Source organism: Triticum aestivum, chromosome 2B, assembly GCF_018294505.1.
Source record: "Triticum aestivum cultivar Chinese Spring chromosome 2B, IWGSC CS RefSeq v2.1, whole genome shotgun sequence".
In the NCBI taxonomy this organism is placed as follows: Eukaryota; Viridiplantae; Streptophyta; class Magnoliopsida; order Poales; family Poaceae; genus Triticum; species Triticum aestivum.
The window spans coordinates 411,693,569-411,837,747 of NC_057798.1; the positions used below are offsets into that span (position 1 = coordinate 411,693,569).

General features: G+C 43.9%; 3 protein-coding genes and 1 long non-coding RNA gene across 10 annotated transcripts; all 4 read right to left on the bottom strand.

The window, feature by feature from the left end:
- Positions 1-23,877: 23,877 nt before the first annotated feature.
- On the bottom strand, positions 23,878-26,525 carry LOC123045203 (uncharacterized). 3 transcript variants are annotated; one of them, XR_006421126.1, is made up of 5 exons: positions 26,314-26,525; positions 25,406-25,477; positions 25,138-25,285; positions 24,732-24,751; positions 23,878-24,160 (listed from the first exon to the last, which is right to left on the bottom strand). It is a non-coding gene; the product is annotated as an uncharacterized lncRNA (long non-coding RNA). The 3 variants fall into 3 exon arrangements; XR_006421125.1 differs by lacking the exon at positions 23,878-24,160 and having other exon boundaries at positions 24,190-24,751; positions 26,314-26,521; XR_006421127.1 differs by lacking the exons at positions 23,878-24,160; positions 26,314-26,525 and adding an exon at positions 25,612-26,302 and having other exon boundaries at positions 24,190-24,751.
- Positions 26,526-26,550: 25 nt separating this feature from the next.
- On the bottom strand, positions 26,551-28,868 carry LOC123039240 (vegetative cell wall protein gp1). The gene is made up of 2 exons (XM_044462487.1): positions 28,119-28,868; positions 26,551-27,256 (listed from the first exon to the last, which is right to left on the bottom strand). The coding sequence occupies exons 1-2, from the start codon at positions 28,866-28,868 to the stop codon at positions 27,230-27,232; spliced, it is 777 nt and encodes a 258-aa protein (XP_044318422.1). The 3' UTR covers positions 26,551-27,229.
- A 49,658-nt stretch (positions 28,869-78,526) lies between these two features.
- Positions 78,527-91,941, bottom strand: LOC123045204 (UDP-N-acetylglucosamine transferase subunit ALG13 homolog). Of its 2 annotated transcripts, none has more exons than XM_044468165.1 (4): positions 91,696-91,941; positions 85,537-85,720; positions 79,728-79,824; positions 78,527-78,987 (listed from the first exon to the last, which is right to left on the bottom strand). In XM_044468165.1, the coding sequence occupies exons 2-4, from the start codon at positions 85,699-85,701 to the stop codon at positions 78,734-78,736; spliced, it is 516 nt and encodes a 171-aa protein (XP_044324100.1). In that variant the 5' UTR covers positions 85,702-85,720; positions 91,696-91,941; the 3' UTR covers positions 78,527-78,733. The 2 variants fall into 2 exon arrangements, with proteins under 2 accessions (XP_044324100.1, XP_044324099.1); XM_044468164.1 differs by lacking the exon at positions 91,696-91,941 and adding an exon at positions 87,616-87,647.
- Positions 91,942-93,189: 1,248 nt separating this feature from the next.
- LOC123045205 (phototropin-2) lies at positions 93,190-112,374 on the bottom strand. Of its 4 annotated transcripts, none has more exons than XR_006421129.1 (25): positions 112,069-112,374; positions 109,620-110,156; positions 109,349-109,531; positions 109,175-109,266; positions 108,826-109,075; positions 108,531-108,741; positions 108,377-108,447; positions 102,579-102,685; positions 102,387-102,436; positions 102,166-102,270; positions 101,669-101,728; positions 101,182-101,271; positions 100,192-100,268; positions 99,806-99,890; positions 99,628-99,708; positions 99,340-99,443; positions 97,766-97,815; positions 97,479-97,585; positions 96,430-96,552; positions 95,452-95,503; positions 94,462-94,574; positions 94,067-94,207; positions 93,870-93,979; positions 93,612-93,764; positions 93,190-93,502 (listed from the first exon to the last, which is right to left on the bottom strand). XR_006421129.1 is itself a non-coding variant. In XM_044468166.1 (24 exons), the coding sequence occupies exons 2-23, from the start codon at positions 110,057-110,059 to the stop codon at positions 93,887-93,889; spliced, it is 2,685 nt and encodes an 894-aa protein (XP_044324101.1). In that variant the 5' UTR covers positions 110,060-110,156; positions 112,069-112,374; the 3' UTR covers positions 93,190-93,502; positions 93,870-93,886. The 4 variants fall into 4 exon arrangements, 2 of the variants coding, with proteins under 2 accessions (XP_044324101.1, XP_044324102.1); XR_006421128.1 differs by having other exon boundaries at positions 93,612-93,779; XM_044468166.1 differs by lacking the exon at positions 93,612-93,764.
- Between the last annotated feature and the right edge of the window lie 31,805 nt (positions 112,375-144,179).

A 144,179-nucleotide genomic window follows, 5' to 3' on the forward strand; every position in this document is an offset into this window, starting at 1 on the left:
TCTGCTTGTTTCTTCTTTTAGAATGTTGACAAAATATTTGGGAAGAGTACCTTATTAAGCAATGGTAAAGGAAGTAATGCAGATAAGGTTCAGGATAGTGAGACATCCTTGTTGGTCTCTGAAAGCACAAGTGCTCCCTGGGTGATTTTGGTAATTAATGTCAACATATCTCTTGTTGGACTAATACTTTTACCTAGTATGTTTCAGATAAGTTCAACAATGGAGTGGCATGGACTAGAGGAAGTGGAACCCCTTCAAGTTGCTAAGGACAAAGGATTGGCTCAAGCTCAAAGCACAAGACTCTACATTTTACTTTTAGTGATCCAAGATCACATTGAGTCCATAGGAAAGCCAATACTATTAAGATGGGATGAGGTGTTGCTTAATGGCTTGCTTGCTCAAAGTGCTTAGTGATATGCTCCAAAACCCTCAACCACTTTCTCACATCCACATATGTCCCAAACCAAAAGTCAAACTCGGCCCTACCGAATCTTTCCATCCGGCGCCACCGAGTTGTGTTGACATAGCCACTGCCACAAACCCTAGTCTTTTCGGTCTAACCGATAGGGATCTCGGTCTCACCGAGATGAGATTGTAATCTCTTTGTGTATGTCCATTACCAAAATCGGTCTCACCGAGTTTGTGGAATCGGTCCTACCGAGATTACAATGCAAACTCTCTGTTCCTCTTCGTAACATTTCGGTCTAACCGAGATGAGCGAATAGGTCCAACCGAATTTTCCTGACCAACCCTCTGTGTGTCCATTACCAAAATCGGTCTCACCGAGTTTGTGTAATCGGTCTCACCGAGATTACGCTATGCCCTAACCCTAACCATATCGGTCCCATCGAGTTGACATGTCGGTCCCACAAAAAATCCTAATGGTCACATTATTTCCTAAATCGGTCCGACCGAGTTTCACGATTCGGTCCCATTGTCGGTGTCCAAACCGGCGGATCTCGGGTAGGGGGTCCCGAACTGTGCGTCTAAGGCTAATGGTAACAGGAGGCGGGGGACACAATGTTTACCCAGGTTTGGGCCCTCTCGATGGAGGTAATACCCTACTTCCTACTTGATTGATCTTGATGATATGGGTATTACAAGAGTTGATCTACCACAAGATCGTAGAGGCTAAACCCTAGAAGCTAGCCTATGATTATGATTGTTGTTGTCCTACGGACTAAACCCTCCGGTTTATATAGACACCAGAGGGGGCTAGGGTTACACAGAGTCGGTTACAGAGAAGGAGATCTACATATCTGGATTGCCAAGCTTGCCTTCCACGCAAAGGAGAGTCCCACCCGGACACGGGACGAAGTCTTCAATCTTGTACCTTCATACTCCAACAGTCCAGCCAAAGTATATAGTATGGCTGTCCGAGGACCCCCTAATCCAGGACTCCCTCAGTAGCCCCTGAACCAAGCTTCAATGACAATGAGTCCGGCGCGCGGATTGTCTTCGGCATTGCAAGGCGGGTTCTTCTCCAAAAATCCCTGAGTACCTGTTGTAACAAGCAGTGTCCGGCTTCCCATTAATGTTGCACTCCTCGGCTTATGTGCCTTAATAATGGCAGTCTCCACGTGTTGAGCGAATGCGAGAAGTTGAGGCATTTTTACATTTGCAACCCTGACCATGTAAGTAAATCTTCTATTTAAAGAGACGGGGATCCTCAGATCCAAATCACACCATATTTCCCCAGCGAGTATCCATCAGAGCGCGCTCGAAAAAAGCCATTCCATCATAGCCGGCCACCGTAGCTCCTCCTCTCGCTCCCGTAGCACTAAGCCAGGTGATTGGGAGAAGTGTTCTGTCCCCCATAGCCGATTGGTAGAGTTGCAGACCCAGGGGTTTCTCCCGCCTGCACATATGGTCCCCGTCCGAGCCGGACTAGCCACTTATAATGGCGGGGAGCAAGCGGGGAGTTTTCCCAACCCATCCAGGGGGGCGGGTATGCCTTGTCCCTTTCTTGCTGAGGGGACTCGGATTTCCAATCCATCCATTCCTCCGCGGGCTCCTAGAGTTCTATGGCCTCCAGCTGCGTAACTTCACTCCTGCCTCCATACTACACATCGCAGGTTATGTCGCCTTCTGCGAGCTATTTCTAGGCTGCAAAGCTCATTTCGAGCTATGGAAGAGGCTATTCTGCCTCGTCCCCCGCACTCAGGAGGGGTCAATATATCAAGTGGGTGGAGCCGAAATATGGCATATCGCCAGGACCGGATACCTGTCACGTACTCCGAAGAAGACATCCGAAGACTGGCCTTCGGAGTGGTTTTATATAGAGGACGTCCCCCTTCCAGACCCTATTCGGATGGGTCTTCCTGAGTTTGCCAATGCCCCATTGAAGAAATGCCACAGTTGGCGCCCCCGGTGCCCCCAGGAGGAAGATAACAGAGAGGTCCTTTACCTGATGGGAAGGATAAAAACGCTGGCCAAATCAGGACTGACAATAATCAAGGTTATGTCAATATGTATAATGCGGGGGGTGCAGCCACTTCAGTATCGGAGGAAACCCATGTGGCACTTCAATGGGGAAGACGATGCCACCCACTGCAGTCGTAAAGGTCCAGACTCCGCCACCGCTCTGGTGAAAATACTGTCCGATTTGTACAAAGGAGAAGAAGAGGAGTTCATCTGTAATAAGCCACGGGATGGATTCTCCATGTACAACCCCCCAAGCTGGGTGAGCTCCTATCCTTTACTCCAGTCATTCCCGCACTCTTCATCATAAATATTTACCTTGCTAATTCATAGCAGGAACTGCGAAAAGCTGTGAGGGAGGTCCACAGCCTGTCTCCACAGCCCGAGGACCCCGACCGGGCACTCGACCCCGGACTTGAAGAAGATCCGGACGTATTTGTGGAGCTCGTCGACAGGACGTTCTATCAGCTAATCTGTGATGGTGCCTTGGTGGCCATCATAGCCAATTACCCTGGCCTACTCCCTGCATCGCATGTAAGTAAAATCGGAGTCCCAACTTCCGAGAAGGATCCCTTCTTTGCACCTTACCCACCGCACACATATTGCGTCTTACAGGGAAGGCCATCAGCGCGCCGTGCCGAACCCGCGGTGACTCGTCAACAAGGGGCACCGAAGCCGGGTAGGCTCAAAAGGAAGGCGGTCAGGACTGAGACGCCGTTGCAGAGGTATGGTTAAAAACTTGCTCCGTGATTATCGTCTTTAAAATATAATAATGTCTGTAGTTCCTGGCAGAAAGAACGCTCGTCGGACTGTGTTCGGAGAGCCTGCCGGCCACGCCTCCACCAGCCGGACTCCAGAGCCGGACTTAGGGGCAGAGGCTAACGCGGGGAAAACGCCAGATGGTCATCCTACAGATGATGCGGATAGACCATCTGCTACGAATTCCTAAGTGGAGAGCGCCATGAATCACAAGCGTCACCGGGCCGTACTCTGTGACCCTAATTTCTCCGAAGAGGCGTTCAACGCCTTCAACTCAGGAGATGCATACATCCGAGCTGCTCAAGATGGTCTTGCCAGGGCCACGGACCAATATGCAAAGGATATATGGGTAAGAGAATCTGATAATTATGTATATCAGTAGCCCCTGAGACTTGAAACAGTTGGCACAACTGATTTAAGGATCATTGTATGCATAGGTTCTGAAGGAGAAGAATACCCAATTGTCTAAAGAGCTGGAGGAGTGCAAAGCCCAGCTACGGGCCGCAGTTGCCGGAATGGAGGAGTCCAAGAAGGCCTCATATGGTAATACTTGTCTTGATCGAAAAGAGTGTAATGACATGTACCAGTTAGTATTCGGCATGCATGCAAATCTAACAATAGAATCTGCAGACAATCCCAGAGGTAATCCGGAGATCATACTGGGGGATGAGCAACATGCTCAAGAACAGCTAGAGGCTGGCGAGCGCGTGCTTACATGGGTTATCTGAGAGAAAAATGACCTCCAGGACGCCAAAACCCAGTTGGATGTTGAACTAAAAGATGTTCGGGCCCAACTTGCTGACTCCGTAAAGGAGAATAAGAGGCTTCGATGCGACATTTTTAGTAAGTGCTCGAACGAACCTTTATACAGTTCGGTGAATAAACAGGCTAATAGAGTTATGTTTGTAGGTATGCTGATAGGTCGCCTCGAAGAGGAGATGCCCGGATCTGCAGGTGATCTTTTGCAAGAGCTCTCCCAACTGCACGAACAAGTTTGGCAGGTGATGCAGGGTATTGCCCAGGCCTTGTGGCCATCCGCCTCCCTTCCAGGAGGCATGGGGGAGCTTGTAGAAATTCTCAAGGGAGCGCGGCGGCGCTTCCAATTATGGAAGATATCGGCCTGTCGACAAGGTGCAAGGGAAGCCTGGTCCATGGTGAAGACGCGATACACCAAGGCTGACCGGAACCACATGGCCGAGGTTGGGCCTATAGGGTCAGATGGGAAAGAGATCCCTATTAGTATGGTATATGACCAGGTAGCATTAGCCACAAAGTATTCCCAACAGGATTGTAGGCTAGACAGCCTGATGGAAGGTATAGAAGAAGAATTTAGTCAGTCCAAGTGATTGTGTACTTCAAATGACATATTTTGTCCCTAGTCGGGTTGTAAATCATTTGTCATGGCGGACCTTTTCGCTTCAACCTCTGGACCCAACAGTCCAGAGTGTATCCGAATACCTGCTCAGTTATTGTAAAAACCGGGGTACGTGTGGAAACCAGGCATAGGGGTCATAAGTGCTTGAACAGACAAGTACCCAACTAGCTATGTTATATTACATGGATAGTAAGAAACATCTTCTAGGGAGAATAGTTCCGTTAAGGGTTCCTTTCCCTAGGCACGCATGCATTAATGTGCATGTCCGAACTGCGAAAAGAGATGCAGGATATAAACATCTGGGGGCATATGTTGTAATAGGTAAAAAACATCTTTTGTTCACCGGTCGAATATTCCCTTAAGAGCGCTAGCTTTCGGTTTCACCCAGTCTGAGGTACACATCCGGCTGACCCGGCAGTAACAATCGCAGAGGTGCTCCCCTTATGCCCTAGCCGAACTAACGGGAACGTAGGGCATAAACACAAGAGCCAGGCAACCCAGCTTAGCCAAAATTTAAGTCATATCGATGCATATAATGGCGAAAAAAGGTACATATGGAAAAGTGACGCATATGTGGTGGGCATAAAGTCCAGAAGATAATTATATTAAGCTTCTGCATAAGAAGCCCCCCAGTATATTGAGCGCGCATAGCGTGGCAGGAGTGTGTGGTCGAAGCACACTTGAGGCTTTTAAGGCTATAAAAAGAAAGAAAAAGAGAGAAAGAGGATATAACTTAAAAAAAGGCGGAGGTAAGGAGACGAACACAGAGTTCGGCACTAGGCGTAGAATCTTCGGAGTCTGGCCATGTTCCATGGGTTCGGCTCGAGTCGATTATTTGATGCATCACGCAGACGGTACGCTCCTCAAGTGAGAACTTTATCAATGATGAAGGGACCCTCCCACTTGGGCTTGAGCTTGTCCTTTTTCTTCTCCGGTAGGTGTAGAACGAGTTCGCCAACGTTATAAGTTTTGGCCGTGCTACGTCTAGAGCTAGCGTTGGTTTTCCCCGAAGAGGAGAGGGTGATGCAGTAAGTGTAGCGTAAGTATTTCCCTCAGTTTTGAGAACCAAGGTATCAATCCAGTAGGAGGCTCCTCAAAAGTCCCATGCACCTACACAAACATACTGAGAACTCGCAACCAACACAATAAAGGGGTTGGCAATCCCTTCACGGCCACTTGCGAAAGTGAGATCTAATAAAGATAGTATGATAAGATAAATATATTTTTGGTATTTTATAATATAGATGCAAAAATTAAAGATGCAAATAAAAGTAGATTGAAAACAAATATGATAAGAGATAGACCCGGGGGCCATAGGTTTCACTAGAGACTTCTCTCAAGATAGCATAAGTATTACGGTTGGTGAACAAATTACTGTCGAGCAATTGATAGAAAAGCGCATAGTTATGAGATTATCTAGGCATGATCATGTATATAGGCATCACGTCCATAACAAGTAGACCAACTCCTGCCTGCATCTACTAATATTACTCCACACATCGACCGACTCCTGCCTGCATCTAGAGTATTAAGTTCACAAAGAACAGAGTAATGCATTAAGCAAGATGACATGATGTAGAGGGATCAACTCATGCAATATGATATAAACCCCATCTTGTTATCCTCGATGGCAACAATACAATACGTGTCTTGCAACCCTTTCTGTCACTGGGTAAGAACACCGCAAGATTGAACCCAAAGCTAAGCACTTCTCCCATGGCAAGAAAGATCAATCTAGTAGGCCAAACCAGACCGATAAATGGAAGAGACTTGCAAAGATAACTCAATCATACATGAAAGAATTCAGAGAAGATTCAAATATTATTCATAGATAAACTTGATCATAAACCCACAATTCATCGGATCTCGACAAACACATCGTAAAAAGAGATTACATCGAATAGATCTCCACAAGAGAGGGGGAGAACATTCTATTGAGATCCAAAAAGAAAGAAGAAGCCATCTAGCTAATAACTATGGACCCGTAGGTCTGTGGTAAACTACTCACAACTCATCGGAGGGGCAAGGATGTTCATGTAGAAGCCCTCCATGGTCAATTCCCCCTCCGGCAGAGTGCCGGCGAAGGCTCCAAGATGGGATCTCGCGGATACTGAAGGTTACGGCGGTGGAAATTGTGTTTCGTGGTGCTCTTGGATGTTTTCGGCGTACGTAGGTATATATAGGAGGAAGAAGTACGTCGGTGGCCGCCCGAGGGGCCCACGAGACAAGGGGCGCCCTACAGGGGGGCACGGCCCCCTATCTCGTGGGGTCCTCGGGAGCTTCTTGACTTGCACTCCAAGCCCTCTGGATCATGTTCATTCCAAAAATCACGCTCCCGAAGGTTTCATTCCGTTTGGACTCCGTTTGATATTCCTTTTCTTCGAAATACTGAAATAGGCAAAAAAACAACAATATGGGCTGGGCCTCCGGTTAGTAGGTTAGTCCCAAAAATGATATAAATGTGTAAAATAAAGCCCATAAACATCCAAAAGGGGTAATATAATAGCATGGAACAATCAAAAATTATAGATACGTTGGAGATGTATCAGGCCCGTACTTCTCTGCTTTGATACCTTCGAGCCTGCTGCTGATAGAATGCGGAACAGGCCTTTGCGACGTCACGCTCCTCCTCCAGGGCATCTAAACTGTCCTGCTGATCCAGCTCGGCTTCTCTCTCTTTGTACATGCGCACTCGAGGTGAGTCATGAATGATATCGCAGGGTAGCACCGCCTCTACGCCGTACACCATAAAAATGGTGTGTATCTGGTGGTGCGATTTGGCGTGGTCCGCAGCCCCCACAGTACAAAGTCGAGCTCCTCGACCCAGTGCGTATCTGATTCCTTCAAGGATCGCACTAGTCTGGGTTTGATGCCGCTCATTATAAGACCATTTGCTCATTTAACTTGATCGTCTGTTTGGGGATGATAGACGGAGGCATAATCGAGCTTAATGCCCATGTTGCCGCACCAAGTTTTCACCTCATCGGCTGTGAAGTTGGAGCCGTTATCAGTGATGATGATGTGGGAGACACCGTAACGGTGTACGACCCCGGATATGAAGTCTATCACTGGTCTGAATTCGGTCGTTTTAACTGGTTTGCCTCTATCCATTAGGTGAATTTATCTACCATGAACAACAAGTATTTTTTCTTATGGCTTCCGCCTTTAAGGGGTCCAACCATATCGAGCCCCCAGATCGCAAAGGTCCAAGTTATGGGGATTGTTTGGAGAGCGGTAGGTGGCATATGGCTTTGATTTGCAAAAAGCTGGCAACTAGCGCAATGTTGGACGAGGTCCTGTGCATCTGCTCGGGCTGTTGGCCAGTAGAAACCTGTACGGAAGGCCTTGCTTACAAGGGCCTGAGCTACGGCGTGGTGGCCACCGAGTCCAGCATGAATTTTGGCCAGTGGCCGTTGTCCTTCCTCTTCGGAGATGCACCTTTGGAGCACTCCGGTCGTGCTTTTCTTATAAAGCTCTCCCTCGTGAACCTTGTAGGCTTTAGAGCACCGCACAATGCAATGCGCCTCATTTTGGTCCTCAGGGAGCTCTTGCCTATTTAGATAGGCTAAGAAGGGTTTTGTCCACGGGGCTATGACATCCATAATCACGTGGGCCGAGGGTGTTATTTCGGTGGAGGAGCCTCCGATTACGTCAGATTGTTTGGGATCTGGGGTTGTGTTTGGATCCAGACTGGTATTGCCGGTTTCCCCTTCCCACACCACGGATGGCTTGAACAGCCTTTCCAAGAAGATATTAGGTGGGACGGGTCGCGCTTAGCACTAGTGCGGGCGAGGATATCCGCCGCTTGATTGTTCTCCCGGACCACATGGTGGAATTCGAGCCCCTCGAACCGAGCTGACATTTTGAGGACGGCATTACGGTAAGCCGCCATTTTTGGGTCCTTGGCGTCAAAGTCTCCATTTACTTGAGATATTGTGATGTTCGAATCCCCACGCACTTCCAGGCATTGAATGCCCATGGAGACTGCCATCCGAAGACCATGCAACAGAGCCTCATATTCGGCTGCATTGCTGGAGTCTATGTATAATATTTGAAGTACGTACTGGACTGTATCTCTAGTGGGGGATGTTAGGACAACGCTTGCCCCCAGACCAGCCAGCATCTTAGAGCCGTCAAAGTGCATGATCCAATTGGAGTACGCGTTGTACTCTTTAGGGAGTTCGGCTTTTGTCCATTCAGTGACGAAGTCGGCCAATACTTGCGACTTAATGGCTCGTCGTGGTTTGTATATTATGTCAAACGGGAGGAGCTCGATAGCCCATTTAGCAATCCGGCCCGTGGCATCGCGGTTATTTATTATATCGTTGAGTGGTACTTCAGAGGCCACCGTGATTGAACACTCTTGAAAGTAGTATCGTAGTTTCCGGGATGCCATGAAGACCGCGTATGCTATCTTTTGATAATGTGGGTACCGTGACTTGCATGGAGTGAGGACAGTGGATACGTAGTATACCGGCTTTTGAAGCGGGAACTTATGTCCGCCGTCTCTCGCTCGACGACGAGCACTGCGCTTACAACCTGGTGTGTTGCAACTATATATAACAGCATGGGTTCGCCGATATTTGGTGCGGCCAGGATTGGGTTGCTGGCTAAGAGGGCCTTTATTTCTTCCAATCCGGCCATGGCCACATCCGTCCACTCGAAGTGTTCGGTGCGTCGAAGAAGGTGATAAAGAGGTAGTGCCTTTTCTCCCAATCGGGAGATAAAGCGGCTTAGGGCAGCCACGCATCCAGTTAACTTCTGGATTTGCTTGAGGTCTGTTGGGGTAGCCAACTGCGATAGAGCTTGGATTTTAGCTGGATTTGCTTCAATTTCTCTAATGGAAATGATGAAGCCCAGCAGCTTTCCGGTAGGCACGCCGAAAACGCATTTTTCCGGATTGAGCTTCATGTCATATGTTTGGAGATTGTCGAACGTAAGCCTCAAGTCGTCTATTAAAGACTTGACGTGTCTGGTTTTGATGACCACGTCGTCTACGTATGCCTCCACTGTTTTGCCGATTTGTTTTTCCAGGCATGTCTGAATCATGCGTTGATAGGTCGCACCGACATTTTTGAGCCCGAAAGGCATGGTGTTAAAACAGAATGGGCCGTACGGTGTGATGAATGCCGTTGTGGCTTGATCGGACTCTGCCATCTTGATTTGATGGTATCCAGAGTATGCGTCGAGGAAGCACAATGAGTTGTATCCTGCGGTGGCGTCGACGATTTGATCAATGCGGGGGAGGGGGAAGGGATCATTGGGGCAAGCCTTATTGAGGTCCTTGAAATCGACACATAGGCGCCAGGGTTTGTCCTTCTTTGGCACCATCACCAGGTTTGCTAGCCAGTCCGGATGTTTTATTTCTGTAATGAATCCGGTCTCGAGTAACTTAGCTAGCTCTTCTCCCATGGCTTGTCGCTTAGGTTCTGAAAAGCGCCGAAGAGTCTGCTTGACCGGCTTGTATCCCTTCAGTATGTTTAGGCTATGTTCGGCCAGCCTGCGTGGGATACCTGGCATGTCTGAAGGATGCCAGGCAAAGATATCCCAATTCTCACGCAAGAACTCTCGCAGTGCGGTGTCTATTGTGGGGTTTAGCTCTGCCCCGATGGATGCTGTTTTTGTAGGGTCCATTGGGTGGACCTAGAATTTGACTATTTCGTCCGCTGGTTTGAAAGAGGTGGACTTGGGTCGTTTGTCGAGTATCACGTCGTCCCTGTCCACTATTGAGCGCAGCGCAGTTAGTTCTTCGGCTGCGAGGGCTTAGGATAATGCCTCAAGGGCCAGTGCGGCGGTTTTATTTTCGGCGTGGAGTGCTACGTCCTGATCACTAGCTAGAGTGATGATTCCGTTGGGCCCGGGGATCTTGAGCTTCATGTACCCATAATGGGGTATAGCTTGGAAGCTCGTGAATGCATCCCACCCTAAAAGAGTGTGGTATCCGCTACTAAACGGGGCCACTTGGAATGTGATTTCTTCGGGCCTATAATTCTTCGGCGTGACGAATACCACATCTAGTGTGATTTTCCCCGCACATCGTGCCTCCCGACTAGGGATGATTCCTCTGAAGTTCATGCTGCTTTGCTCGATGCGGCTCTTGTCTATTTCCATTTTGTTAAGAGTTTCCTCGTAGATGGGGTTTAATCCGCTGCCACCGTCCATGAGCACTTTAGTAAGCCGGAAGCCGTCCACAATTGGATAAGGACCAAAGCGTCTAGTGCTCGGACTGTTCGGAATTGTGGTTTGTCACTGGCATTAAAGGTTATGGCCGTGTCGTTCCATGGATTTATTGTTGTAACGTGGCAGACTTCGGCGAGGCTGCGGAGTGCTCGCTTGCGCCTGTTATTTGAGGCGAAAGTCTCGAAGACTGTCAATACTATATTGTTATTTTCGACAGGATGATGCTCTGCGGTGTTGTTGATGAGGAGATCCTCGCCGCTCTTGGCCACTTGCCGGAGTATCCAACATGCTCTAAGGTTGTGTGTTGGTATGGTATCCAGTGTACTGTGAATTTTGCATGGCCTATTGAGCCATCCCTCCAATATGGTTCCACGCCCTATAGTGGCCTTAGGTTTCTTTGCAATTGGATTAGGTGACTTGTGAGAGTGCACCCTTTTAGTTCGGACGAGGGGTTTAGTAAGAGCCAAAGGATCCCAGAATTTTGTTTGGGTTTTCCAGGTGCTTTCCATCGCATAGTACTTCTGTACTATGGCCGCCAAGTCGGCGAAGTGTGCTATGTCACGGTGACTTATAGCATTGAGGATTCCCCTGTCCGTGCAATTTTTGCGAAAGAATGAAATTGCGTCTTCCTCGCGACAGTCCTTGACCTTTCTCATTACAAGGAGGAATCTGGCCCAGAAGTGATGTACTGTCTCTTGGGGCTCTTGTCTAATGTGGGAAAGATCACTTGTATCTGAGTGGGTGGGTAGATTGAAGTCCAAACCCTGACCCGATCTGAGATCCAGGGGCAGAGGAGCTTCCGAGCTTGGCAGTTTGGGCTACAAGATGTTGCCCAATTTTTCTGGCCCGCTGTCCGATCCTAGGTTCGGAGCTTGGGCCATGTCCTCCCGTAGACGGGATCCGGCTCGGAGAGCTCGGGAATCCGGACATAGTTCGTCCTCAAAATAGAGGAAGAATCGCTGCATTGCTCCTCCACCACCGCTATCTGATGGGTGACCGGCGGAGAGTTAATCTCCCTTTGGTCGGGTTTAAGCCCGATTTGATCATAGTCCGTAGCGACTCCCAGGGCGGCGATGCAATCCAAGAGCTTGTTCAGTGAGGAGAGCTCCATTGGATCCATCTGCTCAGTGAATTCCGAGCCGACGTGGAGACTATTCTTGATGACATGAGAAATCATCGTCGGTGCGGCGGCCGAACGGGCGGTCATGACAAAGATTGTGGAGTTGAACCAAGGAGTTTGTAAGGGCAAGGAGATCGCCTGCTTCATGAAGATCTACCCTAGTGAGGCAAGTCCTTCGTGGGCGACGGCCATGGTGGGATAGACAAGGTTGCTTCTTCGTGGACCCTTCGTGGGTGGAGCCCTCCGTGGACTCGCGCAACCGTTACCCTTCATGGGTTGAAGTCTCCATCAACGTGGATGTATGATAGCACCACCTATCGGAACCACGGCTCAAAAATCTCCGTGTCTCCAAATTGCATTTGCACACTCCAATCCCACCCCTTTACATTCTTGAAATTTGCATGCTTTACTTTCCACTGCTCATATACTCTTTGCATGCTCGCTTGATATGTATTGTGAATGTTAAACTTGTGCCAAAACTCCACTTCAGCTTAAAGAATTTAAAAACTGCAACTTTTCTTGCTTAGAGTCTATTCACCCCCCTCTAGACACCTCTTCTCGATCCTTTCAATTGGTATCAGAGCTCTGGTCTCCATTGCTTTGGTTTAAACACCATTGGAGGAATATGGATGAGTCTACTTTGGTGAGTCTTAGACATAGAGTGCCTATACTAGATGGAGAATACCTTCATGAGTGGAAAAATGAGATGCTTGTGATTTTCAATGAATATCATTTGAACAAGTACATTACTAGCCCTTGTGCACCTCATATTGATCCTATGCATCCTACCCTTGATGAGTCAATTGACATGATTCACAATCTTAGAACTATTGATCTTATCACTGGAGGTTTGCCTAGAAACTTGATAGCTTGCTTGCCTACTCTTACGTGTGCCTACACCATATGGAAATTTCTTGAGGAACGTTTTCCAAATCATTCCTTGAAAAATCTAGATGAAATTCTCCATAAGTCTATTGCCTTGAGTAAGATGAATTCCAATGATCCTAAGTTTGGTGATTATCTATTTAAGCTTACAAATCTTATGCGTGCCAAAGGAGATGTTGGAATTATTAGTGATATTATTTCCGAAGCTATTAAAATTCATAAAGAAGATCATTGTCAAACTCATTCTAACGAATCACCCTCTCTAGGAATTGATCCATCACATGAAGATGTTGAACATGGATACTATGCTGAGTATGATGATAGTGACTTTGATCTTGATGATGCAATGAGACACTTTGGTCTTATGGCAAATCTTCGAGGATACATGGCAGGAGGAAAGGAATGGGTTCTTGATAGTGGATGTACCGATCACATGAACGGAGATAAAGATATGTTTCGTGAGCTTGCTGAAAACAACGGCCCTTGAAAGTATGTCACTTTTGGTGATAACTCAAAGGGTAAGGTGGTTATCCTCGGTAAGGTGGCCATCTCACATGATAGCTCCATACAAAATGTCATGCTTGTTAAATCTCTTGGATACAATTTACTTTCAGTATCTAGACTTGCTGATTTTGGTTTCAATGTCCTATTTACTGAAGTAGATTGCCAAGTGTTTCGAAGAGACAATCATAAAATGGTCTTTATCGGTATACGTAGAGGTGATCTTTACATTGTTGATTTCACAAAAAAGGCCCAACCTAGAACTTACTTAATTGCTAAATCCTCTAAAGGTTGGTTGTGGCATAGACGATTAGGTCATGTTGGCATGCGAAACCTTGACAAGCTTATTAAAGGAAATCATATCCTTGGCGTTAACAATGTCATATTTGATAAGGATAGACTTTGCAGCGCTTGTCAAGCAGGTAAACAGGTTGGAGGAAGGCATCTTGTGAAGAACATCATGACCACAAGGAGGCCACTCGAGCTACTTCACATGGATCTTTTCGGTCCCAACGCTTACAAAAGTCTCGGTGGAAATTCTTTTGGTCTAGTTATAGTTGATGATTTTTCAAGATTTATGTGGGTGTTCTTTCTCGATGATAAATGACAGGTCCAAAAGATCTTCAAAAACTTTGCTAGAAAGGCCCAAAATCAATTTGAAGTGAAGATCAAGAACGTTCGCAGCGACAACGGAACAGAGTTCAAGAACGCAAATGTGGACACCTTTCTTGACGAAGAAGGGATTTCACATGAGTTCTTGGCTACGTACACATCTCAACAAAATGGAGTTGTTGAGAGGAAGAACCAAACACTCATCGAAATGGCGAGAACGATGCTTGATGAGTACAAGACGCCAAAGCACTTTTGGGCGGAAGCGGTTGAGACAGCTTGTCATGCAACAAATCACTTGTATCTTCACAAGCTACTCGGCAAGACGGCATACGAGCTACTCATCGGTAACAAACGCCAAGTTGGATACTTTTGAGTATTCGGCTCAAAGTGCTACATTCTTGATAAGCATCGTCGTTCTAAATTTGCTCCAAAGTCTCATCAAGGTTTCCTACTTGGTTATGGCTCAAACTCTCACACTTACCGTGTCTACAATAATTTCACTGAAAGGTTGAAGAGACGGTAGATGTGAAGTTTGATGAATCTAGCGGCTTGCAAGTAGAGCAATTGCCAATTGATGTAGGAGATAAAGACCCTTCGGAAGCAATCCAACACTTGTCTATTGGCAAGATTCGTCCAACGGAGGTGAAGGAGAGTACCTCGCCCGTCCAAGTGGAAGCTTCTAACTCACGACAAGGTGAGCCAAGAGTTGATACGGAAGCACCACGAGTGGGACACACCAAGATGAAGAAAACGAGGAAGTACACCAAGATGAACGTGAACAACCTCCTTTTCCACCATGACAAGAGAACGACAACGTCAACAATGAAGAAGGCCAAGAAGAAGAACAAGATGAAGACGATGTTCCACCAAGATCCAAGCAAAAGCTCTCACGAGTTCGAGCAAGAGTTGCCAAAGACCATCCCATCGAGCAAATCTACAATGATATCCAAACCGGGAGAATCACTCGCTCTAAAACTTGTTTAGCTAACTTTTGTGAACATTATTCTTCCATTACTAGCATTGAACCTATGAAGGTTGAAAAAGCTTTGGAAGATCCAGATTGGATAAACGCCATGCACGAAGAACTACACAACTTTGAGAGAAACCAAGTGTGGACGTTGGTCGAGAAGCCCGACAACAACCACAACATCATCGGTACCAAATGGGTGTTTCGCAACAAGCAAGATGAAGATGGGCAAGTAGTTCGCAACAAAGCACGTCTCGTCGCCCAAGGCTACACTCAAGTCGAAGGTATGGACTATGGTGAGACATATGCCCCTGTTGCTAGACTTGAGTCCATTCGCATCTTACTTGCCTATGATAATCACCATGATATCACCTTGTACCAAATGGACATTAAAAGTGCTTTTCTAAATGGTGAAATAGAGGAGGAAGTTTATGTTAAGCAACCTCCCGGCTTTGTCAATCCTGAGAAACCTAATAATGTTTACAAACTTCACAAAGCTCTTTATGGTCTTAAACAAGCTCCTAGAGCATGGTATAAATGCTTGACCAAGTTCCTTATTGAAAAAGGCTATGAAATTGGAAAAAATGATTCTACTCTTTTTACTAAAAGGGTTAATGGAGAACTATTTGTGTGCCAAATCTATGTTGATGATATTATATTCGGTTCAACTAACCCTCACTTTAATGAAAAGTTTGGAAAGCTAATGTCGGAGAAGTTGAGATGTGAATGATGAGAGAGCTCAAATTCTTTCTTGGTTTGCAAATCAAGCAAACTAAGGAAGGTACCTTTGTCTCTCAAAAGAAGTACACCAAGGACTTATTCAAGAAGTTCAATATGCAAGAATGCAAAGGTATGACTACACCCATGCCTACTAGTGGACATCTTGATTTGACCAAAGATGGTGAACCGGTTGATCAAAAAGTTTACCGCTCCATGATTGGTTCATTGTTATATCTATGTGCTTCGCGTCCCGATATTATGCTAAGTGTGTGCATGTGTGCACGATATCAAGCCGCCCCTAAAGAATGTCATCTTAAGGCTGTGAAAAGGATAGTGAGATACTTAATCCACACACCAAATTTTGGCATTTGGTATCCAAACAGGGCCTCTTTCAATCTTGTTGGCTACTCCGACTCGGACTATGCCGGTGACAAGGTTGATAGAAAGTCCACTTTGGGTACTTGTCAATTTCTTGGTAGATCTCTTGTGTCTTGGTCCTCCAAGAAACAAAACTCGGTATCCTTATCCACCATCGAAGCGGAATACATTGCCGCTGGTTCACGTTGTGCTCAATTACTTTGGATGACCCAAACTCTTAAAGATTATGGGATATATGTGAAACATGTTCCATTGCTTTGTGACAATGAAAGTGCTATGATTGCTCACAATCCCGTGCAACACTATTGAACTAAGCATATTGAAGTTCGTCATCATTTCATTCGAGATCACGTTGCCAAAGGGGACATTAATCTTAAGCATGTTCGTACCGACAAGCAATTGACGGATATATCCACTAAACCACTTGATGAGAAAGTGTTTTGCAGGTTAAGAGGTGAATTGAACATCATTGATGCTTCAAACTTGGAGTAGGAACTCCATTTTGGATACATGCAATACATGAGCTTATGACTAATCCTTGATATTTCTCTTATGAAGACAATCTTATGTCTTGGATATATTTGCACCTTGCATGTTATCTAACCCTTGTAGGAACTTGGATGAATCTAAAACTATGAGATTGCAACTCACTCGCATCTTGAGCAATCTCTACATCACCAAGTCCCTACACAATGGTGGTTGAAGACAAGGAAGCACGAAACCTTTCAACATATCCTTTGACAATTTTTTTGAGCTCCATGACTGTCATTTTGGATACACAAGTGCTCTTCCTTGCAAAAACTAACCCATGTAGATAGATGAACTCAAATTCCAAGTGGTGCTCCCAACTCTTGATGAGCTACATCAACCTTGAGCAACCCACATAAGTTCAACTACATGATCACGATCAACACCACCACCCAAGGTATGTTATTCCATCTTAGAGAAGCTTTACTCCAAGTCATGAGTCAAAGCAACTCGACAAGATGTGAATACATCAAGATGCTTAAACAAAAATGGTAACCCCATTTTGAGCTTAAACGATGAGTATGACCTATGATCAAGTGTCCTCACTTGACTCCTAAGTCAATATACTCTAACATAGGTGACTTTGTCGCTGACCAATTCTAGATGAATTTCTCTTGTGTTCTTTTCTGTGCTCTTGCATTTGTCTCATGCATATTTGTTTCCCCCTTCAAAAAAACTTCATCTAGATTTATTTTCTTTTATTTCTGTTCTGCATTCCCCGCATCCAATTCATTGCAAATATTTCAGTTAATTCCTTGCAAATCCTTGTGAGATCTTACTTGTCTAGTGAGCTGAGGCGACAAGTGTTTTCTCTGCAATGAACTCTTCATCGGTCTGTTTCCTTCGGTGCAACCGAAGCACACAACTCGGTGCCACCGATTTCACTGCAGGAAAGATAGCTTGCCACTTGTTCCTGCTTTCTTTTTGATCCAGGTCCACTCAATGATTCTTGTCCTCTACCAGCATCACATTTGGCTTGCTGCTCTGTTCTATGACTCAAGGACCAAACCCACTTGTGACAAAAATCCAGAAGAACCCTTCTTGGAAATTGATGTCAAAGGGGGAGAGAGAGATCACATCAAAGCTTAATCATTTCTATAGGGGGAGAGAATACTCAGAGAGAGAGAGACCCCTGATGCTTGGTGTTCAAGAGGAGGGAAGTCACATGTCTTTAAGAGGAGAAAGACATGTTCATAGTTGATTGTTTGCATTAGCTTTGTTTCTTTTCTTTGCTCTAATTTTCTGTTCCCTATCTTCTCCCAATATCCCATGCTAGATTCAGGGGGAGCAAGATATCTAAGGGAAGGAAATCCTTGAATTCATTGCACATCTTTACCTTGGGGACATGTCTATATCCAATGGAGTACTCAGTACTCACTCTATACATGTCATCCCAGTCTTGGTACTTTTGTGGTTTCTTATGTTTGCTCTAGCTAGTAAGTGTATCTGTGTTATCTAACCCTGTTTACGCAGGTTCATTCCTTCCTAAGCCAACTCAAGACCACAAGGTAAGTATATGCATCATAGTCATGTATATGAGGATTTCTTGCTGATGTACATATTGTTTGCAAGAAGGACTCATGAGCATGAAGGTACATTTCCTATATACACACCATTCGCTCGGATGCATATAGCCAAGATACATGTAACACATTGCCTACTCTGTCATGCTTATGCATTCACACACTCCTATATTCCATATTTACATGATTGCGTACATGTAGGGGGAGCCTATGCATGTTACATGTCTTTCCAAAGCTTTACTTGTTTTTATCTATACCCTTATCTGAAGCTTTGATGTATGTTGTCATCAATTACCAAAAAGGGGGAGACTGAAAGCACAAGTGCTCCCTGGGTGATTTTGGTAATTAATGTCAATGTATCTCTTGTTGGACTAATACTTTTACCTAGTATGTTTTAGATAAGTTCAACAATGGAGTGGCATGTACTAGAGGAAGTGGAACCCCTTCAAGTTGCTAAGGACAAAGGATTGGCTCAAGCTCAAAGCACAAGACTCTACATTTTACTTTTAGTGATCCAAGATCACATTGAGTCCATAGGAAAGCCAATACTATTAGGAGGGGATGAGGTGTTGCTTAATGGCTTGCTTGCTCAAAGTGCTTAGTGATATGCTCCAAAACCCTCAACCACTTTCTCACATCCACATATGTCCCAAACCAAAAGTCAAACTCGGCCGTACCGAATCTTTCCATCCGGCGCCACCGAGTTCTGTTGACATAGCCACTGCCACAAACCCTAGTCTTTTTGGTCTAACCAATAGGGATCTCGGTCTCACCGAGATGGGATTGTAATCTCTCTGTGTATATCCATTACCAAAAATCGGTCTCACCGAGTTTGTGGAATTGGTCCTACCGAGATTACAATGCAAACTCTATGTTCCTCTTCGTAACATTTCGGTCTAACCGAGATGAGCGAATCGGTCCAAGCAAGTTTGCCCGACCAACCCTCTGTGTGTCCATTACCAAAATCGGTCTCACCGAGTTTCTGTAATCGGTCTCACCGAGATTACGTTATGCCCTAACCCTAACCATATCGGTCCCATCGAGTTGACATGTCGATCCCACCGAAAATCCTAACGGTCACATTATTTCCTAAATCGGTCCGACCGAGTTTCACGATTCGGTCCCACCGAGTTTGGTAAGTTGTGTCTAACGGTTAGATTTTGTGTGGAGGCTATATATACCCCTCCAGCCACTCGTCATTCTTGGAGAGAGCCATCAGAACGTGCCTACACTTCCAGCATTCATTTTCTAATAGAGAACCACCTACTCATGTGTTGAGACCAAGATATTTCATTCCTACCACATAAATCTTGATCTCTAGCCTTCCCCAAGTTGCTTTCCACCCAAATCTTCTTTCCACCAAATCCAAATCCTGTGAGAGAGAGTTGAGTGTTGGGGAGACTATCATTTGAAGCACAAGAGCAAGGAGTTCATCATCAACACACCATTTGTTACTTCTTGGAGAGTGGTGTCTCCTAGATTGGCTAGGTGTCACTTGGGAGCCTCCGTCAAGATTGTGGAGTTGAACCAAGGAGTTTGTAAGGGCAAGGAGATCGCCTGCTTCATGAAGATCTACCCTAGTGAGGCAAGTCCTTCGTGGGCGACGGCCATGGTGGGATAGACAAGGTTGCTTCTTCGTGGACCCTTCGTGGGTGGAGCCCTCCGTGGACTCACGCAACCGTAACCCTTCGTGGGTTGAAGTCTCCATCAATGTGGATGTATGATAGCACCACCTATCGGAACCACGGCTCAAAAATCTCCGTGTCTCCAAATTGAGTTTGCACACTCCAATCCCATCCCTTTACATTCTTAAAATTTGCATGCTTTACTTTCCGATGCTCATATACTCTTTGCATGCTCGCTTGATAAGTATTGTGAATGTTAAACTTATGCCAAAACTCCACTTCAACTTAAAGAATTTAAAAATTGTAACTTTTCTTGCTTAGAGTCTATTCACCCCCCTCTAGACACCTCTTCTCGGTCCTTTCAGTCTCCAACAAAGCTGATAAAACAGCTAAGGAAAACTATTTTGAAGACAGTGAGACAACCCCAAAGTCCTGTCTTGATGTAGTGTTCGAGTTACTGGCCACTAGCGCTAGCACAAGCTCCTCGAACTCACTGTCTAAATCAGTTTAATTTCTTGAGTCTCAACTACAAGCTGAAAGACATCGATCAGTTGTGCTGCGACAAGAAGCCGAACAACTGCAGAAGTCCCTGGAGAATTCAGATGCATACTTTCTGGTGCAACAACAAGCATTGGAGGATTTAGCGCCAAACAGGAGAAAGCTAATAAGCTTGCTAAGATTATTGCCAGCATGGTGGATACCCAGGATAACGTTTCTTGAGCTCTTGTGAAGTTGTTTCAGTTATGGTCTTGTTTTGTTGCCGCATTTATTTACACTGGTGGCCAATTTAGACGGCCAGTGTATGTAATATGCTGCTTTGTTCCCTATATTTGCACTCGTGGAGAACTTTGATGCCCAGTGGATGTAATAACTGTAATAGCCGTAATAACCTAGCATTAGTTGCTTGCTTATTTATTTCCTTATTGTCTTGTTTAGTTGTTTGCTTGTAGTCACTGCAGTTCTTTTTCCGCGTTTTTCTAGTGGCCACAATAACCAAATTTTTTTAAAACTAGGCCACAATAACCATGGGAAACATACGGACCATTGTAACCATGGTCCTGCTACCTACTGTAGTGACCATGGGCCTACTACGGGCTGAAGGATCCATGGGCCTTCTACGGGCCGTAGAATCAATGGGCCTTCTATGGGCCACAGAGTCAATGGGCCTTCTACGGGCCGTATAATCGATTGGCAAAACTGGGTCGTACTATTTGTGGACCAATAACGGTCTGCAATATGGGCCGTAAACGGGCTACAATGGGAATCATCTGTTTACGGGCCGACAGAAATGGGCTGTTAAGAGGCCGATATGTTTAACGGGCTTCATTCTATCGACAGGCATAACGGGTCGTTAATGGTCCGCATTTGATGACGGTATGAAAACAACCCAACGGATTAACGGGCCACAAACGGGACGATTGTAGCCACGGTCTGAATTCGGCCCACAAACGATCAGGCCAACAACGGACTGTAAGTATTTGAATGTTGAAAATGAGCCCAAGAATAAATGGGCCCTTAGAAGGCCCAAAGTTTACACGAGCTAGAAACGGCCCGGTGGAATAATGGGTCGTTAATGGGTATAAAGCGATATACTGTTCATTATGGGTCAGTTTCACCACGGGCGTTAATGGGTCCAGGTTACAAAGGGCCTCATATGGATCGAGAGACGTCATGGACCATACATGGGATGGAAGTTACAATGGGATGGAATCATATTGGACAGCCCAGATGGCGCTACTGGGCCTAATACAGATAGTCCATAACGGGCCGTGAGTTAGCAGGCTGTAAATGGGCTATTTGCGAACGAGCCGTTAACAGGTTTTCTGTGAGCTGGTCCGCTACCTTTTGACCATGTCAAACGGGCTGGCCTTTTCACCTGAATGGGACACTGTCGGCCGTGCCACGTGTTGACGTATCATAGGCGCCTCCCGTCCAATGAGTGGATGACATCTGTCCCAACGCTGAGCCAACACGTGGTCCATCTGGCCATTGAGAATTTTACACGTGGAAAATCCCCATTGGTCCGGGCTGTTAAATGGTTATCGGATCCAAATCGGAACCCGATAGCTTAATGACGACCCGTTATGGTGGATGCCACGTGTCGGTTACCCTTGACGCAAGCACTTGTATGACGCACCATTATCGTCATGGAAGTGGACACTTCCGTGATGATAATTTTGGTATTGTCATGGAACACTTCTATGACAACACAGGTATGACTATCTTGATTCTGTCATAAAATCATCATGGATGTACATGCATGACAGAAAACATGACGAACTGTGACAAACATGTATCATCACGAAAGTGTTTTTTTGTAGTGTTACTAGATGATGGGTTCACTACTACAGGTTGGTCCAAACACGACAGTCCAATCAGAGACCCTTCGATGAGACTATGTGTGATGCATTAATCACAAACGGTTATGTAATAAAACCGTCAAAAAGATATAAAACATTTGCGCTGGCGGAGACATCAAACACGATTCATATTAGAGTTGTGTGTGTTGCAAGGCATACGGTTAATCCAGCAAAACTGTTTGCGATGAGGCAGAACAACAGAAACGGGCAACCAGATGAGGGTGTGTGCGATATACGGCATACAATACACTAGGATGAACTGTGTGTGATTAGGCAACACAATAGAAATGGTCAGCGAGATCAAGGTGTGTGGGATGGAGGGCATATAGTTCACTCGGATGAACTGTTTGCGATCAGCCAAGACAACAGAAATAGTTCAACTGAACAAGATGTGTGTGATACGCGACAAACAGTTCCGTAATCAGAAATGTGTGCGAAGACCAATAATAACACAGACGATTGCTGCTAATAAGCCATGTGATTTGCTCTGTCTACAGAAGAATAATATATATATATATATACACACACACACACACACATCTAGGCTATTCTGTTACACGCAACAGAATATTATTCTGTTACCCTACTCGAATTGACGGTTTCAGTCGGTTGAACTGATGTTTTCGAAGCGGTTGAACTGATGCTTTCAGTTATGTTTAACAGACCGCCTTTTTTAGTTCAAAATTTTTTGCAATTTTTTTGTCGGAACGGGGCGTGTAATATATCGTTGGAAAGCTCTTGACAACCATATTTCAAGTATATTGAACGTTTTTGCAAAATCATTACGGTTTAAGAGCAGTTTTGAAAAACCCATTTTTTTCAAAACCGAAAATGTGAATCGTATTTTGGACTCAGTTTTTAAACGGTTTGTCGGAATTAAGCAAACAAGATAGCGTTGGAAAGCTGGTGAAAATCCGCATCTTTCATATATCTAATGTTTTTTTTCTAATTCTATATGATTTAAAAGTAATTTAAAAAACGGTGAAATTCTGGACGAAACGTATTTTCGTGATTTTTTACAAACGGTTTGTCGGATTGACGCAAATGATAAGGCGTTGGAAAGCTATGAAAAATGCGCAACTTTTTCGTATTAAAATGTTTTTCTAATTTCTTATGATTTAAAACGAATTCGAATATGGTCAAATTTGATTTCAAACGTGTTTTTTTAAGTTTGTCAAAATGAGACAAATAATATACGGTTGGAAAGATATCGAAAATATGGAACTTAGACATGTTGAACGTTTTGTCAAATCCCAACCATTAAAGAGTAATTTGGATTAAGGTGAGAGCCATCATGCTATTTTTCCGTCAGAAAAAACAAAGTACTCGTACTGATATATTTATGTGTTTGTACTGAGGTATTTTTCACAGTAGTTTTGAATGGTTCCAAAAAGGAGTACTAGAACGGATGTCTATATGATTTTGTACTGAGCGTGTTTCCACATACTAGACTTTACTCTGTATTTTTTTTAAATGTTTTCAATACGGCAAGATAGATCTTGTTGTTTTCCCGTCTGAAAAACAAAGTACTCGTCCTGATATATGTGTGTGCTTGTACTGATTTATTTTTCAGAGAGTAATTTTGAATGGTTCCAAAAAATGAGTACTTGAACTGATATCCGTATTAATTTTAAATGGTTCCAAAAAAAGAGTACTTGAACTGATGTCCGTATGCACTTGTACTAAGCGTGTTTTTCATAAAATCAACTTACTCTGTTTTGTCAGTATGATTTTCCTCACAAATTTCCAAGGCTTTACATTATCATCATCCTTGAACTGGCATGGTTTATAACGTTGTGCTGATTGATATTTTTTCAAAAAGAAAATGTTTTGTGTTTTTTTAACTCAATATTTTTTTGTATGATGTTCTGGACTTCTCTCATTGTACGACTTGAACTTTTTACCATTTGAATTTTCATGAGGTTTCTTTTTGTTTGAGCTTTTTTACCAAACTTATATACATCATGTTGAACTTACAACCTTTTAAATTGTGAACTTGTTGTGTTTTCACAATGCCAAAGCTAGCAAATAGTAGGAGATTCACCCAACAAAGGGGCTAATTACATAGAGCAGCTGCAGTAATACAATGGTAAGTGGTTACCAACACACATACACATGAACTGATAACAAGGTAATGTACAAGTTCATGTACAGTAACACTACAAGTTCACAAAGAAACCGGAAATATCCTCACATATTAGTTTTCCTGTAAACAAAAAAAAACCATTAGACATATGGTAAAATAGTAAATTTAAATTGTACTGAAGGCACACAATAAAGAATAGTCATCCTGTACATCTTGGCGTAATCAAATAGAATGCAGAGTTTCCCAAACGAACTTCCACATGTTTTTGTGAATTGAACCTTATACATTTTTTACATAGAGTAAACTGCAGTAGCATTTTTTGTGCGGATGCAATCTGCTATAGAGAGAAATGGCAACCAAAATTACTGTCACTGCAATCTTCTTTTTATCCACACATTTTTTTCCTAGCAAAACTTTTATGGTGATGTTAGGAGAAGCGGCAAGGAACAAGAGAACTGATGGGCGACCAGGAGGAGGCATGCTTGGAGCGTAGGGTGTTACTGATACACTCGGCATGAGGGAATTTCCCACTTGCGCAAGATCAAACTGCATCAGTTCGTGATGCAAAGGCCGACTGCCTGGCTTATCGGCGTGGTACTGACCCTAAATTTAGGGCTCCTAGAAGCAGCAACACATGCATAGTGGGTAAACAGAACATGCAAAATAGCAAGCAATCAGGCAAGCTCCGCACCTTCCCCGATCTGGAAAATCCTGAAAATAACCAAAATGGCCAAAGCTCAGAAGCATTTTACTTCACTGAAATCTTAACACTTGATGAGCTAAAGATAAAAAAACTACCGATTATTACAATATCAACGGAAGTTCTCTGTTAGAGACTAAAAGAGATAGACCAAAAGAATTTTAGATCATAATAGAGATGCATCTACTGGGTTTTTTTGTAGGGTGGACTTATGTTCCTTTCTACGTAGTACTGAACTATTTGAAAGTTTGAAATCTAAACTTTTGTTCGTAAGTACCAATACTACATAACACATAAATCCAAGTTTCTGCACTTTTTTTTCTATAACGACTATAATCATTTCTGTACCCCTGCCAATGATATTTTTGAACTTCAAATATAAATAAAGAACACATACTATAATTTAGATTGTCAGTCCACATAGGGGTCTTCTTCGGGGGTGATCCTGGTTGCCGAAACAGCAGCAACAACCATGGAGGGCTTAGACTGGACTAGGCCGTACTGCAGCAGCGCCAGCTCCACGAAAAAAAGACCGAGCTCTCCATCTAGACAAATACATCCAAGAGAAGACGAGATAAACATCGGCACATAGACTCACTGCTTTGGCAAAATGGCAAATACGTACTACATCTGCAGAATTTGTAAAAATCTGGTGTTCCTTTTACCTCCTTGTCGCTCTTCTTATCTTAGGAGGACACGGCCTTGGCAAATCCAATGATGTGTTATAAACTCCGAATCTGTATAGAGGACAGGATGGGTCTCATGCTACTTAGAAAATCTATGAAAAACTGGCAACAGGACCAGCCTCAACATTTTCCACTTGTAAGATAAACATAAAATAGAAGTACTAGCACTGAACTAGCAGGATTACCTAAAACATAGTATTTCCAGTCTGAGCAGAAGCATCTATGAAACCAGATTGCATGTCTAACCACAAACCAAGACTAACATGTACTGTTTGCTTAGTCTGGGATGGACTGTCAGAATTTACAAAGCCACTTAATTACCTTGAGTGCACACATGATTTTTGGGGATTTCCTCAAGATTATGCACAATAAAGCATACAGACTGAAAAGAACAGACAAGATGAACTTAAACCAAAATAAATGGCCTCCGGGTTCCCCACATAACAACTAAAACTTCAGTACAACTACACATTTTATTGCTGCATTACTACTTAAACAAGGTAAATCAATAAAAAAATTGAACCAACAAACTTCTACTTAATATCATTTGTGCATGTTCATGGCGGCAGTGTGCAACTGTCAAGCACGTAGCTCATGTGTGGGATGCAAATGCCCTTAGTGGTGGATGCAAATGCTCGTGTGCTGGATGCAAGTTCCCCATATATATGTCCCTGTATGAACTTACAGATTTCCATTTCTTTCTTTACATATAAAAAACTCAGTGATTTTTTGTAGAATAAACACCTACTATTTTTACCAATTGAACTATTAAAGCATTGAAAAGTGAACTTTTATTGAGTTGTTTTACATAGCTAACAGTGGACAAAGATAAAAATTATGAGTTCCCTTAAACATAACCAAAACAAGCATTTTAATTGGTTATGTACCTCCACTCAAAGAGAGCTTGGACTTGCTACTATTCTTTCTCTACTATGGATGTGTGAACCTTCCAAAATTAAATCCAAAAATGATGTGTACACACACTGTTTCCTGTGTACCGAACGACCATATAAAATATAAACCAGTATGTTTATCAGTGCATTTGTATCACAAAGAAATCGAAGCAGCAGTAAACATGAGCAACGGACAGTGAGAGAGAACTCGTGTGGGAGAAGAGTGCATGCCTTGCATCACCGAGCAAAAGGACCTTCGCGGAGGAAAGTTGAAGCCGACATCCATGGACTGTTGCTCGCGACAAACTCGGCCATCCTAATGCCATGGGGTTGGACTGAGGACGACACACATACGATCTTGACGATGGAGGAGACCGTGGGGTGACGGCCCATGTCGTGCCACCATTTCTTCATCGGCGGTGCTGGTCAACTGGAAGGACGCGGCGGCCGCACGCTGGATGGTTGTAGCAGCGAGAGTGTGCTGGATGGTTGAGGCGGAGGCCCGGCTGGATGGAGGCGGCAGTGGCAGCACGCTGGGTAAGGGGATCCATGACCTCGACGTCGCGGTGCGGGGATCCGTGGACAGAGCGGCGGTGGGGCTGCGACGGCAGGGGCCACGGCCGCGCATGAGGTAAGGGGCACCAGCGATGATGGCGTAACCGGATTTGGATTTGGTTTACATTTTTTTTTGCCACTCACCTCGCTGCTCCCTCCCCCTGCCTAAACAGAAACAGAATGAGTCTGAACTTTGAACTTCTCTAGAACAAAAACCAAAGGAGCCTGGACTGAAGTATTAAACCAAAGAGCAAAACCATAAGTGTGAACTAGTCTGGAGTTTGAACTTATCTTGAGCCTTTTGCTGAACGAACGAGATGAGATGATCTAGCAGCAAAACTAGACTCTCCCTGACTTAATGGAGTGTGAACTTTGAAATTCTCTGCAACCAAAGTTGAAGAAGTCTTAACTGACCAAATAAAGCAAAGGAGCAAAACTCCTATATTACAGACTGGATACCAGTGTAGATAAATGGTTAAAAGAAACAAGTGTGGGGTTTCTTTTCCTGAACGTATCAGCATTTTTTTTGACAACCAAGATGTGGCCCAAGAATTGTGCACCTTCAGTCTCATTCAGAGTCACTGCCACAATTAATCTACATCTCTTCACCATGGGCACGTGCAAGGAAGCACTCAGCAATTTGTAGCAAGCTTTTTACTACCACACAAACAAAAACTCCTAGCTCGCTAAGACGCACTGTGCAGAACGGAGGGATTCTCCATTTTCTCCCTTGTTTGGATAATTAAGGAACATTAGATTTGTATGACTGTGTGCAGCAAGTTAAACTCCATTACCTAGCGCAATACTTTGTGTGACGTAGGGTTGTACGAACACACTTAGCATCAGGGAATTTCCAACTTGTGCAAGATCAAACTGCATCCGTTCTCAGCAGTAAGTTTTGAAAATTTCCCAAAACGAAAACGACAATGAACGGACACCAGCAGCAACCTCTACTAGACAAGATGAACTTTGCTTTTTTCATCCAATGAACTGAAAGGCGCTGCAATTTTTCTAAACTTCCTTGATATGAACATGTAGCCATACGCAAGTCTCGTTGTAGGAGAAAAGCCGGAGCGGCGCTGTAATGAACTGATATCTCCATAATAGAATAATTGCACAAACAGACCAAAGAATGCATGAGATGCCCGTGGAGCTTGGGATCAACAGTGGAATTCTCAAAAACAAAATCGGCAATCAACAACAGCTGTAATCTATAGACAAGATGAACTTTACTTTTTTCATACCACGAACTGCAGGGCGCTGCAATTTCTGAACTTGCTTGACCTGGGGCAGATGGTCGTGCGGGAGGAAGGGAGAGTCGCCGCCGGTTGCAGGAGAGCTGGCCACGGCGGTGCAATGTGGCACAATCGCCGGTGTTGAGGAGATGGGACGACGTAGTGCAGGGGTCGGTGGTGCTGGGGCTGGGAGCGCCTAGTTGGGGTCGCCGGGGTTAGGTGGAGATGGGGTCCGGGCACCGTGGCTGCGGGCGCCGCAGGGACGTGGCGGCCGGATCTAGCCGTTGGCCGGAGCGCGGGGAGGCAGCCGGCGGCGGGGCAAGAAGCTGGGGCGCGGGGAGGCGGCCGGCGGCGGGGCAAGAAGCCGGGGCACGGGGAGGCGGCCGGCGGCGGGGCAAGAAGTCGGGGCGCGGGAAGGCGGCCGGCAGCGAGGCAAGAAGCCGGGGCGCGGGAAGGTGGCCAGCGGCGAGGGAAGAAACCGGGGCGCCGGGAGGTGGCCGGTGGCGAAGGAAGAAGCCGGGCGCGGGAAGGTGGGCGGCGGCGAGGGAAGAAGCCGGGGCGCCGGGAGGTGGCTGGCGGCGAGGGAAGAAGCCGGGGCGCCGGAAGGTGGCCGGCGACGGGGCAGCGGCTGGAAGAAACTAGGTCGAGGGGATCGGTTCGCAGGATCGCGTCTCTGGCCGGAGGGTAACAGAATAATATTCTGTTAATGGTATAAAATAGTCCAGCCCTATATATATCTAGCCATCTACTTCTAGTCATCTCAATAAACAATTGCATGCATTTTAAACTAGGAAAAACGATCTTCTAGTCATCTACTTCTTGTGACGCTCCCACCACTGCTCTGTGGCTCGATCCCTCGTCTGGGCAGGACGAAGACACTTCCTCATGTCAATGATCCGCATGTACATCTCATATCTTGCGTATGTGTCCTCTGTCGTGTACTTGGCATGTTCTTCATCCAGTCTCTGATGCCAGGCATTGTGCCAGTCGTTCCTATCCTTCTTGATCTCATCCTTCATCTTCATGTAGTACGGGTCGATGATGGCCGAGGCGAGGTCAACCAGGGAGTTCTGATTGTTGTCCTCGTTGCCCCAGACCTTGTAGTGGTCACGGATGTTGACAAGATTCTAGTAGGTCAAGCCCGAAACCTTGAGCTCTTTTAGATCGTTGGTGGTGTCCACTATAGTGAAACTGTCATTGGGGTTGTTGATAAACCTGAAGAAACGCTCGCAAGGCCTTGTGGCCAGGTGGTAGTGGTAGATGAGGAAGTCATGTCACACGCACAACTGGGCAACGACAACCTTATGATCATGCTCGGCACGACCAGTGGTGAACTCGAAGTCGAAGCCGACCACTTGGTACTTGTCCTCAGCATGCAACTGCTCCATAGTTTGGATGGAGCTCTCCACCGAGACCGGCTCGTTTGTGTACACCACCGAGAGGTTCTTCCCCCTCACGTGGGTGTCCACTACATGATGTGTGGTGAACTACCCCCTATTGTTGTCATCGGCCGTTGGGAGCGCCATTGGAGCCACGGGGAGCGACACTGGAACCGCTGGATATCCACTCTATATGTGTCGTCATGGGCGTGCTTATTGTGTCATGTGGGGTGAGAGATGAAGGTAAATGGCTGCAGGAATAAATGGGGCCGGGCGGCCTGGATACTCAGCATGTCCACATGGCAGTTTTTGCAGCGGGTAACTGCATCGTGGCACCGCGCCCGGTGCAACTGCATGCTCATGCATAATGGCAGCATGAACGTACGTGATCGTGCGCCGGTCCCAAACACTAGCAGCGTGCGTGAAGGGACGAGGGCAGAGTGCCCGGAGGGACGCGAGAGCAGAGCGCGCGTGGTGGGACATGAGCAGAGTGCGCCACGATGAAAGCACAAGTGCTCCCTAGGTGGTTTTGGTAATTAATGTCAACATATCTCTTGTTGGACTAACACTTTTATCTAGTATATTTCACACAAGTTCAACAATGAAGTGGCATGGACTAAAGGATGTGGAACTCCTTCAAGATGCTAAGGACAAGGGATTGGCTAAAAGCTTCAAGCTCAAGACTCTTCATTTTATATTTCAGTGATTCAAGATCACATTGAGTCTATAGGAAAAGCCAATACTATCAAGGAGGGATGAGGTGTTGCTTAACGAGCCTCTTGCTTCATGTGCTTAGTGATATGCTCCAAAACCCTCAACTATTTTCTCACATCCACATATGACCTAAACCTAAAGCCCAAATCGGTCACACTGATTCTTTCTATCCGGCGCCACCGAGTTCAGATGTCATAGCCACTGCCACAAACCCTAGGCAAATCGGTCTCACTGATAGGGATCTCGGTCTCACCGAGATGGGATTGTAATCTCTCTGTGTATGTCCATTATCAAAACCGGTCTTACCGAGGTTGAGCAATCGGTCCTACCGAGATTACAATGCAAACTCTCTGGTTAACTTATTACCAAAATCGGTCTCACCGAGTTTGAGTAATCGGTCCCACCGAGTTTGCCTGACCAACTCTTTGGTTAGCTAATTACCAAAATCGGTCCCACCGAGTTTGTGTAATCGGTCTCACCGAGATTACGTTATGCCCTAACCCTAACCATATCGGTCCTACCGAGTTGCATTTCGGTCCCACCAAAAATCCTAATGGTCACTAGGTTTACTAAATCGGTCTGACCGAGTTTGTTGATTCGGTCCCACCGAGATTGGTAAATTGTGTGTAACGGTTAGATTTTGTGTGGAGGCTATATATACCCCTCCACCTCCTCTTCATTCGTGGAGAGAGCCATCAGAACAAACCTACACTTCCAACTTACCAGTTCTGAGAGAGAACTACCTACTCATGTGTTGAGGCCAAGATATTCCATTCCTACCATATGAATCTTGATCTCTAGCCTTCCCCAAGTTGCTTTCCACTCAAACCTTCTTTCCACCAGATCCAAATCATATGAGAGAGAGTTGAGTGTTGGGGAGACTATCATTTGAAGCACAAGAGCAAGGAGTTCATCATCAACGCACCATTTGTTACTTCTTGGAGAGTGGTGTCTCCTAGATTGGCTAGGTGTCACTTGGGAGCCTCCGACAAAGATTGTGGAGTTGAACCAAGGAGTTTGTAAGGGCAAGGAGATCGCCTACTTTGTGAAGATCTACCGCTAGTGAGGCAAGTCCTTCGTGGGCGACGGCCATGGTGGGATAGACAAGGTTGCTTCTTCGTGGACCCTTCTTGGGTGGAGCCCTCCGTGGACTCGCGCAACCGTTACCCTTCGTGGGTTGAAGTCTCCATCAACGTGGATGTACGATAGCACCACCTATCGGAACCACGCCAAAAACATCCGTGTCTCCAACTGCGTTTGAATCCTCCAAAACCCTTCCCTTTACATTCTTGCAAGTTGCATGCTTTATTTTCCGCTGCTCATATACTCTTTGCATGCTTGCTTGCTATGTGTTGTGAATGTTAAACTTGTGCCTAAACTCCACTTAAACTTAAATTTGCTAAAAACTGCAACTTTGGTACTTAGTGTCTAATCACCCCCCCTCTAGACACCTCTTCTCAAGGTCCTACAAGTGGTATCAGAGCATTGGTCTCCATTGCTTTGGTTTAATCACCATTGAAGGAAGATGGATGAGTCTACTTTGGGGAGTCTTAGACATAGAGTGCCTATACTTGATGGAGAGTATTTTCATGAGTGGAAAAATGAGATGCTTGTAATTTTCAATCAATATCATTTGAACAAGTACATTGCTAGTCCTTGTGCACCTTGTGTTAATCCTATGCATCCTACTCTTGATGAGTCTATTGACATGATTAGGAATGTTAGAACTGTTAATCTTATCATTAGAGGCTTGCCTAGAAACTCGATTATAAAACTGCCTACTCTTGAGTGTGCCTACACTATATGGAAATTTTTTGAGGAACGATTTCCTGATTATTCTTTGAAAAATCTAGATGAAATTCTTCATAAGTCTATTGCCTTGACTAAGATGAATTCCAATAATTATGTTTGGTGATCGTCTATTTGAACTTACAAATCTTATGCGTGCCAAAGGAAATGTTGGAATTATTAGCGATATTATTTCCGAAGCCACTAGAATTCATAAGCAAGATTATTGTCAAACTCATACTAATGAATCACTCTCACTAGGAATTGATCCACCACATGACGATGTTGAACATGGATACTATGATGAGGATGATGATGATGACTTTGATCTTGATGATGCAATGAGACATTTTGGTCTTATGGCAAACCTTCAGGGATATATGGCAGGAGGAAAGGAATGGGTCCTTGACAGTGGATGTACCGATCACATGACCGGAGATAAAGACATGTTTCGTGAGCTTGCTGAAAATGATAGTCCTCGAAAGTATGTCACTTTCGGTGACAACTCAAAGGGTAAGGTGGTTGGCCTCGGTAAGGTGGCCATATCACATGACAGCTCCATTCAGAATGTTATGCTCGTTGAATCTCTTGGCTACAACTTACTTTCAGTATCTAGACTTGTTGATTTCGGTTTCAATGTCCTATTTACTGAAGTAGATTGCCAAGTGTTTCGTCGAGACAATCATAAAATGGTCTTTACCGGCATACGTAGAGGTGATCTATACATTGTTGATTTCACTAAAAAGGCTCAACCTAACACTTGCTTCATTGCTAAATCCTCAAAAGGGTGGTTATGGCATAGACGACTAGGTCACGTTGGCATGAGAAATCTTGACAAGCTTATAAAAGGGAATCATATCCTTAGTGTTAACGATGTCATATTTGATAAGGATAGACTTTGCAGTGCTTGTCAAGCAGGTAAACAGGTTGGAGGAAGGCATCTCGTGAAGAACATCATGACCACAAGGAGGCCACTTGAGCTACTTCACATGGATCTTTTTGGTCCCAACTCTTACAAGAGTCTCGGTGGAAATTCTTTTGGTCTAGTTATAGTTGATGATTTTTCAAGATTTACGTGGGTGTTCTTTCTCGATGATAAATCGCAGGTCCAAAAGATCTTCAAAAACTTCGCTAGGAAGGCCCAAAATCAGTTTGAAGTGAAGATCAAGAAGGTTCGCAGCGACAACGGAACGGAGTTCAAGAACGCAAATGTGGACACCTTTCTTGATGAAGAAGGGATTTCACATGAGTTCTCGGCTACGTACACACCTCAACAAAATGGAGTTGTTGAGAGGAAGAATCGGACGCTCATCGAAATGGCAAGAATGATGCTTGATGAGTACAAGACGCCGAAGCACTTTTGGGCAGAAGCGGTTGAGACAGCTTGTCATGCAACAAATCGCTTGTATCTTCACAAGCTACTCGGCAAGACGGCATACGAGCTCCTCACTGGCAACAAACCCCAAGCTGGATACTTTCGAGTATTCGGCTCAAAGTGCTACATTCTTGATAAGCATCATCGTTCTAAATTTGCTTCTAAGTCTCATGAAGGTTTCCTACTAGGTTATGGATCAAACTCTCACACATACCATGTCTACAACAATTTCACCCGAAAGGTTGAAGAGACGGTAGATGTGAAGTTTGATGAATCTAACGGCTCGCAAGTAGAGCAATTGCCAATTGATGTAGGAGACAAAGATCCCTCAGAAGCAATCCAAGACTTGTCTATTGGCAAGGTTCGTCCAACGGAGGTGAAGGAGAGCACCTCCTCCGTCCAAGTGGAAGCTTCTACTTCACGACAAGGTAAACCAAGAGTTGATACGGAAGCATCCACAAGTGGGACACACCAAGATTAAGAAAACGAGGAAGTGCATCAAGAACGTCAACAACCTCCTTCTCCACCACGACAAGAGAACGACAACGCCAACAATGAAGAAGATCAAGAAGAAGAAGAAGAAGAAGAAGATGATGAAGAAAATGTTCAACCAAGACCCAAGCAAAAGCTTTCACGAGTTCGAGCAAGAATTGCTAAAGACCATCCCGTCGAGCAAATCTACAATGATATTCAAACCGGGAGAATCACTCGCTCTAAAACTCGTTTAGCTAACTTTTGTGAAAACTATTATTTCATCTCTAGCATTGAACCTATGAAGGTCGAAGAAGCATTGGAAGATCCGGATTGGATAAATGCTATGCATGAAGAGCTACACAACTTTGAGAGAAACCAAGTTTGGACATTGGTTGAGAAGCCCGACAACAACCACAACATCATCGGTACCAAATGGGTGTTTCACAACAAGCAAGATGAAGATGGACAAGTAGTTCGCAACAAAGCACGTCTCGTCGCCCAAGGCTACACACAAGTCGAAGGTATGGACTATGGTGAGACTTATGCTCCCGTTGCTAGACTTGAGTCTATTCACATCTTACTTGCCTATGCTAATCACCATGATATCACATTGTACCAAATGGACATTAAAAGTGCTTTTCTAAATGGTGAAATAGAGGAGGAAGTTTATGTTAAACAACCTCCCGGCTTTGTCAATCCTAAGAAACCCAATCATGTCTATAAACTACGCAAAGCTCTTTATGGTCTTAAACAAGCTCCTAGAGCTTGGTACAAATGCTTAACGAAGTTTCTTCTTGGAAAGGGATTTGAAATTGGGAAAATTGATTTTACTCTTTTTGACTAAAAGGGTTAATGGAGAATTATTTGTATGCCAAATTTATGTTGATGATATCATATTTGGATCAACTAACCCTCTTTTTAGTGAAAAGTTTGGAAAGCTAATGTCGGAGAAGTTTGAGATGTCAATGATGAGTGAACTCAAATTCTTTCTTGGGTTGCAAATCAAGCAAACTAAGGAAGGTACTTTTGTCTCTCAAACAAAGTACACTAAGGACTTATTCAAGAAGTTCAATATGCAAGAATGCAAAGGTATGTCTACACCCATGCCTACTAGTGGACATCTTGATTTGACCAAAGATGGTGAACCGGTTGATCAAAAGGTCTATTGCTCTATTATTGGTTCATTGTTATACCTATGTGATTCACGTCCCGATATTATGCTAAGTGTGTGCATGTGTGCAAGATATCAAGCTGCTCCTAAAGAATGTCATCTTAAGGCTGTGAAAAGGATAGCGTGATACTTAATACATACACCAAATTTTGGCATTTGGTATCCTAAGAGGGCCTCTTTCGATCTTGCTGGCTACTCTGACTCAGACTATGCCGGAGACAAGGTTGATAGAAAGTCCACTTCAGGTACTTGTCAATTTCTTGGTAGATCTCTTGTGTCTTGGTCCTCCAAGAAACAAAACTCGGTATCCTTATCTACCGCCGAAGCGGAGTACATTGCTGCTGGATCATGTTGTGCTCAATTACTTTGGATGACCCAAACTCTTAAAGATTGTGGGATATATGTGAAACATGTTCCATTGCTTTGTGACAATGAAAGTGCTATCAAAATTGGACATAATCCTGTGCAACATTCTCAAACTAAGCATATTGAAGTTCGTCATCATTTCATTCGAGATCATGTTGCTAAGGGTGACATTGATCTTAAGCATGTTCGCACCGAAAAGCAATTAGCGGATATATTCACTAAACCTCTTGATGAGAAAGTGTTTTGGAGGTTGAGAGGAGAATTGAACATCATTGATGCTTCAAACTTGGAGTAGAAACTCCATTGGATACATGAAAGACACGAGCTTATGACTAATCCTTGATATTTCTCTTATGATGAAAATCTTATGTCTTGGATATATTTGCATCTTGCATGTTATCTAACCCATGTAGGTACTTGGTTGAATCAAATTCCATGAGATTGTAACCTACTCACATCTTGAGCAACCTCTACATCACCAAGTCTCTATACAAAGGTGGTTGAAGACAAGGAAGCACGAAACCATTCAAACATATCCTTTGACAAATTCTATATTGAGATTCATGATTGTCATTTTTGGATACACAAGTGCTCTTCCTTTCAAGAACTAACCCATGTAGGGATGGACTCAAATTCCAAGTGGTGCTCCCAACTCTTGATGAGCTACATCAACCTTGAGCAACCCACATAAGTTCAACTACATGATCAACACCACCAACCAAGGTATGTTATTCCATCTTAGAGAAGCTTTACTCGGAGACATGAGCTAAAGCAACTCGACAAGATGTGAATACATCAAGATGCTTGAACGAAAAATGGTAACCCCATTTTGAGCTTAAACGATGAGTATGACCTATGATCAAGTGATCTCACTTGACTCCTACGTCAATATACTCTAACATAGGTGACTTTGTCGCCGACCATCTCTAGATGAAGTTCTCTTGTGTTTGTCTCTGTGTTTTTGCATTTGTTTCATGCATATTTGTTTCCCCTTTCAAAAAAACTTCATCTAGATTTCTTTCTTTTCTTTTTTGTTTGCTCTGCATTTTATGCATCCAATTCATTGCATATCATTTAGTTAATTCCTTGCAAATCTTTGTGAGATCCTATTAGTCTAGTGAGCTGAGGTGACAAGTGTTTTCACTGCGATGACCTTGGTTCCACCGATTAGTTATTTTAGGTCCAACCGAATTCTTTCGGTACAACCGAAGCATACAACTCGGAGCCACCGATTTCACCACAGGAAAAATAGTTTGCCACTTATTATGTGTTTCGTCTGTCCCAGCTCCACTCAATGAATCTTGTCTTCTACAAGCATCACATTTTTATAAATGCTTTGTGATGTGACTCAAGGATCAAACCCATTCACGACAAATTCCAGAAGCCCTTCTTGGAAATTGATGTCAAAGGGGGAGAGAGAGATCACATCAAAGCTTATCATTTAGAGAGAGATCACATCAGAGAATATCACTTCCACAGGGGGAGAGAGAGATCTCCAGGGGGAGAAAATACTCAAGTAGAAAGTATTTCTCAAGGATCCCAGATGCTTGGTGTTCAAGAGGAGAGATACCACATGTCTTATTGAGGGGAAAGACATGTTCATATGTGCTTACTTGCATTAGTTTGCACTAGCTCTGTTCATTCATATCTTTCAGCTCTGATTTTCTGTTCCCTATCTTCTCTCAGTATCCCATGCTAGATTCAGGGGGAGCAAGACTTCTAAGGGAAAGAAATCATTTAAATTCATTGCATATCTTTACTCTTGGGGACATGTCTAATCCAATGTGGTACTTAGTACTCACTCTCTACATGTCATCCCAGTCTTGGTATTCTTGTGGTTTGTTCTGTTTGTCCTGGTTAGTGGATGTACCTGTGTTATCTAACCTTGTTTGTGCAAGTTCATTCCATCCTAAGCCAACTCAAGACTACAAGGTAAGTATATGCATCATAATCATGTGTATGAGGAATTCTTGCTGATGTACATACTGTTTGCAAGAAGGACTCATGAGCATTAAGGTATTTTCTTTAATATTCTTTGCTCTGATGCATATGGCCAAGATACATGTAACACATTGCTTACACTTCCATGGTTATGCTCTCACATGCTTCTATATTCTATATTTCACATGATTGCATACATGTAGGGGGAGCCTATGCTTGTTACATGTCTTTCCAAAGCTTTACTTGCTATTGATTATATCCTTATCTAAAGCTTTGATGTATGTTGTCATCAATTACCAAAAAGGGGGAGATTGAAAGCACAAGTGCTCCCTAGGTGGTTTTGGTAATTAATGTCAACATATCTCTTGTTGGACTAACACTTTTATCTAGTATATTTCAGACAAGTTCAACAATGAAGTGGCATGGACTAAAGGATGTGGAACTCCTTCAAGATGCTAAGGACAAGGGATTGGCTAAAAGCTTCAAGCTCAAGACTCTTCATTTTATATTTCAGTGATCCAAGATCACATTGAGTCTATAGGAAAAGCCAATACTATCAAGGAGGGATGAGGTGTTGCTTAACGAGCCTCTTGCTTCATGTGCTTAGTGATATGCTCCAAAACCCTCAACTACTTTCTCACATCCACATATGACCTAAACCTAAAGCCCAAATCGTTCACACTGATTCTTTCTATACGGCGCCACCGAGTTCATATGTCATAGCCACTGCCACAAACCCTAGGCAAATCGGTCTCACCGATGGGGATCTCGGTCTCACCGAGATGGGATTGTAATCTCTCTGTGTATGTCCATTATCAAAATCGGTATTACCGAGTTTGAGCAATCGGTCCTACCGAGATTACAATGCAAACTCTCTGGTTAACTTATTACCAAAATCGGTCTCACCGAGTTTGAGTAATCGGTCCCACCGAGTTTGCCTGACCAACTCTCTGGTTAGCTAATTACCAAAATCGTTCCCACTGAGTTTGTGTAATTGGTCTCACCGAGATTACGTTATGCCCTAACCCTAACCATATTGGTCCTACCGAGTTGCATTTCGGTCCCACCGAAAATCCTAATGGTCACTAGGTTTACTAAATTGTTCTGACCGAGTTTGTTGATTCGGTCCCACCGAGATTGGTAAATTGTGTGTAACGGTTAGATTTTGTGTGGAGGCTATATATACCCCTCCACCTCCTCTTCATTCGTGGAGAGAGCCATCAGAACAAACCTACACTTCCAACTTACCAGTTCTGAGAGAGAACTACCTACTCATGTGTTGAGGCCAAGATATTCCATTCCCACCATATGAATCTTGATCTCTAGCCTTCCCAAGTTGCTTTCCACTCAAATCTTCTTTCCACCAGATCCAAATCATATGAGAGAGAGTTGAGTGTTGGGGAGACTATCATTTGAAGCACAAGAGCAAGGAGTTCATCATCAACGCACCATTTGTTACTTCTTGGAGAGTGGTGTCTCCTAGATTGGCTAGGTGTCACTTGGGAGCCTCCGACAAAGATTGTGGAGTTGAACCAAGGAGTTTGTAAGGGCAAGGAGATCGCCTACTTTGTGAAGATCTACCGCTAGTGAGGCAAGTCCTTCGTGGGCGACGGCCATGGTGGGATAGACAAGGTTGCTTCTTCGTGGACCCTTCTTGGGTGGAGCCCTCCGTGGACTCGCGCAACCGTTACCCTTCGTGGGTTGAAGTCTCCATCAACGTGGATGTACGATAGCACCACCTATCGGAACCACGCCAAAAACATCCGTGTCTCCAACTGCGTTTGAATCCTCCAAAACCCTTCCCTTTACATTCTTGCAAGTTGCATGCTTTATTTTCCGCTGCTCATATACTCTTTGCATGCTTGCTTGCTATGTGTTGTGAATGTTAAACTTGTGCCTAAACTCCACTTAAACTTAAATTTGCTGAAAACTGCAACTTTGGTACTTAGTGTCTAATCACCCCCCCCCCTCTAGACACCTCTTCTCAAGGTCCTACACATGGCCGCCTCAATCGCAAGCAACTACATGCATAGAGCAGTTGAACACACAGGGAATGGTTGTCTACAAGCCTGTTGGCAGTTGCGACGCTGCGTAGAGAGCGGCCGTGTGCTACTACCTCTGTCTTGGTATTTTAGTCCCCTTTATATTTTGTGCCATATTTTGACCTTAAATTTAACTAACAAAATGATAACGCACGTTATAAAAATTATATAACCGGAAACTATGTTCAAATACGAATCCAACGATATAATCTTTGGTGGCATGCATTCGTATTTTGTTAGTTAAATCTCTAGTCAAAATTTGGCACAAAAATACAAAAGCGACTTATAAACCAGGACGGGGGTAGTACGTAATTAAATCACAAACGTTTTTTTATTAACGTATGTGTACGTGTCCTTTCATCCTCCTCCCACACATCTTTTCACCCTGCTACCACAGACGGCTTCGAGCGCAAGCTTGAGCAGCGTGCGGGGGCGTTCTTTTGGTCAAACGGTGGCTCGAAATGGCGCCAATGAATCATCGGTGAGACCATTCTTGTGCAACCACGAAGGTTCCCACGCAAACTTCCCGACCGAATCGGTGAAATCCCCCAAAATCTCAATGCTTACCGACCTGCTATATAAACCCTCATAGCCGGCGAGTCCTGCGTCGCATTTCCCCCCTCCTTCCATGTAGCTTATCTCGTCTGCTTCTCCCACAATCGCCAGCGGCACTGGTCCATCATCATCGCTCAGCCACTCCATCGTCATCACAGGACAACTCCAACTGGGAGGCTACACCGTGGCGGTGGCGCAGTCCCCGACGTAGTGTAGTGTGCATGGCGTCCCTGTTGGGTGTGTGCGGAACACCCGCCACACGCTCTGCCAAAGCTGCCCGTCGGCAGCTGTTGCCGCCACCCCACATTCTGCTGCCGTGGCCTCCACACCACCGTCGAAAGTGAGGGCCATCGCCTGCTCCGCCGCCGTGTCCCAAAGGTGGGAGGTGGCCGTCGTGGCCGCCACCCCACTGTCAGCCACCATGGCATCACCCGCTCCGCCACCGCGGCCCGAAGGCGGGAGGTGGTGGTCATGGCCGCCACCCCATCATCGGTCGTCGTGGACACCAGCCCACCATCGACCGCTGGGGTCATCATCCGCTCCGCCACCGCCGCCCAAAGGCGGGAGGCGAAGGTGGAGGCCCGCACGTGCATCAGCGACCTTTCGCGCTACATCGAGTTCCTGCGGGAGGAGGAGGAGCACCTGTTGAACACGCAAAGAGCCTTACCGCCGCCATGGCCGTAGCACACGCCACCGCAGAGCCGAGGAATTAGGAGATCTACGAGGAGTACCGCTGCTTTGAGAGGGGCCGTCTGGAGCGACAGAGGGCGTTCGAGGTGAGCGTCACTGAAGGTGCAGCAGCGGCAGGCACCGTATTGCAATGTCCAGCTCGTCGGTAGGCTGCTCCTCCTCTGCCTCTGATACATCTCCAACGTATCTACTTTTCCAAACACTTTTGCCCTTGTTTTGGACTCTAACTTGCATGATTTGAATGAAACAAACCGGACTGACGTTGTTTTCAGCAGAACTGCCATGGTGTTGTTTATTGTGCAGAAAACAAAAGTTCTCGGAATGACCTGAAAATCCACAGAGATAACTTTCGGAAAATATAAAAATACTGGTGAAAGAATCAAGGCCAGGGGGCCCACACCCTGTCCACGAGGGTGGGGGCGCGCCCCCTCCCCCTGGGCGCGCCCCCTGTCTCGTGGTCCCCCTAATGCTCCACCGACCTCAACTCCAACTCTATATATTCCGTTTCACGGAGAGAAAAATCAGAGAGAAAGTTTCATCGCGTTTTACGATACGGAGCCGCTGCCAAGCCCTAATCTCTCTCGGGGGGGGGGGGCTGATCTGGAGTCCGTTCGAGGCTCCGGAGAGGGGGATTCGTCGTTGTCGTCATCATCAACCATCATTCGTCACCAATTTCATGATGCTCACCGCCGTGCGTGAGTAATTCCATCGTAGGCTTGCTGGACGGTGATGGGTTGGATGAGATTTACCATGTAATCAAGTTAGTTTTGTTAGGGTTTGATCCCTAGTATCCACTATGTTCTGCGATTGGTGTTGTTATGACTTTGCTATGCTTGATGCTTGTCACTAGGGCCCGAGTGCCATGATTTCAGATCTGAACCTATTATGTTTTCATGAATATATGTGAGTTCTTGATCCTATCTTGCAAGTCTATAGTCACCTATTATGTGTTATGATCCAACAACCCCGAAGTGACAATAATCGGGATACTTCTCGGTGATGACCATAGTTTGAGGAGTTCATGTATTCACTAAGTGCTAATGCTTTAGTCCAGTACTCTATTAAAAGGAGGCATTAATATCCCTTAGTTTCCACTAGGACCCCCTTGCCACGGGAGGGTAGGACAAAAGATGTCATGCAAGTTCTTTTCCATAAGCACGTATGACTATATTTGGAATACATGCCTACATTACATTGATGAACTGGAGCTAGTTCCGTGTCACCCTATGTTATAGCTATTACATGATGAATCGCATCCGACATAATTATCCATCACCGATCCAATGCCTACGAACTTTTCACATATTGTGCTTCGCTTATTTACTTTTCCGTTGCTACTATTACAACTACTACAAAACTGTTATCTTTACTTTTGCCACTGTTACCATTACTATCATACTACTTTGCTGCAGATACTAAGTTATCCAGGTGTGGTTGAATTGACAACTCAACTGCTAATACTTGAGAATATTCTTTGGCTCCCCTTGTGTCGAATCAATAAATTTGGGTTGAATACTCTACCCTCGAAAGCTGTTGCGATCCCCTACACTTGTGGGTTATCAAGACTAATTTCTGGCGCCGTTGCCGGGGAGCATAGCTCTATTCTTTGAGTCACTTGGGATTTATATCTACTGATCACTATGAGGAACTTGGAAGACGAAAGAACTAAGATTTTTCCCTCAACTACGAGGGGAGGTAAGGAACTGCCATCTAGCTCTGCACTAGATTCTCCTTCTGTTTTGAGTAAGCTTGCGACACCTAAACCTGCTACTGCTTTGAATTCTGATATTTCACATGTTATTGATGATGCCACTTCTGCTATGCATGATACTTATGATGAAACTACTTCTGTGCTTGATACTACTTTGCCATTAGGTGAATTTCTTGATGAACGACTTGCTAGGGTTAGAGAGAACAAAATTGTTGAAGATGAAATTATGGATGATAGTGATGATGAAGGTTCTCCCCCTAATTATGAATTGCCTGTTGTTCCTGAGGGTTATGTTATGGATGAAGAAGCTGCTAGAGCTATTTTTTCTTGCAATGATAGATATGATCTTAAGAAGTTATTAGCTAAATGGAAACAACAATCTCTTAATGCTAGAATGAAACCTTACCCCGCTTTTGCTACTTCACCTATCTGTGTTATTGATAAGGATTATGAATTCTCTGTTGATCCCGAGATAATTACTTTGGTTAAATCCGATCCTTTTTATGGCTATGAATCTGAAACTGTTGTGGCACATCCTACCAAGTTAAATGATATAGCCACCCTATTTACTAATGATGAGAAGTCTCGCTACTATTATACCCTTAAGATATTTCCATTCTCATTAAAGGGTGATGCTAAAACTTGGTTTAATTCTCTTGATCCTGGTTGTGTGCGTAGTCCCAAGGATATGATTTATTACTTCTCTGCTAAATATTTCCCTGCTCATAAGAAACAAGTTGCCTTGCAGGAAATATATAATTTTGTGCAAATCGAAGAAGAGAGTCTCCCACAAGCTTGGGGGAGGCTTCTCCGATTACTTAATGCTTTGCCTGATCATCCTCTTAAGAAAAATGAAATACTTGATATCTTTTATAATGGACTAACCGATGCTTCCAAGGACTACTTGGATAGTTGTGCTAGTTGTGTTTTCAAGGAAAGAACAGTCGACCAAGCTGAATTACTATTGAATAATATGTTGATTAATGAAAATAATTGGACTCTTCCTGAGCCAACTCCTGAGCCAATTGAGCCAACTCCTGAGAATATTCCTAAACCGACTCCAAAGAAGAGGGGTGTTCTATTTCTCAGTCCTGAAGATATGCAAGAGGCAAAGAAATCTATGAAAGAAAAAGGTATTAAAGCTGAAGATGTTAAGAATTTACTTCCTATTGAAGAAATACATGGTCTTAATTTACCGCCTGTCGAAGAAACACATTGTCTCGATAACCCGACACAGGTAGTAAAGGTAAATTCTCTCTATAGATATGATAAATTTGAAATCCCGTCTACCAAATTTTATAGCCAATGCTTAGATGAATTTGATGATTTTATGGCTAGACAAGAAAGTTTTAATGCTTATGTTCGTAGAGAGTTAAAGAATAATGCTTTCGAGATAGGACGCTTGAGTGATTATATGGCTAGAGTTAAAGGTGAACTTAAACTCATTAGCAAATATGCTTCTATGGTTACCACTCAAGCAGAGCAAGTACTTAAAGCTCAAAATGATTTGCTCGATGAATTAAATAATAAACATGATTTTGTTGTTAGTGTGGCTACTAGAACTGGTAGAATGACTCAGGAACCTTTGTATCCTGAAGGCCACCCTAAGAGAATCGAGCAGGATTCTCAGAGAAATAATTTAGTGGCACCTAGTTCTTCTAGAAAGAAGAAAAAGAAAAATGATAGGACTTTGCATGCTTCTAGTGAACCTGAGAATCCCAATGATATTTCTATTTCTGATGTTGAAACACAATCAGGTGATGAACACGAACCTAGTGATAATGTTAATGATATTGTTCATGTTGATGCTCAACCTAGCAAAAATAATTATGTAGAGATTGAACCTGCTGTTGATCTTGATAACCCACAATCAAAGAATCAACATTGTGATAAGAGAGATTTTGTTGCTAGGAAGCATGGTAGAGAAAGAGAACCATGCGTTCAGAGAACCATGCCCTTTCCTCCTAAATCATCCAAGACAAAGGATGATGAGGATTTTGAGCGCTTTGCTAAAATGATTAGACCTATCTTCTTACGTATGCGCTTAACTGATATGCTTAAAGTAAACCCTTATGCTAAATACATGAAGGATATCATTACAAATAAAAGAAAGATACCGGAAGCTGAAATTTCCACCATGCTTGCTAATTACACTTTTAAAGGTGGAATACCAAAGAAACTTGGAGATCCAGGGGTACCAACTATACCATGCTCCATTAAAAGAAACTATGTTAAAACTGCTTTATGTGATCTTGGAGCCGATGTTAGTGTTATGCCTCTCTCTTTATATCGTAGACTTGAATTGATAAGTTGACACCTACTGAAATATCTTTGCAAATGGCTGATAAATCAACTGCTATACCTGTCGGTATTTGTGAGGATGTGCCTGTTGTGGTTGCAAATGTCACTATCTTAACAGACTTTGTTATTCTTGATATTCTCGAGGACGATAGTATGTCGATTATCCTTGGTAGACCTTTTTTGAATATTGCAGGGGCTGTTATTGATTGCAACAAAGGCAATGTCACTTTTCATGTTAATGGTAATGAGCATACGGTCCAATTCCCTAGGAAACAACCTCAAGTTCATAGCATCAATTCTATTGGAAAAGTTCCAACTATCATTATTGGAGGTTTTGGATTTCCTCTTCCTACTGTCAAGAAAAAGTATGATATTCTTATTGTTGGGGATGTTCATATCCCTGTTGAGGTAACCTAGTGTTATTCAAAATTTCTCCGGTTCCGTGTTATTCGGAATGAGTTTGTTAACAAGACTTGATCAACCTTGTTAGTGGATTCATTTTGATGATCATGAGATGGATGAAACTAGAAGGCACAACCTTTTGTACCCTCTTTTTACTTTCTGTTATTTAGAATAATTAAAGCAAAAATAAGTATTATCTGTCTGTTTTCTGAATTATCTGTGCAATAAAAAATATCCCAAAAATAAAAGTGCTCCAAATGCCCTGCAAATTTAGTATGATTTTTTATGGAATATTTGAGGATTTTAGGCACTGAAAACACCGCAGGGGGGCAAGCACGTGGCCACGAGGGTGGAGGGCGCGCCCACACCCCCTGGGCGCGCCCCCTGTCTCATGGGCCCACGGTGGCCCCCTTCCACTTATTCCTGCACCCACAAACTCCATCTTCCTCCCAAAAAATCCCCATCCAGCTCAAGCACGAGTTCTAGCTCATTTTGCTGCGATTTTCGATCTCCTTGCTCAAAGCTCCATTCACAAAACTGCTTTGGGAGATTGTTGCTTGGTATGTGACTCCTCCAATGGTCCAATTAGTTTTTGTTCTAGTGCTTTATTCATTGCAAATTTTTGCTGCATAGGTGACCCTGTTCTTGAGCTTGCATGTCAAATTTATGAGGTCCCAAGTAAATCTAATGCATGATATAGGCTCTAGGCACTTATGGGAGTAGTTGCTACCAATCTTGTTTTGTTTGATTCACTTTTATTTTGAAGTTACTAAAAATTTCAGAAATTTTCAGAAAATGATAAGGAGATTTTTGAGGGGCTCTTCTAGCCAAGGTTCGAAGGATAAACAAGCTAAAGAGAAGGAAAATGCCAAGTATAATCTTCCTGGCGTAGCGGAAGTACGGCCATGTGAATGGCCTTGTGATAATTTCTTGAGAGAAGCCGGGATTTATGAAGACTTTTATTCTTTGGCTGAAAATGCGGGCCTCATTGACTTCCTCCATGACCGAATCGATCAATAATTACCTTGTCTTGCCGGAAGCGGTGTACGCTCATCGAGGCCAGGCATCCGCTCCCGAGCCTGAGCCGGAACCTCCACTGGACCCTTATCGTTCATCCTGTTACCAGTGGGATCCAGAAGAGATCGCCAGCCAGTGGTATCCAGATGACACCCCTCAGTACACCGGGGAGAGTAGCCGCGATCCTTGGCATTAGACCAACTTAGGCCAAAAGCCTAAGCTTGGGGGAGTAGTATTTCTCACCAACTTTACATTCATGTTCACATACTATTCTAGTTGTCGGTGCTCATATTCTTTCATTGTATTATCCATGCTAGTTTAATTTCCTTTTTCTAGATTTTCTTCTTGTGTGTTTGATAAACCTTAAGAAAACCAAAAAAATAGTTAGTTTAATTTCCATGCTTGAAGTAGTAATTAAAATGAAAACCCAATAAGATTTCTCGTTCTTCTTTCTACTTGTTGGGAGCTTTCCCGTGTAAATAGTTTTATTTTATTTTCTTTCCTTTGGGGGTCGAGAGTAGAAGACCATATTGAAAATATTTAGTGGCTCCCATATGCATGATTGTTGATTTAACTTAGAGCCCATGTTACTTTGTCTTCTCTCTTGAATTGAATGCTTGCAGATTCCAGCTTAGTCCAATGCACGCGCACTTATACACACCGTTCGGTCGTGCAAGTGAAAGGCAATAATGACGATATATGATGGACTAATTGAGATGAGAAAAGCTGGTATGAACTCGACCTCTCATGTTTTTGTAAATATGACGAGTTCATCGTTCCTCATTCAGCCTATTATGAAGTAAACATATTTGCAATGACATTTAGAGATTATAGTTGTGTATGCCATGCTTAATTAGCTAGGAGCTTATAATGGTTTACCTTGCGTGCCAACATGCTATTAAAATGATTGTGATGTGGTATGATGAGATGGTATCCTCCTTTGAATGAATTGAGTGACTCGACTTGGCACATGTTCACGCATGTAGTTGAAAACAAATCAACATAGCCTTCACGAAATTTATGTTCATGGTGGATTATATCCTACTCATGCTTGTACTTGGTGTAAATTAATTTTAATGCATGTTCATGACTGTTGTCTCTCTCTCAGTTGGTCGCTTCCCAGTCTTTTGCTAGCCCTCACCTGTACTAAGCGGGAATACTGCTTGTGCATCCAAACTCCATGAACCCCAAAGTTATTCCATATGAGTCCATCATTCCTTCCTATATGTGGTATCTACCTGCCGTTCCAAGTAAATATGTATGTGCCAAACTCCAAACCTTCAAATGAAATTCTGTTTTGTATGCTCGAGCAACTCATGTTTCAACTAGGGTTGTCTGTATCTTCCATGCTAGGTGGGTTATTCTCAAGAGGAGTGGACTCCGCTCCTCATTCACGAGAAAATGGCTGGTAACCGGGATGCCCAGTCCCATGATCAAAAAGATCAAAGCAAATCAAAATAATTAAACAAAACTCCCCCAGGGTTGTTGCTAGTTGGAGGCACTTGTTGTTTCGAGCAAGCCATGGATTGATGCTTGTTGGTGGTGGGGGAGTATAAACTTTTACCATTCTGTTTGGGAACCGCCTATAATGTATGTAGCATGGAAGATATGGCCATCTCATAGTTGTTGTGTTGACAGTGAAAGTATGCCGCTCAAAATGTTATTCATCTCTATTTTAAAATCGATCTCTGGCACCTCTACAAATCCCTGCTTCCCTCTGCGAAGGGCCTATCTATTTACTTTTATGTTGAGTCATCACCTTCTTATTAAAAAGCACCCGCTGGAGAGCACACTGTCATTTGCATGCATTATTATTAGTTTATATTGGGTATGACTTGACTGGATCTCTTTTACCATGAATTACAATGTTTAGTCAGTCCTTGATCTTTAAAGGTGCTCTGCATTTATGTTTTGTGGTCTCAGAAAGGGATAGCGAGATACCATCTTGTTATATCATATTATGATTGTTTTGAGAAAGTGTTGTCATCCGAGTTTTATTATTATTGCTCGCTAGCTGATTATGCCATTGATATGAGTAAATGTGAGACCTACGTGTTATTGTGAATATGGTTAGTTCATAATCTTTGCTGAAAACTTGAATGATGGCTTTACATATTTACAACAGCAAGAGCAAATAGAGTTTGTAAAAGTTTTTCTTTACCACTTTCAGTTTATCAACTGAATTGCTTGAGGACAAGCAAAAGTTTAAGCTTGGGGGAGTTGATACGTCTCCAACGTATCTACTTTTCCAAACACTTTTGCCCTTGTTTTGGACTCTAACTTGCATGATTTGAATGAAACTAACCCGGACTGACGCTGTTTTCAGCAGAACTGCCATGGTGTTGTTTATTGTGCAGAAAACAAAAGTTTTCGGAATGACCTGAAAATCCACGGAGATGACTTTTGTAAAATATAAAAAATACTGGCGAAAGAATCAAGGCCAGGGGGGCCACACCTTGTCCATGAGGGTGGGGGGCGCGCCCCCTCCCCCTCGGCGCGCCCCCCTGTCTCATGGGCCCCATGATGCTCCACCAACCTCAACTCCAACTCTATATATTCCGTTTTGCAGAGAAAAAAATCAGAGAGAAAGTTTCATCGCGTTTTACCATATAGAGCCGCTGCCAAGCCCTAATCTCTCTCAGGGGGCTGATCTGGAGTCCGTTCGGGGCTCCGGAGAGGGGGATTCGTCGCCGTCGTCATCATCAACCATCCTCCGTCACCAATTTCATGATGCTCACCGCCGTGCGTGAGTAATTCCATCGTAGGCTTGCTGGACGGTGATGGGTTGGATGAGATTTACCATGTAATCAAGTTAGTTTTGTTAGAGTTTGATCCCTAGTATCCACTATGTTCTGAGATTGATGTTGCTATGACTTTGCTATGCTTAATGCTTGTCATTAGGGCCCGAGTGCCATGATTTCAGATCTGAACCTATTATGTTTTCATGAATATATGTGAGTTCTTGATCCTATCTTGCAAGTCTATAGTCACCTATTATGTGTTATGATCCGACAACCCCGAAGTGACAATAATCGGGATACTTCTCGGTGATGACCGTAGTTTGAGGAGTTCATGTATTCACTAAGTGCTAATGCTTTAGTCCGGTACTCTATTAAAAGGAGGCCTTAATATCCCTTAGTTTCCACTAGGACCCCGCTGCCACGGGAGGGTCGGACAAAAGATGTCATGCAAGTTGTTTTCCATAAGCACGTATGACTATATTCGGAATACATGCCTACATTACATTGATGAACTGGAGCTAGTTCTGTGTCACCCTATGTTATAGCTATTACATGAGGAATCACATCCGACATAATTATCCATCACTGATCCAATGCCTACGAGCTTTTCACATATTGTGCTTCGCTTATTTACTTTTCCGTTGCTACTGTTACAACTACTACAAAATTGTTATCTTTACTTTTGCCACTGTTACCATTACTATCATACTACTTTGCTACTAAATACTTTGCTGCGGATACTAAGTTATCCAGGTGTGGTTGAATTGACAACTCAACTGCTAATACTTGAGAATATTCTTTGGCTCCCCTTGTGTCAAATCAATAAATTTGGGTTGAATACTCTACCCTCGAGAGCTGTTGTGATCCCCTACACTTGTGGGTTATCAGCCTCTTACTGAGCACACTCGGCAGATGAGAGGCTGCCGGAAGTAGTACAAAGCCCCTCTGTAGTAGTAGTATTTAGGGGCTACTTTGTTTAGTTCATCTGACTATAGATGTGGTTGAACTGTACTACATATTTAAAATTAGCTAGTATATGTAGTCGAACTAGCTATTTCAGTACGTGGTTGGCAACAATTGGGGAAAAGTTTGGTCGGTTCAGCTGTCAAGTTGAACTGGTTGTATAAAGAATGACTGCTTAATCTATGAATGAAATCTATGCTTACTTAATTTCAGTTGCGAAATTAGATAGTGGTAGTGATTTTTAGCTGCATATTTTGATAAATGGCAGGGTTACAAGGTTGACAAAAAGCAATGTTACTAGATCAATAAATGTCAATCATTCCAGTTTGACAAATGGCAATATACCCAATATGACAGATGCAAATCTGTCAAATTGTCTGTACGTGGTTGCACACGGATCATCCGAGAAAACCATTTGCATTGAAGGGTTGTATAAATCTTGCGTGCCAGATTTTCTCTTGGCTTACCGGTGAAGTCTCGCTTTGCATACCGTATTCATCTGAACCATTTGTGTTGAAGAGATGCACAATCCTGCGCGGCGAATTTTCCCTTGGCTTACTGGGGAAGACCATAGCTCTCACTTTAGATACAGGTGTTCTATCTAAAACGTTTGTGATGAAGCTGCACAAATCCTGCTCGACACATTTTCCTTTGCTTACCAGGGAAGCTGTCGGTTTGCATACTGGTGTTCTATCTAAAACGTTTGCGATCAAGAGCTGCACAAATCTTGCTCGGCACATTTTCCCTTGGCTTCCTGGGGAAGCGGTCGGTTTGCATACGGTGTTCTATCTAAAACGTTTGCGATGAGTGTTTTATATTTAAAAACCATTGACGTTTTTTTAAAAAATTGTTTGATAAGTCTGTACATTCAGAGAGAAAAACTCAAGTTCGTTCAAACCAAATCTTTCATTCAGTCACACTGTCAATTTATATTCATATGATCGAGATACAGTATTAAACCCCAAAAAAACTAATTTCGGTGGCGGCGGAGGCAGCGTGCCACGCTGGTGTTGTCGTTGTCATCCTTTGGGGCGCCATTGTTGAAGTCTTCAAGGCAGCATAGAATGTTCTTTACTTGGAAATCAAACATCATGTCGTCGCGCGATCGGCGGGCAGGGAGTGGGAGGACGGCAACTCGTGGTGCTGCGAGGTAGCGGTCGACGGCGGTGTCTCATGCCGCTGAGGGGGGGCGCGCGCATGGGCACGAGTGTGGCGGGTGCAGGAAAACGCACGGGACCAGCACCACGGTGGGTGCAGGGGCGCGCACGGGCATGGGCATAAGCGTTGGCGTTTGCATGTACACGAGCTCGCGTGGGTCCGCGTAAACCTTGTTGACGCCCGCGGCTTCCAGCTCTGTGATAGTGCTCGGCGACCAGCCCGTCAATGCTATGGGGATGGTCGCTGGCGTGGGCGCGGGAATGGGAGCTGGGATGGGCGCAGGGGCAGCAACTACCGCGGCCAGCTCGTTTAGGGCCATGTCCATGAGGCCACATTCCTCCTTATTTTCTATCTCGTCCACCTCGGAGTCAACTTCACCTAACTGGAAGACTAGTGGCGGATGATCCTTCTATGCCATGGCGTTGGTGGAGGTCTGCTGGAGGGGAATGTGAGGCAAACACTAAGGCCGCCTGTATTAAACAGCCGCTCGGGCACCATTAATGGAGAGGATGCGAGCAAGGCGGGCGGCCATGGAAGTCAAAGGGCTCGCTTCCGAGTGAGCCTATGCAGCGTACAGCTTGTACACTTCCCAGTGAGCCTGCGCATTGTAGGACAGCTTGCACGCCTCTCGGTCAGCCTGCGCAGTGGACTGCACTCGCACGCCTCCCATTCAGTCAAGCAGTTGTCCGCACGACACCTCCTAGCCATTAAAAGAGTGATGCGTGGCATCACGTGAATTGTTAACAGAACGCACACGATTTAAATTACACAAAACGTTTGAGATGTTAAAGTGACAGCTATTTGTGTCAAAATGCCTTTGTTGGCTGTTATTCGGGTGCATCTTCTCTCAAAATGGACACGAAAAATACCACAGCATGCCGGGTGTCATTCCATGATAGCATGCCAAGTGTCATGAATTTTAGACGCGAGTTTTGGATTTACTAGGATTTAAAAACAAAGTATCTCAACATTTCGGTGGCAATCAATAGTGCCCTGGTGTTTGAAATTCATTCCCATTTCTTGCATGGGACCTAAGCATGCACCCAAGGACACACATTTGATATGTCAACCCATTTTTATGCACTGGAGCATGTGCATGTAGTTCAAATTTTAATTATGCACAAAAAATGCCTAGAAAAATCACTTAATGTATAAAAATGTCCAAACGAACCCCAAAATTGCAAATTTTAACACGTCACTCCTATGGCTTTATGTTGCCACTAGGAAAAAAATGAAAAAAGGAAGAGAGAGGCAACGGATATCGTTTCATCCACCAAGAAGGCACATTCCCTACCGGAACCATGAGGCTAGTTGTTAGAAGCTCTGGTATATGAGAAGTTTATACCCAAACCTATCCAAATTGGGACAATTTTTCACCACACCAGGTGATGCTGTTCCATGATAGCATGCCAAGTTTCATGAATTTCAGACGAGTTTTCAATTTACTAGAATTTAAAAACCATGTATCTCAATGTTTGTGGCCGAGCGATGGTGGCAAGGTGTTTGACATTCATTCCCATTTATTGCATGGGACCTAAGCATGCAACCAAGGACACATATTTTATTTTTTAACCAATTTATATGCACTCGAGCATGTGCATGCAGTTCGAATTTGAATTATACACATGAATGCATAGAAAACTCAATTGATGTATAAAAATGTCCAAACGAACCCCAAAAAATCCAAAATTTAACACAACACTCCTGTTGTTCTATGTTGACACTAGCAAAAAAAATTGAAATCAAGAAAAGGCAACGAATATCATTTCGTCCAGAAAGGTGAAACGTTCCTTACCATAACCATGAGGCTTGTTGTGAGAACTTCTGGTTTGTGAGAAACTTATACCTCAACCTACCCCAAATGGGACAATATTTTTACCACGGCATGTTGATGCCGTTCCATGATAGCATGTCAAATTTCATAAATTTCAGACGTGTTTTAGATTTACTAGAATTTAAAAACCTTGTATCTCAATGTTAGCGGCCGAGCGATTGTAGCAAGGTGTTTGACATTCATTCCCATTTCTTGCATGCGACCTAAGCATGCAACCAAGGACAACATTTTAATTTTGAACCCATTTATATGCACTGGAGCATGTGCATGTAGTTCAAATTTGAATTATGCACATAAATGCATAGAAAACTCAGTTAATGTATAAAAATGTCCAAGCGAACCACGAAAAATCCCAAAAATTGACACAACACTCCTGTTGTTCTATTTTGACACTAGAAAAATTTTGAAAGCAAGAAGAGGCAACATATATCATTTCATCCACAAAGGTGGCACGTTCCTACCGAAGCCATCAGGCTTGTTGTGAGAGGCTCTGGTTTGTGAGAAGCTTATACCCAAACCTTCCCCAAATGGGATAATATTTTTACCACAACATGTTGATGTTGTTCCATGATATCATGTCAAGTTTAATGAATTTCATACGAGCTTTCCATTTACTAGAATTTTAAAACCATGTATCTCAATGTTAGCGGTCGAGCGACAATGTCAAGGTGTTTGACATTCATTCTCAGTTCTTGCATGTGACCTAAGCATGCAACCAAGGACATACATTTGATTTTTCAACCCATTTATATGAACTGGAGCATGTGCATGTAGTTCAAATTTGAATTATGCACATAAATACCTAGAAAACACAGTTAACATACAAAAATGTCCAAACGAACCCCGAAAAATTCCAAAATTTAACACGACACTCCCGTTGTTCTATGTCGACACCAGAAAAAAAATTGAAAGCAAGAAGAGGCAACGAATATCTTTTGTCCACAAAGGTGACACGTTCCCTACCGAAACCATGAGGCTTCTTGTGAGAAGCTTTGGTTTGTGAGAAGCTTATACCATAACCTACCCCGAATGGGACAATATTTATTATCCTTGGATGTTAATGCCATTCCATGATAGCATGCCAAGGTTCATGAATTTCAGACAAGTTTTGGATTTACTAGGATTACAAAAGCAAGTACCTCAACGTTTGCGGGAGAGTCACAGTGCCATGGTGTTTGAAATTCATCCCCATTTATTGCATGGGACATAAGCATCAACCCACGGACACATATATGATTTTACAACCCATTTTGGTGCACCGGAGCATGTGCATGTAGTTTAACTTTGAATTGTGCTCCTGAAATGCCTAGAAAACCAAGTTAATGTATAAAAATGTCCAAACGAACCCTGAATAATTCCAATTTTTTTGACGACACACCTATAGTTGCATGTTCACTGCCCTTTTGCCGTTGTGACCCCATTATGTAATTCAAATCAAGATGAAAAATCAAGTAGATCACACAAAGTTTATTATCACAAACCGTGTGAGATGCGGCACAAAATATCTTGGAGCACCGTTCGAGTATAGTAAGCATATGGCTTACGCAAGAAGATCTGACGGCTACAGTCCACAGCTAGCGTGTCAAGCACACTAGCTCGAACCCTAAATATCATTTCACTGTTCAGTCCTCGCCGGTGAAAGATGGGGACGTGGGCCCGCGTCGTGAGGGCAACTTCGGCGGCCCACTCCGGCGAGAGCGCGACCGCAACCACCATTCGCGTGCTAACAAGCTGCGTAAGACTGACCACAATCTGCGACCGGGCGGCCAAGGCAGCCCAAACGGCCGTTGTTGCTTCTCAGGTGGCGGTGGCAACATCTGCCTCGGGGATATCAACTAGTGATCCGTTCTGCAGCGGTGGCCTTCGCCTTGATGGAAGTCGCCACGACCATGTCGAGGCTGCCCACGCCGAGCTTGCAGCGGTCACCGCAAAAATCGAACGAAGCTTCTCCAACAACGGTCGGCAACCCACGGCAGAAGAGTTGGCAATCACCGAGAGTGTTTGAGCAGCCGTCTATTCCTTCGCGGCATACCTTGCCACGACGGAGCCCGTCCAAGCCCAGATCACGGCCGCTCACGCCCAGCTCCCGGCAGCCTTTTCCAAAGAGATGACGGACGCGGATGGCGAGATGCTTTCCGAGTATGGTACGACTGATGCCATGGAGCCCCTTCCCCAGGAGATAATCGGGTGCGAGTTGGACATTGAGGAGGCGGCGTAGATCGACGAGCGCTAGCCGGAGTACTAATCTTTGTTTAACTTAGAGCGCCGATCTTTAATTTGTTAGGTTAATGTTTAGGTCAGCTAGTTCTGTTTAATTGCTCAACTTGCTCGATTAAGAAGTGTGGGTGTGTTGTAGGCTCCTTTGTGTACCCAAACTATACAATGACGTGGATGACCACTGTAACCAGGGATATTCAAACCAAAATTTGCACGGTCAAACTCATCACACACGGGGTAAGCTATATGAATCCTTTGTGATGTTCACATATCGTACATAGTGCGAATAAGGGACCATGTCTGATGGCACTTTGCGCGCAAGTTTTTCCCTGCACCAATCCAAAATTTTTGGCTTCGGCGGAGATATTTACCTCCCCGCCCCCCTTACCAAAAGCCACCTTTTTCCGCCTTCCTTTCCAGGTTGAAACCATCACTCCTAGCTTGCAGTGCCGCCTCCTTGCCGGCAACCCTCCTTCACGTTGCTTGGCCTCACCGATCTAGGCAGGTAATCCACACCTGACTCCATCCTCCTCCTCCTTCCACATCCCACATGCCCCGATCGCCGGCGTGACACCTCCCACCCAAATCACCGACCCCTCCCCCAAATAAGCGTCGCCCTAAGCCATGGTGCACGCAGTATAGCCAGGAGCTCAAGGAGCATTTGGCAGTGGAGAAGCAAATCGCGGCCGCACGCGCAGATGAGATCGCGATGGCTACCATTCGTGCTGACCCCCAGATCTTGGAGGAGCACCTCGCCGTCAAGGCCACAATCGATGCCTCACGCACCGACGCGGTTGGCTGCTTTAAACGATAGTTCGTGGTGTTTTCTCGAGGCCACCGTCGGTGCCTTCGACGGAGACTACGAGGTGTTTTCTCAGCGCGCCCGTGCTTACCTCAACTCGAGCACAAGCAGGTTGGTGCCCGAAGCAGCTCAGGCAACTCACCACTATGACAAGGGCACCCACAATGTGGAGGCCTTGCCCTCTTCCATGTCCAAGGAGCCAATCATCATCGACATCTCCCGCGATGAGGAGTAGCTTGTCTTATTAGATCACTATAAGGACCTATGTTCAATTTGCTAGCTACGCCGGTTAAGCATGCTCGGTTTACCCGATGCATGTGCTTCTCCTGCCTTTCCTTAACAAATTCTAGTGAATTGTCCTATCTACTTTTACCATGCAATTTGTTAGTCTAGTGTATATGTTCTACATGTCGTGCAATGTGGTGCTCACTTATTAACTGTTTTGTTAATTAGTTGTCGTGTTCAGTTAACTGTTTGGTTCAATTCTGCAAATTTGATGTTCAATTCTTTAGGGTGCAATTTTGTATTGTCTTCCATGTGAGAAATAAGTCGAATTTATCTATTCAAAATACATGAGAAACAAATACAATTGCTATATTTCCAAGTTGCCAATCATGCTTGGTTTGGTTAACTGTTTGATCTTCTAGTATGTTATATATTGTGCAATCTGGTGCTCAGTTAATGTTTGGTTCATTTGTTGTGATGTTTAGTTAACTGTTTGGTTCAATTCTGCAATGCAATGTTCAATTGTTGTGGGTGCATTTTGTTTTTGTATACCTTGTGAGAAATAAAATAAATTTGGTTGTACTAAATACATGAGAAACAAATACAATTGCTATATTTCCAAGTTGTTAAGCATGCTTGGTTTGGTTAACTGTCTGATCCTCTATTAGGAGTATGTTATATTGTGCAATGTGGTGCTCAGTTAATATTTGGTTCATTTGTTGTGGTGTTCAGTTAACTGCTTGGTTAAATTCCGCGATGCGATGTCCAATTGTCGTGGGTAGAATTTTGTATTGTTGTGCATGTGAGGAATAAATCAAATTTGGTTGCACTTAATACATGAGAAACATATACAATTGCTATATTTCCTAGTTCTTAATCATGCTTGGTTTGGATAAATGGGTTTTCCATGTGGCTCGAATTAATCTGATGAATCTACAATGTGCTTATTTTTCATCAACATATTTTACTGATAGCATGCGAACCCTCACTTAGCATGATCACTAACTACCTTATATGTGTTGTAGGGAAACAATGGGAAGCACCGAGGTTTACAATCGAGGTTTGCACATGCATGGTCCTTTGTCTAATAGCACCTTATTGTGCAATTGCAGGAACCATTCTAATATTTAGGTTTTTAACAATTTGGTCTTGCACATGTAGGTCCCGCTATCAGAGGTTTTGATCCACTGTTCGACCCTTTTTGCATATGGGGAAATGAGTTGTCCATGAATATCAGTCAACTCAAGAAACTCAGAAAGATTGTTAGGATAAAGAAATTAGTGACAAAAAACAACAAGATCTTTGTCTGCACAGTGAAGAAGACATCAGTTCACATGGTACTAACTATTATACCTTGGCTTTTTTATTCCTTTGCCCCATTTCCAATCTAGAGAAGATATTTATGCACATCCTTGTTTTTAGGCCTTTCCAAAGCAGTTCACTGATGATTACATCTCAAACCACCTGTATGGTCAGGAGGCGAGGAAGGTATTCGTACAACACCCACGGTCAATATTGAAGTGTTCCTGAAGAGGACGAAGGATGGACGGTCAATCATCCACAGGCACTGGCCTAAAGTTGCAAAGACCTACAACATCAATGAAGGCTCAATATTCGCCTTCCGATTTAGCAGTTTTCTAGATGAGATTCATCTATCTATGTACCGTCTATGATGCTAATTTTGAAAGGTTATAGATGTTGCATGTGAAACTTGGTGCTGGTGCAGTTGTGTAATGGGGTAGCTGAGTGCTGAAGCTATATGATGTTGTACTCTAATGTATTTCAATTATGAAATCATGCTTCCTTAACGAAAATGAAATATATTTTGTGCTTAATATGAAATGTCAATTAGATTAATAAATGGATTATTAATAATAGGACAATTAGCCTACTAATTGGGTTTTTCTACTGCAAATAGTTATTGAGAAAACACTATGGGTGATGACGTCAGACAATGCACACAATTTCTAGGAATAAAACATGTTGGATCAATGAACAATCACACATGACTTCCTCTTGAAAACTATTTGTGTCAGGCCACCTTGCGCAAACGTTTATCACATAAAAAGTGTGTGTGATGGATAGCCTATGCCACACAGTTTCTGAAAGGATTGAGAAGAGGTGTCTAGAAGGGGGTGATTAGACCCTCAACAAGTAAAGGTGGCGGTTTTTAAGATCTTCAAGTTAAGGTTGGAGATTAGCACAATTTCAAGCATTCACAATACATTTCAAGCAAGCACGGCAAGAGTATATGAGCAGCGGAAAGTAAAGCATGCAACTTGCAAGAAAGTAAAGGGATGGGATTGGAGTGTGCAAACGCAATTGGAGACACGGAGATTTTTGGCGTTGTTCCGATACGTGGTGCTATCATACATCCACGTTGGTGGAGACTTCAACCCACGAAGGGTAATGGTTGCGTGAGTCCATGGAGGGCTCCACCCACGAAGGGTCCACGAAGAAGTAACCTTGTCTATCCCACCATGGCCATCGCCCATGAAGGACTTGCCTCACTTGGGTAGATCTTCACGAAGTAGGAGATCTCCTTGCCCTTACAAACTCCTTGGTTCAACTCCACAATCTTGACGGAGGCTCCCAAGTGACACCTAACCAATCTAGGAGACACCACTCTCCAACAGGTAATAGATGGTGTGTTGATGATGAACTCCTTGCTCTTGTCCTTCAAATGATAGTCTCCCCAACACTCAACTCTCTCTCACAGATTTGGATATGGTAGAAAGATGATTTGAGTGGAAAGCAACTTGGGGAAGGCTAGAGATCAAGATTCTTGTGGTTGGATTGGAATGTCTTGGTCTCAACACATGAGTAGGTGGCTCTCTCTCAAAAAATGAGTAGTGGAAGTGTAGGCACGTTCTGATGGCTCTCTCTCCAATGGAGAAGGGGGTGGAGGGGTATATATAGCCTCCACACAAAATCTAGCCATTACACACAATTTTCCAAACTCGGTGGGACTGAATAGTGAAACTCGGTGAGACTGACCAGGTTCAAAATGTGAACGTTGGAGTTTTCGGTGGGACCGACAAGGTCAACTCGGTGGGACCGATGTGCTAGGGTTAGGGCAAAACCTCATCTCGGTGAGACTGATTGAATGAACTCATTGAGACCGGTTTCAGCAATAACCAAACAGAGACTTGGTCAAGCAAACTCGGTGGGACTGACTGCGTATCTCGGTGAGACCGAAATAACTGCAATAGGTAACAGAGAGTTTGAAGGGCCATCTCGGTGAGACCGAGATCCCATCAGTGAGATCAAACTAATTAGGGTTTCTGGCAGTGGCTATATCAAGTGAACTCGGTGGCGCCGGATAGATCAAATCGGTGGGGCCGAGTTTGACTTTAGGTTTGGGACATATGTGGAAATGAGAAAGTGGTTGAGGGCTTTGGAGCATATCACTAAGCACTTTGAGCAAGCAAGCCATTAAGCAACACCTCATCCCCTTTTAACAATATTGGTCTTTCCTATGGACTCAATGTGATCTTGGATCACTAAAATGAAAATGTAGAGTCTTGAATTTTTGCCAATGTTTGTCCTTAGCATCTTGAAGGGGTTCCACATCCTCTTGTCGTGCCACTCCAATGTTGAACTCATCTGAAATATACTAGATAGAAGTATTAGTCCAACAAGAGATATGTTGACATTAATTACCAAAATCACCTAGGGAGCACTTGTGCTTTCAATCTCCCCCTTTTTGGTAATTGATGACAACATACATCAAAGCTTTAGATAAATGTGTGAAGTATAACAAGTAAATCTTTGGAAGAACATGCAACATGCATTGGCTCCCCTACATGTATGCAATCATGTGAAGATAGATTATAAAAGTATGTGAATGCATAAACATGTCAGAGCAAGCAATGAGTTACATGTATCTTGGCTATATGCATCAGAGCAAATAATGGGATGTGCAGAAAATATACCTACATGTTCATGAGTCCTTCTTGCAAACAGTATGTACATCAGCAAGAGATCATCATGCACATGCGTGTGATGTATATACTTACCTTGTGGTCTTGAGCTGACTTTGGAAGAGATGAACCTGAGAAAACAGGGTTAGATAACATAGGAATATCTACTAAATAGAGCAAGAACAGGAAACCACAAAGGTACCAAGACTGGGATGACATGTAGTGAGTGAGTACTTAGTACTCAATTTGGATATTGACATGTCCCCAAGGAATAAAGATATGCAATGAATTCCAGAGATTTTCTTCCCTTAGATGTCTTTCTCCCCCTGAATCTGATATTGGATAATGGGAGAAGATAGGGTAATAGAAAATCAGAGCACATGAAAAATAGAGCAAAAGACACAAAGAAACATCTACTAACATGTCTTTCCCCTCTTAAAGAATGTGGCTTCTCTCCTCTTTGAATACCAAGCATCTGGGAAGATTAAGAAGTCTTTCTCTCCCATAGGTCTCTCTCTCCCTTTGATGTGATTAAGCTTTGATGTGATCTCTCTATCCCCCTTTGACATCAATTTCCAAGAAGGGATCTTCTGGAGTATAAGTCAAATAGGTTTGGCCCTTGAGTCACATGATGAAGCAGCATGTAGAATGTGATGCAAGTAGAGGAGAAGAATCATCAAGTGGAGCTAGATCAGATATGCATGATGCAAATGGCAAAATGTTTCCTTAGTAGTGAAATCGGTAACATCGAGTTTGTTTCTTCGGTGAAACCGAGTTGTTTCGGTCTAGACGATAAGGAAGGATCGGTGAGGCTGAGTTCAACACTGAGAAAAATTTGTCATCTCAGCTCACTAGGCAATGAGGATCTCACAAAGATTTGCAAGGAATTAACTAAAGGATTTGCAAGGAATTAAATGCAGGGAATGCAGAAAACAACAGAGAAAAGAAAGAAGAGAAATCTAGATGAAGTTTTTTTGAAAGGGGAAACAAACATGCAAGAGACAAATGCAAGAACACAGAGAAACACTAGAGAACTTCATCTAGAATTGGTCGGTGACAAAGTCACCTATGTTAGAGTATATTGACTTAGGAGTCAAGTGAAGGCACTTGATCATAGGTCATACTCATCGTTTAAGCTCAAAATGGGGTTGCCATTTTTTGTTTAAGCATTTTGATGTATTCACATCTTATTGAGCTGCTTTGACCCATGTCTTGCGGTAAAGCCTCTCTGAGATGGAATGACATACCTTGGTGGTGGTGTTTATCTTGATCATGTAGTTGAACTTGTGTAGGATGCTCAAGGTTGATGTAGTTCATCAAGAGTTGGGAGCACCACTTGTAATTTGAGTTCATCTTCCTACATGGGTTAGCTTTGCAAGGAAGAGCACTTGTGTATCCAAAATGACAATCATGAAGTACATAGAAATCATCAAAGGATATATTGAAAGGATTCATGCTTCCTTGTCTTCAACCACCATATTGTAGAGACTTGGTGATGTTGAGATTGCTTAGGATGTGAGTGAGTTTCAATCTCATAGAATTGGGCTTATCCAAGTACTTGCAAGGGTTAGATAGCATGCAAGGGTACAAGTATATCCAAGACATATGATCATCCTCATAAGAGAGATATCAAGGATTAGTCATAAAAAGGCTCATGCCTTGCATGCATCCAAATGGAGTTTCTACTCCAAGTTTGATGCATCAATGATGTTCAATTCACCTATCAAACGGCAAAATACTTTCTCATCAAGTGGTTTGGTGAATATATCTGCCAATTGGTATGAACATGTTTAAGATTGATATCTCCTTTAGCAACATAATCTCGAATGAAATGATGTCGAACTTCAATATGCTTAGTTCGAGAATGTTGCACGGGATTGTGAGCAATATTAATAGCACTTTCATTGGCACAAAGCAATGGAACATGTTTCACATGTATCCCATAATCTTTAAGAGTTTGGGTCATCTAAAGTAACTGAGCACAACATGAACCGGCGGCAATGTATTCCGCTTCGGCGGTGGATAAGGATACCGAGTTTTGTTTCTTGGAGGACCAAGACACAAGAGATCTACCAAGAAATCGATAAGTACCCTAAGTGGACTTTCTATCAACCTTGTCACCGGCATAGTATGAATCGGAGTAGCCAACAAGATCAAAAGAAGACCTCTTAGGATACCAAATGCCAAAGTTTGGTGTGTGCTATCCTTTTCACAGCCTTAAGATGACATTCTTTGGGGGCCGCTTGATATCGTGCACACATGCACACACTTAGCATAATATCGGGACGGGAGGCACATAGATATAGCAATGAACCAATCATAGAGCGGTATCCTTATGGTCAACCAGTTCGCCATCCTTTGTCAAGTCAAGATGTCCAGTAGTAGGCATGGGTGTACTCATACCTTTGCATTTTTGCATGTTGAACTTCTTGAATAAGTCCTTGGTATACTTTGTTTGAGAGACAAAGGTACCCTCCTTTGTTTGCTTGATTTGCAAACCAAGAAAGAACTTGAGTTCACTCATCATAGACATCTCAAACTTCTCCGACATTAGCCTTCCAAACTTTTCACTAAAATGAGGGTTAGTCGAACCAAATATGATATCATCCGCATAAAGTTGGCACACAAATAATTCACCATTAACCCTTTTAGTAAAAAGTGTAAAATCAATTTTTCCAATCTCAAAGCATTTTTCAATTAGGAACTTAGTCAAGCATTTATACCACGCTCTAGGAGCTTGTTTAAGACCATAAAGAGCTTTGTGAAGTTTGTATACATGATCGGGTTTCTTGGGATTAACAAAGCTGGGAGGTTGTTTAACATAAACCTCCTCAATTTCACCATTAATAAAAGCACTATTAATGTCCATTTGATATAGAGTGATATCATGATGATTAGCATAAGCAAGTAAGATGTGAATGGATTCAACTCTAGCAACGGGGGCATATGTCTCACCATAGTCCATACCTTCGACTTGAGTGTATCCTTGAGCGACGAGACGAGCCTTGTTGCATACAACTTGTCCATCTTCATCTTGCTTGTTTCGAAACACCCATTTGGTTCCAATGACATTGTGCTTCTCATCGGGATTTTCAACCAACGTCCACACTTGGTCCCTCTCGAAATTGTGTAGCTCTTCATGCATGACGTTCACCCAATCCGGATCATTAAGAGCATCTTCAACCTTCATAGGTTCAATACTAGTAATGAATGAGTAATGCTCACAAAAATTAGCCAAACGAGTTTTAGAGCGAGTAATTCTCCCGGTTTGAATATCATCATAGATTTGTTCGACAGGATGATCTCTTGAGACTCTTGCTCGAACTCGTGAGAGCTTTTGTTTGGGTCGGGGTGGAACATTCTCTTCATTGTCTTGTTCTTCTTCTTGTCTTTCTTTGTTGTTGTTGGCGTTGTTGTTCTCTCGTGGAGGTGGAGAAGGGGGTCGACGAGGTTCGTCTTGTTGTACATCCTCGTTTCCATCGTCTTGATGCGTTCCACTTGTGGATGCCTCCAAGTCAACTTGTGGTTTACCTTGGCGTGAATTTGAGGCTTCTACTTGGACAGACGAGGTACTCTCCTTCACCTCGTTGGGCGAATCTTCCCGATAAACAAGTCTTGTATTTCTTCTGAAGGATCTTTGTCACCTACATCAATTGGCAATTGCTCTACTTGCGAGCCATTAGATTAATCAAACTTCACATCTACCGTCTCTTCAACCTTTCGGGTGAAATTGTTGTAGACACGGTATGTGTGAGAGGTTGATCCATAACCGAGTATGAAGCCTTCATGAGATTTAGGAGCAAACTTCGAACGACGATGCTTATCAAGAATGTAGCACTTTCAGCCGAATACCTGAAAGTATCCAACTTGGGATTTGTTACCGGTGAGAAGCTCGTATGCCATCTTGCCGAGTAGCTTGTGAAGATATAGACGATTCGTTGCATGGCAAGCTGTCTCAACCGCTTCCGCCCAAAAGTGTTTTGGCGTCTTGTACCCATCAAGCATCATGCTCGCCATTTCGATGAGCGTCCGGTTCTTCCTCTCAACAACTCCATTTTATCGAGGCGTGTACGTAGCCGAGAACTCATGTGAAATCTCTTCTTCATCAAGCAAGGTGTCCACATTGGCGTTCTTGAACTCCATTCCGTCGTTGCTACGAACCTTCTTGATCTTCACTTCAAATTGATTTTGGGTCCTCCTAGCGAAGTTCTTGAAGATATTTTGGACCTGCGACTTATCATCAAGAAAGAACACCCACGTAAATCTTGAAAAATCATCAACAATGACCAATCCGAATGAGTTACCACCGAGGCTCTTGTAGGCGTTGGGACCGAAAAGATCCATGTGAAGTAGCTCGAGTGGTCTTCTCGTGGTCATGATGTTCTTCACGGGATGACTTCCTCCAACTTTTTTTCCTGCTTGGCAAGCACTACAAAGTCTATCCTTGTCAAATATAACATCTTTAACATGAAGGATATGATCACCTTTAATAAGCTTGTCAAGATTTCGCATGCCCACATGACCTAACCATCTATGGCACAACCAGCCTTTAGAAGATTTAGCAATTAAGCAAGTTATAGGTTGAGCCTTTTTAGTGGAATCAACAATGTATAGATCACCTCTACGTATAAAGACCATATTATGATCATCTCTTTTGTCGTGGAATTGTCACGGTAGATGTCCTAGTGAAAGGACTTAGTCGTGGAGCCATCGCAACTAGGAAGCTTAAAGGGGTTAATCGGGACAAAGGACACAAGGTTTATACTGGTTCGGCCCCTTATGGTGAAGGTAAAAGCCTACGATCCAGTTTTGAGTGGGATTGCTTATGTTCTCTATAACCAAGGAGCAAATCGCCTGACCTAGCTCTTGAGTTGATGTTCCTTTCCCTGACCCGTCGACGGGTCGTCCCTTTATATACACAGGCCGACACCCAGCAGATCTACAGAGTCCCGGCCAGCTCATAAACAGTGTCCGGCTCGGTCTCTTAATATTCCTTGTCTTACAATACAAGTCATGCATACATGGCGGTTTATCACTACGGGCCTTAAGTCGCCTCTGGGCTTTGGGCCCTTACTGAACCGCCATCTTCGACCTTGGTCTTGGGCTTGAAAATACTCATAGGTATAACCCGGCCCCTCCTGGGCGGGTCATACCTAATAGTTATATCCCGAACATTAGGCCCCAGATTGATTTTAACTGGTTCATGTCAATCTTCGACACTTAAGAAAATCTTCTGCTTCTTGCTTATGAAGTCTCTGTAACCCGCCATGACGTCATCCTTCGAATCTGTGGTAACCCGCCATGACGTCACCTGCCATAAATGCATGTTTTGTCCAATATATCTCAATGGATCTTTGTCTTAATGACCATCCGAAAATCGAGGCGCCCTTGTAGTTGGATAACTATGTTTTTTGGCCTCCTCGTTTTTCGCGCCCACTTAACAGTCTTTTCCTTATAATAAATAGACCCGACTAGGTCCCTTCTCATTCTCCCATTTCGCATCTTCTTCCTCTCGCCCCCATCTGCTACTGGAGCTCCGCCGCCGTCGCCACAACGCACTTCGTCCTCGTCGAGCTTGGCCGCTGCATCAACCTGACCTCGATCAGAGAACGGCAGCATCCCTCCTCCACAGATCTTCCACAGTAAGTGCTTCCCCTTTCCGCGCCATAGATCTACGCTAGGGCTAGCGTGTTCCTCTGTACCGAACGCAGTTCATCCAAGTTCTTGTGTTCTTCTTTCCATGGCTTCGTTTGATCCAAAAAAAACCATAGATCTTATGCGGTTCGTGTTCCGCATCCATTTTGGCTAGCAGTAGATCTTCTTTCCATGTAAGAAAACCCCATTACAGCACATGGACTCCTCTGCGCCCCGTTTTTAGGTCTAGTAATTTTTCTTTTCTGAACCTTTGTTTGATCCAAAATAACAGCTGCAAATTGTGAAACCTGTTTGCACAACACTTAGGCAGAATCCATACTTTGTTAGATTTATCTAGTCATGGCGACTCTGATCGCCGGTTTTAAGGAAGTAATGCTCAATTTAATAATACGAACCACCCCTGTCGGCTTAAGTAGTGCTGACGGCTTATAGATCCTATGGCGGCTTAACTAACCAGGACATAATTATCGTTATACCATTAGGCCCTTCATAAGCCACCATTTTGAATATGCACAGTATACTTTTGTCCTGCCCGGCTTAAATTTGAACCGGCACTTTTACTTCGTCTTAGGCTTTCAATCAAAATGGCACCCAAGGCACCTACTTCCTGCAACTGGGTTAAATCCATTGTCACGGATAGCACCTTGGATGATTTTGTGAAGACCGGCTATCTGCCGAAGAAAGAAGTCATGCCCTATCGTGCTCCTAACCCGGACGAAGAAATTCCTCAACCCAAAGACGGAGAGGTTGTGGTCTTCACAGATCATATGAACCGGGGATTTACTCCTCCCGGCTCAAAATTCTTCAGAGATGTGCTGAATTTCTTTGACCTTCACCCACAAGACATCGGACCCAATTCCGTGTCTAATATCTGCAACTTCCAAGTGTTCAGCGAAGTTTACCCTGGTGAAGAACCCAACTTGCTGCTTTTCAGAGAACTATTCTACTTGAACCGCCAGACGGAATGTGCCAGCGGCTAGAGCTTGGAACTTGGCGGAGTTTCGATCCAGCGCCGCAGGGATGTGATCTTTCCCTATGTTAACCCGCCAAGCCACCCCAAAGATTGGAACATGTCATGGTTCTACTACAAGGATACCTCTCCGGCTGACGAGAACCCTCTGCCCGGCTTTCGCGCCCTTCGTCTTGAAACCAATCATCCTCTGCCTGACAAGATTACCACCACAGAGCGTAAATCTCTTGCTCCTACCCTGGCCAAGATCAAGGCTCTGCTGGGGAACGGGTTGAATGGTATTGACATGGTTCGGGTCTGGCTTGCCTGGCGAGTTATTCCGTTGAGCCGCTGCACTGGCTTGATGTGCGAATATAGTGGCGCCAAGAATGATCCCCTGCGCCACAGCCTTGACGACTTACATGCCCATGTCATTGACGATATGACTAAATCTCTTCTTAATGAAAGTCTGGCAGACTATGGCAGGGTGGGCCTAGCCCCCTTCTGCAAAGATAACCCGACTCCAAAGGTAAACCGCCCACATGAAATGATTATCTTAATTTATTAATGTTTCACCCATACTCATGAATATGCTTAATCTTTGCAGGTGGGTGATAAATTTTGGAAAGTAAAATATGATCATGAAGCTGCCAAGAGAGCCAGGAAAGAAAAGAAAGCCGCCAGGAAAGAAGCTGTCAAAAGGAAGGGCAAGAAAGCCACCGCTTTTGACCTGCTTCGGCTAGCAGACTCTTCTGAGTCAGAGGTAGCCCTTGACTCCCTTGGCTTATTTTTAACCATCTTATTGACACTGATCATCAGCAGGAGGACACAGGAGCAAGCCGTAACAAGGCTGACGAGGTAACTATCGTTTCATCTGACTCCGAGCCTTTGCCAAGATGGAAAACCTGTAGAGTGACCCGGAAAGTAAGATTTTCTCATCCTTTAGCTCATCATGGTCCTCAATTTCTTTTTAAGCCGCAAACTCATGAGAGCCAGAGGCAGACCCGGACCAGCAAGGACGTGGAGCTCTCCTCCGGCTTACCAAACGCTCCAAAGAAACGCCGGAATGAGGTCACTTCTATTTTAAATAAATGTTATCCCTTGTCAGGTCTCTTTCGTCAACTACTCAATCCCTCTGACTCGGATTATCAGGATACTTCCCCTTTCTCCGGCGAGTCACTACAGTCCAATCTGCCAACTTTCAAGACTGCTCCAGGGTATGCTAACCCGCTCATCTTGTATTTATCTTAATCCCTTGCATCTGTATTAATCTTTTATTTTGACACAGTGGTCAAGTCAAGCCCAGCAAAAGGGTTAGGAAAAACAAACCAACTGAAGACAAAGTTACGACTGAGCCGGTTCTTGAGACAGTCGAACCGGACTCAACCACTCATGAGCCGCCATCTGAGCCAGCGCAAGACGTACCACCCCCTGCTACTAACCTGCCCACTGACCAAGCTGCCGATGAGTTAGAAAATCCAAAGGCTCCTAGCCCGGTCCGGACAGATGATCCTTCCAATGCTGATGTGGAGATTACCAGAACCGGCTATGTTGAGCCAGGAAGGCCAACTGTGCTGGCCAAATGCCCTGCCAAGGAAGAACTTCTGGACCAGCGCCGAGTCAAGATGGATGTTACTAACTATGCTCATATGAGCATTGGAGATATCTTTTCTGGCTATATGATCCAAGTGCACACCAGCCGAAACCTCGAGATTGACATGGTGAAGCATATGCATCACAAATTCGAGGTATAACCCGTTCTCTCTTGTTCATTATCCTTTAGTATGTTAGCCCCCAAGTCTACTGCTTATGATGCTTATGCTGTAGACTTAGAAACAAACTTAGCAACATAAAGAAAAGAAAAAATTCCAGCTTACCATGTAGTCCCCAAGGGGCGGCTTAACCAATAAGGTTGAGCCGGTTCTTTATAGAGAAATTCTTATGGTTCTTTGAACAACAATACGCATTAGCCCCCTGGTGCCAAGTATTATTGCTTGCAAAATGCTTGGGACTTACTCTTATAAATCGCCATCTTATGAACCGCCAAGGAAAAGAAAACTCTTTGGGACATTAGCCCCCAAGTGCCAAGTGTTGTTGCTGGCACAATGCTTGGGACTTTAATATTGCATAAACAACTTGTTTGATTTGAACTTTGCACTTGTATAGGCCACTACGAGCCAACTCGGATCCGAGGTGACTAATCTGAAGAGCCGCCTTGAGATCCAAGAGACAGAACTTGAAAAGGCCAACACCAAGTTCAAATTCAGTGTTTCTGAACAAGAGAAACTGAAGAAAGAATTTGAGGCTGAAAAGAAAGCCTGGGCGGATGAAAAGACCGCACTGATAAGCCGAGCTGAAAAGGCCGAGGCGGCTCTGGAAGAAGTCACTGGTGAATTATCCGGTTTAAAGTGCCATGTCTCTCAAATGGTCTCAGCCATCTTTGGTAAGTCGCCTTGCCATTGTTTAAATATCTAAGCCTTTCAAAGGATCATAAGACTATAATTAATTCACCTGATTATGTTTATACAGGCCCCAGAAGCTCAAACTTGAACCAAAACATGCTGACTAAACTGAAGGCAGTGTACACCTTGGTGGAACAGTTGTACACCGGGTCTCAACGTGCAATAGCCATGGTGGCTCTGTCGAATGAAATGCCAACCCTCCTGGTAGAGGTCTTGAGGAAGCTTTCCGTTCTTCCTCAACGAATCAATGAACTGAGACGGTCAGCTGCAAGAGCCGGAGCGGTAAATGCTCTAAGCCGGGCCAAGGCCTGGGTACCAGAACTAGACCCGGCTCACATTGCCATCGGCTACCCAAGCCTGAAGGAAGATGGCACTCTGTTTGAAGACGAAGACTTTCTCGCCTGTGTTAAAGAGACATGCCCCGTGGCAACTCTGATAGCAAATGAAGTGGATCTTACCAAGTACCGGGCGGGTTATGATGAAGAAAACCGGAGAATTCCAACGCCTCAATATGACGTGACCAGTCTGATCCCCCCACTCTGTAAGCATACCTTTGCTCCTGAAGTTGACCTGGCCGACCTTGTTGACGCTGAAGCTGAATTTGAAGCCTTGAACAACATTGACTGGTCATCGTCAACCTTCTAGGAAAAGGAGCAGGGCGAAGGCACGGAGAGGAATAACCCGGACGCTTCAGGTCAATCATGAAGATGAACCTGCCGTGGCGGCTCATACCTGGGGGGGGGTACAAAACAATGTGAATTATTTGGACTCAACGAGTCCTATAATAGGATAGAGATAACTTTATTTTGGCCGTGCCATCGTGCACGTCTTAATGATTAACGTCATTAAGCCGCCGTGTTGTATCCATCCATGTTACTTTTCATCTGCTGACCGTATGCTTGATCAGATTTCAAAAAGTGTCCTGCATATGAAAACAGACTACAAAAAGCCCTTGACCTCAGAAAACTAGGGGGGTCAACAGGATTTAAAAAGAATCATAGATTAGCTTGTCGTAAAGAACACAACTATGTTCCTATGCTTAAGACTTCTTAGATTTGCACCGCCGATTTATATGACCCAGTCGGTAAGGGTACAATGATGCTTATGGATAGGCAACTCATCAGTCGATATTGAGCCGGGTTAAAGTAGTCATACTTAAAATTAGTAAGCCTCAGAAAAAATCTCAAGTCAAAAGGGTGTTTCCAAAGACAACTTAAATCGAAAGAGAATAAAAAATTGCAAGGCTACTGATTCGAATACGATCAGTAAACCGTTCCAGAGGGGTTGAAGCTAGGATTCGAATACGATCATGTAGCCCCCAATGGCTTTGGCGTTGCGCTGATCAAGAGGGTACCGATAGCTGTGTTCTCTTTGGTTCGAATATGACCTATGTTTCAACAGGAAGCCCCCTAATGACCTTGAGAGTTTTTTAACGACTCTGATTCGAATACAATCAAAGTCGGTTCCCAAAAGGGGTTAAGCTATGATTCGAATACGATCAAGAAGCCCCCTAGTGAGCTCGGTAGTGTGCCAATCAAAAGGGTACCAACAACTATGTTCTCTTTGGTTCGAATACGACTTATGTTTGAATAGGAAGCCCCCTAATGATCATAACTTTTAACGGCTAGATTCAAATACGATCGTAAGCCGGATCAGATGGGTTAAGCCGGATCAAATGTGATCAGCCCCCAAGTGATCATGTGAGAGAATAATGACAATGATAATGACAAATTTACCTTGGGGGAAGGGAAAAAGGACCGAGGTCCTGCTTTATTATTTATCATAATATATACATTGGCAAAATATGTACATCAGGGGAGCCTATGGCTCAAGTATAGTAGGGCCGAAGATGAGCAATATTCCACGGCCTTCGGGTCTCTTCCTCTGACTTACGTGAGTCTTTGTGCTCTCGAACATCGATAAGGTAATGTGACCTGTTGTTCAAGTTCTTGCTGACCACAAAGGGTCCTTCCCAAGGTGGGGATAGCTTGTGTGCATCAGTTTGATCCTGGATGAGCCAGAGCACCAAATCACCTTCCTGAAAGGCTCTGGACTTTAACCCGATGGCTATGATATCGGCGCAAGTCTTGCTGGTAAATCACCGAGCGAGCTGCTGCCAAGTGTCTCTGTTCATCTAACAGGTCGAGAGCATCCTGACGTGCCTGTTCATTGTCTGCTTCAACATAAGCCGCCACACGAGGCGAGTCATGACGGATGTCACAAGGGAGAACCGCCTCAGCTCCATAGACCATGAAGAAAGGTGTATAACCCGTAGATCTATTAGGAGTAGTGTTAATGCTCCATAACACAGAGGGCAACTCCTCAACCCAGCAACCCGGCGTTCTCTGCAAGGGGACCAAGAGCCGGGGCTTGATGCCTTTCAAGAATTCCTGATTGGCTCTCTTAGCTTGACCATTGGATTGGGGGTGAGTCACTGATGAAACATCAAGCCGAATATGCTCACCTTGGCAAAACTCCTCCATGGCGCCTTTAGACAGATTAGTGCCATTGTCAGTTATAATGCTGTGTGGAAAGCCAAAGCGAAATATCACCTTCTTCATGAATTGAACTATCGTGGCTGCATCACACTTACTGACAGGCTCTGCCTCAACCCACTTTGTGAACTTATCAACCGCCACCAAGAGGTGGGTCTTTTTATCTTTGGACCTTTTGAAAGGCCCAACCATGTCAAGCCCCCAGACTGCGAACGGCCAGGTAATTGGAATCATCCTCAATTCTTGAGCTGGCACATGAGCCCGTCTTGAGAACTTCTGACAACCATCACATCCACTGACCAAGTCCTCTGCATCAGCATGAGCCGTCAGCCAATAAAATCCATGACGGAAAGCCTTAGCCATGAGGGATTTTGACCCAGCGTGGTGACCACAATCCCCTTCATGAATCTCACGGAGAATTTCTTGGCCTTCTTCAGGAGAGACGCAACGCTGAAACGCCCCTGTAACACTGCAATGATGCAACTCGCCATTGATAATCGTCATAGACTTAGATCGCCGAGTTATCTGCCTGGCCAATGGTCATATAAGCCAGGTATGGCACCGTCCAATCTGGAATGACATGAAGAGCCGCCACCAATTGTGCTTCTAGGTCAGGAACAACCAAGTCTTCCTCTGTGGGTAGCTTGAGAGAAGGGTTATGCAGAATATCCAAAAAAGTATTAGACGGCACCGGCTTATGCTGAGATCCCAGCCGGCTTAAAGCATCAGTCGCATCGTTCTTTCTTCGGTCAATGTGCTCCACCTGATAACCCTTGAAGTATCCCGCAATTGCATCAACTTCACGGCGATAAGCCACCATGAGAGGATCCTTAGAATCCCACTTGCCTGATACCTGCTGAGCCACCAGATCTGAGTCGCCGAGGCATCATACCCGGCTTAAGCTCATCTCCTTAGCCATTCGGAGACCATGGAGTAAGGCTTCATACTCAGCTGCATTGTTAGTACAGGGAAACATCAACCGGAGCACATAACAAAATTTTGTCACCTCGAGGGGAAGCCAAAACAACTCCAGCTCCCGAGCCCTCCAATTGCCTGGACCCATCAAAATGAATTGTCCAATACGTGTTGTCCGGCTTTTCTTCAGGCATCTGCAGCTTTGTCCAATCATTGATGAAATCCACCAGCACTTGAGACTTGATAGCTGTGCGCGGCACATATTTTAAGCCATGATGCCCAAGCTCAATGGCCCATTTGGCGATTCGTCCTGTGGCCTCTCTGTTTTGAATGATATCCCCTAAAGGGGCAGAACTAACCACAGTGATAGGGTGGCCCAAGAAGTATTCCTTAAGCTTCCGGCTTGCCATGAACACCCCATAGACGAGCTTCTGCCAATGCGGATATCGCTGCTTGGACTCAATCATCACCTCGCTGATGTAGTAAACCGGCCATTGAACTGGATGTTCCTTGCCAGCCTCCTTGCGCTCCACCATGATGGTCGTGCTGACAGCACGCGTGTTAGCAGCCACGTACAGTAACAAGGGCTCCTTGTCAATGGGAGCAACAAGAACCGGCGGCTCAGCCAACTGTCTCTTCAGATCTTCAAAAGCAGCGTTTGCGGCATCACTCCAGGTGAAGCTATATGTCTTCTTCATCATTTGATATAGTGGAATGGCCTTCTCTCCTAACCGGCTTAAAGCAACGATACGACCCGCCAAACGCTGAACGTCATTGATACATGCTGGTTTGGCCAGAGAGGTGATAGCCTTGATCTTCTCCGGGTTAGCCTCGATGCCCCTGTTAGAAACCAGAAAACCCAACAGCTTGCCTGCGGGCACACCAAAAACACATTTGGCTGGGTTAAGCATCATCTTTTAAACCCGAAGATTGTCAAAGGTTTCCTTGAGATCCTCAATCAAGGTCTCCTTCTCTCTAGATTTTACCACTATGTCATCCACATAAGCATGTACATTACGCCCAATTTGATTATGAAGACAATTCTGTACACATCGCTGGTAAGTCGCCTGGGCACTCTTGAGCCCAAAAGGCATTGAGACATAGCAGAAGGCTCCAAATGGAGTAATGAACGTTGTCTTCTCCTGGTCCTTAACTGCCATCTTGATTTGATGATAACCAGAGTAAGCATACAAAAAACTCAAACGCTCACAACCCGCCGTAGCATCAATGATTTGATCAATATGAGGGAGAGCAAAAGGATCAGTCGGACAAGCCTTGTTTAAGTCCGTGTAATCCACACACATACGCCAAGTGCCGTTTTTCTTGAGAACAAGCACCGGGTTAGCTAACCACTCTGGATGGAACACTTCGATGATGAACCCAGCTGCTAGGAGTCAGGCTACTTCCTCATCAATGGCCTTCTGCTTCTCCTCATTAAATCGCCAAAGAAACTGCTTGACCAGCTTAAACTTCGGATCAATATTAAGAGTGTGCTCAGCGAGTTCTCTCGGTACAGCTGGCATGTCAGAAGGTTTCCATGCAAAAATGTCCTGATTCTCACAGATGAACTCGATGAGCGCGCTTTCCTATTTGGGATCTAAATTAGCACTGATACTGAACTATTTGGATGAGTCGTCTGGAACAAAATCAACAAGCTTAGTATCATCGACCGACTTAAACTTCATGACCGGCTCATGTTCTGTGGTTGGCTTCTTTAAAGATGTCATGTCTGCCGGGTCAACATTGTCCTTGCAAAATTTTAACTCTTCTGTCGCGCAGACCGACTCAGCATAAGCCGCATCACCTTCTTCACATTCCAGGGCCACCTTTCGGCTTCCATGCACCGTAATGGTCCCCTTATGACCTGGCATCTTGAGCTGCAAGTACACATAACATGGTCGTGCCATGAATTTGGCATAAGCCGGTCGTCCGAACAGGGCATGATGCGGGCTCTTGATCTTGACTACCTCAAACGTCAATTTCTTAGCTCTGGAGTCATATTCATCCCCTAAAGCCACCTCCAATTCGATCTTACCAACTAGATATGCCGATTTACCAGGTACGACCCCGTGGAAGACAGTGTTGGACTGCTTAAGGCTCTTATCAGTTAGCCCCATGCGACGGAAGGTCTCATAATAAAGGATATTGATGCTGTTGCCTCCATCCATGAGTACCTTGGTGAATTTATATCCACCCACCTGAGGGGCCACCACCAGGGCTAAGTGACCCGGATTATCAACCCGGGGAGGGTGATCCTCCCTACTCCATATGATAGGCTGCTTTGACCATCTCAAGTAACAAGGAATTGTCGGCTCAACCGCATTCACAGCCCTCTTATGAAGCTTCTGGTCTCGTTTACATAAACTGGTGGTAAAGACATGATATTGCCCACTGTTCAACTACTTTGGATTGCTCTAGTATCCACCTTGCTGCTGTTGCTGACCGCCCTGGCCAGACTGTTGGTTATACCCACCTTGGTTGCCCTGGGAATTTTGGAAATTGGGATTTGACTCGCCGCCCGAGCCATGAAAGCCGCCACCACCTGAGCTGCCGCCCTGTCCGTTGTTACCGTCAAACATGTTGGAATTTTTGAAGGCCTTCATAATCGTACAGTCCTTCCATCAATGGGTAGCCGGCTTCTGCTGAGTGTCGTGTCTCGGACAAGGCTCGTTCAACAATTGCTCAAGTGTGGGGCCTGAGCCGCCAGACCGGGGAGGTGGCCTCCCTTTGCGTCGTTGGTTGTTACCCTGCGCACTAGTGTTAGCCACAAAATCCAAACTACCGTCAGCCTTACGTTTATTACCTCCTTGATTAGCCGGGTTGTGCTGAGGGCCCTTGCCATTGCCATTCTTCTTTCCCTTCCCTGCCTTATCATCATCAGACTCAGGATCCTTGGTACTATCAGAGTCGGCATACTTGACCAAACCTGCCATCAGCGTGCCCATATCATTGCAATCACGCTTGAGCCGCCCCAGCTTTTGCTTCAGAGGCAAAAAATGGCAATTTTTCTCCAACATTAAGACTGCTGAGCCGGCATCCATCTTATCAGATGAATGTATTATGGCTTTAACCCGGCGCACCCAATGGGTTGTAGATTCGCCCTCCTCTTGCTTGCAATTCATCAGATCCACAATCGACATGGGCTGCTTGCACGTATCCTTGAAATTCTGGATGAACCGGGCCTTTAGCTCCGCCCATGAACTGATTGAATTAGGTGGCAGACCTTTTAACCAAGTGCGGGCGGTCCCATCCAACATCATGGTAAAGTACTTAGCCATTGCAGCATCACTGACCTCCAATAACTCCATAGCCATCTCGTAACTTTCAATCCATGCCCCAGGCTGTAAGTCGGTCGTGTAATTCGGCACCTTCCTGGGTCCCTTAAAATCTTTGGGCAAACGCTCGTTACGTAGAGATGGCACCAGACATGGGACTCCTTCGGTCCGGGTGGCTACACCTGCCTCGATAGAAGTCATCAGATAAGCCGGATATGGCTGGTAAGCCGTCAACTGAGCCGCCTGCTCAACCGCCTGCTGAGCCGCTCGCTCAGCCTCTTGACGTATTCTGTCTTGATCTACCAAGTTAACAGCCTCGTGGCGCGCCGGATTATGCCCACCTGGCAGGTCACGACGTCTGACGTTGCTTGAAACGGCCGTTGAATCCATGTGCCTACTATAACTCGGGCTTCGGCTTGGACGAGGGGTCGAGTGGATCCTGTCCCGGCTGTATGAGTACGCCTCCTACTGGGCCAAGGCCGTCTGAAGAAGTTCCCTGACCCGGCGGGTTTCAACCGCTGCCGGAGAGTCGCCATCAATTGGGAGAGCTGCTAACCGCGCTGTTGCCGCTATCATGTTCTCCAACGGGTTAGAATAGTGGCCCGGGGGTGTTGGTACATACTGAGGTGGAGCCGTGGTTACGCGGGGAGGTCCCATCACTTGTGGTTGAACAGGGTGCGCCTTCCCCGGGTGCTGCAACACGATCCGCCCATGTATGCGGGGATAACCATGGTGGGTTACTTGTACGCGGGGAGAGCCATGGCGGGTTACTGGGCCCTGCCCCCGGTGTATGAAAGAGATTTCGAGGATCATAAACCGGGGGGAGTCGAGACTGATTCTTCTGATGCCTTCTCCTCATGACCTCATTAGCCGCATTCTGGTCTTGCGTGAGCCGGAAAGTATGTGCCTGGATCTGTTGAGCCTGAACATCCAGAGCCGTCCGCTCTGCGGTTATTCTGACATCTTCTGCTGCTAGGTCTTCTTTAGCCTGCACCATATCCAATTTTAACTGTGCCACCTCCGCATCATGACGAGCTTGATCCGCCGGGTTGACTACGACAGTTAACAGGGTGGTCAGCTTGTCCGTGAGATCCATCAACACCTGAGTCGGCGAGCGCACCGGGCCTCCTGCCCCGGCTGCTGCTGACCCGGAGGTTATAGCTGCTGCAGCTGTGGAGTCTTGGGTAGGTTGTGTGCCGGCCATGAAGATCCCAACCCTGCTCGGCGGCTCGAAGCAATCCGGAATACTGCTGCCATCGGAACAGCCCCCGAGCCCGCCATCCTGCAGTTAATACAACGAATCTGTCTCACCTGTGGACGACTCACCATCAGAGTAGATGGCCGTCTCACCGCCAGAGGCAGATCCTTCAGAGGGTCCTCCGTGGATGCATCCCACGAAGGTACGCTTCTCAGCCGGCGGAGCCTGGGCGGGTCTCGCATGCTGAGCCGTCTCGACGAGGTCGGTGCAGATATCCGGCTCAGGGCCCGGCTCACCGATCTTGCTGATGAAGACGTGAATTCCGCCGAAGGGGACCCGGTACCCGTACTCAATTGAGGCGGCGTCGGGGCCCCAGCCTGCGTCGTTGATGTAGAGCTTGCCGCGACGACTCTTGGTCATCCGGCCCACAGCATATCCCTTGAGCCCTTTGAAGATGCCCTTCAAGAACTCAAATCCATCGTGCGCTGGCCCCATGGTGGGCGCCAACTGTCGTGGAATTGTCACGGCAGATGTACTAGTGAAAGGACTTAGTCGTGGAGCCATCGCAACTAGGAAGCTTGAAGGGGTTAATCGGGACAAAGGACACGAGGTTTATACTGGTTGGGCCCCTTACGATGAAGGTAAAAGCCTACGGTCCAGTTTTGAATGGGATTGCTTATGTTCTCGATAACCAGGGAGCAAATCGCTTGACCTAGCTCTCGAGTTGATGTTCCTTTCCCTGACCCGCCGCCGGGTCGTCCCTTTATATACAGAGGCCGACGCCCAGCGGCTCTACAGAGTCCCGGCCGGCTCATAAACAGTGTCCGGCTCAGTCTCTTAATATTCCTTGTCTTACAATACAAGTCACGCATACATGACGGTTTATCACTACGGGCCTTAAGTCGCCTCTGGGCTTTGGGCCCTTACTGAACCGCCATCTTCCACCTTGGCCTTGGGCTTGAAAATACTCATAGGTATAACCCGACCCCTCCTGGGCGGGTCATACCTAATAGTTATATTCCCAACATCTTCGAAACACTTGGCAATCTGCTTCAGTAAATAGGACATTGAAACCAAAATCGGCTAGTCTAGATACAGAAAGTAAATTACAGCCAAGAGATTCAACGAGCATAACATTTTGTATGGGGCTGTCATGTGAGATGGTCACCTTACCGAGGCCAACCACCTTACCCTTTGAGTTGTCACCAAAAGTGACATACTTTCGAGGATCGTCATTTTCAGCAAGCTCACAAAACATATCCTTATCTCCGGTCATGTGATCGATACATCCACTATCAAGAACCCATTCCTTTCCTCCAGCCATGTAGACGTGAAAGTTAGCCATAAGACCAAAGTGTCTCATAGACTCATCGAGATCATAGTCACTATCATCATCCTCATCATAGTATTCATGTTCAACATCATCTTGTGATTGATCATTTCCTAGAGAGAGTGATGGACAATCACCGAAGCGAGCTAGCAGATGAACGATTTCCTTGAGGAACGATTTTCAAACTATTCCTTGAAAAACTTAGATGAGATTCTTCACAAGATGGACATTCAGGAGTTGGCAAGCAAGTAATCAAATTTCTAGGTAATCCTCTAGTGATAAGATTGACAACTCTAAGATTGCGAATTATGTCAAGAGACTCATCGTGTCGCGGGAAACCACGACCATCTATGGGAATAACTTCATTTCAGTGTTCTTAAATTGCATTTTACAAAATCCCTCAAAAAGAATTGCATTTTACAAATGAGGTCAAACCCAGAAAATCATCTCGCCTTAAAACAGTGTAAATCTGTACATTCTTGAAATCTTTGCTCCACATCTTACAGGCCCTTCAAAGCTGAATAATGATTGTTCCATGAAGAGAAAACACGCACTATCAATCAACAGGAAAACCAAGACTGTTTATCAGTGCCACAACTGGCTTGGCCTCCCCTGGCACGTAAGGCTGGAGCGCGTTCAGATCCATCGCCTCAACGGTCTCCCGCAACGTCTGTGGATGGGCACAGAAAAGGTGATTCCTCTCGGCCAGTTCCTCTGCTAGCTCGCTTTGGTGATTGTCCATCAGGTCTTCATTCACAACCACGATAAGAGGTTTGCCCAGTCGCAGCGTCTCAAATATGCTGCCAGAACCTGTCAGCAATAAAAGTTAAACAAACGATGGATTGGAATGCTTTTTCCAACCATTCATGTCGCTAAAATGCAACACCAACAGCATATTATATTTCCATAACCCTCTTGCTCTAAAATATACTCCCTCCGTTCCTAAATATAAGTCTTTGTAGAGCTTCCACTATGAACCACATACGGATGTATATAGATACATTTTAAGTGTAGATTCATTCATTTTGCTCCGTATGTAGTCCATCTAGTGGAATCTCTACAAAGACTTACATTTAGGAATGGAGGGAGTAGCAAGTTTTCCAACAACGAAAGTCCAAAAGACTACATACAGATGCAACTACAAGTCCTGATCCCATGATCACTAGTGACTAATGCCAATTCGGCAGGCACCTTTGTCCACCTTCTACAAAATTCACAGGATAGTGCACGATAGTGACCACCTAGTAAAGGACATATTTCGAAATGCTAGTCTGTAGTATTTATTTCCTTCTCGCCAAAAAAGTTGCTCCTATTTGAAGTTGAAACTACAAATCCATAAATAATGACAGAAGAATCAAAATCCTTAACATAGATTTCTACAGGTTTAAGAGTTGTGACAATATCAGTGTGAAAGAGATTGCTTAGGGCTATATCATTACAACAACCAATATACATAGGCCAAAGGATTCACCATCAAATAATCTGCTTCAAGTATCGTTCCATTATAGTTTCTCAAGAAAATAAATCCATTATTCAGATTTGATCATCACCTGCATGACTGATGACTAAGGATGCTTCCCGTATGTTGTCAGCTATGCTTGGTGAAAAAGTGAAATGCTCAACTTGAAGACTTGAATTTCCTGAGGTCTATATTCAAGAAGAAAAAACTAAATTCATGGTACATTCACACACTTATAACCGTTAAATACAAACTACAACCATTGATTACGGTACAGTGCAGCAGAAGATATTAGATAGTACTGTCCTAAAAAAAAGATATTAGATAGTACTATGTAAGAACTAGAACCTACGTAGGCCTTCTGCCTTGCCAACTTTTTTTTGAGGATCCTGCCAATTATTTAAAGTATATAGGTGCAGTTATTATTCAAAAATCAAATTATCTCCTGGACTTAACGAAGTGGTGACGTATCGAAATGAAGTTTATACCCACAAGAAATCGATTACTCCCTTTGATCATAGTAAGTGTCATGGTTTTAGTTCGACACCACAACACTTATTATGGATCAGAGGGAGTAAGGGAATCTCCAACGCTGGGGGGATCCGCAGACAAGGATGCGGGAGCCGGCCATCCTAAGCTATTTGCACACATTTCAAAGTTTATTTAACAAACCAGGCGAAATTTAATCAAACACGACGAAATTCATTCAAGTTCGGTCATAATTTACATAAACAACCTATATTTCAGCCGTTTTTACTGAAAACTAAAAAAAACAGCTTGTACTGGACGACCACCTCGTACACGTGGCCGCCCTGCCCGACCGCAATGTCGTCGCCGTCCGGGCCGTCACCGTCATCCCTCCAGCTGTGGTAGGCGCCGGTGGGCCGCGACAGCCTTGTCCGGCCGCAGCTTGGCACTCGCGGAGGAGCCGCTCCACTTCCTCCTGCGCGGTCAGAGGGCCGCCGAGGACAATGCCGACGGCGCCTGCGGAGCCCAGGCAGCGGCCTTGCCCCTGCCGGTGTTGGCGAAGGAATCGTTAACCAACTAGTCCTCACCGATCTTGGCAAGTTCGCCGTCAAGGCGGCGCCTGGCCGCGGTCTCCGTGGTGGTGACGGAGCGGTCGAGGGCCCAGGCGGCAGGAAGGTCTGGGTCTTTGCTGCCCATTTCAGCGTTGGGTCCAACTTAGCAAACACGGAGCGTCGGGCGGCGTTGCGCTGCTCGTAGCGTGCCTGTTGCCTCGCCGCCCGCTCCTCCTCGGACCCGACAGCCCTCGTGCCTTGGTGATCATGTGCAGCAGCTCGTCCTTGACAAACTGTCCGCGGCGGTTGCGATGGGGCGGCGACACAGACCCGTCAATATGGGCGGGCCTAGCGGTTGTGTGCTGGCGGCGATGCTGGCTCCTACTTCACGCGGCGCCTGACATGGACGTTGCGGTTGCGTGGCGGCTCCTTGATGCAGCGTCCGATCTGACGCAACCGCGGTTGCGCGAGGGTGGGGGGCGCGGTCTCCTCCTTCACCCGCCGGAGAGGGGACACCGGCTCCCTCTTCACGCCGTAGCGAGGTAGGGATGGCGGTTCCTCCTTGACCGCACGCGGTTGCGAGGGTGGCGCCGAGCCCATCTGACGGAGCGATGCTTTGTCATGAGCTCCATCTGACGGACGAATTCCTCGTCCATCAGAGTTGCCTCCGCGAGGAGGCGTGGCTGCTGCTCCTGCTGCGCGCCTGGTCCTCCTCGTCGCCGGAGGAGATGATGATCTCGTCCTTGCCAGAGGAGCCGACCCGCCCCGCCGTGGATGTCGAGGGGCCCCGAGAATGAGGGCGGCAGCGCCATGAGCCGCCTGACGAAGAACTGCCGCCGTCTCCGCCTGCCAGCACGGAGAACCATGACTTCGGCATCGCTGGAGTTGGAAATGCTCGGGAAGGAGGGGCTTGGACATGTGCATCGCCGACGTACGACCTAAATAGCCGCAGATAGGCCATGCGAAGGGCCGGTCAACCCGCTTCAATGCGGCGCAGCAGCCGAAGTTGGTTTCTCGGGACGCGGCGTCTGCATTGAAGCGGCAACGCCCAAGATGTCATGTCCGTCAGCGCTGCCCTCCCGTCTGGTCACGTTGCTCGGCATCAATACCGGCCGCTGCGTGCTCTGGGCCGGCATGAATGCGGCGCGGGCGTTGGATGGAAAGCGCGGGGGAGACAGGAGGTTTTTTTGGGTCGGCCACGACTATCAGCTATGGGCGTGGCAGCGGTCCAGACACCCACAAAGCCCCCCCTTCCCCCAGTTTGTTTCTGGTTTGCGGGCCCCCGACACTTGGTCGGCTGCCCAGTTAGTTTCTGACGCGGCGAATGCCGCCCTTGTGGCGCCATTTTCCGAGGACGAGGTCTTCATGGCCATTAAGGGCATGAACCCCTCCTCTGCTCCGGGTCCTGATGGGCTCCCAGTGACGTTCTGGCAGACCATCAAACCGGAAGTCATGGCCCTCTTTGATGAATTCTACTCGGGGGCAATGGATCTTGGGCGCCTAATCTATGGGGTCATCACACTCATCCTCAAAGTCCCAGGCGCCTCTGACATCCGCCAGTTTCGGCATATCACCATGATCAATGTGATATTTCGGATCCTGGCCAAGGGGTACGCCAATAGGGTGACCCTTCTAGCTGACTCCGTTACTCACCCCAACCAATCCGCCTTCGTCCAAGGGCGGTTTATTCTGGATGGGGTGTTAGTCTTCCACGAAGTCCTTCACAAAGTCCGGTCCAAGCACCATCGCGCGGTCTTCTTGAAGCTCGACTTCCATAAAGCCTATGACACGGTTCACTGGCCCTTCCTTCGGCAAGTCTTGCTCCGCAAGGGCTTTGATGATAGGTGGGTGACCAGAGTTATGCAGCTCGTCACCTGCGGTAGGACCGCGGTTAACATTAACGGCGAGATCGGGCCATACTTCCCCACTCTTTGTGGGGTGCGCCAAGGCGACCCGTTCTCCCCGTTTCTGTTTAACATGGTGGTCGATGCCCTTGCCGTCATCCTGGATAAGGCCAAATTTGCGAGCCATATCCACGGCGTAGTCCCTCACCTAGTAGGAGGGGGAGGGGTCTCCCTCCTGCAATATGCGGACGATGCCATTGTAATGGTGGAGGGCTCCGCGTCCGACATTGCTAATCTGAAGTTCCTCCTCCTATGCTTCCAACAGATATCCGGGCTCACAATCAACTTCAATAAGAGCGAAGTGATGATTCTGGGTTACTCCCCAGAGGAAGCCCAAGCCATGGCCGACCGGCTGAATTGTCGGCTGGGTACTTTCCCCACGTCTTACTTGGGGATACCCATTAGTGACTCGTGATTGACCGTGGCCGACCTCCGCTCGGCGGTGACGCGTATGCAGCACCGGGTGGAGCCGTGGAAGGGTAGGTGGCTCTCGAAGGCGGCTAGGGTGATCCTCATCAACTCCTCGCTGTCAGCCTCTTATGGTTCCTCATGAGCTTCTATAGCCTTCATGAGACTCTGCACCAGGAGATCGCCAAGTACCAGTCCAGATTTTTCTGGGCAGGCGAGAGAAGCAGAAATACCGTATGGTGAGCCGGCCGGACATCTACAAGCCCAAGGACCAGGGAGGTCTTGGGGTCTTGTCTTCTCGCCGCATGAACATTGCTCTCCTGACCCGATGGCTCTGGAGAATCGCCAATGGGGAGGGGGGACTCTGGCTTACCATCATCCGGAATAAGTACCTTCGTGGCCAACCCCTAGCTTTCTGCCAGCGGTCTGGTGGCTCCCAGTTCTGGCAGGCCGTGATACAGCTACTACCCGTACTCTGCATCGACACGTCCATTTCGGTCGGCTCCGGGTCCTCGGCCCTGTTCTGGTTCGATCGTTGGGTGGGGGACTCCCCCTTGGCCGCTCAATTCCCGGAACTTTTCTCCATAGCGGTCGACCCTTGGGTCTCTGCCGAGACGGCCCTTATTGACTTAGAGCGTCTCGCTTTCCGGCGCCCCTTCGCCCCCCTCGAGGTGGCCGCTTGGGACTCCCTCCTCCAGGACATCACCCTTCTGCCAATGGACGTCGAGGGCGCTCCTGACTCCATCTCTTGGCGACTAGAGTCCACCGGCCGCTTCTCCACTAAGTCCTTATACTCGGCCATCGCTCCTTCGTCGGCCCCTGAGCCCTTTAGCTTGATTTGGGACATTCGCCTCCCTCTAAAGATCAGGATCTTCCTATGGCAGTGGATCCGGGGACGCCTACCCTCTGGGGTAGAGGTCCTCAAGCGTAATGGACCAGGAGACAGGATGTGCCCCCTTTGTGGCACGATGGAGGATGCTAATCACATCTTCTCCTGCTCCACGACCCAATTCCTGTGGTCTTGCTTTCGCGAGACGGTCGGTGGACAGTGGTGCAACACCAACTTCCCGGACCTGCTTGCTGAGATCCACGCCTCCGCCCCCGCCACCGCCATATTAGATGGTTGTGCGTTGGGGTCCTCGCCTGGACGCTTTGGACCATCCGCAACAAGCTTGTTATTCAGAAAGTGCCTCTTCGACGTGCGACTGGCATGATCTTTAAAATGTGTGGTTACCTGCAGCTTTGGCGGCCGCTTAGCCGCCCCCAGGACCGGGACGCCATCAACACCCTCCTCGTCGACCTTCGCTCGATGGCCTTCCGCGTGGCGCCCCCACTGCCGCCCCCTCCTCCGGAGCCCGATTATGCCTGTTGTTCGGGTTGCTGGGGTGTGTGTGTGTTTTGGATTTCAAGGCTTGTTGAGCTGTGCCCTCAGCATTTAACCCTTGTGCTACTATGTGTGTTTGTGGGCCTTGTGTGTGTGTATGTGTGAACCTTGTTGGATGTTTGGCTTGGGCGGTTTGCTTTATCTATAAAGCGGGGCGGAAGCCTTTTTCGGTAAAAAGCACGTCGGGAACGGTCGGCGGACCGATACAGGCCCGCGTTGGATGGCGAAACACGCCCGGGCCACGCGGTTCGGACGGTTGCGGGCGGTTTGAGGGTTGGCGTTGGAGATGCCCTAACATATAAGCGAGTTACTTTCCCATTTTTCCATCAGACCCTTCATTGTCCCAGTTTATTTCCACCTTCTATTGCACAATAGCCTAATGCTCTTGTAACCAGATTCTGGTATTCCAGTCTATAATACTATATATAAAAGGCACCAATTCACCAGACCATAATTTGATCTTTTCCATTATGAGACTTCAAATTATCATACTACCTCTGATCCATATTACTTGTCTTAGATTTGTCTAGATACGGATACGGATGTATCTAACACTAAAACGTGTCTAGAACTCTAGATACATCCATATCTAGACAAATCTAAGACCAGTATGGATCGGAGGGAGTAGTTAGCACACAAAAAAGTAAAACATTGTGAACTTGCCTAAAGTGTGGATAATCAAACTTATCTCTGCCAATGTGTTATCCTAATGTTGCATATGTTCCCTTTTTTTTTGCCGCCTTTCCTGTCTAGCTTTATCATAAATTTTGCAAGTCTGGAATTTTGTTCATGTGATGCATCAAAAGATGTAAATGATTGTAGCATTAAAAGTGTCAGCATCTATAAGGATGCCACAATTAGTTACAAATATCTTCATGCAATTTCTTTCCACAAGCAATGCGCAATTTACACCTAGATGTCAGATCAGCAGTTACAGATCTCAGTTGGTCAGATACTATATCCATTTAAGGATTAATAAGCAACATTACAAATTAATTACTCCTTGCAGTAGTAGAACCTGACGAGATTGCAAAACATTATCGGACTTTCCCTTCTTACCTATTAAGTATACTGTAGATTGCGATTTTGATAACAAAATACTGCATTGACTAAATGGTGCAGTCGGCCAGTCACTAAGCAAAACCACACAAAGAAAATTGACTGCAAGATGGAGACAGATGTTACCTTGGATGGCTTGTATGTTCCTCGGCCCATTTGAATCAGAAGGTCTGTGTAACCTTTCTGCAGTAGTGCTTGTTTGAGTTCCTCAGAATCTACCACTTTGACAAGAGCATCGAAACACGTCGTCCCTACTGTGACAAACACCACTCGCCTTTCTCTATCTCCCATTCCTTCTGAAGAGTAAGCTCTGTAGAAAAACAAGTTAGTATCAAGGTTATTTAGTTGTCAAATACAGTCAGAGTCACGACTATAGACTATAGCCGTGATCCAAAAAAGGTGTGTCCTTTTGTAACATTCTTATTTTCAGATCCCACTTGATCCAATAGCACGGAACAACTATCATCAAAATAGATTCCTGCCACTGGGTCTACCCGAATCGAGCCACGCATGGCTTGGCGTTCATAGTCACCGACTAGTAGGAGCAAGTCGCCTTCCATATGTGCGGCTCGAATCATCTGCTACCCCTATAAAAGAAAGAGAGGGCGGAGAACCAAACAATCAGATCCGTCCATCAACAAGATCTAATGGCCGCTAATCCTTTAATGTTTAACGCAACAAACCACGCATTAAGCCACTACAATCAATCGATCGCTAATCTGCCCCGCAGTAAGAAAACCGGTCGCCCGCACGACCTCCACCTTCTCCTCCCGCACGACCTCCTCCTCCTCCCGCGCCGTTCGCCTCCCGCAGCCTCGCACCGAGCCACGGGAAGCCGCGCCCTTCACCGCCGCCGGAGCCATGGGAAGCCGCCGCAGGTCGCCGTTCGCCGCCTCCCCAGCCGCGGGAGCACGCCCCCCCCCCCCCCCCCGCGGGAGCCGTCCCGCCGCGGGTCGTCGCCTTCCCAGCCACCGGAGCCGCCCCGCCGCGCCCTTCGCCGCCTCCTGCAACCGCCGCCGGTCGCCGCGCCCGTCGCGCGCCGGGGGAGTCCCGCCGTAGGTCGCCGCCCTTCACCGGGGGAGAGCCGGAGCCGCCGCCCGTCGCACGCCGGGGGAGAGCCGTCGCAGGTCGCCGCCCTTCGCCGTGGGAGAGCCGGTGCCGCTGCCCTTTGCTGCGGGAGTCGCCGGCAAGTCGCAGCCCGTCGCGCGTCGTGGGAGAGGCGCCCCAGGTCGCTGCCCTTCGCCACGGGAGAGCCGGAGCCGCGGAGCCGCCGTCCGTCGCGCGCCGGGGGAGAGCCAGGTCTCCTCCTCTGCTGCCGCAGGTACGCCGAAGCCTCGCTCCCCCGCGCAACGCCGTCCGCTGGAACATCTTGCCGTGCCTCACACCGGCCCCACCATCTTGTCGTGCCTCACACCGGCCCCACCGTGCTGCCCGCAATTCTTCGCCTTGTGGCGGCGCTCGGCACGCATGCCCTGCACCGGCGCTTCTCCGTCGTCCGACCATGCAGTCTACCCGTTTCGCGAGGCCACGCGACTCGCGTGATCGATGGAGGCGAGGCGAAGTGGTCTTGATCTACTCTATCCCGCTAATCCCTCTCCTAACCCTCCTCCATCCTCATTTTCCTGCAGAGCAGCCGAGCCTTGACAAACCCTCCGCAAGAAACAACTTCCACCGAAAGGCACCAACAGTTCTTTCTAGACATCCCTATCGTTTCCTTTGTATCTTCAGAATCCATCGCAATTGATTTTACATAGAGCAATTCATCTTTGGTACACCACCGAAGAAATTTGTAGCACCTGATTTGTGTAGCATGATCTTTTTTCAGCGACTTTGAAGTGAGATCCCCGTCCTTTAGACATCTACTAATTCAGAGAATCCCCTCTTAAGAATAGAATATTTGTCTTCACGTTTAGTTTGGGTTCTCCACTAGGACAAACTAGCAAATGTATTCATCTATTTTTACTGCTTCATAATTGTGGTGATGCATGGAGTAAGTACTAACAGACTTCTGCATGTCTATCTTTGACATGGATTATATTTATACAACGTCAGTATATATGATTTAGCTTAGATATTTTTCGCACCAGAAGTCCAGAATAGTCCAGAATGACACTGAAGGTTGGAATCACCCTTCTTCCAGATTGATTAATTGTAGAGTGCTTTTTATATGAAACTACCAGTTGTTATTTTCCTCCTTTGCCTTACCCAATGACACCATGCATTCTTCATAGGTTGAGACCATGGGCATCGTCGAAATCCCAATCAGAGCCATGCTTGATGCCATGTTGAAGGACCTGGACCTTCCACAACCACTGTCCACTTTTACCCATCAGTATCCTGAATGATGAACGGTGAACAAGTATCTTTGTCTAGCAAATGCTTTAAAGTTTGTACGCACGGCTCAGAACTAAGATGCAACCGAAGCACTCAAGTAGAAAAGACTAGGCAGTAGTGATGTGTGGATGGGGTGAGAAAGAGAAGGGGAAAAAGCGTTCTCAGTTTAGAAAAAAGAGGTCCTGACCTGTTTTTTTAATACTCAAAACATACAGTATATATGATACTATGGTTTATAACTGCAATATTTGTTGATGCCAAACACCCTAAATTATTTAAAACTATATTATACACGTACATTTCTCCCAAGTCATATAGCGGTTAATACTCAAATCTTTATTTTATTTTTATGAAACTGATTGGTGATGCTTTGTACATAATAGTCAGGATCTGGTTCACATTACTATACTTCGTGCCTAAATGATATTCACCACTATCTCTATGCCCTTCTATATATTGTTTATCATTTGTACTTTTATATCTGCAAATGAGTAAGAAAAAAATTGATGTGCCTCTGTTTGAATCAAGAGAATGTTCCCTGTTTAAGGAAACATAACTATGGATTGTAGTGCAAATATGACACATAATCCAACGTTTGATGAGAAGAAAGCGGAATACAACACGAAACATCATATATCCTGATCACAAAAGGGAGTTGCAGCTCTCGACTGTCTTAACCATGACCAATTATCACAAACATGTGTTTTTCTATTAGACTGTGCTATGGTTCATCTCTGTACAACAATCTCATATCTAACATCATGTGTTTCTACTTGCAGCTTTTGGTCAGGCCCCACTTGTTTCTAGCTATTCGTGGTTCCAATTAAATGCAAGAGCGTCTATAATGCTTTTTGCCGCATTCATTCAGTATGTATTAACTCCTCTCTCCCATGATGACAGTATAGCATAAATTCACCGAAAATCGGCCACTCTCTCCTGATGCCCCCTCATGGTGCCAGATAAACTCGCAGGTCAGAAAAACTCTCATAATTGCTGAAGCATTTATCTCTTCAAGCTGTAACAAGAGTTCTCTGATAAGGCTGCCTTGCAATATTAACCTCACCTGTATTATTTTCTGGAGATTTTATAGCCTGACCATGAATTTGGCTTGAAATGCTCCTGATGAGGCTTTAAAGTCCTTGGAAGTGTGGTAAGACCCACTCTCACATTGAGGTTTATTTTATTCACCATTAAACTTCTATAAAACGGGGTTACCAAACCACCCACCTTACACACCGTACCAAAAAGTTGTGTTTCCAGAGAGCATGACTGTTGAAATGTATTTTTTCTTACATTTTAACCTTTGGCCAGGGGAACTTTGTAAAACACGACATGGTGATGAAAATGTCTTCTTAGAAAATGAATTTATAATTAAAGGTTGTGTTCTAATTTGCTCTCGCTGTAGAATTATTGAAGACGGGTTAAGAGTAGTGTCTTTTAATTAGCATGAATTATATAGTAGGCTGGCTATGAACTGAAATTATGCCCTCTTGTTCACTGATTATCTATGAACTAAATATACCCTCCTGTAATACATTGGTTTTTCATATGCTGGTTGTGCACACATGGCATTAGCTTCCCTTTTATTACTATATTTCTTCAGTTTACTAAAAATAGAAATATCACTTGAAACTTCTATGCCTGTGGCACCTTAGATCTTCAGTTCATCGGTCTTTCAAATGCTGGTGATAGAGGCAAATCGTCTTGAGCTGAAAGTCGTAAATTATCCTTTGGAGTTGTTGCTTTCTTTAAAGTATTTTTGTCCCCACGAATGATATAATCATGTCTTTGCAATTTTACCTCGATGCACTCATTCACCTGGAAGAAAGTTTCGCCAATTGCAATTCATTCATTCTCCATGAGAGGAGTGACAAAGTGTATTAGCAATATGTATTCTCCCATTCAAGTGGCACTGTGTAGCTTATTAACATAGTTTTCGTTCTTGTCTACAGATAGTCTTTATTTTGTTTGCCGTGCTACTCTGGACTGGAGTGATGTTTGTTTATTGGTTTCTATGCAAACAAATGTAAGATAGTACATCAAGTTTCTTAATATTTGTACCACGGCTAATATTTGAACTTCTACTTTTCCCGAAACTCTCAGAGGTATAGCATGTGAGAGTTGAAAAATGGTTTGAGATTTCACAGTTCATCTGTCCAATGGATTGTAACTGTAGCTAGAGTGTCCATACTCAGATGCAACACTGCAGTTTAAGACCTCTAAACAGTGGCCTAGCAAGATTCCCGATGTCAGCTTCTGTGACTTGAGTAAGCGTCCACGGCATCCCTAGGCCCAACAACAATCACACAAGAGCAATCAATGGTGGCAGATCTTTCCATAATGTACCTTGAATTAGGTTGTGACTGTTCGATTTATTTATGTATCTTGAAATTTTCTGAATAATGTAACTTGAAATGACATCCTTGGAACTCAGTTCTGAATAATCAAGCTGGTGCATCTACTAACATTTCATCTTGACATCCTTGGAATAACTTGTACAACTTCTTTTGTGCTAAAGACACTACATGTTCCTATAGTCTCTTTTGTTCAGTGTTGTACACCTCAAACGTTGTCATAAAGAAAGAAGCAACTTCAGTTTTTGGAAGATACTATGTACATATGTACATTCTTAAAGAACTTCAGTAGTGCAAAGTTTATTTTTGGACTGAGAGAGTAGAAGATGCTATGTACATCTTTATTATTTCGGCAAGTTTAGGTTATTTTTGCTATACATTTAATTTTTGCAAGTTATGATCTTATTTTTACATCAAGTTATGATTATTTCCACAATTGTTAAACATCTCTAATTCTCTATTGTCTTGCTTATATTTTTGTTCATTTTATTGATATTTCACACGATAATACGTGCGTTGCACGTGCATGCTTACTAGTAGAAGCAAGCCACAACCGCTACACCCGCAAGTGCGTAGTTGCGGCAATTAAGCGCCAAGCCACCAACTAATCGGCGACTCAATATCACTTGTTAACATTTAAAAGGGGAACTAAAGGGAACGGATACTACCTCTGATTCAAAATGTAAGTTCTTTAAAATTTAATGCTAGTAAAATGTTTCTAAGTTTAAACATGTATAAACAAAGAATTGCTAGAATCCAAATTTTTTTTAGCATTGTTAGATTTATCAATACATATACTTGCAATAATGTATAATCATTTTTATGTGTGAGAACATGTTTGCACATAAACTGATGATCAAAAAATAATAATCTTGAAGACTGTGTCAAAGTGTCAATGTCCAAAAACATTTACATATTAGACCGGTGGGAGATGACTTATGCTTGTAAATGGGTTAAGGCACTGAGTTTCCAAGCAAAAGAAGACTATTCATCTACAAGAATGTAAAAAAATACTTAACCAAGCAAAAATGTTTATTCCAATTTATATCTCATCCAATGATTATGTTCCACCTTTGCCTTTCATTTCTTCACATCTTGAACGACCCGACAACACACTTTTATGTGTATCAATTCGTACAACACTTGCACATGCTCTTTCATCCAATTCATTGCATCCAATCCACAAGATGTCCCTCATTAGTGAGAGACTAAAACGTTAACAAGTCGGCCTTCAAGATTTAGATGGCAATTTGTCATAGTTATTACTCCCTCGATTCACAAATATAAGACGTTCTAACTTTTTTGTGAATCGGATGTATGTAGACACGTTTTAGTGTGTTTGTTCACTCATTTCAGTCCGCATGTGGTCCATACCGAAATATCCAAAACATCTTATATTTGTGAATCGTAGGGAGTACTACTTTTGTTGCGAAAATAGTTTTGTCAATTATGCTCGACTATGTGCTGTGAATTCCCCATGCTAGTGCTAGAGAGTTGATACCAAACAAAATCGCGGCACACATGAAACCCTGAAATCGCCCAAATCGGGAAACTAACCAGATACATGGGGCATCAGAATTGGGAGAGGGAAGCTCACCTGAGAGGAACCTCCCTCCCTCGATTCGCGGACGCGGGCGAGCTGGGGTCGAGCGGAAGGCAGGGCGGAACGGGACGGGATCGCGCGGTGGAGGACCTACGGGGGCGGGAGGAGGATCGGCGGGCGGGGCGGGAGGGTGGAGCTCCGGCGGCGGGCGGAGGGGCAGTCCGAGCGAGCGAAGGAAGCGGGGCGGCGTGCGTCGTTCTGAATGAACTGAACAGAACAGAGGAGGAGGCTGTACAAAGAATAGTCGATGTCTGATGTACTCCAATCCTCGGACTGCCGTTGCTTTTTTTCTTTCTTTTCAGCCGTATATGGCCGAGAGGCTCCAGCAATAACACCTTCTGTAGAATTTAGTTTTGGTATATCTATATAGATAACTAAAATAGTTTACTTGAAATTACCCTGAGTTTTATGGACCTGCTAAGAGAAATACTCCCTCTTTTTCGGTTTATATGGCTTATTAAATTTAAAATCTCATTAACCAAGGCAGATGATGAGTGGAGAAATATACCTCGTAGTTTATAAAATTACTCAAACTTTAATCTGCATTAATTATAATATATGCATGGATGACCATTAAATGAGTAGAAATGGTTACATGGGTTGGTTTCTTTTAATCCTTGCATGCATCAATTTAATGCACCTTAGAATGTAAACATGTGGCAGAAAGAAGTGAAGATAAGACACTTTTGCACTTCTTTGCAATATCCCTTCCGTTATCTTGGTGAAATCCTAACCTCCCGCGTCGCCACCCGCAAGGCGGCCAGGGAGGGCTCCCAGATCCTCCCGCCACGAGCCTCCCCCCTCCTCCCTCCTCCCTCGCCGCCGCCAGGGGCGCGGCCGGGCGAAGCCCGCCCGGCGCCAGCGTCGGCGGGGCTTGTTCTTCCTCCAACGCGATGGGGCGGCGCGGGCCTCTTCACCGGGTGCGAGCGCGGGGCGCCGCGGCGTGGCGCTACGTGGATGGCTGCGCGGTGGAGCGCGCCTCGCCGCCACGGCTGGATCCGTCCGGCAGGTGGCGCGGGGCCGCGGCGGCGGCTGGGGTCCGGCTTCGAGCTCCCGACGGTTGTGTTGGTTCTTCTCTGCCACGGGCATGCGGCGGTGGTGTGGCTTGACCGGTGACGGTCCGGCGACCTGGTGGTGGCCGGCGGTGCGCGTGGTGGTGGTGCTTCCACTTGGCGGCTCTCTGTGCGGTGAGGCAGGGGAGCGGCTTGGACAGGGGGCGGCGGCGCTAACGGCGTGCCGGCTGCAGCGCGAAGGCGGGAACTTTACGGGCCTCGGAGATCCCGGCCGGGCCTATGCGGCCACGGGTCTGGTATGTTCCTGCTATTGCGTCCGATCAGGTACCGTCATCGACGGTGGAGGTGGGGTCCTCCCGCATGCTGACGGTGCTGCTGCCTTAGTCCTGGCTCCTCTTCTTCATTGAGCAAATACAAGCCGAAAATCACAGAATATATTGAGCCGAAAATCCTTAAAACAGGTATTACAGTAATCTGAATGGTTTGTAAATACAAGCTTTATTGTAAAGAAGCAAATTTCAGATCTTTTCAGAGTACATTATCCGTGCCGCGTACATCTTACCATACCATCTCCAGGAAGAGTGAAACTTTACAGGAATAATATCCTATTTACTGGATACAGTAAGCTCCTAATCTAACCAAAAGAATAGCTCATGTACAGGATCTCGAGGCATCTCAAAGTGAAAACACTGAAGGCCACACTTCCTTCTATCACTTCACAGGACTTGCAAGCCTCTTATTTGGTTAAGAACAACCATTCCTACCACATGGACGTCGTGCAAACAGTCCTGCAAAAATCAATAATATCAGTTTACAAACAAGAAAAACATAAATCAAGAAAAAAAATTACACTGTAAGTAATGTACTCCCTCCTTCTAGTGTCAAAAAGCGTCTTACATTATGGGACGGAAGGAGAGTACTTATTTCAGTACGACGGCCTGCTTTGATTACACAAGACCTGCTTTTACTAGGCACAGACCAAGCCTTCGCGTATGATATGTCCACCCATACTCATCCACTTGTTCATATTCGCCCCCGTTTTCTCATTATCTAATTAGAGTTTGACTATATTTTAATCATTATAAATGTCAATTATTCATATTCTTGCAAGTTCGTAACGAAACAATGACAAACATTACTTGACAAGGAAATTACCTTGCGTCATTTCCACCTTAAAATGTATCAATAACACCTTCCTCGGGCTTCACTTTTGGTTGAGATTCCTCGCCAATCAGCTTCAACGGAACATCAAGCTCCGGGGGACTCTGCAAATCCAAACTTATTTAAACATTAATAACAAACTAAGCTATCATACTCTGAAAGCTTTCTGCAACCAAAAACTTTTAGATCACCATGCAACGTATAAGTGGCCAATAGATGTCTTCAAAAAATGGATGTTCCTTGATATCATTTGCACCAGTATTTGAACCTATGCGAGAAGAGGGATCTCTCTGAAGCAGTCCGTGGATTAGTTGCTTCGCCTCCAGGCTAACCTGAAGAACGTATTTCAGTTAACAAATTGACACAAATAAACAAAATGTACTATATACTGAAGCAGTTTTAGACAGACATGATGTGTTGTTATTCATTCCACCCTGTAAATACAAAAACCAAAATTCGCTCAAGAGATTGTACATACATTCACGTTTTACGGTTTAGAACTGAATATATTGAGCAAGAATAATTGGCCCACATCACAGAATGCTCAGCTCTTAGTTTTATAGATAGAGAAGAAGAAAAATGTTACCGGGATGCTACTAGGAAACGTAAGATCTTTGTGCAGGATGTTATAAAATGTCTTCTTCCTGTTCTTTCCTCGAAAAGGTGTACGCCCATACAGCATCTCATACAATAGAATTCCTATAGCATGGAAAGGATGTTAGCTGACCTCACAGTATTACCTATTAACATCACCTTACAATTAGATGGTTGGAGATACTCAAGAATACATCTCGTTTCTAAAACATTTTATAATTATCCAGATATTGCAGATATAGGATCATATGCAACACTCTACATCATACAAAGCACATATGGTTTATCTGCTACTCCCTCCGTCCCAAAATAAGTGTCTCAACTTTGTACTAGCTCTAGTACAAATTTGTACTAAGCTCAAGACACTTATTTTGGGACGGAGGGAGTACAAGTTAGAACCAAAGAACTTGGTATGCATATAATCTTTTTTGATAGACGGGATTTATCCCTGATTTCATCATGTAAACCTTAAGAGTTCTTATACAGAAAAAAAAGCAGGAAACAACATGAAAAGAACAGGTATGTAAACCTTAAGGATTTATCCCTGATTTATCACTGCAAGCCCAGTTTACTGAAATGTTTCCACGTGACTATATGACATATAAACAATACTGTGACACTAAACAACTGACTCTAATGTGTTCGAGAAACAATCAACTTAACCACTACTCCCTCTGTGAACTAATGTAAGACATTTTTGCAGTTCACATGCAAAAACGTCTTATATTAGTGTACAAAGGTTGTAACTCTTTGTAGTCCAACTGGCAATATATATGGCTCTCAGTGTGGATTGTTCTGGCTATTTTCATGAGATGTAGCTGACCCAGAGAAATTTCAGCTATCTACACCTTTTCAGGTGATTGCTACTCCTACTAAGAAGAGGGGAGAACAAAATTTAACTGTTTTTTACTCATGGTTTACTACACTGGTACATCAGATAATTTATATAATAAAAATATATTTATTAGTCTTATAGCTTTACCAAGAGCCCACCAATCAATGGCACTTGTATGTCCTGCACCTGTGATGACCTCCTAAAATAACAAAAAAAAAGGCAAGGCAATTGTGTTAATTATTAGGAAATAGCTACAATAACATCAGGTAGTTTAGAATAGTACGTTTCAGACTACGTGGAAGATCAAAAAACAACTTACTCTGTTATAAAACTCCCTTCACTTCCAAATAGATGATTTTTTTTAGCATAAAGTTCATGTTATAAAATAGTATTTTGGCGATGTAAGATTCATATTTTCTCAAAAGATGACCATGCTATTTATTGTGGTCATGAATATCAGTGAGACAATGTTGGGAACATAAAACGATATAGAACTATTAGAGATAATAGAACATACGTGAAAGAGAGAATGGGTTATCATCGCAAGTTTCAGATTTTGACATTCCATCGTCTGAAACAGGTGAAAAGTAAGTACTCCCTCCGTCCCAAAATAACTGTCTTGAGCTTAGTACAAATTTGTACTAGAGCTAGTACAAAGTTAAGACACTTATTTTGGGACGGAGGGAGTATAATCTATCTTTTGTAACTAAGTTTAGGCCAGAACCCGAGACAGGCTAAAAGTGAAAATGGAATGTCAAACCTGAAACAGTTGTGATAGATTATAATCTATCTTTTGTAACTAAGTTTGAATCTGAGTGAGAATAATCTATCTTTTGTAACTAAGTTTAGGCCAAAAGTGAGTATAATCCATCTTTTCTATACCTTCAAAACCTAGATATGGAGATGGGTATATATGGGTCTAATCTATCTTTTAACTAAGTTTAGGCCTAAAGTGATCTGTTTTGTGATGGAGGCCATAGTACATTAGAATGTTATGATGGTGCAGGTTACGTTAAGATTATATTGTAAACAATAACTCCAGCAATGAAAATTATTGAGTTCCAACAAAAAAATATATGTAAACCAACAAGTTGACATGCCATGACTGAGGGCAAGGTATCGTACTGGTGCAATGTATTCTTCAGTTCCAACAAACGAATTTGATGGAGTAGAAGGATCCGAGACAAATGAAGGTGGCATAAATTCTTTAGATCTCCTTCGTTTTAGCGATGTCGAATGCTTTATAACCTGCAGGAGAGATGCCCATCATGAATTTTATAAATACTTTGTTTGAAGCGATTCCTTACAAGAAAATATAAAGATGTATAATTGAAGAAAACAAAAAGCAACCTTAAAACCGGACAGGCAAATGAACAGTTGGTATATTGGTTAAATAATTCAGTCACCAGTTTCCAAATTATTGATAGTATACTCATATAGCATTAGTTAGTTCAGTAAATACAGAGAATTGGTTGAGAAAAGTGATATATTTGCTAACTTCCATTTTTCTAAGTGAGACAAATTTGCCAACTATGGTGTTCAAGCTCGGGCACGGAAATACAAACAAGGTGCCATGCAATACAAGCACTGGCTGGCTGGTGTATGCCCTTGGGCCTGTGGGCTCCATATCTGTTAGTAGACCACTTCAGATGGGCCAAGGCAATTGTGCAGACCTTGCGCGCTGGTGGTGCACTGCACGCCTGCACCTCAGCGAGGGAAGAAGGCACCATATAAGAGTTTGACAAGAAACACGCGGTAAGCGACTGCGACCTTCATCAATAGTTCACTATTAGATAGATCAGGTCAGCGGTTCAGGTAGAAACTCAGCCTGCTGCCCATTTTTCGCATCTGCATGGATGGTCTCTAAGCTGAGAAGGTTGCTGGTTGTGTTCTTTTTTTGTTGAACAAGCGGTCCAGCCCAGGTTTTAATCTAGGCCAAAAAAGTACTAGTCTACATAAAATTTTCTTGACAATTAGGCAATCTGTTATATTTACTTTGAATACGATGGATGTGAAAAGTCAAAGATGGTTACTTGAGTATGAGGAATTCTTTGATTTAATCTTCAAAATGTTTCAAATTCTATATGTGTTAATCAACTCATCAGCTGATAAGGAATCCGTTAAGTATTCTAGAAAATTTTTAACAGCACTCAAAATGTGTTTCCTCAACTTACATGGGGTTTCGACGAAGTCAAAAATGAGAGGTCAAAATCAGTCAGCACAATGTGCCCATCGGCTTGGAGCAAAATGTTTTCTGGTTTCAAATCGCGGTATATAATACCTGCATCAGAAATAGTGCATGCAAATCATCAACCTCATACATCATAACAGAAACAAATCGGTCTCTTTAAAGAACATATACAGGTAGAGCACCACATTGTTAACAGTGAAGCACTAATGCACGGTCTTCTAAGAAACTTTGTCGATAATAAAATATTGAGTTAGGAAGTCACAGCTATACCAAGACAATGAAGATACTCGAGACCAATTACAACCTCCGCAGCATAAAACCTACAGAAAACATACATCAAAATAATGTTACAGAAAAGAAAATATGTAAATGGAATATAGTAGATGCATATTGTTAAGACAAGATGTATCACTGCACTAAACAGTTACTTATTTCTATAACGGGAAACAGAAGAGCAAAAATAGTGAACATTCTTGTGGTTTTGAGCAGCAACACCTTTCCTTCACACAAGCAAGTTATGTACTCCAAACTACAAGAATTTGATGACATTATTTGCTAGAAGCAGTTTCATTCAGTGGAGCGGTAAGAAAGAGTATAGCGCTGCTCGCAGGCTACTGCAGGGGCAGCAGGCCTCATAGCATCACTACCAAGCTTAGCGCTCAGGGGTGTGGCATCGGCTCTTGTTGTAACCGGCCTACCTGCAGGCTTGTCCAAAACTATTTTTTTTCTATCGATGCATGGATACACAAAGCTCTTATGTTTTCTCAAGAAAGAAAACAGTATGAAAGAGTGTATCAGAGCGACTGAATTAGCAAAAGATGCCTAGTCATATCGTCTTAGTGCCATAGTGTGTACAAAAGCTTATATCAGGTAAAATATTCAGATATTGCAAAACCTGTAAATACAAGGTATTATTAATAAAATACCACATGTTTTACTCAGCAATTTTCTAGAGCCAGCTGAAATAATTACTATTTGAATTCAGGAAGGCATAGCCTGACCATAACTTATTTGACTTTGTACTATTTTTTTCCAGCAAGACATCAAGCTACTTTCATCTAGATTGCCAGTTTGCTTATCATATAAAGGAGTTGCAGTACAGGTTTGGATGGGAGGGGAAAAAGATAGAATCCCAAAGTCTCCTTCGCTCCCGTGGTCTCTGATGTCTTTGTTATCACTGCCCTATACTGGCAGATCCAGAAATCTTACCATATGGGTTGGTTCAGTTACAAGGGCACTTGCAAAAAGTTGTGCGGTCATCATTTGGCCAATACAGCCTAGGAACAACGACAGCCTGGGCAAGAAAAGAATCATGACTGCTAGAGCTAATCCTCTTATTTCCCACAGCTATACCTTAAGGTTCCAACCTTTCAAAAAGACCTCAAGTTCCATTTTTTGGGGAATCAGCACATAAAAAAATTTAACCACTGGAAATGCCCGAAGGAAAAGATGTCCCTCCATTACAGAATAAATGGTTTTTGGTTTTCCAGTTTTCAGTGTCCAGAGTCTACATGATGAAATTTTGACCGTCATTTTAATATGTCATGTTAGTACGAATATAACAACAAAAGCACTTTTGATGACATATCAATGCATATAATCTCCACGTGGCAAATCTATATCAATGCATATAATCTCCACGTGGCAAATCTGGAACAGCAGTTGCAGGATCATGGGATTAAGTGTAGGATTAGTTAGTATTTTCCTTAAAAGAAGCTAAATTTGAAAGCACAAAGCCCATAAGTAAAGAGTGAAATAAAGGGCAACTTTGGAAGCAAATTACAATTTCTAGAAAATATTGTGCTTGTAACGACTAGCCCAGATGTTAATATTTGAGCAGCTACCTTGCAGAATCTTCTCTGAAAATTTTCAAGGGTTGCTTATCAAGCGCCGCAAACAATTCTCCTCCGGGACAAAAGTCTGTTATAAGACAAACATGTGTTGGCGTCTGAAAATAGACAATAAGAATTAGCTATAAACGTTCCAAAAAAGTTATCTGGAAATTTAATATTGGCCATTGTGGAGATTAACAGGAAGCAACTAATGGGGCTTCAATCTTCATATTACCTTCCATATGTCGTTTACTAGAAATGTAAAATAACTCAGATAAGGCATAAGGTCATGAAGCTAACCTGAAATGAAGTATACAATGTTGGAAGAAAAGGATGATCCAATAGAGAGTATATTTCTCTTTCAATAATAGCTCGGTGCACCTGTGCATTACAGAACTTTATTAAAATATTCAAGCAAAAGATTGTTTAGAAAAACAATCTATAATAGCATGTCAATATTCATCAATAAAAAAAATACCTTGTTGCGGTTCAACATCACTGATTTGTCCATTGCCTTCATCGCAAATAATTCACCACTACCTTGCAACTCAACCAAGTGTACACTGAAGACCAAAAAAATAATATTATAAAGAGCTATACATCTGATAGCAGAAATAGGGCTAAATTTGAACAGGGTGGCCTAAAACATGGAATTTACTTCAGGAAAAAGTTCATACAAGATGGCTACTCATAAATAAGTTAGACATGACACGGCCAAGCTTACCGAATTAACCATACCTATCCACATAGACATAGGTGCTATTTTGAACTACACACTGTTCTTGCAGCCCCGCAGGGCCACACTCTCATAACAGAAGAAATGGAGATTAGCTAAAATGTTAAGACACCGTTGAGGAGTTGTACCTGCCAGTGTCCCCACACCCCAGAGGTTTTACTGGCTTGAAGTGTTTCAAGCCAATCTTCTCCCCGGTTTCTATAATCTGCAATGACAAAAAAAAAAGCATGTGGGTAATTAACAATCATCCCCCTTCTGTTTCTTGCCTGCTTTCTAGCAACTTAAAAGCATGCTTGCCAGGCAGGCATGTCAAAAAAGATAACATAAGAGATAAGACCCTATTGGTCGCGCGCTAAAGGATGTGCCTTACTCTAAGGATACTAAGGTAGGGGTTCTATTGTTTCTAAGGACAATGGTTGGCTGAACCTAGGGGCTGCAGCTCCAAGCTGTCAAATCAGACCTCCTAATCTCGAGATGCATGCACCCTTATAGCTGAGAAAATGTAATTGACTAAGACTGTTTTAAGAACTAAGAAAACGAAGAATTTCTTTCAGAAGCTAACTTTTGGCCATGTTGAATACTATGTATCTCTATCATTTTTTTAGTACCATGTTGCACACATCATAACAAAAAAAGCATCTGCGCTTTTGATGGTTAATATGGCCCAAATCCTGATGACATCATGGGATCTAGGACATTAGAGCTGGTGCTCCTAGGTCAGATAAACCCCTCCCTTATTTCTAACTCATCAACTATTTTAATATATTCAAGTATCATGTAGGTTGAGACAATTTGATTCTGCTATTGCCACTGCAAGAATACAGAACTATCTATATATCTATCTATACCAACATAAAATAACCCAAAGGGGCAGATCCAACTAATCTCGCCCATCAAACCAGGTCAATCCAACAACTCAGGCTGCTTCAATGGCGAGCACTCAACATCTTTAGCGTGCAGTTAATATCGTACCAAATATCAATGCCAGCGCTAATCACATAATTGACACGTAAATAATATTATATCTAATATATGCATGCAATTAATATACTGCCTAATATCATCATGCGTTGCACGTACGCATTTACTAGTCTTGTGAAACAACAGATAGAATATACCTTTTCTATCGCTTTCCAAGAAGAGTTATTCCGTTTGTGAGGTTTTGGAGAAACAGATAGTGAGTGCATTGCCCACAGGTCCTCTGGTCTCTGGGAAAGCAACAGATAGCATGACGTCCCACCAATCACAAAGAACTGGCTAAACAAATAACTTCTCCAATATATTCATATATCAAGTAAAAATATTCAGGAAAAGTAATAATAATCTGTTATGTACTGCAAGAACCAAGTAGCAACCTATCTAACCAGTCCAGTGTGCATGCCAGCATGTGTTCATATAAATTTACGATATTATACCTTGTGTTGCATATTCTGATTTTCGTATTATTTGCATAGGAATAACTAAGATTTTATTCGATCTTTAAATCAACTTCCAAAATCATCTACCATTCTTTTATACATCAATCAAGAACAAAGCATGCCAAAGCAACGTTGATTTCAGATCCCTTTAGGAACACTGAATCAACAAAAAGTAGATGTACCTTACCAAGTTGGCATCAGGAAGCTCCCTGACCGCTTCATCCACATTCCCTGCTGTAGCTTTGACCTGGTTAGATCTCATTCTACAAATAGTTAGCACAGCTCAAGTATTACCCCTTTTCCAAAAAAAACTCAAGTATTACTATTACAGGAAAATTATGTGTCTGCTAGGTTTTTTAGTAGCCCCATATTGCAATGATCTTGGAACCTTCCAGCCTATTTTAGAATTTCTCACAGAGACTGTTGACTGCAGAAACAATACTACAGCCAACGCTTCTTGAAAAATACACAATTTATTGTTTGTTTTTGGAACGTGGCATTTAAATTACAAAACTAAAATCATCTAAAAAAGGCTATGGGGCCTAAGTACCCAAACGACATCCAGCTGACTAATTATAGGTCTCTAGATTAACTTTATCTGTTTCCCAACATATTTTTTTTTTCTGAACCAAAGTACTTTTTCACATCCTCGAAATGGAAATTACTCAAGCTGAGCTGGCCTACCAGTTTGGCACTTTGTATCTCAGTGTTCTCCGAGAGTCGGTTCCTGAGGGGTTCAACATGATCGCTTCCATCAAGTTGCACGCCGATAAAGTACTGAAGCTCCCCCTGTATCCATAGTAGCATACAAATGCACAATTGTTACAGCACCATGCTGGCTCCATCTATGTAACTGTAACTGCAAGCTCCAGAACAAATTCAGCATTTGGATAACATTTCGCTACCTTCTGATCCCACATAGGCTGCAGGTGAAACAAGTTCCAGAACTTCTTCCCTGGTCCATCACAAACCAAAACAAGATACTGTAAGCAAATGTCCCACTACTACATCCTAGAAACTGGATTGCTTAGAGGGGAGAGAGCAGAACTAAAATGTGAGTCCAGGAATCTGTCACTAGATGATGCAAAATGTATTACCGCTTTTGGTGTAGTTAATTAGCTGGACGGTGACCTCCTTCTGCTCCCTGATGGCCTCCCTGATCTTGTCAACGGTGGTCTGGTCGGTCTCCGACCCTTGAAGAAACCTGCAAGCACCAGCAAAATCGAATCACATTATTACATCACCTAAGAGACTAAAGAACTCATGGGAAATTAAAGCAGAAGAGACATGGGAAAATCGAAGGGGGAAAAAACTAGCATTGCAAAAATGTGGTGGCCAGAAATGCGGCAACCTCCGCCATGGGGCGGTGGTGCTGCTCTTGCACGAAGGTCTGACGGTATGGCGGGGGACTCGATATCAGTCAGGATTCAGCCTCTCATGTCAAGGCCGGGGCACAATTAAACTCCGGCCGCACCGTGCTCACGTTCCAAGCCCTAGCCGCCATATCCAGATCAAACTCCTCTCCCATACTCTCCGGCCACAGCTCCGGCGCCGCGGGGCAGAGGGAGGGGAGGAGTCCCCCGCGACGCTGACGATGGACATCAATCTCCTCGCGAAGCTAAGCTTCTCTGTTCATAGTTGCTAGCTAGTTCCTCCCGTCCCCATGTAACTTTGGAAATGGTTAAATGGCGAACAGTCGCCTGTTTGAGATAGATCCGAACGGCTATGGATCCGTCCGATCGTGATCTTGCGGCTGTAATGAGTCACAGCGATTCATTGGCGCTTTAGGGCATGTTCAGTTAATCCCCACCGCAAGGGGATTGGAGAGGAATGGAAGGATTTGGGGTGGATTTTGACTTGCTGGGATTTAATCCCTTCAAACCTCTTGAAATCTTATGAAACCGAACAAGGCCAGGTTCGATTTTACAGAGATAGTTGATTAGTTTGTGCTTTGCATTGATCAAGATTTGTTTCCTTTTACACGGGTATGGGGATGTAGCGCCATGCAGTTTTAATAGGAAAAGAAACATGATAAAACTAAGAGTTGAACTCGGCCTGAGAGTTGAGAGATTGCGTCTCTCACCAACTAGGACAATATTTTGGTACAAATCTAAATTATGATTTTTTTTATACAAGCGAACCTTATCACTAATCAAACCAGTCAATCGAATCTCTATAGAAACATGAGATCCGATTTTTGAAGATCTTATCGCGACAAACTTAATAATGAAAAAATAAGAGTTGTCATACCACAATAACATTTTTGTGAATAGCATGTTAATTTAAGCAACACATACCTAATAACTTACGTACAACACAATAGTAGCATTGACTCATGCTTCTGTGTGAAGTATGATAATTTACGCACAGCGAACCTGATAACTTAAGTACAACACAATGATAACATTGATCCATGAAAAAAAAAATTAAAAACAAACACCGTTAAGTTCTGTGTAAAAAGTGTGGCACCATACGTATTACGGGACAACTTATGTACACGGGAACTTTGAATCCGAAAAAATACATAAAACATATCAACAAGGGATCTAGTTTTGAAGATTTCGTCACGGCGGATTCAATAATATAAAAATAGATTTTAAATCAGACCGGTGGTTTGAGCTACAAAACATTTCAATTATTGAAATGAGAAGAATCTAGGATAGCATCAGTTTTTTGTCCTCTATTGCATGTGGGAGAAGGTGGGGGAACTTATTTTATGCCCTCATAATTTCAGTGTAAATAACATCTAGACCTACTAATAAAGGGGGATTGTTTCTGCCCGTCTCTCGCGCACTTTGCAGAAAAGCCTTGAATTTCCTGAGAATCAACTCCCAGTCTAGATTTAAGTCAGATAATCCCTTTTGCAAAAAAAAAACTGATGTTTTTGTTAATCAACCCTAAGTGAAGTTTTAAGTTGGATTTTTACTTTTGCAGCAAACCCCCTCATATTTAGGTTAATCAACCCGCAGTTCATATTAAATGCTTTTTAAAAATATTCATATCTTTTAAACCCTAACTCCAAATTTAACTTGTATATATGGAATTTAATTAGGAAATGTGTACAATCTGAATATGTTGTTTTACGTGTTTGCAAATTTTTAAATGATATTTAGGGTGCAACCTTAATCAGTAGCGCATGGTCCATCTTTCTTTTCGTACTAGTGTCAATCTGAATTGAAAATGAACACCTCACCAAAATCAGATTGGAGACGAAAGAAATCATCTATAACCACGCATGGACGCCTGATGAAAACCTTACAGTAAAAACAAATTTCTCATCTTATGCAGCGCGAGAGGGATACCTTATGATTGACCACATTCAACCGCACTGGAATTGTGTGAGCACTGAGGCCACCGTCGGTGACGGTGGGAAGAAGGATAAGCAGAAACACAAATGGGATGCCATGTGTTGAAATAAAGGATGTGGGCATATTGGGGTCTTCAATCGTGGTTATTGGGTTAGGGGCGTGTGGTATTTTTTCTCTCTCTCAGTTGCAATGCACATGCTCTTTTGCTATGATAACTTATGTACAAAGACATGATAATTTACATAATCCAGACGTGGTAACTTTGGACCCGATAAAAATCATTGAAACATACCAACATGGAATCGGGTTTGAAGTCGACCACCGATTTGAGTTACAATACATTTTGAATTTTTGAAATGAGAAGAATCTAGTATGACATTAGTTTTTGTCCTCTAGTGTATGCATGCATGTGCATATGAGGAGGAGAAGATAAGGTGCTTATATCAATCCCTAAAAATATAACGTTCTCCCGTTAGTCCACTCTTATAAGAAAGTCAAATTGTGCAAAGTTTGAAGAGGTTTATAAGAAAAAGATATCAACAACTAAGATACAAAATAATATCATGCAAAAATAAATCTATTATGTATTTAGTTATACTGATTTTGTATTTTAGTTGCTGATATTTTTCGTTGTAAACTTAGTTAAACTTTACATCGTTTGACTTGAGACCAAATTTTTGGACCTTTTGGGAGACGAAGGGAGTAACTTTTAATTTTAGTTCGGTTTAGATTATATTTCTTTTGAGCTAGTTGCACAAATTAGCATGAAAGCTTTTGATTCAAATATGTGGTTAAATGAGTAGCTCAATTTAATAGAAACTGGGAGCTTCCATTTATAGCAATTGGATGTTAAAATGATCAGTAGTTTATGTTAAGTATGTTAAAAATTGGGAGCAAATCATGTGGATGCACAAACGTTGGAATGGTCTGGTTTGGAATTGTGTCTTTTGGGGATTTTTTAAATTTTGGCACCGATTAGAAACACCCTTCCAATACACTGAATTTTTGGGATTAAGTTTTGGAAACGAGTTTAGGAGTAAAATTTTGGGGATCGATTAGAGTTGTTCTTATCCACTGGAGTTAAGTTTTGGGGATCGATTAGAGTTGCCCTTAGCTATTGGTGTTGTGGCGATATCGCTGCGATGTGATGGTGATGTAGTTTCGAATAAGAATCTTTCATCTCCAACGTTTCATTGATGATGTGTGCGGTGTCCTGGAGAAACTTATAGGCCTTATTGTTCTCATCATTCTTCATTGATGACGGAATGATATTCTGTGTTTGTCGGCGGCATGGCTCCATGTTATTTTCGACGACATCATAATAAAAAAGGTAGGGGCAATATTATTATGGATCCCAATACCCATGGACACCGTGCTTGTAAGGTGAGGTCTGGAGGGCAGTTTATGCCCGCTATTTTTCATGATGGGTATCCACGAGCTCAAGGATTGCCCATGGTGTAGATTTAGCTATAGATACTTATCTAACAGGTAGATTCCACATGATAGTGACCCTAAGAATTATAGATGGTCTAGAAATCCAATGGCATATATCCATGACTAAATATTTGTATTATATTGGTAATATGACTCTTATTGTGTTTGGGGCTTTTATTTGCCATTGTTGCTACTGCTTTTTGCATTTGCTCCATGAATAGTTGGGTATCTGAAAGTTGCGTGCATGTATAGGAATTTGTGCCACATGGATATCAATGTGGCTAGGAAAAAGAATGAGTAGCTTGATATGGGTGATCTAGAGGAGCTATACGCGGCCAGACCCACCACACTGCCATCCTTATTCTTCTTCAATGCGCTCTTCTTTTTCGAACCTTCGCGAGAAAGGTCATCAGCCTCACCTAGTGATACAAGCACCATTGTTTACCTATATTATTGGGGTAGTTCACCTGATATGTTGGTGCTATTGTCAATCTTCGTTTCTACAAGGTGGTCTACAATTGTGGCAATTCAACAAGGTTTGGTCCTCCATACGCTTTTGCGGGTGCTTTAGTGGCTAAATGTATTGATGTTGTCAATCGTCTACAAGAGCTATGGTAGCATAACGATGACAAGTTCGCCTTTGGTTTTGATAAGAATTTTGAGACATATTGTCTTGATTGTAACCTATCCTTTTGTAGGGTCATTTCTCTTGACAAAAAACTCCACCCTAGACGAGACAAACCCACGATTAGGTAAGAAGTGTGTTTGAGAAAGCTCCACCTCATCTCCCACTCTATCTCTAAATTCCACTCCACCCCTAGATTATAAAGGCGTGCAATGTGTGCTGGCTATCGAACTAGCTCCAAATTGCATATTAGGGAGAGGTTGTTGTGAAATGTCTAAACTAACTATCTATTTTCTTGTTTTTTCAATCAATATGCTTGTGTATCACTTTCCTTGCTAAGCATCATATGTGTTTGTCCCGAGTGTGATTAAGAAGGTGTTGGTGAAGTTCGTCGGCGGAAAGTCTTGATCGGTGGAGTGCTCTAGCAAGCGACGAAGTCCTCCCTCCATCAGACGGTGATGGGATTGAGCAAAAAAATCTAGAAGAATGAGACGACAACGACGTGTACTATGGGAGAATGAGGGGCATTGATGATGTACTTCAGAAGAATGAGGTGACAACAACATGTTAGTCCATTGGCAATGGTGGGCGACGGGAGAAACAAGAAGGGGATAAGACATGACAAGCGGTTGAAGCTCTTGAGAAGATGAGGATCGTTAGGAAGCATAGGAAGGCAAACCCTAACCCCAGGTGTTGTCATATTGTGCCATGAAAAAAGATTGAGGAAGACGAAGGGTAGTTAGAGAGAAAACAGGCAGTGGGTGGGCTAGTGACTTGGAGTCACTCAATGTCATTGATGCACGTTTTCATATAACTCCAAGCTCTCGGCAAGTGAGGCATCTCTAGTCAAATGAACTAGAGGCCATTGTAATTTCACTCTACCTACAATATCAAGTTGAGATTTTTCAGGATAATTATACCTCCTCAACTAGTGAAGCTATGGAGCGGAGTTGTCCTCGAAACACCCTTGAAGGGGGAGGTTTTAGGATGCGGCTATTCTGCACCCGGGCTCATATAAGCGTGTGTGAACAGTAAACTCATTTTAAATGGTAAAAAAAATCCGAATTATTTTGTGGTGCAAGATGCTGAAGTGCCTGATGCCGGTGCAAAATTTGATGAAGTTTGAACATTTGAGGAGTTCGTGGCAAAAAGTAAGATTTTTTGGTGCCGGAGAATCTTTTGGAAACAAAACTGTTTACATCTGATTTTGTCTTTTTTTGCCACGAGCTCCTCAAATGTTCAAACACCTCGAAATTTTGCACAAACATCAAATTTGAGCATCTAGCACCACACAAGAAATAGGATTTTTTGAATTTTTATGCTACTTTTAGTTTTGCTATTCACCGGGTTTAGATGAGCCCGGGCGCCGAATGAATTATCGGAGGTTTTAAATCTGTTCAAGCATGCATTTTTTTCTTTGCTTTTTGACTAGGAAACTACCATTGCACCAATATGTTTGGTTACTTCTAGTCATGATCTAGTGAGTTGAGAAGGCGAGGCTTATTCACAAAACGAAAGTTTTTCTCACCTACAGTTCCTCCCCAGGATCTCTTCGCGCGTGTACTCCGTCAGCTCCAGGAAGCTATCAGACGCGAAAATCTGCCCAAAAAAAGACAATTCCATCAGTACTGTACTATTCTTCATCATGCACACGTAAACTGATTTCAGCTACGGCTACTTACAATTGGGTTGTCTGGGAGCCTGGGGTCCGTGATGACGAAGTTCTTCTCGATACGCTCGAGCGTGGTGGCGAGGTCCAGCCCCTGCCTGATGTCCTTCTCCCTCTCCGCGCGCTCCCAGCTGTTGGTGCGCTCCACCGTCATCTTCAACTCCGGCGCCTCCACCACCGCCGGCTCCCTGCTCCCCACGGAGCTCCTCTTCCCCACCTTGAACCTGCACATACAGCCTCTGCCATTGTGAGGACGAGGTTCCAATTCATTCAGTGTACAGTACCTGTTTAGCGATCAGGTGACTGACCCCATGAGGGAGGAGCGGCCGGACTTGCGCCCGCTCATCATCTTGCTCATCCGCGACTCCTCCTTCTTCAGGTCCCAGTAGGGCGACTTGTAGCCGCCGCCGGTCGGGGTGGCAGGAGCCACGAGCGGCGAGCTGATCTTGTCCGCGTCGCTGGCCTTGGGAGGCTCCCGCTCCGGCGAGTCCGCGCGCCGGTGCTTCACTGTCTGCACGACCTCCGTCATCGACGACATGGCCTTCTCCTTCTGCCGGTCTGCGTTCCCATGGAGTGTAGAGAATTGTCAGTTTCAGCGCCGATCGAGTCGAGAGTGACCTGACGACGGCCAAGGCAGAGTTGTTGCGCGTGGCTCACCGTCGTAGCGGATGAGCGACACCGGCAGCTCGTTCGGCCGCATGCGCTTGTCGCTCAGCCCTTCCGTGTACTTGCTCACCTCCACCTGCATCCTGCGCGTCCATCACAAATAAGAGGGCAGCACGAGCAAGAACATGTCTTCATGTGCATTGGACAAGTAAGGTGAGCGCGTACCCGATGAACTTGATGACCTTGCCGTTGTCGTCGCGGATGGGGGTGACGGTGAGGAGATTCCAGAACGGCGTGCCGTCCTTGCGGTAGTTCAGCAGCCGGCCGCAGAAGCTCTTGCCGGCCTTCACGGCGTCCCTGATCTTGGACACCTCGTTCTGGTCCGTCTCCGGACCCTGAAGAAACCGGCTGCACAAAAGCAGAGCTCAAACATGCCTCATCGCAGTGATCGATCGACCAAGAAACCGGGGACGATGGCGAGCACGAGCGCACGTACCAGTTGCGTCCGATGATCTCCTTGGCGGAGTACCCGGTCATGGTGTAGAAGCCGGCGCTGGCGTAGATGATGGGGATGTCGGGGCGGGTGGCGTCGGAGACGACGAACGTCTGCTGCAGGTTGGACAGCGCGTCCTTGAGCTCCTGCGACACCCGCGGCAGCGCGTCGGACGACCCGCGCCCCTCCATGGACGGCTTGGCGCTGCCCATGCCGGTGCCGCCGCTGCTGCGGCGCCGCTGCTCCGGCTTGGGCCACCACCCCTGCTGCTTGCTGCCGCTGCCTGAACCGCCCGGCTCCTCGACGATCTCCTTCCGGCTGGACAGCGACGGCGGCGTCGGGAGGGTGAAGCTGCTCTCGTCGCCGGACCCGGACCCGGACGGGAACGCCATCCACTTCTCCACAGAGTCGGCTACATCTTTGGAGCTGCCCGCGCCCGCCATGGATTACGTCACGTGCTAGCTGTGGCGACGCCGGTGACGAGACTGATTTGATTAACTGTGCAGCTATGGTGGAACAACCATCTGCTGAATTTCTGTGCTGAAAAGAAGAAACGCAAAATTCAGGTGTCTCGCAGGCAGTGTTGCTATGATCTTGTCGTAAAACTCATTCTTGGGGATGAATCCCTTCATCAGGAAATTACCAAACTTCTTTCCCGCTTCTTTTGGGCGGAAGAGAACAATAAGCAGAAGTACCATATGGTCAAATGGTCTGAGATCTGCAAACCTAAGGACCAGGGAGGTTTGGGAGTCATCTCTTCCAAGCGTATGAACATTGCCCTCCTGTCCAAATGGCTGTGGCGGATCCAGACGGAGGAGGGGGGCCTGTGGCTGCAGATTATCCGTAGGAAGTACCTTCGTGGGCAACCACTCGCTTTTGCCTCTAGGTCTGGAGGTTCCCAATTCTGGCAATCGGTGATCTCTCTACTCCCGGTCCTACGCATTGGGACCTCCATCCAGATAGGCTCTGGGTCTGCCACCCTCTTTTGGCTAGACCGATGGGCGGGACCCCGTCCCCTTGCGGAGCGTTTTTTCGCATTATTTTCTATCTGTGCTCGCCCACAGATCTCTGTGGCCGAGGCATTAGAGAACCTAGGCGCGATTGCCTTTCGTCGCACCTTCGGGGCGGCCGAACTTGTGCAATTGGATGAGTTACTGGAATGCATTGCCCTTCACCCTCCCTCTCTGGAACCGGATTCGCTCTCCTAGCACCTTGAGCCAAGCGGTAGATTTTCGACTAGATCTCTATACCAGGCTATTGTACCTACGCCTGGTCCAGTAGAGCTCACGGTGCTCTGGGAGATCAAACTCCTCCTTAAGATTCGCATATTCTTATGGCAATGGGTTAGAGGACGCCTCCCCTCGGGCATTGAGGTCCGTAAGCGTAATGGACCCGGGGATGGGCTTTGCCCCATTTGTCTGGTTCCGGAAGACTGCAACCACATCTTCTTTCGGTGCCCAACGGCGCAGTTTTTATGGAGCTGCTTTCGGGAGGTAGTCGGAGGCTCATGGTGCCATGACAACCTCCCGGATTTGTTCGGGGAGACCCTCCGGCTCCCCGGGTCTAGGCGCGCCCCTATTTGGGTCGCGCTCGGCACTCTTGCCTGGTCCCTTTGGTGTACCCGCAATAAATTAGTCATCGAACGAGTGATTCCGTCCCGTGTGACTGATGTGATCTACAAAATGTGTGGCTTCTTGCAGCTTTGGAGACCGCTTAGCAAGCGGAGTGACCGAGTCATCATTGACAGCATCATGGCGGGTCTTCGTGCCTCGGCGGCGTCATTCGCTCCTCCGCCTCCATCTCCACCCCCCCCCCCCCCCTGAGCCAGATTAGCGCTCTCCGGTACTCTTTTGGGGTTTGTCTTGCTGTGCCCCAGCATGTTCGTTGACTTTTTGTGTTTGTACCTTAATGTTGGATACTTGATGTTGGACGCTTGGTGGTATGCTTTATAATATAAAGCGGGGGAAACCCTTTTTCGTCGAATGAAGAAAAATCCACTCAAATCGCACGTACATTTGAGGCTGTTAACACCAACAGGTGATAATTTGAGCAATCACTTTTCTACTGTAGTATAGTGACCAATCAAGGGCTCCAAACAAATCGAACTGGGAACTGGAACTTGATATGTATATTTTTAAGAAAAAAGAACACAACCGACATGTGAGTGGAGATAAGCCAAGAATACTTCCAACATACCGAACTTGATAGACATAGTACAGTAGAGTGGAACCTACCCTCACTGTTCCATTATCCAAAGCAGACCAATGAAATACTGAACGCCCCGTTGGTACCTAGGCTACGTCCAGCTCCAGCTCCAGCACGGAATACCGGTGTACAGAGACGGCAAGAACATAAAAGGAAAGCGGCAAGACGACGGACCAAGCATCAAAGGACACAAGTGCACGGCCCAACCAAAAAGAGCAAAAGGCAGAGGAGGATCAACCAGACCAACCTTGAGGAATCAGGTGTCAGGTGCGGCACCTCCCAATGGCAGAGCAGAGCAGAGCAGCTGGACCTATCTAGCCCGTGCGGAATCAGGTGCTGCTGCTGCGCCTGGAAGTGGAAAGCAGAGCGGCAGCGGAAAAGAATGGCGGGCGTGGCGCAAGGGAGAGGATAATGCAATCCTGCCCGTGGTCGACTCACGGGCGTCGCCTCGCCCTCGCGGCCCCGTTTTGTGGCCAGCGATGGAGGCACGTACGGACCCCGGCCGGTGCGACACGGGGAGGCGTCGTCGCCAGCGAGCGGGGCATCGTGCGGACGCGTTTTGCCCAGGGGTGGGGGTGGTGTTGACGGCTACGGCGACGGCGACGGGGAGATTTTTCGGGGCGGGTGTGCGGCCACGGGAGTGCGCGAGGGAATCCAGTGGATGCCGGGCTGCCGGGGAGGTCCGCCTGAGCTTCGCTGTCGCGAGGTTGTTCCCGAGTGTGGGACGGCGACGGGCGAGATCAGTGTGGCCGGCTGCTGTGGATAACTAGGAACAATCGGGTACAAATACGATGGGACGACACGCGTTACAAAATTGCGTGTGCCTTCGAGGTCTTCTTTTTTAGCAGTAGAGATAGAGATTTAAGAAGAAAGACTACAGTTTTGTGTATGGATGGGGAAAATTTTCCCGCGTTACCAAACCTATGATGATTGCAGATGATTGGGTTGTGCTGGGGGCGACATCCTAGTAGCTTCTCTTGTGGACCGTCCGCTCAGCGTGATTAGGAGACGAGAGACAAAACGGGTGCACTGTTCTATGAAAAAGAAAACTGAATGAGATAGCTATCTTCTAACACTTGCAGATCTTTTGCCGATTATCACCTCTAGTACTATCCGAGAACTACTAAATGCCGCCTTATCTCGCAGCAGCAGTAGTAGTAGGAATTTCAGAATTCTTGCATCACTTTGTACTTTATTTATCAGGAGGGGGTGGCTCCCAGGAGCATATACTCCGGATGAACAGTAAATTAAACAAAAAACTAATTTTTTTGTAGATGTTCGTGTTAGTGTCGCAAGCATGCTTGACAAATTTCATGTGAAATGGAACGGCAGTGTTTCGTCAGTGAAAAAATAATTGGGTGACATTTGGTCTTCAATTTGTTTTGTTTTTGCACAGGCCAAAATGCTTAACTTTTTTGCCTCAAAATTTGCATGTAGCATTTGTATGTGACTAAGATCACATAAAAAATTATCTTGATTTTTTTGACATTCAAAAAATTATCTTTGGGCCTGGGAGCATGTGCTCCCTAGAGCCAAATTGAATTTCCATTATTTTTCATGATACTCGTAAGAACTTAAAAAAAATAGGTGTTGGCACAGGCCAGGTTTTTAAAGGAGTAGGAGATTTTGAGCATTGAATACTTTCTGGGTGAAAATCATGCTAATTGACATCATACTATCTACCATGAAGAGAAGATCATGTGGGAAGAAAACCAGTTGTGTAGGAACTTCCAGATAAGAAGACGGCGTGTGGTATGAGCATCCCCCACTCGTAGCGATGCTTGTACCATACGACGCCGCTACCATCTTGTCAACTGTTTTGCACTCGTGTGATCGGATCTCGCAAAGAAGGAACAAATAGGCCAAAACTCATGATGGGAATGAGCTGAGTCGGCCCGCCGGGTTGCTAATCTGACTCAAAAACTCGAGGGCAATTGGTCATGTGGGTTGGTCTCAAACAAGATTTGGGTCAACAGAACCGGCACCGGGTGACCCGCTGGGTCCAGCCGGGTCAGCCCACCCTACAGTCTTATAACTCACGGCAGCTGCAAATCTCCGTCGCGCCGGTGTTGTTGTAGGACCCAATTTGCTATATAGACTGTCATATGAATGCTCGCTTATATGAATAACAAAATTGTCTTGATATGTTTCAGCAGGATGTGCACGTACAAAATCACAAATGGATGGCATGAATTTTTTATTAACCATGTATTATAAATCTTAATTCTTTGTGTTTACAAAAATCTTAATTCTTACACTAGTCGGAGTGAATTAAACCGTGCCTAATTTACACATCTTGTTTGTCCACAAGGCGATGTAAAACAAGAATTTGGGTCTACCTAAAATACCCATAGGACCTACTAATATGAACTTGGGTCATCCACTCTTATTGAGGCTTATTGAGGGTTCTAAGATCATCACTACTAATATGAACTTAACTCCAATCCACTCTTTATGTGCATAAGCGGGCGGTTTCCGGTACAAAATATGTTATACTCTAGGTAGACTTCATATCACATACGCCATCAAACGTAATTTTTCTATACTAGTTATCACATATGGTTAATTAAGTGTTTCCCTATGGACGTAGCCGGATGTGGGTTTCCCTATTACTCCCCTACAATTGCAAAGGCGTGGAATTGAGGCTTTTACTGTCACCTCTAATTACCTCGACATCTTAACCCTATAACGATAGTAATATGCTTCACGGCCAATCACGGCGATAATGCGAGTGAGCTCTCCTCTCAGCATTCGTGACGGCTATAACTCGAACATTGAACAAGAAGATAATTGATCGCATTAGGAAAATATATAAAGTTCGTCCATATCCCCGAGAACTAGTACAACTACTCAAACAAGTAAATGGAAGACACAAAATAAAGAATCAAGTCACAAGCCGTCATCGAACCAGTGAAGGGAGAAGTCATGGTGGTGATGACCCACAAGTATATAGGATCAATCGTAGTCCTTTCAATAAGTAAGAGTGTCGAACCCAACGAGTAGCAGAAGAAAATGATAAGTGGTTTTCAGCAAGGTATTCTCTGCAAGTACTGAAAGTACTGGTAACAGATAGTTTTGTAGCAAGGTAATTCGTAACAAGTAACAAGTAGCAATAGTAACAAAGATGCAACAAGGTGTCCCAATCCTTTTTATAGCAAAGGACAAGCCAGAAAGTTCTCTTATATAAAGCAAAGCATTCTCCAGGAAACATGAGAATTGTCATCTACTCACGTTTATCATGTTTAGTTGATTTGCGTTCGCTATTTTGATAATTTGATATGTGGGTGGGCTGGTGCTTAGGTGTTGTTCTTACTTGAACAAACAACCCGCTTATGATTACCCCCTCTCGCAAGCATCCGCAACTACGAAAGAAGAATTAAAATAAATCTAACCATAGTATGAAACATATGGATCCAAATCAGCCCCTTACAGAATAACACATAAACTCGGGTTCAAGGTTTTGTCACTCTAGCAACCCATCATCTACTCATTACTCCCCAATGACTTACCTTAGGCCCAAGTAAGGTGAAGTGTCATGTAGTCGACATTCACATGACACCACTAAAGGAAGAACAACATACATATTATCAAAATATCGAACGAATACCAACTTCACATGATTACTTATAACAAGACTTCTCACATGTCTCAAGAACAAAAGTAACTACTCACAAATCATATTCATGTTCAAGACCGAAGGTGTATTGAATATTGATGTCTACTACGCAACCTTCTTCTTGTAGACGTTGTTGGGCCTCCAAGTGCAGAGGTTTGTAGGACAATAGCAAATTTCCCTCAAGTGGATGACCTAAGGTTTATCAATCTGTGGGAGGCGTAGGATGAAGATAGTCTCTTTCAAACAACCCTACAACCAAATAACAAAGAGTCTCTTGTGTCCCCAACACACCCAATACAATGGTAAACTGTATAGGTGCACTAGTTCGGCGAAGAGATGGTGATATAAGTGCAATATGGATGGTAGATATAGGTTTTTGTAATCTGAAATTATAAAAATAGCAAGGTAACTAATGATAAAAGTGAGCGTAAACGGTATTGCAATGCTAGGAAACAAGGCCTAAGGTTCATACTTTCACTAGTGCAAGTTCTCTCAACAATAATAACATAATTGGATCATATAACTATCCCTCAACATGCAACAAAGAGTCACTCCAAAGTCCATAATTGGAGAACAAACAAAGAGATTAGTGTAGGGTATGAAACCACCTCAAAGTTATCCTTTCTGATTGATCTATTCAAGAGTCCATAGTAAAATAACACGAAGCTATTCTTTCCGTTCGATCTATCATAGAGTTCGTACTAGAATAACACCTTAAGACACAAATCAATCAAAACCCTAATGTCACCTCAAGTATCTGTGGGCATGATTATACGATATGCATCACACAATCTTAGATTCATCTATTCAACCAACACAAAGAACTTCAAAGAGTGCCCCAAAGTTTCCACCGGAGAGTCAAGATGAAAACATGTGCCAACCCCTATGCATAAGTTCACAAGGTGAACCCGCAAGTTGATCACCAAAACATACATCAAGTAGATCACGTGAATATCCCATTGTCACCACAGATAAGCACGACAATACATACATCTAGTGTTCTCAAATCCTTAAAGACTCAATCTGACAAGATAACTTCAAAGGGAAAACTCAATCCATTACAAGAGAGTAGAGGGGGAGAAACATCATAAGATCCAACTAAATAGCAAAGCTCGCGATACATCAAGATCGTATCACCTCAAGAACACGAGAGAGAGAGAGATCAAACACATAGCTACTGGTACATACCCTCAACCATGAGGGTGAACTACTCCCTCCACGTCATGGAGAGCGTCGGGATGATGAAGGTGGCCACCGGTGAGGGACCCCCCCCCTCCGGCAGGGTGCCGGAACATGGTCCCGATTGGTTTTTGGTGGCTACAGAGGCTTGCGGCTGCGGAACTCCCGATCTATTGTGTTCTCCGATGTTTTTAGGGTATATGGACATATATAGGCGAAAGAAGTCGGTCAGGGGAGCCACGAGGGGCCCACGAGGGTGGGGGGCGAGCCTCCCTGCCTCGTGGCTTCCTCATTGCTTCCCTTACGTACACTCCAAGTCTCCTGGATTGCTTCCGTTTCAAAAATAACTCTCCCGAAGGTTTCATTCCGTTTGGACTTCGTTTGATATTCCTTTTCTTCGAAACACTGAAATATGCAAGAAAACAACAATTTGAGCTGGGCTCCGGTTAATAGGTTAGTCCCAAAAGTAATATAAAAGTGTATAATAAAGCCCATAAACATCCAAAACAGATAATATAATAGCATGAATGCTTCATAAATTATAGATACGTTGGAGAAGTATCAAATATGCTTTAGGATCTAAACATTTAATCTTCGACCAAATAAACCAACTAGCATCAACTACAAGATGTAATCAACACTACTAGCAACCCACGGGTACCAATCTGAGGTTTTGGGACAAAGATTAAATACAAGAGATGAACTAGGGTTTGAGATGAGATGGTGTTGGTGAAGGTGTTAATGAAGAATGGTCCTCCCATGATGAGAGGATCGTTGGTGATGTCGATGGCTTTGATTTCCCCCTCCCAGAGGGAAGTTTCCCCAGCGGAATCACTCCGTCTGAGAGCAAAAGTGCTCCTGCCCAGGTTCCGCTCGAGATGGTGGCGCTCCTCCCGAAAGTCCTCTCCTGATTTTTTTTCTAGGGAAAATGGATTCATATATGAGAAGATGGATATCAGAGGCGTGCCAGGGGGCCATGAGCTTATAGGGCACGCCCCTGAGCTCATCGCTCCCTGGTGGTCCCCCTTCTGGTAATTCTTCTTCCACTATTTTTCATATATTCCAAAATAATCTCCGTTGATTTTTAGGTCATTTGGAGTTGTGCAGAATAGTTATCTCTATTGTAGCTTTTTCAGGTCCAGAATTCTAGTTGCTAGAAATCTCCCTCTTCATGTGAAACTTGCAAAATAAGAGAAAAAGGCATTAGAATTGCATCATAAAGTGAAATATCAATCCAAAATATAATAAATAACAGTAGGAAAACATGATGCAAAATGGGAATATCAACTCCCCCAAGCTTAGACCTCGCTTGTCCTAAATCAAAACCCAAACTCAATAATCATGACCACATGTTTAGAGAGAGAGAGAGAGAGGTGTCGATAAAAACAAAATACAGACATGAAAGCATCATGATCATTATCATAATAACAATATATTATCATAAAATTTCTCACAATAAAGTAACAATTCATCCACATGCTAAAGTATGAACCAAAAACTTCATTGGAAACTATCAAATGACGATCTCAGTCATTGAAACTATTACAATCCATCATATTTTCAGAAAGAGTCTATGTAAGAGCTTTGTTTAGCAAGTTCACATACTCAACTATCATTTAGTCTTCTATGATTGCTGACACTCACGACATATTTATAGAGGAAAAGTTTCAGTCAAACACATAGGATGATGTTTTTTTTTTCACCGCCCAAGTTATTTATCTCGAGGATAATGTCAACAATAATAAATCATGATCACCTACATCTACCGAGATATATATGCCTGGATCTTTCCCCACCACATGATGCTTGCCAACTAGAGAATAAATAGAGCAAAATAGGGATGAACATCATTGACAATTGCATAAAAGTAAATACAGAAAAGTAAAAGATAGACCATTCGTAGAGGGAAGCAGAGGTTGTCATGCGCTTTTTATTTTTCAATGTGCAAGCTCCTAATGGAAAGGAACATCACTTTATATTGCCCCTTGTGATAACAGCCTTTATTATGCACTCTGTCGCTTTTATTTCTTCACCATCACAAGTTCGTACAAATCTTTTTTTTCTGTTCCAATAAAAGATCATACATACTTAGGAGCAATTTTTATTGCTTTATGCATCGATGACAACTTACTTCAAGGATCTTATTCAATCCAACAAATTTTATCAACTATACTTATTTTATGTGAAGTCATTACTCCCCATGGGACCAGCATATGATCTTTTATCCTTATTTTCTTTCATTGCTAATATCTAAAAAAGAGGGTAAAACAACCAAACTCAAACTACTCTTTATTATATAACTCTCACACTATTACGTAGATAGATAGATCATGAAACAAGCACTTGAAACTAAATCATACTAAAACTTTATCCTTCTAAATCATGAAATAACTGGGGATCGGACTAAAGTAGATAACGATGTTAAAAGTGATGGTGATATGATACCGAGGCACCTCCCCCAAGGTTGGAGCAAGCCAAGGGTGGTGCCCATACCCGTGTACTCAAGTTTCTTTCTTCGTTGATGATGGTGATGAGGTAGTAGGCTTGTCCTTCATAATGTTCATCAGGATCTCCTTCAAACTCTGAATTTCTCGAAGCACATGACGAATAATCTAGGCACTCTTTTGAACTTCAGCCATGTGCTTATTCTCCGGCCCCCAAGAATTCTTTCCTGCATCACTTTCACTTGGACGAGAGATGTCCCAATTGGAAGGTATGTGCATACGAGAAGTATTCTCAACCCCATAATTGTGAACCAAATTATGTAAATTGTTCCAATGTAACCTGTGTAAGGGCCTCCTAGGGGTAGGTCCTTCATGTACCTCTTGGCTTACATGACTGAGTGTCGACCTCATAGCTGGATGGGGGTTTGGAGTAGTGGAGATACCGGCAAGAGTGCCCCTCTCTGAAGCCGAAGGGTGAACTTCGAGCGAATATCCATCATCTTCTTCCATGGTGACCTCCTCAGCCTCCTCTCTCTTGAGTTCCATTTGCATCAACCAAGCATCATCTCCCATGTTGTTGGAGGAAGAAGAAGACATCATGCATGGCCTTGGAAATCTGATAGAAAATAGCACAAAACAGAAATAGAGGGAAAACTTGCGATACGGTGGTCAAAACATCCAAGAATATGTATTATTAATTTTTCCCGTGCATAACAAGTAATCAAGAAAACGGAGTCGGGAAAGTCCATGGGAGAGTCACGAGCTCACATGGCGCGCCCTAGGGGATAGGGCGCGCCCCCTGAGCTCGTCACTCCCTCGTGCACTTTCCTGATTGTTTATTAGTTTCCTAATTTTTTATATATTATGGAACAAACAAAAAGTAATTTTATGGAACTTTTGGAATCAGTTTACTTACCGTATCACATACCTACTCCTTTTCAGGGTTCTTAAGCGTTTTGTAAGGTCTATTTTATGTGTTCCTCCGGTGTCATGGTTTGAATAATATTAGTCTCAATATTAATGGGCGTACTTGAGATATAATGTTTAATTCTTCGCCCATTAACCACTTGGATTAGTGCATGATACGTCTCCATCGTATCTACTTTTCCTAACGCTTTTGCTCTTGTTTTGGATTCTAAATTGCATGATTTGAATAAAACTAACCTGGACTGACGTTGTTTTTAGCAGAACTACCATGGTGTTGTTTTCGTGCAGAAATAGAAGTTCTCGGATTTGGGCGAAACTTTTTGGAGATTTATTTCAGAATATATAGAAAACACAAGAACCAACAACTACTGGAGGGGGGGGTGGCTGACCACAAGACACCAGGGCGTGCCCTGGTGGATTGTTGGGCCCTCGGGGCTCCGCATAACCTAATTCTAGCACTATAAATTCCTATTTTTGGAGAAAAAATAGGTAGTTTCATTGCGTTTCACGATGCGGAGCCGCCGCCACCTCCTGTTCTTCATCGGGAGGCCAGATCTGGAGCCCGTTTGGGGCTACGGAGAGGGGAATCTTTGGTCTTCGTCATCACCAACCCTCCTTCATCACCAATTCCATGATGCTCCCCACCGGGAGTGAGTAATTCCTTCGTAGGCTCGCTGGTCAGTGAGGAGTTGGATGAGATTCATCATGTAATCGAGTTAGTTTTGTTAGGGCTTGATCCCTAGTAACCACTATGTTCTCAGATTGATGCTGTTATGACTTTGCCATGCTTAATGCTTGTCACTAGGGCCCGAGTGCCATGATTTCTGATCTGAACTGTTTATGTTTTCACCATTATATCTATGTTCTAGGTCCGAGCTTGCAAGTCATACTCATGTATTACGTGTTATGATCCGTAATCCCCAATGTGACAGTAATTGGGATACTTTCCAGTGATGATCGTAGTTTGAGGAGTTCATCTATTCACTATGTGTTAATGCTTTGTTCCGGTTCTCTATTAAAAGGAGGCCTTAATATCCCTTAGTTTCCTTATGGACCTCGCTGCCACGGGAGGATCGGACAAAAGATGTCATGCAAGTTCTTTTCCATAAGCACGTATGACTATTTATGGAATACATGCCTACATTATTTTTATGAACTGGAGCTAGTTCTGTGTTGCCCTAGGTTATGACTATTATATGATGAATATCATCCAACGAATGCACCGATCCAATCCCTACAAGTTCTCCACATATTGCTCTTCCTAAGTTACTATTGCTATTGCTACTGTTACAACTGCTACCAAACTGTTACTGATGTTACCGCTACCATTGCTACTATTACCACTGCTATCAAAACTATCATATTACTGTGCTACTAATCACTTTGCTACAGATATTTAATCTCCAGGTGTGGTTGAATTGACAACTCAACTGCTAATACTTACAAATATTCTTTCGCTCCCCTTGGGCCAGATCTATAAATTTGGGTTGAATACTCTACCCTCGAAAACTGTTGTGATCCCCTATACTTGTGGGTTATCAAGACCTTTTTCTGGCACCGTTGCCTGGGAGCATAGCTATATTTGTTGAGTCACTTGGGATTATTATATATTTATCACTATGAAGAATCTGAAGGATACCAAAACCAAGATTTTCCCCCTCTAAGACGAGGGGAGGTATGGAACTGCCATCTAGCTCTGTGCTTGATTCACCTTCTAGTTTGAGTAAACTTGCAACACCACCACATGTTGTTAATCATGATATGTCGCAAGTTATTGATGATGTTACTTCTGCTATGAATGATACTTATGATGATGTTGGTACCTTGCCGGATGATAATGTGCCACTAGGTGAATTTCTTGATGAACAACTTGCTAGAGCTAAAGATATTGAGAATGCTGAAACTGATGAAATTATTGAAACTGATGACTATGAAACACCTATTAGACCTAGATCTCCTAGATTTGAAATGCCTAAGATACTTGAAGGTTATGTTATGGATGAGGATATAGCTAGAGACTTTGTTGCTTGCAGTAATAGAGATGATCTTAAGAAATTACTATGCAAACTGAAAGAAAAATCTTTGAATGCTAGAATGAAATGTGATCCTAAGTTTGCTACTTCACCTATCTTTGTTACTGATAAATATTATGAATTCTCTGTCGACCTAGAGTTAATTACTTTGGTTACATCTGATCCTTTCCATGGCTATGAAACTGAAACTGTAGTGGCACATCTTACTAAGTTAAATGATATAGCCACCCTATTTGCTCATGATGAGAAAATTCGCTATTACTATATCCTCAAATTATTTCCTTTCTCATTAAAGGGTGATGCTAAGATATGGTACAACACTCTTGCTTGTGTGCGTAGTACCTAGGATATGATTTATTACTTCTCTGAAAAATATGTTCCTACTCATAAGAAACAAGCTGCCTTACAGAAAATATTTAACTTTGTGCAAATTGAAGAAGAGAGTCTCCCAAAAGCTTGGGGGAGGCTTCTCCAATTAGTTAATGCTTTGATTGATCATTCTCTTAAGAAAAATGAAATACTTGATATCTTCTATAATGGACTAACCGGTGCTTCTAGGGACTTCCTAGATAGTTGTGTTGGTTATGTTTTCAGGGAACGAACTGTTGAACAAGCTGAAGAATTATTGAACAATATATTGAAGAACTATGATGATTGAACTCTTCCTGAACCACCGCCTAAACCCACTCAGAAGAAGAGGGGTATCTTATTTCTCAGTCCTGAAGATATGCAAGAGGCAAAGAAATGTATGAAGGAAAAAGGTATTAAAGCGTAAGGTGTTAAGAATTTACCATCAATTGAAGAAATACATGGACTTGATACGCCACCTCCACCGGTGGTAGAGGTAAATTCTTTTATAAAGTTTGATGAAAGTGACATCCCTTACAATAAACATCCTAGTCAATGCCTATATGAATTTGATAGGTACATCATCAAACAAGATCACTTCGATGCAAATGTTATGAAACAATTGAAATACAACTCTGATATGATTGCTCGCTTGAGTGACTTGTTATTTAGAATCACTAATGATGTTAGAGGTGTAGGAAAACCTGCCTCTATGGTTCAAACTCAGTTAGAACAAGTTGCTAAATCTCAAAGAGAATTGCTTAATGCAATTAATAATAATATAAATGATCATGCTATTAGAGTAATGACTATAGGAGGTAGAATGACTCAGGAACCACTTTATCCTAAGGGACACCCTAAAAGAATTGAACAACACTCTCAAAGAATTAACACAGATGCACCTAGTCCTTCTAAGAAGAAAAGGAAAAAGAAAAATAATAGGACCTTGCCTACCTCTAGTGAACCTGAAATAGAAAAATTTCCTGAAGCTAATAATGATGTCTCTATCTCGGATGCTGAAACTCAATCTGGCAATGAACATTCACCTAGTGATAATGAAAAAGATAATGCTGATGTTCATGAAGACACCCAACCAGACGAAGATAAAGAACCAGATAATGTGAGATAGAACCTGTTGTTGATCTTGATAACCCATAACCTAAAAATAAAAGATATGACAAAAGGGACTTTGTTGCCAGAAAACATGGAAAAGAAAGAGAACCATGGGTTCAGAAACCCATGCCCTTTCCACCTAAACCGACTAAGAAAAAAGATGATGAAGAATTTGAACGCTTTGCTGAAATGCTTAGGCCAGTCTTTTTGTGCACCCACTTGACTGATATTTTAAAGATGGCCCCTTATGCAAAATACATGAAAGACATCATCACTAATAAGAGAAATATACCTGAAGCTGAAATCTCCACCATGCTTGCTAATTATTCTTTTAAGGATGGAGTACCTAAAAAACTTGGAGATCCAGGAAGACCAACTGTACCGTGCTCCATCAAAAGAAATTATGTCAAAACTGCTTTGTGTGATTTAGGAGCTGGTGTTAGAGTTATGCCTTTCTCTGTATACAAAAGACTTGATTTGAATAAACTTACACCTACTGAAATATCTTTGCAAATGGATGATAAATCAACATCCATACCTATTGGTATTTGTGAGGATGTACCCATTGTTGTTGCAAATGTTACTATCTTAACAAACTTTGTTATACTTGAGATGCCCGAGGACGACAACATGTCGATTATCCTTGGTAGACCCCTTTTGAATACTGCAGGGGCTTTTATTGATTGCAATAAAAGCAAGATCACTTTTCATATCAATGGTAATGAGCATACAATGCATTTTATAAAGAAACAATTCCAAGTCAATGGTATTAATGTTATTGAAAAGTCTCCGACAATCACTATTGGAAGTTTTCAACTCCCTCTACCTACTGCCAAAAAGAAATATGAAATACTTGTTGTTGGGGATATGCATATCTCCATTGAGGTAACTTAGTGTTTTACAAAAGTTCTTCGGTTTCATGCTTATTGAAAGTGGTTGTTAATAAGACTTGATCAACCTTATTAATGGATCATTTTTGAGAGGTATGAAATTGATGAATTTAGTAGGCATAACCTTCTGCTCCCACATTTTGTTTTCTGTTTTTCTTAGTTAAATAAAATAAAATGCCATGTTTGTCATGTTTTCTGCATTTCCCGTGCAATAAAAAATGGCCCAAAAAATAGAAGTGTTCAGAATGCCCTCAAAATTTAATATGATTTTTTCGAATATTTCTGTTTTTCTGGTACAAATAATAACAGAGGGGGGTGCCCTGGTGAACACAAGACACCAGGGCGCGCCAACAACCCCAGGCGTGCCCTGGTGGGTTGTGGCCCCCACGTGGGTCCCCTCACTTATCCCTTTAGCCCACATCATCTCTTACCTGCAGATTTTTTTTTACCATAGCTCTCTATCTCTCGTGTTCTTACTCTCAAACTAGTGGATTTCAATCTCTTTGCTCAAAGCTCCATTTCCAAAACTGTTTTGGGGGATTGCTAATTGGTATGTGACTCCTACATTGCCCCAATTAGGTTTTGCTTTAGTGGTTTATATTTTGAATAATTAGCTACTATTGGTGCTGTTGTAGATGGGCTTGCATGCTGAATTATTAGAGTTCTAAGTAGTTTGAATGCTTCTTATGGCCTCTAGGCATCCATATGAGTAGTTGCTATCAATCCTGTGAAGTTTCTTTGTCAAAAAATTTGTGGACTAAAAATTTCAGAATTTTATTTATAGGAAAGATGAGTTTCTTTAGGAAGTTTTCCTCCAAGAAGAATGCTAAGGGAGTCATTAGGGAATCATCGGACAATGACCTCAACACTCCGAGAACAGCAGAGATGCGTCGTGCGAATGGCCGCATAATGCCTTCATGGAGGAGGTCCGGTTCCATCAAGAGTTTGCCCAATTCGTAGCGAATGCCAGGCTTACCGAATTCATCATAGATGAGTGTGATCAGCACCACCTCCTCACGAAATCCTTTGTGCAAAATTTTTATTTTCTGAGTAGGAATAATCCTCTCAAGGTGCAATTTAACTTATATGCTGAAACTCGCCAGATACCGTTAACTGAACTTTGTGAGATATGTTAGATTTCCTTTCATGGGGAATTAAGAGAGCCTAGACCTGTAGAGTTTGAGGACTTCTACCGCAATCTATCAGTGGGGGATGAGAGAGGCGTGTCGAGTGTCACCGCCACTGGTTTGTAGTTTCCTTATGTGCATTACTTTGTTTTATTCATCGCGAAGTGTTTAACTGCTAGGGAGAAGGTTGGAGCACTCAGTGCCCCTGACTTCGCCATATTATGCCGTGCACTACACAATGATCACACTTTTAGCCTAGGGGCTATTATTGCACGTCGTCTGCATGTTAACAGAACTAAGGGAAAAATTAATGGTGGTATTTATGACACTTGCTTAGCGAGTCATTTTAATGTTCAAATACACCAACATGATTTTCCTTTGTCCCGAGTTTATCTAGATCACCAGGCGATGGTGGACCACCGATGTCACTTGAAACTGCGTTGGTATTTCCCCAAAGAGGAAGGGATGATATAGTACAACTATGGTTGGTATTTCCCTCAGTTGCAATCCAGTAGGAGAACCAAGCAGCACTACGTAAATGGTACCTGCACACAAAGAACAAATACTTGCAACCCGACGCGTAAGAGGGGTTGTCAATCCCTCCTCGGGTAAAAGATAGACTGCTTTGTATGATTTTAAATAGATCTCGCAATAAACACAAAATAAAATAAGTAACAAAAAAGTGCAGCAAGGTATTTTTGGGTTTTTGGAATTATAGATCTGAAAAAAAACAAATAAAAATAGATCTCACAACAAATACAATAAAGAATACACCCGGGGGGGGGGGTAGGTTTCACTACTGGCTTCTCTCAAGAAGTAACACACGATGGTAAACAAATTATTGTTGGGCAATTGATAGAGCCTCAAATAATTATGACGATATCCATGCAATGATCAATATATAGGCATCACGTCCAAGATAGACCGACTCCTGCGTGCATCTACTACTTTTACTCCACACATCGACCGCTATCTAGCATGTATCTAGTGTATTAAGTTCATGGAAAAATGGAGTAATGAAATAAGAATGATGACATGATGTAGACAAGACTATTCATGTAGGAATAGCCCCCATCTTGTTATCCTTAATAGCAACGATACATACGTGCCTTGCTGCCCCTTCTGTCACTGGGAAAGAACACCTCACGATCGAACCCATCACAAAGCACCTCTTCCCATGGCAAGAAAATTTGATCTAGTCGGCCTAACTAAACCAAAGATTTGAAGAAGAAATACGAGGCTATAAATAATCATGCATATAAGAGATCAAAAGAAGACTCAAATAATATTCATGGATATAGATCTGATCATAAACTCAAAGTTCATCAGATCCCAACAAACACACCGCAAAAGAGTTACATCAAATAGATCTCCAAGAGACCATTGTATTGAGAATCAAAAGAGAGAGAGGAAGCCATCTAGATACTGATTACGGACCCGTAGGTCTATGATGAACTACTCACGTATCATCGAAGAGGCACCAATGTGGATGACGAACCCCTTTGTGATGGTGTCTAGATTGGATCTCGTGGTTCTGGAACTTGCGGCGGCTGGAATTGTGTTTCGTCAACTCCCCTAGGGTTTTTGGAATATTTGGGTATTTATAGGGCGAAGAGGCGGTACGGGAGGCCACCACAAGGTGGGCACAACCCACCAGGGCACGCATGGGCCCCCAGGCGCTCCCAGGTGGGTTGTGCCCCCCTCGGGGCACCCCTCTGGTACTTCTTTGGCCCAAGTTGTGTCTTCTGGTCCATAAAAATTCTCCAAAAAGTTTTGCTGCGTTTGGACTCCGTTTGGTATTGATTTTTTGCGATGTAAAAAACAAGCAAAAAACAACAACTGGAAATGGGCACTATGTCAATAGGTTAGTCCCAAAAAATGATATAAAGTTGCTATAAAATGATTGTAACATCCGAGAATGATAATATAACAGCATGGAACAAGCAAAAAATTATAAATACGTTGGAGACGTATCAACATCCCCATGCTTAATTCCTACTCGGCCTCAAAGTAGGTAAATGATAAAAAAACAGTATTTTTGATGTGGAATGTTGCCTAACATGTTCATCACATATTGTTTTCATTTGTAGCATGAACATTTGGACTTTTATATGGTTCAAAGCAATAGTCTAGTTTTGACATGAAGATTTTAATACTCAAGCATATCAACAAGCAGCCATGTCTTTCAAAATATCAACACTAAATAAAGTTATCCCTAGCCCATCATGCTTAATCATTGGTCCATTCATGAAACACACTCGCATATTAGCTACATCCCCGCTCCCGCGACGCGCCCCGCGCAGCGTCTCGGGGGATCCAGATCCGCCGGCGGCGAGCAACTCCCTCCCTCGTCCCCTCCTCCCCCTCGCCGCTGCCGAAGGGCATCCGCCGGGTGAAGCCCGTGTGGAGCTGGCAGCAGCGGGGCTTCTCACCTCTCTCCCCTGCTCGGGATCCCGGTGGCGCGGGTCAGCCGGCCATGGGGGAGCTGGATCCGACGAGCTCTCCGGCGGTGAGGACGCGCAGATTCTGCAGCAGCTGTGCTGGGAGGCGTTGGTGCGGCTCTGCAGAGGTGGTGGTGGGGGCTAGGTTCGGCGAGGTCGATCTGGTCCCCTCGGGGTTGCGGGTGTCGCTGGTGGCGGCGGCCACGGTCGGAGAGGGTGCTGCTTCCACGTCTGTGGGTGGCGCTGGCGCTACGGTGCGCTGGTCTTGGCCGTGCTGGGCGGCGAGGCGGTGGCGGCCATGGATCTCGATCTAAAGCTAGAGGCTTTCACCGGCGTCTTGTCCTCCTCAACCGGCCAAGATGTGGGCGTCCTCCTGGCGTCCTGTTCGGTGGCGAGGCACTGGGTGTGGGATCTGGGTCAGGGGAAACCCTTGATCGGCGTTGCCGTGCATGATGTTGGCGACACCCGTGGCGCCGTTGTCCCTCTAGTGGGCAACATCGAGACTTACTCCATGCCCTCTGCCTCCTGGTCTCGGGCGAAAGCATACAATCTTTGGATTGGGGCGGCGATGGTGCGTCAGTGTCATGTACTTCTTGAAGGCGCCGTCTTGGGTGATCAGCGGTCTGGGATTTGGCGTGGTGTTGGTCTACTTCTTCAGTAGGGTTCATGCTCAACAACTGCGGTGGGCTTCTGGGTCTTGGCCAGAGACGGTGGCGATATATGGGTTTCTTTCAGAGGTGAGGTTGCCAGGGCGGTCGCTCTCTCCTCGGCAACTGGTTTGCCGGCCCAAGCATGCTCAGGGGTGAGCTGCTTTGCATGCTGATGGGTCGACGTCCTTCGATCCAGGACGAGAGGGCGGGGGTGCCCTCTTCGGCGATGGATTCAGATGGTGAACCGAGTGGCCCTAGGAGGCGACGAAGCATGGCTCTCCTTCAGCGACAATTGGCTCCCTTGTTGCGGGCGTGTCCATGTCATGATCTGTAACCGTTGTGGGCTCCGAAGTCCTTTTGGGCTCTTCGGAGCTCGTTAGCTGTTCCATAGTGCTTTGTATCTGTGTCATTGTTTTTTGTTTCTTGTTGTCCTGTTGCTTGTAAGGTGTGGTTATTGCTTTATATATAAAGCGGGGTGTGATACGTCTTGAGCTTGCGTTGGTTTTCCTTGAAGAGGAAAGGGTGATGCAGCAATAGTAGCGTAAGTATTTCCCTCAGTTTTTGAGAACCAAGGTATCAATCCAGTAGGAGTCTCCTCAAAAGTCCCACGCACCTACACAAACAGACAAAGAACTCGCAACCAATGCAATAAAGGGGTTGTCAATCCCTTCACGACCACTTGCGAAAGTGAGATCTGATAGAGATACTATGATAAGATAAATATATTTTTGGTATTTTATAATATAGATTGGAAAAGTAAAGATGCAAATAAAAGTAGATTGAAAGCTTATATGATAAAATATAGACCCGTGGGCCATAGATTTCACTAGTGGCTTCTCTCAAGATAGCATAAGTATTACGGTGGGTGAACAAATTACTATCGAGCAATTGATAGAAAAGCGAATAATTATGAGATTATCTAGGCATGATCATGTATATAGGCATCACGTCGGCGACAAGTAGACCGACTCCTGCCTGCATCTACTACTATTACCCAACACATCGACCACTATCTAGCATGCATCTAGAGTATTAAGTTCATAAGAACAGAGTAACGCATTAAGAAAGATGACATGATGTAGAGGGATAAACTCATGCAATATGATATAAACCCCATCTTTTTATCCTCGACGGCAACAATACAATATGTGCCTTGCTGCCCCTATTGTCACTAGGTAAGGACACTGCAAGATTGAACCCAAAGCTAAGCACTTCTCCCATTGCAAGAAAGATCAATCCAGTAGGCCAAACCAAACTGATAATTCGAAGAGACTTGCAAAGATAACTCAATCATGCCTAGAAGAATTCAGAGGAGATTCAAATATTTCTCATAGATAAACTTGATCATAAACCCACAATTCATCGGATCTCGACAAACACACCGCAAAAAGAGTTACATCAAATTGATCTCCAAGAAGATCGAGGAGAACATGGTATTGAGATCCAAAAAGAGAGAAGAAGCCATCTAGCTAATAACTATGGACCCGAAGGTCTACGGTAAACTACTCACAACTCATCGGAGGGGCTATAGTGTTGATGCAGAAGCCCTCCGCGGTCGATTCCCCCTCTGGCGGAGCACCGGCGAAGGCTCCAAGATGGGATCTCGCGGATACAGAAGGTTACGATGGTGGAATTAGGTTTTCATTGGCTCCCTGGATGTTCTCAGGGTACGTGGGTATATATAGGAGGAAGAAGTAGGTCGGTGGCCGCTCGAGGGGCCCATGAGATAGGGGGGCGCGCCTTGTAGGGGTGGGCGCGCCCTCCACCCTCGTGGCCGCCTCAGATGCTTCTTGACTTGCACTCCAAGTCCTCTGGATCACGTCCATTCCAAAAATCACGCTCCCGAAGGTTTCATTCCGTTTGTACTCCATTTGATATTCCTTTTCTTCGAAATACTGAAATAGGAAAAAAAACAGCAATACGGACTGGGCCTCCGGTTAGTAGGTTAGTCCCAAAAATGATATAAATGTGTAAAGTAAAGCCCACAAACATCCAAAACGAGTAATATAATAGCATGGAACAATAAAAAATTATAGATACGTTGGAGACGTATCAAGCATCCCCAAGCTTAATTCCTGCTCGTCCTTGAGTAGGTAAATGATAAAAATAGAATTTTTGATGTGGAATGCTACCTAGCATATTTCTCAATGTAATTTTCTTTATTGTGGCATGAATGTTCAGATCCAAATTATTCAAAATAAAAGTTCATATTGACATAAGAAATAGTAATACTTCAAGCATACTAATCAAAGCAATCATGTCTTCTCAAAATAACATGGCTAAAGAAAGTTCATCCCTACAAAAATCATATAGTTAGGCTATGCTTCATTTTCTTCACACAAAAATGCTGCCAAATTATACACCCCCGATGACAAGCCAAGCAATTGTTTCGTACTTAAATAATCTCAAACTTTTTCAACTTTCACGCAATACATGAGCGTGAGCCATGGATATAGCACTATGGGTGGAATAGAATATGATGATGGGGATTGTGTGGAGAAGACAAAAAGGAAAAAGTCTCACATTGACGAGGATAATCAACGGGCTATGGAGATGCCCATCAATTGATGTCAACATGAGGAGTAGGGATTGCCATGCAACGGATGCACTAGAGCTATAAATGTATGAAAGCTCAACAAAAGAAAACTAGTGGGTGTGCATCCAACTTGCTTGCTCACGAAGACCTAGGGCATTTTGAGGAAGCCCATCGTAGGAATATACAAGCCAAGTTCTATAATGAAAAATTCCCACTAGTATATTAAAGGGACAACATATGAGACTCGCTATATGAAGAACATGGTGCTACTTTGAAGCACAAGTGTGGAAAAGAGATAGTAACATTGCCACTTTTTTATTTATTTATTTTTCTCTTTTTTTGGGCCTTTCTTTTTCTGGCCTTTCTTCTTTTTTTTTCTTTGGCCTTTTTTTTGGGGGGACAATGCTCTAATAATGACGATCATCACACTTTTATTGATTTACAACTCATTAATTACAACTCAAAACTAGAACAAGATATGACTCTATATGAATGCCTTCGGCGGTGTACCGGGATGGGCAATGAAACAAGAGTGACATGTATGAAATTATGCAAAGTGGCGTTGCCACAAATACGATGTCAACTACATGATCATGCAATGGCAATATGACAATAGTAATGCGTGTCATGATGATAAACGTAACGGTGGAAAGTTGCATGGCAATATATCTCGGAATGGCTATGGAAATGCCATAATAGGTAGGTATGGTGGCTGTTTTGAGGAAGATATAAGGAGGTTTATGTGTGATAGAGCGTATCATATCACGGGGTTTGGATGCACCGGTGAAGTTTGCACCAACTCTCAAGGTGAGAAAGGGCAATGCACGGTACCGAAGAGGCTAGCAATGATGGAAAGGTAAAAGTGCGTATAATCCGTGGACTCAACATTAGTCAAAAGAACTCATATACTTATTGCAAAAATCTACAAGTCAACAAAAACCAAGCACTACGCGCATGATCCTAGAGGGATAGATTGGTAGGAAAAGACCATCGCTTGTCCCCGACCGCCACTCATAAGGATGCACAATCCAAGGACACCTCATGTTTCAAATTTGTTACACAACTTTAACCATACGTGCATGCTACGGGACTTGCTAACTTCAACACAAGCATTCTTTAAATTCATAATCACCCAACTAGAATGACTTTAATATCACTACCTCCATATCTCAAAACAATTATCAAGTATCAAATTGATCATAGCATCCAATTCACTTCCTATGATAGTTTTTATTATACCCAACTTGGATGCCCACCATTCTAGGACCAATTTTATAACCATAGAAAATACCATGCTGTTCTAATAGACTCTCAAAATAATATAAGTGAAGCATAAGAGACTAGAAATTTCTACAAAATTAAGCCACCGCTGTGCTCTAAAAGATATAAGTGAAGCACTAGAGCAAAAACTATCTAGCTCAAAAGATATAAGTGAAGCACATAGAGTATTCTAATAAATTCCAATCAAGTGGGCTTATCCCAAAAGGTGTGTAAAGCAAGGATTATTTTGGAAAACTAAAAAGCAAATACTAATATCATACAAGACGCTCCAAGCAAAACACATATCATGTGGCGAATAAAAATATAGCTCCAAGTAAAGTTATCAATGAACGAAGACGAAAGAGGGGATGCCTTCCGGGGGCATCCCCAAGATTAGGATTTTGGATATTCTTGAATATCTTGGGGTTCCATGGGCATCCCCAAGCTTAGGCTCTTGCCACTCCTTATTCCATAGTCCATCAAATCTTTATCCAAAACTTGAAAACTTCACAACACAAAGCTCAACAGGAAATCTCATAAGCTCCGTTAGTGAAAGAAAGCAAAACCACCACATAAGGTACTGTAATGAAATCATTCTTTATTTATATTGGTGTTAAACCTACTGTATTCCAAGTTCTCTATGGTTCGTACCACTTAATACTAGCCATAGATGCATCAAAATAAGCAAACAACACACGAAAAACAGAATCTGTCAAAAACAAAATAGTCTGTAACAATCTGTAACCCACGAATACTTCTGGAACTTTAAAAATCCTAAAAAAATAGGAAGTCCTGGGAAATTTGTATATTTATCCACAGCAAAAAGAATCAATGCAAAATCACGTTTTTGTGATTTAACAAAACTAATTTCGTGCGTGTAAAGTTTCTGTTTTTCAGCAGAATCAAATTGACTATCACCATAGGTTATCCTATAGGTTCTACTTGGAACAAACACTAATTAAAACATAAAAACACATCTAAACAGAAGGTAGATGCAAAATTTATTGAATAACAGCAAATAAAAATATTGGGTTGTCTCCCAACAAGCGCTTTTCTTTAAAGCCTTCTTAGCTAGGCATCAATAATTTTAACGATGCTCACATGAAAGACAAGAATTGAAGCACAAAGAGAGCATCATAAAACACGTGATAAACACATCTAAGTCTAACATACTTCCGATGCATAGGCATTTTATAAGCAAACAAATTATCATAGAAAGCAAAAGTTATCATATGCAAGGAAGAAGAAAGAGACGATAGCAATCTCAACATGACGAGAGGTAATTTAGTAACATGAAAGTTTCTACAACCATATTTTCCTCTCTCATAATAATTACATGTAGGATCATAAGCAAATTCAAAAATATAGCTATCACAAAACATATTTTCAACATGATCCACATGCATGCAAAGTTGACACTCTTCCAAGATAGTGGGATTAACATTAACTAAAGTCATGACCTCTCCAAACCCACTTTTATCAAAAATATCATAAGATTCAACATACTCCAAATATGTGGGATCTAAAGTTGACACTCTTCAAAACCCACTTTCAATATTATTTCAAACACTGTTATCAATCTCATATTCATCATGGGGCTTAAATAAATTATCAAGATCATAAGAAGAATCACCCCAATCATGATCATTGCAACAAGTAGTAGATATAGCAAAACTAGCATCCCCAAGCTTAGGGTTTTGCATATTATTAGCACAATTGACATCAAGAGAATTTATAGCAAAATCATTGCAATCATGCTTTTTATTCAAGGAGCCATCGTGAATATCTTCATAAATTTCTTCATCACAATTTTCAGATTCACGAATTTCAAGCAAAACTTCATAAAGATAATCTAGTGCACAAAACTCACTAGCAATTGGTTCATCATAACTGGATCTCTTAAAAAGATTAGCAAGCGGATGAGGATCCATAGATCTTAGCTTCTCTGTTTAGCAATAAATAAACAATTATTCCAAGCAAATGAGCAAACGAGCCAAGTAGGACATCAAAGCAAACGAAAAGATGAATAGAAGAAGGGCAAATAAAATGGCAAGGGTGAAGTGGGGGAGAGGAAAACGAGAGGCAAATGGCAAATAATGTAAATGTGAGGGAGATGAGTTTGTGATGGGTACTTGGTATGTCTTGACTTGAGTGAACACCTCCCCGGCAACGGCGCCGGAAATCCTTCTTGCTATGTCTTGAGCTTGCGTTGGTTTTCCTTGAAGAGGAAAGGGTGATGCAGCAATAGTAGCGTAAGTATTTCCCTCAGCTCTTGAGAACCAAGGTATCAATCCAGTAGGAGGCTCCTCAAAAGTCCCACGCACCTACACAAACAAACAAAGAACTCGCAACCAACGCAATAAAGGGGTTGTCAATCCCTTCACGGCCACTTGCGAAAGTGAGATCTGATAGAGATAGTATGATAAGATAAATATATTTTTGGTATTTTTTAATATAGATTGGAAAAGTAAATATGCAAATAAAAGTAGATTGAAATCTTATATGATAAAAGATAGACCCGGGGGCCATAGGTTTCACTAGTGGCTTCTCTCAAGATAGCATTAGTATTACAGTGGGTGAACAAATTACTATCGAACAATTGATAGAAAAGCGAATAATTATGAGATTATCTAGGCATGATCATGTATATAGGCATCACGTCCGCGACAAGTAGACCGACTACTGCCTGCATCTACTACTATTACTCCACACATCGACCGCTATCCAGCATGCATCTAGAGTATTAAGTTCATAAGAACAGAGTAACGCATTAAGAAAGATGACATGATGTAGAGGGATAAACTCATGCAATATGATATAAACCCTATATTTTTATCCTCGATGGCAACAATACAATACGTGCCTTGCCGCCCCTATTGTCATTGGGTAAGGACACCGCAAGATTGAACCCAAAGCTAAGCACTTCTCGCATTGCAAGAAAGATCAATCTAGTAGGCCAAACCAAACTGATAATTCGAAGAGACTTGCAAAGATAACTCAATCATACATAAAAGAATTCAGAGGAGATTCAAATATTTCTCATAGATAAATTTGATCATAAACCCACAATTCATTGGATGTCGAGAAACACACTGCAAAAGGAGTTACATCAAATAGATCTCCAAGAAGATCGAGGAGAACATGGTATTGAGATCCAAAAAGAGAGAAGAAGCCATCTAGCTAATAACTATGGACCCGAAGGTCTGTGGTAAACTACTCACAACTCATCGGAGGGGCTATGGTGTTGATGTAGAAGCCCTCCATGGTCGATTCCCCCTTTGGCGGAGCGCCGACGAAGGCTCCAAGATGGGATCTCGCGGATACATAAGGTTAGGGCGGTGGAATTAGGTTTTCATTGGCTCCCTGGATGTTCTCGGGATACATGGGTATATATAGGAGGAAGAAGTAGGTCGGTGGCCGCCCGAGGGGCCCACGAGATAGGGGGGCGCGCCCTATAGGGGTGGGCGCTCCCTCCTCCCTCGTGGCCGCCTCGGCTGCTTCTTGACTTGCACTCCAAGTCCTCTGGATCATGTTCGTTCCAAAAATCACGCTTCCGAAGGTTTCATTCCGTTTGGACTCCGTTTGATATTCCTCTTCTTCGAAATACTGAAATAGGCAAAAAAACAGCAATACGGGTTGGGCCTCCGGTTAGTAGGTTAGTCCCAAAAATGATATAAATGTGTAAAGTAAAGCCCATAAACATCCAAAACGGGTAATATAATAGCATGGAACAATCAAAAATTATAGATACGTTGGAGACGTATCAGGGCGAAAACCTTTTTCGGTATTAGCTACATCCAATGCTCAAGCACGATCATAGTGCTTCCTAGTTGGTGCTTTATAAGAGAAGATGGAGACTCAAATTTTTTTTGAAAAAAGTAAATAGGAAGGCCCTTCACAGAGGGAACTAAGGATTTGTAGAGGTGCCAGAGCTCAAAGCAAAAATCGAGAGAGAATTTTTTTTGAGAGGCATACTTTTCCCGTCAACGAAAACAATCGAGCAATTCCAACACTTTCCATGCTAGATATATCATAGGCAGTTCCCAAACAGAAAATAAAGTTTATTCCTTTTTCCACCATTTTTTCACAATCCATGGCTAGCCGTATCCACGGATGCCTTCCATACCAACACTTTCCAAGGAATTTATTATTTGACAACATAGAGTAAATTTCTTTTCCATTTTGGGGCTGTGCATCCCTATTACTACCGACTCTCATGCAATGAAAAGTAAATAAACACTCATCTTGAGAATAACACATCTAGCATGGAAAATATTAGCCACCCCCTGCCGCTTCATGAGCGTTACGAGTACATAAAAGAAAATTTTATTTTGAAAATTCAAGGTGGCACATACAAATTTTCTTACAACGACACAGGAATACCGCATATAGGTAGGTATGGTGGACCATTTGTCAAAACCGGGTTTAAGGATTTTGGATGCACAATTAGTATTTCTACTTAGTACAAATGGAGGCTAGCAAATTGATTAGAAGCAACCAACCAAGAAACAAAAAATCACATAAGTGAGCATTAAGCATAACTAACACCGAATAATGCACCATAAGTATGATGTAATTTTATTGCATAACTATTGACTTTCATGCTTGCATAGGGAATCACAAACCTTAACACCAATATTCTTAGTAAAGCATAATTACTCACCAACACGACTCACATATCACTATCATCATATCTCAAAACTATTACAGAGATTCAAGTTTATTTTGGCCAATGATCTTCATGAAAGTTTTTATTATATCCCTCTTGAATATCTAGCACTTTGGGACTAGTTTTATATGTTGCTTTTGATAAGCTCAAACAAATTTAAGTGAAGAACATGAGCATACAACTTTCTTCTCTCAAAATATTATAAGTGAAGCATGAGAGAATTTCTTTAAAGAAATTACTAACTCTTAAATAAATCTAAGTGAAGCATGAGATAATTTCTCCAAAAATATTAAAGCACACCGTGCTCAAAAAGATATAAGGAAGCACTAGAGCAATTCCATAGCTCAAAAAAAATTAAGTGAAGCATATAGAGCAATTCTAACAAATCATAACATATTTTGGCTCTCTCAAATAGGTGTGTCCAGAAAGGATAGATGACACAAACTAAAAGGCAAAACAAGCAAAGACTCATATAATACAAGACATTCCAAGCAAAACTCATGATATGTGACGAATAAAAATATAGCTCCAAGTAAAATACCGATGGTCGTTAGAAGAAAGAGGGGATGCCCCGGAAGAGGGGATGCCTTCCGGGGCATCCCCAAGCTTAGTTGCTTTGTTCTCCTTGAATAATAACTTGGGGTGCCATGGGGCATCCCCAAGCTTAGGCTCTTTTCACTCCTTATTCTTTCATCCATCGTGATCTCACCCAAAACTTGAAAACTACAATCACACAAAACTCAACGAAACCTTCGTGAGATCTGTTAGTATAACAAAGCAAATCACTACTATAAGTACTATTGCAAACCCATTCATATTTTATTTTGCATTATATCTACTGTATTCTAACTTTACCATGGCTTATATCCTCCAATACAAACCATAGATTCATCAAAATAAGCATACAACGCAAAGAAAAACAGAATCTGTAAAAAACAGAACAATCTGTAGTAATCTGAAAACTTCGTATAATTCTGTAACTCCAAAAATCTGAAAAATTATGAAAACGTAGGAAATTTGTATATAAATCTTGTGTACAAAAATCAGGATTTTATCGTGCTTCTGTGATTTTACAAAATTCTACTACTGGCGCACAAAGTTTCTATTTTTCAACAAGATCAAATCAACTATCACCCAACATGTGAAGGAAATATGCCCGAATGGCAATAATAAAGTTGTAATTTATATTTCCTTATATCATGATAAATGTTTATTATTCATGCTAGAACTGTATTAACCGGAAACTTAGTACATGTGTGAATATATAGACAAAACAGAGTGTCCCTAGTATGCCTCTATTTGACTAGCTCATTAATCAAAGATGGTTATGTTTCCTGGCCATAGACATGTGTTGTCATTTGATGAACGAGATCACATCATTAGAGAATGATGTGATGGACAAGACCCATCCGTTAGCTTAGCATACTGATTGTTAAGTTTTATTGCTATTGCTTTCTTCATGACTTATACATGTTCCTCTGACTATGAGATTATGCAACTCCCGAATACCGGAGGAACACCTTGTGTGCTATCAAACGTCACAACGTAACTGGGTGATTATAAAGATGCTCTACAGGTGTCTCCGAAGGTGTTTGTTGGGCTGGTTGTCACGCCCAATATGCGATACTATCCTAAAGAGACTCGAAGGTCCCACCAAGGATAGAACCGCATATTGAAACGCTTTTGCAAGGTGGATATCATTACATCAACATTACATAATAGATGGGGATACATACAAAAGGCATACAATGCCACACGAATACAACATCATCATACATAATAGCAACATCCGACTACGGATGGAACACGAACAGAAACTCAAACGATATCCACCCTGCTTGCCCAGGCTGCCGACCTGGAACCTAACCCCTGATCGAAGAAGCAACAGAAGAAGAACTCCCACAGAAGTAACATCGCTCTCGCGTCAAGATCATCGCATAACCTGCACCTGCAACTATTGTTGTAGTAATCTGTGAGCCACGAGGACTCAGCAATCCCATTACCATGGGTATCAAGACTAGCAAAGCTTAATGGGAAAGGAAGGGGTAAAGTGGTGAGGTTGCAGCAGCGACTAAGCATATATGGTGGCTAACATACACAAATAAGAGCGAGAAGAGAGCAAACGGAATGGTCGTGAAGCTAGAAATGATCAAGAAGTGATCCTGAACTCCTACTTACGTCAAACATAACCCAAAACTGTGTTCACTTCCCGGACTCCGCCGAAAAGAGACCATCATGGCTACACACGCGGTTGATGCGTTTTAATTCGAATCTGGTGTCAAGTTATCTACAACCGGACATTAACAAATTCCCATCTGCCACATAACCGCGAGCATGGCTTTCGAAAGTTCAAACCCTGCAGGGGTGTCCCAACTTAGCCCATGATAAGCTCTCGCGATCAACAAAGGATATTCCTTCTCCCAGGAAGACCCGATCAGTCTCGGAATCCCGGTTACAAGACATTTCGACAATGGTAAAACAAGACCAGCAAAGCCGCCCGATGCGCCGACAATCCCGATAGGAGCTGCACATATATCATTCTCAGGGCAACACCGGATAAGTCAAGCTACGAGTAAAACCAGACTTCAAATTTCCCCGAGGTGGCCCCGCAGGTTGCTCGGTTTGGACCAACACTTAGACAAGCATTGGCCCGGGGGGGGGCTAAAATAAAGATGACCCTCGGGTTAATTACTCCCAAGGGAAAGGTAGGTGGTGGTGAGGCAAATGGTAAAACCAATGTTGGGCCTTGCTGGAGGAGTTTTATTCAAAGCGAACTGTCGAGGGGGTCCCATAAATCACCCAACCGCGTTAGGGACGCAAAATCCGGGAACATAATACCGATATGACGGAAACTAGGGCAGCAAGAGTGGAACAAAACACCAGGCATAAGGCCGAGTCTTCCGCCTTTTACCAAGTATATAGATGCATTAATTAAATAAGAGATATTGTGATATCCCAACCATAATCCTATCCACCATGGAGCAATCTTCAACTTCACCTGCAACTAGCAACACTATAAGAGGGGCTGAGCAAAGCGGTAACATAGCCGAACAACGGTTTGCTAGGAAGGGTGAAAAAGGTTAGAGGCTGACATGGCAAATTGGGAGGCTTGAAGAGCAAATGATAGGTAGCGCAGCAAAGGGATAGAACGAAGCAACTAGCATAGCAATGATAGTAGTGAGATCCGGGGTAGCGGTCATCTTGCCTGAAATCCCGCTAGGAAGAAGGACGAGTCCATGAAGAAGCGAAGCCACGAAGACGAACCAAGCGTAGACGAACGAATCCTCATGATCACAACGAAACAGGAACTATCGAGAAGAAGCACACAACATGGTAAACACACCACACATATACAAGACATGATGCACAACCAAGCATGATGCATGACAAAGCTACATGAAGCTACTCATGGCAAGAGATGATGCAAACAAGAGCAACACATCAAGGCAAGTTTAAATGAGGCCGAAAACAACATATAACAATTCCGGTAAGTCCTCATATGTAAATTTCGAAATTGGTCCAGATCTGAATAAACCTTATGTTCAAGTTGTTAAACATCAAGTTAAGATGCACCAAGATGATCTACACGAAATTCTAGTCAAGTTACATATAAAGTTTATTTAATTTGGAGCTACGGCCTAGAAGATATGAGCAAAACAAGTTAAGCATGACATTGATGCAAAATGCATATAAACATCAAGCAAACACTCTCAAAACATGTATGCAACATGATAATATGAAACTACATACAAAACTAAGCAAGTTTCATATAAAGCACACTCAAAACGTAGCAACGGTTCAACACATACACTCCAAACATGATATAACAACAATCTGTCCAAAACAGCAACTAGACATCTAGCAAGCATCAAAACAATATGCTACAACACCTCAACAGGAAAACAAAAGGCATGGACATGATGTAAAATGAAGCTTAACAAAACATGAACACTGAGCTATCTCCATAAATCACTAGAACATGCTCCAAAACACATGGCAAGATTGCATATAATAACAGTTTACAGGCTTAGCAGAAATAACATCAAGTTGCAATGTTTAGAGCTATCAAACAACATGTTACAGGAACTTAACATAGCAAAATAAGGCACGGCGTGAATTTACTAAACGCATAGAACAAAAGTCCCTTACTGACCTAATTCCAAAGATCAACAGAAAACATGGTAGCATCCATGCAAACATGGCAAATGATAAGACAGATTCATACATGGCAGGAACAACAATAAGTAGGCATGTTGGTGAGCTTGTACCACTCACCACCGAGCAATACATGGCATGACCAGGTGACCAACTATAAGAATACATATTTATGCAGCTAAGAATGGTAAGAGCATGTTCATAGGGTGCATGGATCACTAGCAAAACACATGGCAAAACAGAACTTAATGTTAACAGATTGACAACAACATTATTTAGCAAATTGAGAGCAAGATTACAACAAGATACAACAGTCTATAAATGCAACCAGGGGTATGAATGGATAGAGCATGACATGTATAACAAAACATCCTTAGTGAACATCTTCAGATTATGCATAGAATGACTTGTAGCAGCAGGTTTACATAGCATCATGATATAGCAGATTCAGACTATCAAAACAGTAACAGCAAGTACACTACTTCACGAGCTCGATGCACTCTCTACAAGACTCACAAAAATACAAGGATGGCACCCCTGTAAATATGGCATGTCATAGTTCAAAACTCATGTAGAGCTCATGCTCATAGGATGCACACACAAAATGCAATGAAAAAGACAATTCACCAAGTTCTGTTAACAGACAGCAGATTACATCATATAGCACTTTTGCCACGATGATTAGGGCATCAAGATGATCTCAAACAAGCACGACACAATGGAACAAAATGAAGAGCATCTCATTATGAACAATTTCATATATTATGCACGCAAAACGGAGCAGTATGCTAGGAGATATGGCATATTGAACAGGACATGAAAATGTAGCAGAACTGGGGACTTGGAGAAAATTATACCCCGCGAAATCTGGACGAGGAAATCCCGGGACGGAGGTATCCAGGCACGGGGATCCGTTAGGTTCGGGGATAGGTGGATCTCATCCACCCGCCCAGATTTGAGATGGGGCGACGGCCGGCGACGGCGAGGTCGCCGGAGTTGACGCCGACGAGGCGACGCTGGAGGGGAGGCGTGGGCGCTCGGGGCGAGACGGCGAGGAGCTGCGGCGAGGGGCCGGCCGGTGGTGGAGGACATCCGGCGGCGGGGTCGGCGACCGCTCGGGGTCGGTTGGCGGCACGGCGGTGCACCGCCGGCGAGGCGGCGGAGGGGCGCCAGCGCGGGAGGCGGTCTTCAGCGGCGGCGGCGAACGGACCCGGTCGCAGGGCGCGGGCTGTCGACGGTGACCGACCGGGCCGGGAGGGCCGCGGCTGGGCCCGGCGGGCCCGCGCGGTGAGGGAGGAGAATTAGGGTTTGGACTGCGAAAAATCCGGGGGGAGCACATATTTATAGGTAGAGGGAGCTAGGAGGCTCCAAATGAGGAGCAGTTTTCGGCCACGCGATCGTGATCGAACGACCGAGAGCATGGAGGGGGTTAGGATGGGTTATGGGCCACTTTGGAAGGGTGTTGGGATGCAAGACAAAAGGGGCTTTGCGGTTATTCGGTTAACCGTTGGAGCATCAAACGACCTCCAAATGGAACAAAACTTGACAGGCGGTCTACCGGTGGTGTACCAAGGCCGCTTGGCAAATCACGGTCCATTCCGAGAATGTTTAACACCCGCTCACAATGAGAGACAAAAGGGGGACGCCGGAGGACATAGGAGTGCCGGATTGCAAAACGGACAACAGGGAAAATACTCGGATGCATGAGACGAACACGTATGCAAAATGAGATGCACATGATGACATGATAAAATGCAACACACAAGCAAATGACATGGCAACAACGGCGAATAACTGGCAGACACCTGGCGCATCAGATCCAGGGCGTTACAACTCTCCTCCACTAACAAGAGATCTCGTCCCGAGATCTTAGGACCGAGATGGAAGGGAAAAGGGATGAGGTGAAACAAGAACTCGGGAGAAGAAGTAAAGAATCGAGAGCACTCGAGAAGAAGAGAGGAACGCCAAGAATGACGAGAATCGAAAGCTCACAGAATCAGATAGACTCTGAAACCACTCCGGTTAGAACGAGATAAGAAACGAATAAAACTGGAAGGATTTAGGCAGCACTCCGGCTGAAACATGGAGGAATAGAACACGAGCTTGAGAGGATGGAATGATACTTGATGAAGCCAAGACACAAAATATCCGGAAAGAATTGAAAGAGTTGAATGAAAAGAACGGAGAAGAAAAATGACAGCTTGTGCCACGAATGAACTTGAAAGCATCTCTAGAAGGAAGGTTTAAACAGAGTTGTTGAGAAAATCAACAACGAAAAGAATAAGCTTGTTGTGGACTTATGGAAAACATCTCAAAATTATGAGGTGATAACCGACCACAAGCGGAATAGATTGAATAACTGAGAAGACCGAAGGAATGCAAAGCTCCACTTCAGAAGAAAAGGAAGAATTATTTGCACTTCAAGACGCGAGAAGAAAACATACTTGAACTCCTCCAACAAGAATCTTGATGACCTCTTGAGGAATGAATTAATTCATGAAGAAGCACCATGAAGAACTCCGGTGACAAAAGATGATGAGATAGGAATGAAGGATGAAAGAATAAAGATTCAAGCCTTGCGGTGATTTAGATGGAGGTTCCGATAAAATAGCCGATGAAATTTGAACTCCGGAAAAGAAAAAAAATGAAGACACTTGGAACCGAGAGATTATTCATCATGAACAAACTCCGAAGGAAGGGATTAATCACTTGGATGAAATAAGAATAAGATTTATTGGATGCCCATCCTTCATCAAATTAAATTGATGACAAGCAATGGATTTTGCATACTAATTATTCTTCTTGAAAAGGATTAAGGGGGTATAGCACAAAACTTGAGAAAGGTCTTCATGAACCACTGGTAGGATTGGAAAGAACGAATGAATTAAAATGATAATCAAGGAAAAAGAATCTTGAATGAACCACCATAATAATTCGAAAATGACTGATGAAAGAGAAAGAATCACCAGG

Excerpts from the sequence above, each read along its gene's own strand:
- LOC123045204 (XM_044468164.1), bottom strand. Across the intron at positions 79,825-85,536 it reads GAACATACAAGCCATCCAAG|ACCTCAGGAAATTCAAGTCT; the intron begins GTAACATCTGTC and ends TCTTGAATATAG. Across the intron at positions 78,988-79,727 it reads CTTAGTCATCAGTCATGCAG|GTTCTGGCAGCATATTTGAG; the intron begins GTGATGATCAAA and ends TATTGCTGACAG.
- LOC123039240 (XM_044462487.1), bottom strand. The coding sequence starts at position 28,868 with ATGACTAGAAGTAGATGGCTAGATATATATAGGGCTGGACTATTTTAT. Across the intron at positions 27,257-28,118 it reads GCAGCGCCCTGCAGTTCGTG|AGAATTTCAAAGTTCACACT; the intron begins GTATGAAAAAAG and ends CTTTGGTTGCAG.
- LOC123045205 (XM_044468166.1), bottom strand. The coding sequence starts at position 110,059 with ATGGCGGGCGCGGGCAGCTCCAAAGATGTAGCCGACTCTGTGGAGAAG. Across the intron at positions 109,076-109,174 it reads GTCGCTCATCCGCTACGACG|ACCGGCAGAAGGAGAAGGCC; the intron begins GTGAGCCACGCG and ends ATGGGAACGCAG. Across the intron at positions 99,891-100,191 it reads GGGTGTGGGGACACTGGCAG|TGTACACTTGGTTGAGTTGC; the intron begins GTACAACTCCTC and ends TTTGGTCTTCAG.